Genomic DNA, 144,179 nt, shown 5'->3' on the forward strand with positions numbered 1-144,179 from the left:
CTTTAAGCTCTTGGCATTATTAATTGTCCTCACATTCTTTGAAGCAGGAAAACAGCCAAAGGTGAATAATCTTAATTCCCAGTCCCTTTATCTAATTTAAACAGTATTCAGTGACCTTTAGCCAGAGAATGATTTTTCCAAAGCCTTTTCAAACTCTATTTTAACATGACATCCAGACTTTCAGCTGTGCCTGAGATTTTGCCAAGCTTAGGGGAAGGTCAGGGCATTATATAAAGCATACCAGCTTCTTTTAGCCATGTTCCAATAAAGAAAAAAAAATAGATCAATAAAGCATGTTGAAGTCATTATAATATAGATTTTGGAAATTCCTGTTAGCAGAGCACTTATGGGTATTAACTGAAAATGTGTTTTCTTTAAGGATGAGTGGCTGCAATATCTGCTGTCACTCAGTGACTGGGAGCTTTCTCTGCATGCAGATATCATGCTCAACTCAAAAATGTGTTGTCCAGGTGGCAGCCTTGATATGTGCTTTATTAAGGATGAATTTGTAAAAGGAAAAGTATGTCAAAACTCTGATCATCTTTCAATTATACTGACTCTACTTTGGAAGTTTGGAAAATTTTCACTCAGATGTTTGCATCTGTGTAATCCTGACTAGACAATGACTTTGTTCCTCTCCATTAAAACAAAATGTTAAATTATTTCAACTTTGTTTGCTTGAAGGTATTGATGGCCAATAGAAATACATAAATAATAACAAAATCATCAAATTTGATTATATGTCATCACTGATCCAAACAGCAAAATTAATTGCTCTTCTTAATAAAATCAAAATCCTCTGTGTACTCCAGAACAAGGGAATTACCTGAAGAAAAAGAAAATCCATAAAGTGCTTAATGCTTTATTTGCTGTGGCATATTTCCTATTATAATTATAAAAAGAATCCAATTGTCACCTTGCTTTATTTCTATCTGCTCACCTTTTATAGATGGGTTAAGTTCAGGAAATTAAGATAGAAGGAACAGAAAGAGATAAATATTTGCTTTTTTAAAAAAAAAGTTTCCTGGGTTTGAATGGATTCTATTATAAAATATGGTCCATAAGTTGCACATATTGAACTACATTCTAGGCTGATCATCCATATTTTGAAGAAATGGAGAAGAGCATATAAATATGGATAAGAGTAATTGATTTACTTTTAAGAAAACTATTCTAACATCTATTGTTCATGTAAGAAAGAAAATCCCAGCTGCAATAAAATGAGATTTCTTGTCTAAAAGAATTTTTGGGTTTTTTAATGACCTTAATTTTCTATAGACAGTATTATTTAAATTCCTCCCCCCGTGATGCTTGCAGAAGCAAAACAAATGAGTAATGTCTGATTAATTCTGAAGTAGATGAGATCAAGCTGTTATAGGACTATGCATTTATTTGTTTACAATGTTCCTAACCCAGAGTGTTTTGCTGGGCACTGACATGTTGGGTGCCTTGTGTTGTAGGGGAGGAGTTAGTTTGCTATAACTCTGATAATTATAAGGTCATGAGATCTATAAAGAGGTAAAATTACTGCTCCTGCCAGGTGAGGATTTTTTCCAGAACAAATGTTTTACTTAGCTGTGGCATTTAATAGCTTAAGGAGTGAAGCTTCCAGAAGGGACCATGCAAGTCTGTAAGTGTAGTCACCCTCAGCTCCTCTGAGAGCAGGATGAACTAAGAAAAATGAAGAAATCAGCCAGCCTCACCTGAGCATGTGGGCTGTGGGCAGGAGGTTTAATGCATTTTCCTATTCTCCAATTCATCCCATTATTCTCCCCCATTTCTCATTACTTCTTGAAATTTAATCCTTACACATAGGAGTAATCAGTCCTAGGGGACATCTGAAGGACCAGGCAATATATGATGTGTGATGTCAGACCTTGGTGAGGATGCCTGTGTCCTTCCTCAGGACACAGCAAGCATGTTCAGCCCTTGTCTTTTTAGTGGTGTTCTGGGAACAAAATACACAACCTGTGTGTTTGAGTTCTGATGCCCAAAGATAAGTTCACAGGAGTGACAGTTGCTATAGATGTTGTGCTGTTTGCAGAGTGATCAAGACTTGCTTCGGAAACTACCGACATGAAGTTAATTTTCTCGGGAAAGTCTTCACATAACTGTGACAGCCATGAACTTCCAGAGGGATTTTAACTTCGAAGAGTTTGGAAACACTCCCAAAGTATATGCAGTCTGATTTCACATGAAGTCACACCCAAAATATATTCCTGGAAAATGGATACACTCTTAAGTAGAGGAAACAAATGCAGAGAACTGTTTTTGCTTACTAGTTATTAAATTTTAACCTCAAATGTCAGGTACTTCATAAAAAAAAAAAAGATATAAAGATCTTCAATAACAATCCTCAAGCAAGTATTTCTTAATAACTATTGTTCCTACACACATTAGTGCCTAAAGGAGATAGAAATGACTCTTATAAGTGTCAGAGAACATCAGCAAAAATTTTTTGTAGAAGTCATACATTGCAAATATTTTCCTTTGAAATCAAAACCAGACAAGACAGCAGTTAAGTTCTCAAATGGTTAAGTAACATTTTTTCATTTGAAAGATTTTAATTATATACTGTTAGAGGGTGGTGATTTGTTGCTTTTCAATATTTGTTTATAGGGACCTTTATAGCAGGAAAGTTTTGAGTTTTACTTTTTTTGGTAGATTTTAAAAATTCTTTATAGAAACCTTTAAATGTGAGGTCTTGTAAACTAACCTGTGTTTTCATAAAGTGGTATGTAGGATTGCAGACCTCTATTTTAGAAATGAAGTACAATGATCTATAGCTGTGAAGTTAGCAAGGTGTCAAGACTCTTTAAAAAATGAAAAAAATGGTTTATCCTTAACTACCCGGGGATGCTGAAATACAAGCTTTGTACCAGGTTTTTAAAAATTCAGTTCTGCATTTCAATGAACATTTATCTACTTTTTATTGTTGAATATCTTTTTAGTGTTGTGAATGATAACCTCTTTTTCCTAGATATGTAAAATACAATTGAAACTCGAATATATGCCTGAATGCATTCTGCCAGCAATTATATAGTGTATTAGTGGGGCCTTGCTTGAGGCTAAGTGGTATGGGATTGTTTATAATCAACAAATGGGGATAAGATGCCATTTTTTTCACCTGGAGAAGCATTGCTTGTGAAGGTGGCTTCAGCAGAGGTGTCTGGAAGGCAGAATTTACTGTCCTGAGCGCAGCACTCTGCCACTCCTGGGTCCCACACTAATTTTGCTCTATGGCTCTGTGTACAGCTCAGTCCGTGGGGCAGTGGAAGTTTGCTTTGGCTTGGATTCATTTGCTCAAATGTAGACCCTCTGTTGTGTGTCTACATGTGAATAAAGAGCTAGATTCCCTTTGCAAGCAGTAAAAAAAAAAAAGGATGAATGTCAGGGATACAGCTGATTTCATTTTAAAGTTAGATATGTGAAAAACATCAAATGGCCAGGGTGCTCAAAATGCCCTTTTCTCTGCTATCTGTTTAGCAGAGCCTATGGTACAATATATAGTTGAATATAATGAATTCTACCTTATATTTAGTCATCTTGATGTTGAGAGATAATTATATGTTTTTGGGAAATTCAGAATGGTCATAAAACCAGAAGTAGGAGCATGAGGAGTTCAGAGCTGTGACTATGAACATTCACAGGTTCAACATTCAAGCTTTCTTGAAAATGTTGGCTTGCTTTGTTTGCCATCTTGTAAAGTATAGCACTGCTTTTTAACTGCAAACAATTTTATGCTCTCCATAAGGAAAACCAGGCCTACAATCACAGTCATATGAGAAATAGACCATGAAGGTATGGCATTTAAAATAACTTGTTACAAACCCTGACTTCTAACCCTGATTTTCCTGTGTATTACATCTACAGCTACAAGATAAGTGAGTATTAATTACTACAATAGCTGTTTCAGAATATACCCTTATTTCGTAAACAGATTATTTGGTCTGTCTTTCCTTTCACTCTCTTTGAAAGCATGTGTGTGAATCCACCTAAAGAAAAATATTGTGGAGAGCTCTTTCAGGATGCAGCTGTGGAATAAGATTTGCCTCTGTGTCTTATTTGTGTTGTAATGCAGCTCCAGTGTATTGATCTTTTGGCTCTCAGCAATGTAAAAGATGTCACAGAGGCCAAAATAAAAGGGGTGTAAAAATGTACAAGAGGTTGAATTGCCTCTAAGATGAAAAAAAGCAGCGGGGTCTCAAGCTGAAAACACATCACTAATAGATTATCAACTGCTCTCTGTTAATAGAAGCAGTGTGAAGACCTTCAATCAATTGATACTTGTAACAGAAGTTCTTGGTTTGGCCACTGGAATCTAGATCATGCAGGACAAAGACATGTTAAAAATGGAGAACTAATAGATCTGCTTGGTACAGTGAGAAGGAAAAATTAATAAGAGACTATGGGATCAAGGTTGGCTAGCTGTGATTGAAAATTAGAAGTGTTGAGTATTGTGTGATTTCTTTGGTGTAGACGTAATGAAAGCAATTTTGGAAGGTCAACAATTCTATTTCACTGATGCTTTTTGTAATTCAAACCAAGTGTCTTTGCTGGTAATTTCTGCCAGAGCCTCCTGAAACCCCAGTAGTTAGAGAAAATAATTCTGTTTTCTAAATTCTAATCTTCCTTTCTTTTTATTTCTTCTGAATGCAGGAGTCAGTGTTAATTTTGGGCAGGAAATTAACTTTCAATGTAATAAACAGTGGCATGTAGGCAACTTGCAGAGGAACTCTCCAGTGTGCCTTGGAGTCATGGATCCCCTTTCCAGATGCCTGGGGGAACATATATATTTGTATACAATTATACATTTTTAGGTATAGAGTATACAGTAGTAAAGTACTGGCCAAGTACAGCCGCCTGCCACAGAGGGGTTTAAGTGCATGGCCAACATGATCATTTGTGCCTTTGTGCAGTCAAAGCAAATAACTACATTTAATTTTCAGAGAAACAATGCATAACTTTATGCCAGTTTTCAAATTAGTTGTGCATTAGACAAATAAAACCTGCAAATCTATCGCTTCTCTGGTTACAACATAATTTTCTGTCTTTGCACGTAAGCATTTAGTCTTGTGACACTCTGTAAACTGGATGAAAATTTTCAGTGAAAATGGGGGAAGGAGGGGAGTCTGTGGCATAAATAATTTCTGATTTTAGACAAATTTGTAATGTGAGGATTCCTGTTGGGCACAGTGTGACCTAAAGTTATTTTTCAGGAAATTTAGATCTACAATTAGAAACTCTCTTCCAGACTGAGTAAGGAAAGGCAGAACTACTGGGGTAAGAGAATCCTCTTTGGAATAATACCTCAATAACTCTGCTTGCTGATGAAATTTGTGTTTAATGCTCATTATTGTTGTTGTGCTGCTTCCACCCCTCCCAACCCTCCCATCTTGAACCTTCTTTGTACTCCCAGTTTTTCTTTTGAAGTAGTTCTCTTCTTTGGTCCTAACATGTAGAAGAATTAAACAAGGCTCTCCAGGCTGCGAAAAAGATCGCTATCTGTAAAATGAACTGGAGGATGGAAACAAAACTCAGTTTGAACAATAAACAAAGAGAATTATATAAGGTCATAAGAAGAAGATGAATCCTCAATTACCACAGCAGCCTGGCCATGAAACTATAATAAGGAGAAAAGAAAATCCACCCTAGCATATCTCATTTTAATTAAACTCTATTGTTTTTAAGTGCTGCCATAAATTTTGCCACCAGATTTATAAATACTGACTTCTTGCCTAAGTCTGGTTGCAGACTGGGACGTGCTATGTCCACACAGATTTCTATGGATTCAATCAGAATAAATTTGATGTATGAAAAGACTTCTGTTTCTTCTGTAGACCAAAGCAGATACAATACAAAGAAATGAGCAGTAAAAAGAAAGCAGCTGAAGAACAGCAGTGTATCAGTGGACCTGGATTTTGTGTGCTACAATTAAACTTTTTCACTTTAGTGTGTCTTTCTTTAGCATATACGTGGTGATGTTTAGTTGGTTCGGAGGAGGAAGTGTGTAGATATGAATAATTTTTGAAGCCCACTGGAGCTGGGTTATGTTTGGAGCTCATGAGCTCTTCTGAAGCCCAAGAAAGGATATTTGTAGCGTAAGTCAGGCAATATTAGGAAAAATATACAGTAAAAATTGATGTCAGTTGTCTTATTGGGAATTTTGTTTCTTGTATTGAAAACTTTGAATTTTGAAAGAAAACAGTTGTCCACATGACAGCCTGAAGATAAAATCATTCCTTCAGGTGTTTATGGTGCCTTCTGAGAGAAACATGTCCTATTGGTGTCCTTTTTGTAACTTTCTGAGTCTCCACAGCACATGGAAAGACTGAGCTTATAGGAAGTCACCTTTGGCCACTCCTGAAATGCAATAGTCTCTTATGAGTGTGTGACTGTCTTCACAAGTTTCACAGAGGAAATGGAGATGGGAGGGAAGAAAGGAGGGAAGGAGGGAGGTAGGGGAGCAGGGGGCCTGTAGGAGCTGCTGATCATTATCTGAGTAGAAATTTAATTATGGTACTCTCACTGACATGGTTAATTTTATAAAGTTTCTACCTGATCTTTATTGATCCCAACCAGACTCTGAATTTATTATTTATTTGAAAGAATCATAGAATCATTTAGTTTGGAAAGAATTTTAGGATCATGGAGTTCAACCATTAACCTAACATTGCTATCTTCATTATTAAACCACATAGTTTTTCCAGCAAGCTTATTAACCCACCCTGAGATCTTCTTTCATGATGGCGGGACACAAACAGTCCAGGAGATTTCTGTAGGCCATCAGGAATAACTTCTTGCTCCAAGCACTGGAATGAGCAGCTAGGGTGATGCACAGATAGATCTGCTCATTATTAACCTGGAAGACATGGCTTTGGGATGTGGTTAGCAGTCAGGTTTGAATTCAAAGGGATCTTGAAGATCACATTGTTCTAATACCCCTACCATGGGTAGGGACACTTTCCACTAGATCGTGTTGCTCAAAACCCCATACAACCTGATCTTGAACACTTCCAGGGATGAGGCATCCACAGTTTCTCTGGACAATGGCTGCGGGATCCACAAAAACAGGATATTGAAACAGAGGATTTCAATATTCTGAAAAGAAGGGGGAAGGAGAGCGGTAGAGAACAGATCCTGGACTCCATATTTACTTACTCATCAATGACTTGGATGAAGGGGCAGATGCCTCCTCAGTAAGCTCACTGGTGGCACAAATCCATGAGGAGTGACTCAAAAGGGCTGTTTGCCCTTCAGAAGGACCTTGATAAGACTGGAGAGATGGACAGAGAAGGATCATCTGAAATTCAACAAAGGCAAGTTCAGGTTCCTGCACCTGGGGAGGAATAACCCCCTGCACCAGCACAGGCTGGGAGTCACCTGCTGGAAAGCAGCTCTGTGGAGAAGGACCTGAGGGAACTGGTGTACAACAATCTGTCCATGAGCCAGCAGTGCCCTTGAGGCCAAGAAGGCCAATGGTTTCCTGGGGTGCCTCAGAATGAGCACTGCCAGCAGGTGGAGGGAGGTGATCCTGTCCCTCTCCTCAGCCCCAGTGAGGAGCATCTGGAGTGCTGTGTCCAGTTCTGGTCTCCTCCAGTACAAGGGGGACATGGAGCTCATGGAGCAGGTCCAACAGAAGGGTATGAAGACGTTGAAGGGGTTGGAGCATCCAGTGAGGAAAGGTTTAGAGTTGGCCCTGTTCAGCCTTGAGAAGAAATGAGGGAGAAGGGCCCTCATCAGTGTCTGTCAGTGTCTGCAGAGACATGTCAGAGGATGGACCAGGCTCTGCTCTGTGGTATTGAGAAACAGGAAAAGAGGCAGCAGGCAAAAACTGATGTGCAGGGAGGTCCACTTGAACATGAGGGATAACTTTACTATGCAGTCACCAAGCCCTGTAACAGATTGTTCAGAGTGCGTGTGGAGTCTCCCTCACTGGAGATATGTAAGAACTGTCTGGACACAATCCTGTTCTGTGTGCTGTGGGATGACCCTGTTAGAGCAGGGAGGTGGGACCAGATGACCCCCTGTGGTCCCTTTCTGACCCATTCTGTGATTCTGTGACTTCAGGAGAGCTTCAGCTCATCTTCTTCAGCAAAATGACAGCTGGGATGACATGGGAAGTAGCTAGAGGGGAAGGTTGGTCAGGAAGAGAAGCAAACTTATCAGGAGATGTCTGTGTGTGGGGATGCAACCCACCACTACTTCTCTTACTTTTTTGCTTATGGGTGTATGATAGAGAGCAAACAAAGCAGGATATCTAGTCTGTTCCTCTGAAGACTGGAAAAAGATAATATGTCCCAGTAGCTGTTCAAGGAGTCTAGATGTCTCCATAGCAGACAGGGCTGTACATGCCTCATCCAAACAAGTGCCTTCCTGGATGAGCAGGTAGAACAGTGGACAGGTTGAGGGCTGGCAGCTGTTGCCAGAGCCCTGAACCCAAGAGTACACTCAAATCTGACCATCTGGTGAGTCATGTCTTCCCAAACCAGCTACGTGTATAGGCTGGAAATTTTCCATCTTCCTCTCTTGGGTTTGAAAAGTGATACCATCTTTCCCTTGAATCAGTGATGAAAAAATAAGTTATAATTGAGGTGCAGGCTTGAGTAATGACTTTATATCCACCCTGATGTCCTGGAATATTACCAGGAGAATAATGTAATTGAACTAGAACATAATTTTGGAAACTCCCCTTATCAGTGGGGTTAAAGGGAGACCAAACCTATTTTGCCTAGTGTGTGACTTCCAGAGAAACTCCATGCATTGCAGAGCTTATTAGCAGGTTATAGAAACTATGAAATGTATTTTGAAGGAAAGCTAACTGTATAATTATTTGGCTTTGGTAAAACTTCTGCTGGTGTCAACTGTCTAGCACTAATCTTAACACTGCATTGAAGCAGAATGTCAATGGCTTTACAATTTTTCCTTCTTCTACAGCTTGAAATCGTGGTGCCAGTATTGCCTGATATTACTCTTAGCACAAAAAATTACTGCCTGACATAACAAAATTAAAAATAATTTAAAAAGAAAATAAGGCCAAGTGTCTTAGAGACTTCACTAACAAAAGCTATCCACAGGACACAAGATTACAAGTCCTTATTGCCATGGCCTCATTTCAATGGTTTGCTTTAACAGTTTTTTGTTCCAAAAAACCCTAGCCCTGGAATCCCCTGCCAGAGCAGCTTAGCCTTTGGCTCTAGTCATTCACATGGGGCTAAAGATTCCCTTGCACAATGATTTCTCTGTATCTTTTCTTACTGTAATTATAACACTTCTGTAAGCTGCTGAATGTTTTGAGCTCAGTTGCAGCCTAAGTTGATCCTCTTTCTTTACATTTTATTCTGGTAATATTTACTCTTCTTTTGGTATACTACTGGGTTTGGGGAGAGAATTTTAAATACCAAAAGATCAAGAAATAGAAGGTGACAGTGCTTTAGAATTTTCTTCAGCTATTCTTTAAGCTAGCAAAGAGATTTATGTGAAAAAGAAAATACTAATCTTTAGATGATGTGGAGGTGAAACTAAAAAATGCATGTACAATATTATTTAGTTATCCATAAATATCATGAGTAATCCTGTAGCACCTTCATTTTGATTTTAAGTATGTTTAAGTGTGTGATGGGCAAAGAACTGGTAACAGCAAAGCTGGAAGAGGTAGAAGTGCTTCCTTTTGGACCACAAATCTTGACCTGACCTGCAGTGATAGGTAATTTCCAGAAAAAGGACCCAAGTATCATTTGTCATGTGAAAATGAGGAACGTATCATGTTATGCTCCAGCCTTCTAAAATGTCCATCTCCCATGCTTGTAACTCTCATATAGAGAGTTTTCAGTGGAGGAGCAGTACAGAAGGTATGCACTGGATTTCAGAGTTCCACTGCTGGCCTGTTTCATATGTTGGTTTTAAAGCAGACCTTAAACACAAGACAAACCAAGCTTTAAGGAGAAGATCTGTTCTGAAAAGTCATTCGGTAAAAACCTGAGGATTAAGGTGCTAAGTTGTCTCAGCTTCTGCTAGTGAGTGATTGCCTCATACTTTAGTATGACTTTGACTTCAGAATTTTTCTTATAATTTGTACTACTTCTGTTCAGTTTTCCTGTTTTATACCATTTCTCACGTAACCACTACTCGTTTAGGGATTTCTAGTGAGAATTCTTATTTAGAAATTTTCCTGCTGCCTGCAGGTTCAGTGGTTGTCATTCTACTACTCTCAAGTAGTGTGGAGATGTGTTTTTATATAAACTACATAAAATACCAGAGACTAAAAGTTTGGATAGAATTTTGTGGACATATTTGGTTCATACTCTAAGACGAAAACAGAGAGGATTCATGGCAACAAATTTATTGCAGCATCTACCCTTAGGTGAAAACCCTGCAGTTTTGTGATACATTACAATGTTTTTCACTGCCACCTCTTGCTTTTCTGAATACATCTATGTGCTGTTGTGAAACTCATTAGAAAGCTGGACTGTTTTTCAAAGCTGCTCCCTTGGCTGGGGCAAAGGCATGCAGCAATCAATTGTTTTTTCTGTGATTCCTTTTATGTTCCCATGATCCACTAGTACCAAGTATGAGCAAATTAAGCCTTGCCATGGTTAATTTTGTTTTGGGTTTTCCTTCACCACCAAGGGTAGCTTCTTGCTTTTTTTTTTCCTCAAAAAAGTCTTTCTGCTGAAGTTTGTCCATCACTTTGTCATAATACATATGATAGTTTTGTGTAGCTAGAGAGAAGCTTGCCATAGATTTTTGATCTAGCTTAACAATGTCTTGACATACGCTGGAGTACACACAATTACTTCCCCTGATAGTTAGCCACCATGGGAAAAGCTTTTCCTAGTGAGATGGAGCTTAAAGATAGCCAGTGACTTCTGCCTCTGGCATAAAGCTGGGCTGTGTAATGGCAGATAAGCAGAGGAACTACATCACCTTTTGCTCTGAGAGCCTTTTATGGTCCAGAAGGATTACATGGATATGCTTTAAAACTTGAGGAGCTAAGGGACAGGTCAGAAAGACAAGTAGAGGACAGGGAAATGAAGACATGTTTTCAAGCTGCTCTTTTTCCTGAATTATTCCAGCCCTCCAAAAGTCTCCACTTTCCCCTGTGTTCATTTCTTTGTTTATTAATGTTTTCTCTGCCCAAAGATATGCCTATGCCAGTCTGTTTGTCAGACTTCTGGATTCAGTTTAAGGCTAGGAGTTCTTATATCTGTTGGTTATTCTTTTTCTTGTGTTTCTTGTGCCACTGTTTTCTGATGCTGAAGCTTTGTAGTGGATACACTCTATTTTTACCCTCCTTGAAGCATTAAGGTGTGGTTCATCTGGCAAATGCCTCATTCTGCTGCCGCTTCTCCTGTAGCTTGCAACTTGTAACCCTTATTGATGCACTTACACATGCGTCTTAAATGGGTCATTAGCTAATCATTATCTTGAATTGGCAGATGGTAATTGCTGTATTAAAATTCTACATAACTTATTTGCCATGTAGGACTCAGCAGAATGATACGTACCTCATATGGTATGTGCCAGTGGGTTGATTAGAGATGCCTTAGGCATCATCTTTTCCAAGTTTTAAAAAATTACTCACTCACAGTTTTCATATTAGCTGAGAACAGGGCAAAGGTTGAAAATGAGACAATTCTTAGACCAGACTCTACATTTTCTGTGTCCTTTTATGAGACCAATCTAACCTCTGTCTGCCTCCAGTGATCCATGCCTGAAAGAAGAAAAGGAGAAATACTGTAATGAATCCACTTTCTCCAGGTAGGGTTTCTATTTCTTGTAAAAAAAGATGCAAATGAGAACTAAAAAGCCAGAGTTGCAGGGCTGTTGATCTTGCCAGCACTGGAATGGCTAAGGTACCACAATTGGCATATGCCATGATGTTAGCATGGTGGAGGTGGAGATGTTGTCTAGCAGAGGTGCAGAGTGTTTCCATAGTGCAAAAATGACAAATGATGTACCCTAAGCCTGCAAAAGTACTTGGCTCTTAGTGAATCTCTTTCTACACTGGGGATTTTGCTATCCATTCTTGGGCTGATTTGTTCTCCTCTCCACTGCCAATGGGTGTGGTTGTAATTGAAAACTTCGTTGTCTGGACAGTGTCCTCTCAAAAGAACAGTAATTTCTCTCAAACGTACAGGAATTACAGCAGCGTAAAGAGCCCCTTTTGCAAAATACTTGAGGGAAGAGACAGAAGGTGGTGCAGACTTTTAGTGGTCACCACTCTTTAGGCAGCAGTTTGCACCAATTTTAGTGAAGAAGTGGTGATCTTGCTCAGCTCCCCATGTTGTGAGGAAGTCTTTGGTTGGGGTCCCTCCATAGAACTGGACAAGAAACTTTGTGGCTTTGTTTTCCATTGCCTCGGGTCCTGCTGGGTTTTGAGAATGACCAAGCCTTGTTGGTGTGTTTATATGATAGATGGAAAAGATGTCTGCCAAATCAGTGAACAGCTGGGATGGACACTTGCACTGGAGCCGCCACAATCAATTGTGGCCACAGTTGTGGAAGCCACAATCAATTGTGCACTGGAGCAGCCACAATCAAAAGTGTATATCAGGATGAGAAGATGCCTGTGTGTGCCCGTGTACAGAAGAGTCTGAAGAATTTCTGTTGCGTTGATTGGTTTGTATCTGTAACCTAAAGACCCAATCCCTGTCTTAAAGGCTTTGCAATCTCAAACCCTGTGTTGAGTTTTGGACCATTCGCCTCAAAAAAGACATTGAGGTGCTAGAGCATGCCCGGGGAAGGACAGTGGAGCTGGTGAAGGGTCTGGAGCATCTGATGGATGAGGAGGAGCTGAGAGAGGTGAGGGTGTTCAGTCTGGAGAAAAGGAGGCCTGGGGGAGAGGAATGGAAAGTTGTAGCCAGGTGGAAGTTGGTCTTTTCTCCTGGGTAACAAGTGATAGGACAACAAGAAGTGGCCTCAAATTGCACCAAGAAGGGTTAGATTGGATATTAAGAGAAATTTCTCCACAGGAATTATTGTCAAGAATTGGAACAGGCTGCCCAGGGAAACAGTGAAGTCACCCTCCCTGGAAGCATTCAGAAAACATCTAGATGTGGCACTTCATGACATGGTTTAAATATGAAGATGGCAGTGCTGGGTTGTTGGACTGGTGACTTGTAGGAGAAGGGAATACAGGGGACCTTGTCCCTGATAAGTAACAGCTGTGTTGATTACCCAATACAGCCTTTCCCCAGAGGAGTCACAGTTATATCCAGTGAAGATAGGTGTGATAAAAGGGAGTGGGTTAGCTGGTGGGGGGAGAATTATGAGGGAGTAGGAACTTTGAGGAAGAGGGAATGAGAGAATCATGAAGAAGAAGGATCCTAAATAGAGAGAATCACTGCTGTGAGGTCAGTTTGGGTCTGCAGTCAGAGTCTGTTGTTGGAACCTGCAGACACAGTCCAGCCAGGTAAAAGCCTGCAGTTAGTCTGCAAACTGATCCCTGCAGTCAGAGTTCAGCAGGAAATAACCAGCAGTCAGAGGCTGCAAGGGAAACCTCCAGTAGGAGCTTGCTGCAGGCAGAGTCAGTGAATGGTTGGAGTCAGGATGGCTGAGCTGCAATGAGGAATAAACCAGGACCCTTTTCATGCTGTGATAGACAAGAGGTCTGTGTCTGGGCTCATTTCTACCCTCTAAAGAGAGGGATGCTGCAACAGTGACCTTAGAGGCCTTTTCCAACCTAAATGATTCTTAATACTACTGAAATATACCTAGTGGAATAAAGTAAAGTACAGGAGTCACTGGGCAGGCACTGGGACTGGAGAAGTTGGCTGTTAATGCAAGAAGGAGAAGGTGGCAGGTGGTGGAAAGAGAAGTTGAAGGATCTTCCTCCCGTGGTCCACAGCCATTTGGAGGCTAATAAGTGTTTTCCTCATTTTGAAAGCAGAGTGAAAAATTCCCTTTTGCTTGTTGCTCACCTTAGGGAGGTTTTGAGAAAATCATAACAATTTTGCATTAGAAAACCTGACATATACTCTAAAAGAAGCCTCTTTTGCCATTTATAGTTGCCACTAAGATGTAATGATGTTCACAACAAAAATGATGCCACAAGCACAAGATTCTGATGAAATTTATGAGAAAAGCAGTATGAGCAACTTACTGATAATGGGCATAACCAAAGCCAACAAAGGAGGGTGGGCTGCTTTCTGTTCAAACCAAAATCAATTGCTTGATAGTCACGTAAAATCCAAGATCAGTGCCATCAGTGTCTCTGCAGCCACGTGCTGAGATTAGTCAATGATTATTTCACTGGCTGAGCTTTTGGAGTAAGCATAGTTAAATCACATAGACTTGTACAGATATTTCTTTCTGCACTGCTGTGCTGAATGTAAGCATAGTGATTACTTCCCTTTCCTTACATGCAGCTTGTGTGGTATGATAAATATATTTATGGTGTTCCTGGTTACTGTTGGCAGCTGTTAGAGTCTCTTTTGCAGAAGAGGTGGTTTATATCACCAGGTTCAGCATTATCTTAATGATTCATGGCAGAGATTGTCATGTAGCCAGTGCACATTCCCATGAACAACTGGATGAAAGAAGCTGCTTACGGACTTTCATCTCTGACTCCTTCCAAGAGAACATAAAACTGGTCTTTTCCTACCCACACATTAGGAGTAATAGTAGATTTAGCTATTTAAATGTACAAATGTCATTAGCTTCAAAATGAGGAACTGCTAAATTTTCTTTCAATTGTAAAATCTATCTGATTTTTTGTTGCTGTTGTTTAAATTGCTCTTGGTTATATACTGAGAAAAGTTCACGGCTGATAATCTGATGAAATGGTGCTTCTTGTTTGTAGAAAACTCTACCTGAATAAGGAGCTGAAGATGTCTGTGAGAACTTAATTCAAATAATTCAGACTTTAAGCACACCCAACAAGTATCTCTTGAAGGGTATTGTATGCTCATCTAGGTCCCAATAGATGGATTCCCTGGTGTAAGCAACTGAACGAAGAACGTATTAATTATAAGAAATGAAACAACTACAGTAGAGAAAAGTGCTCTTTATTTTATTATGACATCCAACTTTTTGAAGCCTGGTCTGAGGACAGAATTAGTCTATATATAGTTCTCTTGCAGAGAGAAGGATAAGAGAGGAAGGCATAACACTAAAGCATTAATCTGTTGACTTACAACTACAGTGAGATCAGTCTCTCACTGTACTAATGCACCACTTCTTCCTGTTTACAGCTCAGGTTGGCTCATCCAAACTTTGATTTTTGAGAGAGTTCTACCAAAAAAAGTGAAATATTACTTATTTGAGTTTTTCTGGAGGAATTAGTTTGAAAAATTTAGGCACTACAAAGTTTTCTGACCTAAATGAACAGTGTAAGAGACTTGGAAGTCTCCTTTACCTTTGCCTTTTTTTATCACCTGAAGAAAACTTAATGTAATAGTGAAATGTGCTATAATCTGTCTCTCAGAGGTCCCATTCAGAAATTTATCTTCCTTCTTTTTAGCATTTAAGCCTGACCACTACTTCCTGAGGAATTTAAAAAGGAAATATTGAGATGTTAATAGTTTAAGTGCATACAGATGTCAAATTGCTTTGTGAATGATATTCAACAGTGTTAATGAGGGAAAAAGGTTCTATGGTAGATATTGGTGAAGATAAAGATTTGGTTTTTTTTATACTCTTTCTTCTTTCATATGTTTCCTTAAAGTGAAAAATAAAGTGTATTGAAAAATACATCTAAGAAAACTTCCCTCTAAACTGAAAGGAAACAAATTAAAGAGCAAGATAGTGTGGGGTTTTAATATGAGTGGATGGTCTAAAATAAAACATATTTTAAGCAGAAATATGGAAAACATTTATTTTTTTTTTTTTTTTTTCTCCAGAGTTAAGTATGTCTCAAAAGGACTGATGCAAATTCATGGTGGAGTAGTGTTCTGGCAATTAAAATAGGGGTAATTCAGATGCAGTTTTTATGTCGAGAGCTCTTGGGACTGCAGCTGGAGTCAAACCTATGTCCTATAGATGGATGGTGTTTGTTGGGGAATCCAATTTGCCAGGCTTTGAAGAACTGCTATGATGACATTAGTGTACAGCAGTTTATGAGGGAACAAGAAATGACTTCTTTGTTATGAAAAGACATGATCCTAGAAGAGAAAGGTGAACAATACCATCTCAGCATTAACCTCTGATCTCACTTTTTTCCACCAAAAAATAAAGTTTGGCATTTTTTCTTTCTCTTAGCAGTTGATAGTGCACCAAGAGAACATCAGGTTACCATGGAAAGGCTTCATCATGAGTAAGTATGACGCTATTGATTAAACTACTCAGATCTGCAAAAATGGTGACATCTGCTAGTTACAGTGTTTGTTTCCCTGATTTTCTTGCTGTACTCGGCCAACCTACTGTGTGTGAGCAATAACTGTAGAACTGGGCCAAACTGTGGTGCCTTCAATATTTTGGAGATGCAGATGAAAGCTGGCCAGCTGATGGGATGAGGTTGCACAAGGATGCTGCCTTCTGCCGTGATGTGGACGTGTCACTTTCAAGGCTGCCTTTTAGTCTGATTCATCCAAAGCATTTCTATTTTATTTCTGTCTGCAAAGACTCTGGATGCTAAGCCAAAGGTGTCTTTAAGCCTGAACAAGTTTTGTTGATTTACAGAGTGGGGATAGTAGAGAATGGAGAGATAAGGATTCCACAACTGAGATGTGTAAATGAGCAGTTGAGATCCCGAACTGTTTCACCACTTACGTGATTTAATACTCTCTGCTTTGAATGAGATTCACTTTGCACTCAGTCTGTAGCAGGGATTTTTGTTGTGCTAGATGCACCTATTAAATGACCTGCAGTTTTCTTATGTGCTATGTCAAAAGGGAGGAAATATATAGAATAGAAGGAAAAAAAAGTTTTAAAAAAAAGTTTTATTACAGGATAGAAAAGAAAGGAGGATTTAAAAAATGGAAAGGAAAAAACCTGGCATTTGTTAGTTGGCTGTTCATGTTAATCCTCTTTAAGACACATGTGACCTCAGCTGGAAAACCTCTCACATTTTTCAATCTGTTGTGAAGCAGCGAGCTTAGTGACAGCCATAAGAACCTTTAAAAATCTCTGAGCAGTTTCTAGCCCCTCTCAGTGTCACTCTCTGACTCTCTAGGCTGGCATACCAGCACTGCTCAGTGACTTGGACCAAATGATAAATACTAAGCCTGCTTTTATATATATGTGTATATATATATCTATATCTATATCTATCTCAGTTAGTCTGTTCCAGGACTACTGGTTCAAAATGACGTGTCAGAAATCGGTGTGTGGATTTTTATGGAATTTTTGAAAAGAGACTTGAAGAGAATTTTTATTTTCAAAGTGGAATTTAATAATTTGTAGTGTATGCCAATAAAAACATGCCCTGGATTTCAGCTGTTAAGGTAGTTCAGAGGAGTTACCAAAAGTCCTGAAGGGAAAAAGCAGAACATAATGCTGAAAGTTTTCCCTCTTGAATGACTATAGAGGTAACAAATTACGAAAAATAAAAGGTGTGTTACAATAGACCATTTTGTCTCTAATGTTGTCAAAGTTGGAGTAGGCTTATTTTCAGTACTTATCCAGATTAATTTTGGTTGTCTTGAGGAGCTGCACTTACTACTGTATAAACCCAGAGCTATAGACACAGGGTTATTTCAGGTTTTCTTTATTGTGTGGGATCTTAAATATATTACCAGGAAATGTAGGTTGACTGAGAACACTAATAATATGGCTCATATGGTCTAAATGTATGGATTAACTGTATGACAATGGTTTTAGACCTTAAAATGAAATTATTACCTTTTACAATTCAAGGGAAAGAAAAACCTAGCAAAGAAAGAGAATGATCAGGTTTGGGGTTTTTATTTCACCATTAATTTTTCTGCATTATCTACGCACAAGAACTGAAGAGATCAGCTGTCTGCTTGAAATGGTATTTTATGCTGAGCTCAAGTGAAGTTTATTTTTATCCCTTTGGTGCGATCATACTGTCTTTATTTTGCCTATTTTTTTACAGTTATACTGATGAAATTTGATGTTGTATGATTCCTTTCATACTGTGAGAAATGAAATATGAAGGTGTCTACATATTTGGAAAGACCAAACAAATAATTTCTCTTTTCTCATTTCTCATCAACTCTGAGATCTTGGGTTTTTCTGTGTTAAAATGCTTCAGTCAGATTGGTTGCCAGTAAACCTGGTAAGCCTATAGAAACTGAATGAATGGTAAAACATGGAAAATATATACGGAAAGATCTACTTTAGCTGATGGTTGTGAGATGATACATCAGGAATTAAAGATGAGGGTGTATTTTGTCATACCAAGATATCACTCTTAAATGAAACCTTTTAGTTCATGCTGACAGACTTTCTTCCTCCTAATTGATTTCCAGGTCCTAACTAGAATTAATGAATTCAGTGACAATTTTAAGATTGTGTTTTTTAAATGTAAGTGTGTCATCTCTATTTTCATGTACTGCCTCTCTATCAACTCTAAAGGTCATCTTAAAAATTCACATGTGCATGTAGATTTAAAAGAAATTTAGTTTTTCCTTGTAAAATGCTCCAGTGAGAGCTATTAAAAAATACCCTGGAAAGTGAATCATCATAAATAGAGAAAAAGCATTTTGGGAATATGACCTTGAGAAGCCTGGGGACCTGGTCCACAAATCCTACTGCCACTAAATTTTTGATGGCAAGTAGTAAAAATCAGTGCAAAGGTTGAATTGTATTTGAAATTATATTTTGAAGTGAACTAACAGTAAAGCAGCATCTGACTGCAGTAGATCACTAGATAAACCTTAAAGCAGGTGATACATGAAAGATAAAACTTGCAAAGGGACAATGGATGAATGGAAGCAGCCAGCCAGGCTGGGGGCGTGGCCATCAATTTATGCACACAACTGCATTTTCAACATAATTAGCTGTCTAATTGAGCATTATAGCTTAACTGACACATTTAAACATGTAATTTATTTGAATGCACACTGCTTGTAATCTATTTCTTATGTTTGCTCTTCAGGATGGCATCAGACTCTAGAAGAGGAAATTATCCTTCTGATGAACAGAAAAAAAAAAAAAAAAGGAACCAAGAGTATACCGAGAAGCCCTGAATGCAAATAAAATCCTGTAATTTGAGATCAGAAGGGGAGCATGGAAGCAGAAAAGCCATGCAGAGAAAGTTAAGCACTGAGCATGACTGTAAAGACACGACTTAATTTCAAATACCAGAGATGTGCCGCACTTCATGTTATCAGGCTGCTGTGCAAATCTGACTGGTTCAGCTGGCAGTCAGGTAAGAAGGATATTATAGCAACTGAGAGGTTTAAACTGCACATCCATCTTGTCCTGAGGAAATAAACATCCTTTTCTCAATGTGATCGATATTGCCATACAGATATTGTTAGCTTTCTTCATTCCTGAACAGGGACAAGGGCCCTTCATCCACTCTCTGTTAAAATATGCAGAGTAGTCTGTCAGCAAGTTGCAGAGGAAGGAACAAGAAGTTCCTTCATTCTTAGTTGCATTCTCCCTGCTGTGCCAAAATATCACTCTCTGGGTGATAGTTGAGCACCTGGACACATATTTTTGGGGAAGAAACAAACCGGTGCATGCTTTGATCTGCTCCCAGATTTTTTTTTTCCTTTCAGGACTTATTTTCTGAACAAAATAGTGGCAGATTTCCTTTTAACCTGGTATACTTTAGTAGTTACACCTCATTATGTATTTTGTGGTGCTGAGCTATGAATCTGCTGCTTCAATTACAGAAACTGCCAACAGACATATGAAAATCCAAAACACAGGAGCTAAACCATTCCTGCTTTTTATCTTTGGAATTACTTTTGCATACTCTGACAATTTCCTCTTATAAACAAAATGTAGTAACAGCTACAGTTAAGGAATGCCAAACAACTAATGCGAAACTTTGCTGCCAAAATAGAGAAGAGAACTACTTTTTCAAACCTGAGGTTGGCACAATTCCTGGCTTTTCTCCTCACCTTTCCCTCGCTCTCCACGCTCCCAAGTAATTAATTATCAGAAGGGAAGAAGAGGAATTAAATGCAAGATCATGCAAGTAGAAATAAAAATGTATGAGCCTTCTACCCCAAGATGAATTCACTTATTAGGAGATGCTGAAGTTTATAGCAGTGGATTTTGCATATCTGGATAGATAAGGTAGAATAAGCTCAGAAGATAAAAATAAAACAGTGGATGTAAAAGAATCTCTGAAATTTGTCTGCCATGCACAAACCAAGAGGAAAGGGAACACTTACAGAAAAACTGGTCTTTGTACCCTCCATGGGGAGATGAAGGGACAGGTAGGAAGATGGACTGTGACTCAGAGCATCATTTCTCATTTCCAGTTTTTTGACAGGACAATTGTTAGGAGGTAGGATTTCTTTGTTCTCCAGTCTGTTCAGAACAGCTCTTGTCAGGAGAAGCAGTATTGGAAATATAATGAAAAATACATTATAGAAAATAAAATTCTTTACTAATTTGACCTTTCAGTCCTTTATCCTTCATGGTGATATCCTCCATTTTGTGAAGACTAGCAAGGCTGTCCATACCAAAAGGAGCAAAAAGCTCTCTACTCTGGTTATGGGACTTGCTGGAACTTCTGGATTATTGCCTCTTCTATTCTCCCTTTATGATAAAGAAACAACAAAGCCTTTCCCATTTGGAAGGGGATGACCAGTGGAGGAGGAGAATCAGAGAAATTACTTCTTAATTACCTCTAATGGAGTAGTTCCTATTTTAATGATATTGCTCATTCTTGCTCTGCTTCGAGAAAAATAGAAATTCCTGTCTTTGGACTCTGAGCTGACTCTGCTCTGGTGGGAAGCAGGAATGACAGCAATGCCAAAAGGCAATCTGGGAACTGCTGTCTCCTCACCAGGGTTTCTGTTTGTCTGTGCACTGGTGTGGCCGCACAAAACTGGCTCAGCTGTCTGGTTATGTCCACCTCCTCCAGTGTGCAGAACTGGCATGGCCTGAGGGGCAGGCAGGACAGTGTAAAGCTCTGGGTTAAGCTACTTTGCTTGGTGAAGGTTTAGTTGAGCTATTTGGGATAATGATGGGTATCTGCGTCAAAGAGTGAATTCTACATTATTCATGAAGATTCACTGAGACTTGGGCATTCACTGCCTGCTGGAAAGGGGCATGAAAAAATATGAAAGTAAGAATAAATTCAAATGGAAATGGCTCCTACTTTAGTTCTGACTTTACTGAGTGTGTTTTCAGGTGGAACAAAAAAAGGGTGAGAATTAATGATCAAAAACTAAAATAAAGCAACAACTAATGGCAAGATATCTCTTATGTAGCAGATTCATTGCTGTTATGTCTGAGGAGAGATATATATGATAAATATGTTGTTTTCAGAAAGCTGAATTTGGCTATTTTCCTTAATTTCTCTGAAGGTTTTATAAATTGAAGATAATTATTAACAAAAGGTGTTGAAATTATTAACTCAGATGATCAATGTAATTTCTCTGTTTAACCTATACTCCTGTCCAAGTAAACATTTATTTCTTGTTTAAATTAAGAATAGATAAAAGCCTACTTTGTGTAACCTGAAGAGAAATTGATACAGGAGCAGCTCAAGTTTTCCCCAACTTAAATTTCTGTGGTATTTTGACCTATTCTGCGGTAAGTGTTCACGTGATTAATAGTGCAGCATCTTTCTGTACTCCCTCTCTGCAACCCTTCTGTCTACCACAGAATATCTTTTACAGGGAGGTCTTGTGCTACTTGAAAACGACCACAGTTAACTTGGTGTGCTGTTTTAACTCCAGTACAATTTGTATTTTGTTTCAGCAGATGGGTATTCAATAAAAGAGGTACATATATATTCAGGGTTGCATAGTCAAGGGGAGAGCCACTTCAGTGTAGGAGAGGTTATGCAGTGGGAAGGATTTGCTTTAGCTGTAGAGACAGCTGACTAGATATGTTTTCCACTCCGTATATTAGCTCCAAATTTCAGCTGTGTGTGTTAGAGGTGTGAGAGTTTTTATCTTATTGAATCCCTCTCTGCACCCATCCCCTGTGAGGGGACTGTTAGGGCCGTGAAGCCTCTAGAAAAGTGTGAACAATACTGATTATATTCATTTATTTTAAGGCAAGAGCCCTCAAACTGTGCCTTCTTACAGAGTCGTCAACTCTCCTCTTTGAAGTGCGAGCAAGGTGTTAATAAAGAAGAATAGAACTCTGAGGTTACTGTCCATTTTGTTGTAAAAGATATGATAAGAGTAGAAACATTTGATAGGAAAGCCTCCTCTCTTAATCTTTGTACTAGATTAAAGGTGGAAAGTATGGAAAAATGCAGGAAGTGGTGCATTATACACAGAGAGGGTTGAGCTGTTGACTATTTCTAAGTTTATGTGTGAAGCATGAGTTTGAAATGTGCTTAGAAATCCATTTTGTTGTCCTGGAGACTGAACTTCTCAGGATCTGGGTAAACTGTACCTCCTCACAAATGTGTGGAGGAGAAAGAGGGCATATTTCTGGCATGGTAGCTGTTTTGCACAAAATTTTAAAGTCTAGAAGAGGCAAGTCAGAAATATCCTCGTCCAGCCCAGATACTATGTCCATCTGCCATACACTGACTTCTTAATCTAACTAAATGTCACAATACATAGTAAAATTATTATGCTTGAATAGACAGTGCCTCTGAAGAGTGGATTGTGAATGTGAAAAATAGGAACTTCATTTTCAAAGTAAAAACAGAGGCTGACCTCAGCACTGAAATCCTACTCTCTGTGGAAGCGTGGGAATAATATATGGAGCTGCACTGGTACAAACTGCTGAAGCACCCTGGCGGTGCTCCAAGCAACTGCTTTTCTTCTGATGGAGTTTTTAATACTTCAAGAAGACAAAGTATGTGTATTTAGATGCCAATAAAATGATTCCCTGTAGGATCCACAGGCTGCATTTCAACCCTAAACTGCCATGTCTGTGTGAGTGATTGGCTGCCAGTCACTGCTGAAACATTTCTGGGCATGTACGTGCTTTTGCTTATCTGCAGGTTAAATCCCTTCTTGTGGCAAGCCCTGTCACTGCTTCAACCCTTAACTGAGATGCTGCTGTCCATCTCTGTTGATGGAGATGTTGTGCCACTGCTGCTAAAGAAGCCCTGACCACCCCAGAGCTTGACTGAAGCCTGACCTTGCTGCATTCATGACATGCACAGTGCTCCAACCAAGATTTGTTTGGTCACCAGACACAAAACATCTACATTAAAAGGACCAAAAGGGAAAGACTGCGAGTATTTCTGCATATGGTGTTTGAGACAAGAATGAGAACAAAATGGGATCTCTAATTCCCATTGCAATTATTCTTGGGTAAGAGTGTAGTTTTCCTGCTTAAGAAAAATCAAATCGAAGTTTGGACGTGTTCTCTATCTAGTCTAAATTGTACGCAGCAGAAGGGGAATGAGCTTGCTTAATCTGGTGGGATAGAAAGGTGACCTTCTGTTAAGGGTGGAAGTAAGGAACTGGGCTTCAGATTATGACAAGAGATCTGAAAGATCTCCCCACTAAGTGGTCAGTAAATTAAAACTTTGCTTAGGTTCTTGAATTCTCCTCTCCAAGATTTTGCATAGATTCTTTTCATAACAAAATTCAGCAGCTGAATCTACCTGTCACACCTGTGAACTCGATAAGTATTATTAACCCTTAAAAAAAAAAAAGAAAGGTATGATTTATAGTGGAAAAGCATGATTCACAGAAAATTCAGCACCTGATCAAATAGAAAAGTGATGCAAATGGAAAATGATACTGTATGAATTTTATGAAAAATACAATAAAAGTGAAAATGGAATTGCTAAAGAGCCAAGGTTAATTTTGACAATCTATGCAGTTGTTGTATGTTTTCTTCACATTACAAACTTTTTATTTACGATGAAGAATTCTCCCACAAAAAATGGAGAAGTGGGTTAGAAAACATTCTCAGTGCTAATTCTGTCTCTATTTGAGTTTTTCAAAAAGGTGGTTGTTTTTTTTTTTTTTTTGTCTGAAGTGCCAATTAATTCTGTTCTCTTCACATGCCCAGCCTAGCCTGAGTCATTTTGAAGTAAAATCCTGACTCCCTGAAGCTGCCAGCAATCTTTCCATCATGCCAGGTATCTGGCACATGCAGTTTTAATGGAAATTTACCCTGAGGTCTTGATTTCTTGAGTGCAGTGGCGTTTGTCAGTGTTTGCATTCAAAAGCTGAGGAAAAATAACATGGGGAGTCTGAAAATTGTTGTCTCATTCTGCTAATGAGAAATGCAAACACAGAAAACTCAAGAATAATATTTATGCGCAGCTTTGCTTAGGTTATGATTATATATATCCCAGATATGAAAAATGAGACAAAACACACTTATGTTTTCACATCCACAGGGCTTCAGTGAGAATTGGCTTTCTCTCATGTGGAGCTTTCATGCTTGATACCAGGTGCTAATGATTCCTGTCTGCTTAAAAAAGACCCATTAAACTGTCAAACCATCCAGCTAAATTCATCATGTCTTTTGAAATAGAGCTCTAATAGTGAGAAAAATAGGGATTTCTAAAATCCCTTTTTCTTTCCATCTTTTCCAGCTGAAAATTGACTGGCAGCTATCAGCAAATTGAAGACATGGAAACTTTCAGAAGCATTTGCCTTTTAAACTGCTGTTGCCTGCAGTCTCCTTTATATCAGATTTTTATTTGCTTCCTGCATTTTGTTGGAAGCTTTTGACTTTTTTTTCCTTTAGAATACAGGAAAAAATACCTGAATTGCTTTTGGATTTCTTATAGAGGTTTTCTCTTATTTTTAAAATTTGTGAGCTGGATGTGTATTTCATTCCTTCTCATTTTTCCTTTTGATGCTAAATATGTTTGTATCCAGCACAAAGTGGAATGCAAAATAATTAAGTAATTTGTAAGACTCTGACTACAAAATAACGCACCCCCCCAACATTCTCAGTGGTTCCATTTTTAACTAAAGATTTGACCTGTAGTAGAGATAACAAAGTATTTTGATATTCTCACAGTTCTTTGCTTGCATTAAAACTTTAAAAATCTGTCCCAATCTGCTGAGATTTTTGTTACTTCATGATGATTTATTCTCAATGTTAATTTTAAAATGTTTGTAGTTATTCCCCCCCCCCCCCCCCCAATACTAGTTCTCAACACTACAATAGGAGGTAAAATCCCTAAGCAAAACTTCTCAGTTCTAGATTATCTACGTGAAACAAATACTTCTAGGTATTTTGCCATCCTTTGACATTTGAAACCAGACTGCTGCCTTTCTACAGGGCTGCTTTCTGAAGCTCACAAACAACTTGGCATTATACACAGAAGACTGAGATCAGTTTTCTAAACAACATTTTTTCATGCCATGCCACCCACATATGAGAGTTTGGGGCTTTCCTCGCCTCTTCAGTCTTGCAGTACTTCCTCTTTTATTTCTGTGTCTCCAGTCAGTGTGGCAATGTGTGGCTCGAGGCTTGACTTGTGACTCCTTGGATTTGTTTGATGCAATAAGCTGATAGACAAATGCCTGGAAACATTGTCAAGGTATGCTCTCTACAGCTAGAAATTACAGAGTTTCTGTGGGCTTGAGGATTGGGAACTCAAGTTCAGGATGGAGCTTTAGGTCCTTCACTCTACTGTGTTTGTTGTAGCATTACCATAAAGGTGAATGCTTTTGTGTGTGTTTTGTAGCATTCCCCGGGGGAAATACTAAAACTGTACCTTCTTTGGAAAGATACAGCTGTGTCCAGGTGTTGGGAGACACTCTATTAGTGTGAAAAATGGGGGTAACACCGTGTCAGGTGTGTTCAGCCTGAGGTACTGAGGTATTATTCCCTGTGATGCTCAAGCACTGAGAAGAATGGTGTAGCTGGCAGGAAGGTTATACATACGGTGAGAGGCCATTCAGGCAACCAGTCTGGGCTGCTGGATCTTCTGGCTGATGCTTTAGCTCTTTGCAGAGTGTAGGTGAAGGACTTGTAGGCTTTTCTGGTAGGGATTTTTGTTTGGACCAGACAGTGGATAGATTGATCAGGGCTGGTGGTGAGATTCAAGAGGAAACTGTTTCATAGTGATGATCTCAGTTAAGCTCTAAAATGTTTGTTCAGGAGAAAATGTCTATGAACTGGAAAAAAAAACCAAACAAACAACCAGAGAGAAAAAATAAAAAGGCTGTGAACAATGCCAGATGCCATTAGGGGCTGAAGGTTTATTTTCAGAACATATTTTTTAGAAACACGCTTCAAATAATTTCATCAGTCTAAAGAAAATTGCACCTTATATACCTTTTTGTTCTGCTTTTAGAGTGGTTTTTTAAATGGAAGAATGGGGCCGTTCTGAGTGTTGGACAGGTTAAGCTCTCTGCTTTCAGAAAAGCTCTTTGAAAAGACACTGAGCATTGTTTGTTGTGTTTACATAGTGGGCCTTGCTCTGTGATGAATAATTGAAGTAAAAGTGGCTGGTGAGATACAAATAATCAGAAGAGATTTTGTGAGTGTACTGTGAGTGGGGTCAGCAGACAGTTTTGACCCTCTTCCAGCTTCATGACCTCCTCAGGACTGGGCTCAGTTGATGGAAAATTCTCATGAAATTCCCAGAATATAACAAATAATCAACACCAAACACAAAAGAAGTGTTCCTTACCCTGAGTGGAACTAATAATTGGAAGTAAGGCTGGAACTCAATGGAGAAAAGCTCCTATTTTTAGTGGACAGCATTGAGAAGCAGTGTGCGCAAACATACTCCCTGGGAAGGCTACAAATAATGAGATGGCTAGCAAGTTGCCAGGAGCTAGGAAAAGGAGTTTTCTGCATCCAGCCTTCCTTATAAATTTCCCTGGGAATTTCACAAGCTTTGCATGCATGCTATCCCCATACCGCTGAAGGAACCAGCACCTTTTTTTTCTTTTTTTTTTTTTTTTTTCTTTTTTCTTTTTTTTTTTTTTTCCCCCCCCCTGTGTGGGAGAGTGTTAATTGCTATGCCCAGAGGGGAAACATGTATTCTCCTGGCTAGTAATCAAATGATATTTGAAAGCCATTAGGCTGCCCAACACTTGCACCGGATGATTGTTGCAGACAGTGGCTTGCTGGGAGCTGCCTCGGGCCGTCTGGTTACTGAGCTTTTGGTTTGATCTTGGAACCAGCTTCCTGTGTAAATAAAGGGTAAACATTAGTTAAGAACGTCTACCTTAAAGTATCAGATATTTGAAGATGTCATGTGTTTCTTCATTAAAAAGCCTTTGAAAATTGAAATAAGGGTCAGCAGCCCAGCTCAGTTCTCCGGTTAATGGTTTTTGCTGGTTTGATTTGATCCAGTTGCCTGATCTTGTTGGGGGGAACGTGCATCAAGGGAAAATGACTTGGCACAACATGCCACCCAGTCCTGGCTTTACTTGTAACTAGTGCCATGGAAACTGGCTTGGTTTGGACCGTGGGGTGACAGAGAAGGTCCTGCCTGCCGTCAGCCTGTGCAGTCACACGTGGGCTGCTGGACAGGGAAGGGAAGGTTCAGCTACTGAGCACATCAGTAGGTGGAGGCAGAAATAGGATATGTTCAGAAAACCGGGCTGCTCTGCACTCAAAAGCTACAATCACTTTGCTTTTTACCTGTATTCATTTAAACCAGATAAGCTTTTTAAATGCCTTCTTTTATCTCAGTGCCAACTATTTCAGGTGAGCTGTAACCGAAAATATGAGGCTTTAAAAGCACTGAAGTTTTACAGCTGTAGCATGCTGGTAGTCCAGGGTTTCTTTTTTCTCACATAACTTTGAAAGCACAGTTGTGCTCTGAGCTCAGTGCGTGCTTTTTGAAGGATAAAGTGGTTTAACTGATTTTATTTTTACTCCCAAACCTAGGTACTAATTAAGCAATACCTGTAAGAGCAGTAACTGCAGCAATAACGTCTCACTTCACTGATCTAATCTGAAGCTATTAGCAGCTGCAATAGTTATACCACCAAGAATTTCTCCCCTTTGGCATATATTATAAAGGCTGTCCCTCGATTCGGTCAAAAGTGCTTGAAGGCTACTGATTTTTGATCTGTTTTAGGAGAATGTCCCTCTTTTTAACACTCTAATTGCTCAGGTGAAGCGAATGTATTTATGCATCTGATTACCTGTTTATCTGGTCAGGGGAGCTCTGCGGGAACACAAAAATCCCGTTCCGATTCCCGAGCTGCTGGAGCTCCTGTGCTCTGGGTCGCTCATGCGGGGTGGCTGTAAACCTTTGCAGTGTGATTTTAACAAAGCAGTGGTGTTGTGGGGCTGTTTCCCGACATCCCGACAGCCAGCTGCACCTACGGGAATGCCTGTTCCGTGGAAAAAACCCCTGCGTGCTCCTTGGGCTGGCTGGGGAGTGTTGCTAAGTAACTCGGGGTAACACTGGGGCTGTACGGATCCCTTACGGTGGGTCCCGGCCCCTGCAGAGATTTCCAAATTAGTAACATGGACGTGGGACAGGCTGGTCAGCTGCGACGCTACAAGTTCAGCTCCCGCAAACTTAACTTTTGTTGAGAGTTTTTCGAGAATGAAATTGGATTAGACCCAGGAATGACGTATCCTGTTTGATTTCTTTTCCCCTTGTGCTCTGACGAGCTTTGTGTTTAGGCAGGCTTTTGTTTCTGGCTCTGAGCTGCTTAAAAAAAAAAATAAAATTGGGAGTGTGTGTCGGGTGTCGAGGGTGATGTGCTTGCATTGATTGGCGAGGGTTAGCTCGGGCTGCTTGCGAGCGCTTTGTTCTTACCACCACCCCCGGCTCAGTTGCACAACATGCCCCTGAGGTTTAAAAAGGAAAAAGAAAGGGGAAAGAAAAAAAAAAAGAGAAATGCTGACTAATGCCAGCGGTTTCTCAAATGGCTGATGCAAACCTGGAGAATTTGCATCATCATTCAGCCTAGAGTAACTTGGTATGACAAGAGCTTAAATACAAGTCCATGCGGAAGCTGAGCTGGTTTCCAATGATAGGGCAGTACCACAGTGTGGAAACGCAGGTGTTCCTGTGCTGGGCTTGGATCACAGGAAGGGCTCACACACTCTTCAGGAGCTTGTTACCTGTGTGTAGGAGCAGTTGGAAAGATAAGAGGAAGTGACAAAGTAGTTGGCTACATAGAGAGGGGAAAAAAAACACCCCTTCGGTTTCTGCTGAAAACTTTTCTGCCTGTGCTTGCCAGCAGTGTGCTGGTGGCACTGTAGCATGTTTAGGAAAGCTGCTGTGCCCACGGTCTCTAATGGAAGCTACTTGCAGGGACAAGCTAATGGCAAGTTGTCCTCTATGGACAGCGGACAGCCAGCCCGGGAGGGAAAAGTTGTGCTGAAGAAGAAAGTGACGCTTTTGAGGGGGATATCCATCATAATTGGCACCATCATTGGAGCTGGCATCTTCATCTCTCCCAAAGGCATCCTGAAGAACACAGGCAGCGTGGGCATGTCCTTGACTGTCTGGACAGTGTGTGGTATCCTCTCGCTTTTTGGTAAGTCCCTGAAAAGTTTCTAATTGGTCTAGAGGGGCAGCCGGTGAATTATTGCGATTATTTCTCTGATTTTGCTATTGGATAGGAAGTCAGAGTGCAGAGCCAGAGCACCAATGGGACTACAGAAGGTCTGTGCTACACGATGGGTTTGTGGAGTGCAAAGATTTGCAACCCCTGTCTCTCCACTCCTGGTACCAGCCTGTGAAAGCTGGAACCGTAATTTTTTTTTTTTTTAATGGGTCCCTGAAGGATAAGGAAAACCAAATGTGCTTTTTTTTCCTATAGAATGTGCTGTATGTGTATTTTTTCTCCTGTCTGTTAAACGAATTTATGGTTAGCTTGTAAAGCCCCCGGCAGCTGGATGAGCACGCTGCTTGAATACCTCTGAAATGTTTAGACAGCTCAACCTAGCTCCCGAGAGGCTAGAGCAAGGTCTGAGAGGAATAATTCCCACTGTATGTAAGCAGTATTGGCATGAAGGGCAGCAAAACAGTAATACTGATGACCCTTCTTCCCAGGTTTTTTTTTTCTTCCTTCCTCACTCATGATGTTGCTTTGAAAGACTGGGCTACAAAACACAGCCTGATGGAAGCAAATTTGCTCTGAGAGTTTTATTGCCGGCCTGCTTATTGTGGGAGTTTTTTGCTAATTCTTTGTATTCTTGAAGAGTGCTGGATTCTGAAGAAGTCCAGTTAAGTTGTTCCGTACACAAAACCCTCATTGAGAGAGGAAAACCCCACCCTGGCCCCCGTGGGACAGAGGGTTCATTGACCTATTTAATGAGTTAATCTCAAAGAAACTGAACAACTAACATGAATATTGGCTTTATTTAAAAGGGAAACTACTTGTTTACTGGCAGGAGGTGAAGAGGACAAAGAGGTACTAAGTGTCTACTTAATAGGCGGAACATGCAAATGCCACCTTGTAAATTGGCTCTGAGCTTCAAAGAAATATTCTTTACAGGCTAAACCCACCCAGAGCAAACAAACAGTCCGAGTAAGTTAGGAACAATTTAGGTCAAATGGTAAATGTATGGCTACAATGTGCAGCATAATCTCTTGTATAAATGTGGAAGTTCTGCCTGTAACAAAACTCCCCTGTCAAGAAAAATCTCAGATGCTCTTTGTAACCCTGTCAAAAGAACTTGGTCTTTTGAGTTGCTTAACCTAGAATTTGCTTAAGCGCTGCATTTATGGCTGTACCTTTAGTAGTAGTAATCTTCTGGCTGTGAAGTTAAGTCTGTACAAAAAAGAAAAGCCCCACAAAAAACCCAAACCGAAACACAAAAACCCCTCTCTCTTTTATCAGACAGATTTTTAGGTCGTTTTCCAGACCTCTAGATATGAAGAACTGTGTAATTTGGCACAGCGAAAGGTAGTATCTTGTTCTCAGAAGGGACCCGTTACAGTTGGTTTGTTTTTTGGTTGTTCTTGCTTTTTTTCTTAATACTTTATTTTTTAGTTCCCTGCATGACTCAGTTATAATTAAATCACACGTAGAGGTCACATAAGGCCTTGCTGAGGCTGTGTTTATAACATATGTTAAAATACAAATTCATTTCATCCTGAACCTCAGCAGAAGAGGCTGGCAAAAGAAAACGCAGAAACAACTTTTTTTAAAATGTGGCCGTAAGGGTTCCTTAAACACATCTTCAGGTAAGCTAAAGAGTAGAGGATAAAAGTTGCCACAATTTTTGCAAAACCCCAAACAAAATCAAATGAGCAATGCTGGACAATTTGTCATCATATGGTACAGCTTTAATGGGCTTGTACTTGTGGTGTGGTTTTGACAACTGTAGTTCTTAACTTTAATTGAAAGTGTTGTGACCTAAAGGCGAGCAGGGAAGAGAGCTGGAATGAGTTCATGTATGTCTCTGATCTTAACTCTGTGTGATGCAGTGCTAACAAATTTTATTACTATTTATTGCTGGCTTCTCAGAGTCTTCCGGGAGGGCTGCCTATGTTTATTTGTTGTGGAACACTATTGATGGGCTCCACCTTTGGAGCTGTGAATCCTCGGCTTTGTAGCTGGCTGGTGGTTCCTGACCTTTCACTGCATTTGTAGCACACAAAAACACTCCACCAGTGTTGAAAAGCCGACTAAGCCACCCCCTGAGTTTTGTACGTAAGATGTTAGGAGTACTGCTGAGGAAAATTCTTATTCTGCAGATCCTGCTTCCAAATTTTGGCCATTTGGTTGCTTTTGTCCATGGCTGAGGAGAGGTAATACAGTTTTCAGACCTCCAGAGTCTGAGCCAGGCACCTCTAAGGCTGAAAGGAGTAGATCAGCCTTTGATAACAAGCAAATGTGTCAGAAATCTTTCATTTAGTAGTGCAGTCTGGCTGCCTGGGAAGTAGGGTGGCTGGTGTGACACCCCATTATATCGTCCCTCTTCAGAAGATGCAGAGTAGTAACACTGCAAATGGCTTGTCCAGTGCCTTTAAATATTATTGGATAAATGGTTTGGTTTACTGCATGTCTAGCTGAATGAGTTAAAACTTGCAAAATTAATTGGAAAAAAATTAAAATATACAAAAAGTAGTTGTGATACCACGACAGTTCTGTTGTTTAGGCTATAAATGTTTTGATAGGTATTTCTGGATCTCTCTCATGTTGGCACTGTTGAATTCTCACAGGTGCCCTCTGCTATGCTGAGCTAGGAACATGCATTAAGAAATCTGGTGGTCACTACACCTATATCCTGGAGGCCTTTGGCCCGTTACCTGCATTTGTAAGGGTCTGGGTTGAGCTTCTCATCATTCGGTAAGTATATCATGACCCTGTTTCTTCTCTGATGGCACTGCATTTGTCAGTCACTAAGAAAAATCTCTGATATCAGTTGGAAAAAAAAAATCCAAACATATTTTGGTCAATTTACTGTGTTCTTTTACTATGATTGCTTCAGAGGGTTTAAAAATGCTGTTCTGCTTATCAGCTTTGAGGTGTTCAAGGAGACACATGTGCATGTATGGGGGAAATAAGAAAACTTCCTGCCACAAAAATTCAATTACTTGCCTTAATTTTGCTATGGTTACTATGTCCATTGGTGTCACTGATAATGTCGTCAGCCATACCTAGATATAGTAGAGTGAAAGAAGGAAGTCACTTTTACCTTTTCTCAGTCTTGGCACTACCTTCTGGAGCAATTACTGCTGTCTGTGGGTACAGGAATAACTCCTGGTGAAACTACTGTCCAGTAGTTTTCAGAGTTAGGGGCACCATGGATGCTTTAGATGTCAAATTGAGCCCTGAATTTTTGTTTCTGTGTGGTGTTGAGAAGCTTACTCTTATTTTGAAAAGCCCTAATTGACTAAATAAAGAAACATTGTCTTCATTTACTTAAAATGTCCGATGTATTGCCTGTGACTCATGCAGCCTTTGACATTGTGCAGAAGAATTACAACATGAAGATGGTGAATCATGTAAAATAAGCTTTCATAATGTAAATGGATCAACGTATCAAACTCACGTGCAGCCTCTCTCCTTATTTTTACACTCTTGCTGAGTTTGGAGATCTTGATACGTGTAGAACAGGGCAACTCACTTATACAAAGTGACTTTGGGAATGCTCCATCTCCGCCTCAGGCTGCCTAGCACTGCTTTCCCCTCTCTTCCTCAATCAGCAGATTAGTCACAAAGGAGGCACAAGCCTCATTTCCAATCACAACTATGTTTACATAACACTGACAAGTTCTAGCATAGACTGTTGAGTTTGAAAGTGCTGACGGTGCTGAGTCATTATGAATCTATAAGTCCTTACGTTGTTTCCAGAGGAAATAACTTTGCATGTCAGATGGTCCAACACAAACTCCCCACCAAAACGTAACCTTTGAGTTAACTGCATAATTTCCATCAAACGTGATGAAAGGGCAAATGTCTCAACTGTATGAACCTTTTGGCAAAAAGGAAAATCAGGCGGTGGAATGGAGGCCCATGTTTTCACAGTGCTGTGAACAGCTATATCATTTCACATCAGAGAATCAACAAAAGGGAACAGCATTAGAAATCCCCCTCTAAATCTGCACCTTGCTCGATAGAGGCAACTTATTAACCCAGGCACAAACACCCATAAGAAACCAGGCATCATAAATTCCTTTCCTCACGAAATAATTTTTTTTTACGTATGACAGTGTCCCAGGAGTGTTGTGAAAATGCTTGTAGTCATCATGATCTGCCCCACACCCAGAAAATAATCATGTTGCATGGGAGAGAGTATCAGTGGGTTCTTTAATCACCCGATCTGAGAGGCAGCGAGGAAGGCATACATGTTGTAACTTGTGATGATCAGAGCAGCACTGCTGAAACTCTTTGTGGAATTTTATATCTGACTCCTGCATCAGGAAACTAATTGACTGCTACTATCAAAGAACTTGAGACCTTGTATGTGTTTATTTTTTGTTTTCAGCCGATGAAGTTGCACACACAGAGTGCAGCTAGGCTGGCTTTTCTTCTGAAAAATCACCGGATTATCACACTCATAGGCTGGTGGAGGAGTCACAGCCAAAATAGACATTTTCTGTCCTCATACATCTGTGTAAAGCCACTACTTGACAGTGGAGGACACACTTAACTACTCTGGCCACATACTGATTAGTTCTGCCTTGCACTGCACTGCTTTTCACTCAGAGCAACTGCAAACCTTTTTCTCTCTCAAAGCTAGGTTGTGTGTACTTTATGTATATTTATATATACCCTAAAAAAACCCCCCAACAACTACTTTTCAAAGAAGTGAAGACAGCAGTGTGAATGCATTGTCTCTAGAGCTTCACTGTGGTGGTTGCCAAACAAAGGCTGGGTGAGGGTGTGCTGCCAGGTGCCTGACTCACCTGTGGTATGTGCTGGGATCCTGCCCTGGTCCTTATCTGTATCTGGTCCTTATCCTTCCTGTATCCTTCCCTTCAGTGAAAGCTGGTTACTCTACCTGCTCCTGAGCACACAGCCATTGAGGCCTGCCGGCCTGCCTGTAGTACTGTGATCTAAAGGAAAAGCACAGAATCAGTAAGGTTGGGAAAGACCTCCAAGATCATTGAGTCCAACCATTAACTCAGCACTACTGGGTCTACCACTAAGCTGTGTCCCTAAACACCTCATCTGTGTAATTTTTCAATCCTGTTCTATTCTTTGAACTTCCCCCTCCACTGATTGACTGCACTGCCAGCAACATCTCCCCCAATGCGTGGGAATGTCAGAGGCAGGGCTATTCATTAGAGGTGTAATTTAGGAGCTATGTTTCTAGAAACACAGTGGTGTGGATAGCAATGTCTGCTTCTTTAAAAAGGCTTTTCCTTGAAATGGGAGGGTAAAATGCAACTTCTGGGGAAAGGAGCGGGGACTGAGGAAAAAAGTCTGGGACAGCTCCAAAGATCTGATCTTTCCATCTGATCTAGGGCACTCCAAAATTACTTACGGCAGGCTGCATGCAGTGCCTAAAAACCGGAAACCTGGTGATCTTCTGATATGAATTAGAAATATTGCACTGAGGTAAAGTCAGTAGGTGTCTGTGAAAATCCAGACAAAATTTGCAAAGCCATTTGCTGGCCAGTGAGAGGAACAACCTCATGCATGGGAAATGCACGTGCAGCAGAAGCCTGGACCTTGCTCGTCCACGCAGAAACTTACTGGGGAGGATTGTTCTGTTCTCTGCTGCTCTGTAGCTTGGTCCAGCACAGTGTGTGACTTCTGGGTTGAGTCATTACACAAAGAAAGTGGGTTTTGTTTCCAACAAAAGTTGTTTGCAACTCCCTCGTGGAAAATCCTTTTATTGTTTGTTGGAGAACGACGACGTCTCTGCAGAATTTTTATCCTGCTCCATAGAATTTTTATCAAAATTCTGTGAAGTGAGGTGTTGCAGATTTTTTTGTGAGAAATTTTCATGGACTCTTTTTCAACTCAGAAATCCTCTGAGAATCGTGTGCCCTTCTGTCCTGCAGCGTGTGTGTGATAAAATGCAGAAGCCACCAGCTGTCCTAAAAAGGGTGAAAATGTCCTCCCAAATGGAACATGGACAGTAACATGCAGGCACAGGCTTATTTGCTACTAATGTGTGTCAGTACTAAGGCTTCGGTCAAACAATTGGCTTCTCTCTAAGAGAAAGGCTGTATGAATATTACAAGCACTTCAAATTTGTAAATGTAACAACTTTGTGGAGTGTTGGAGAGCTTAACTCTTACTATGAAAAGCACTAACTGAGCAAATAAAGAAACAGTATGTCTTTCTTCATATTCCTTTGTTTTATGCTATTCTATGGTATACTGCAGGGATTTTTGCTTTCACTAGCAGTGCTAGGAAACTGTTAGTCAATAAAAGGAACAAATTCTGTTTGTAGTTTAGAAAATCCCATTTGGACAGCCTCAGAATTTAATAAAAGACCTCGGTAGATTTTGAATCCTTATTTTAGTAAACCAGAATTCTCAGCTTGAATGCAATTCATTTGCTTGTGTCTCCAAGGGGCGAGATATATCTGGCCACTAAGATTCACTGACTTTTGTGCAGGGCACTGCCCATGTAATCTGATTCTGGCTATGTTCACTTCTAGTCAGTGAATGAAGATTTCTATTGATACTTTTCCTTTTTGATTATGACTGCTTTGCAACATGGAAGTTGTAAGAGCCACCCTGGTAAAAAATGTTGCTTTCAAGATCAGGATCACTGAGTAGTGCTACATTCAGCAACTTCGGTACATGTCAGCAAAGCTGCAAGAAAGCACCAAAATTAAGGGTCACAGTTCCCTGATAGTGAAGTTATAGCATGATCCAATAAGAACAATAACTGTGTACTATTGTAGATTAACTGTGACTTTGTTTTTTTTACTCCAGCCCTGCTGCCACGGCAGTGATATCATTGGCATTTGGACGCTACATCTTGGAACCTTTCTTCATGCAGTGCGAGATCCCAGAACTTGCAATTAAACTTATTACAGCTGTTGGCATCAGTAAGTATCCAATTTTAGGTTTCAGGGAAGGGTAAAGATGATATAAATTGAAAAAAAAAATAGCACACTGAGCAGGTAGTTGTTTAATGTAAATAATTAATTACTTCTCATCCAGGCCAGGGGCACCTGTGTGACATTTTTGCCTGGGTATGTGTGTTTGCGAACAAACGCGGGAGCAAAATGAGCAGCAGACCTTATCAATGGCAGGGAAAATGTATCCACTTCAAATGGCTGATTCTGTTGCCACTTGTATTAATGGCCAAATTGTCATTATTTTTGTAGAAAAAAATTTCAGCCCCTAAGAGACGGCCAGAGATTTAGAATGATTACATGCTTTAAGTGCTTTGCTCCACCTTGGTTTTAGGAGGCAGTTGAATGCCAAATATGATGTTATGAAGAAATAAAAGTAGTTCTCTTGAGTGCAGACAGGCAACATGAGGTCATCTTCCCCAGTCCCACTCTTTCCATCCTGGCAAGAATCCTTATTGCGGCACTTGTGGTTCTGTAAGCAGGAACCAAATTCTGGGAGCAGAACATACAGCCTGGTGCATGGTTGTCGCTGGCTTGTTGTCCTACACTTGCTGACTTTTGTAGTTAGTGTAAAAGGGATCATGTAGGATTGCAGAAAGCCAATATTTGCAGTGGAAAGAGGAACACTACCCTGAGAGCAGAGGCTCTACAGTGTACCCGGGCTGGTGTGGAGGATGTTTGAAATAGGAAGGCACAAAAGGTGATGGGAATGGGACTCTGGTGCTTGTAGCATTAGAGGATTGTTTCCAGGTCTGTCTGGTCACTGGGGAGGCTGCTCCTTGTGGGCACACATTGGAATTCAGCTGTGCTGGGAGGGAGTGCAGAGTAGACCTGAGTAATTAGTAACAGATTGTTCCTTTCAATTTGCTCAGTGCACATATCAGAAACAAAAAGACTGGAAAAAGGAATTGAGACATGCAAAATGATAAAAGGCCTACAGGAGACCCCTTCAGGTTTGCACAATAATAGGTTTAGATGACTTTTTCTTTCTTCAGGGCAAGGAGTTCAATTGACATTGAAATTTCCAGTCTCCAGGTTACTGTGGCTTTTTGTGGGAGCTCTCTTGATAAGATTTCCTTTCTGCTGGAGTGTTAAAAAATCAGTATGTGACTGCATTCCTTTCTAACTTAATTATGCACAAACTATAGGTTTCATAGGAGTAATTAAATTAGGGGTTTGAATTTTGAGGTCAATGACTTTTTGCAGCTACATCTGTCTAAAACATTTCAGTGCAAGGTAAGAGTGAAACAGATGTTCGGTAACGTTAAGGTCGCTGAGACAGAAGGAATGTTAAGTGAGGACTCCATCAAAGAGTTTTGTTAATTGCATGTGATTCAAGCACAATAGGTGAACAACCTGAAATATGTTTTTATTACATTTAATTTGAGTGAAAATCAGTGTGATAAGCCATTGGCAAAATAATTGAACAAATAAGTAGCGTAACAGGGGAGGTGGAGTTAGGCTGTAATAATCACAGCCTAAAGGGAGAGGGGAGGTCACAGCAGCTGCTCCTGTGCAGCACAGGTAGGATGAACTGGCATTTCACCGAAAGAAGGGAATCTTGTAGGAAACTTGTAGTGGTGAATGGGATGACGCTGAGAAAAACAGTGATGTGTCAGACTGAGGCTTTGTTCTTAGCAGTTTGCTCCACAGTGGAGTTTCACTTGTAGTAGTTCTTAGAACTTCTGCTGCACTTAAGCTCAGTGATCCCAGAGCATCTGACTGTTCTCCTTGTATGGTAAGAATCAGCTGCTGTGGTGGTAATTGTTGTGAGTGTTTGGTACTGGGCATGTAGGCAGAGTGATAGGTAAGATTAAGTTGGTGAGCTGAACAGACACTTTGGAGCCTTGAAGATTTTATAATCCAATATAATGGTGCAAAAAGTAGTATTTGTTTCCACTTCAAATTTTAAGTTAATCAGAAAGTGAAACGACATGCCTTTTTTTCTTATCCATGCCTGGTCCCTCTTCCTTCCTTGCCTGATGAGAGCGCACTGGTTGTGTGTCTTTATTGCACAGGGAAAGGCGGTGGGATGCACCACTGAACTCTGTCCTTGGCTGAGACTTAGTCCCACTGTTTTACTTTGTCATTTCTCATTGTACTTGAAAGGAGAGGGAGAAATTTTGAAAAATCTTCAGGTGATCCCCTGATCCCAAACACAATCAGTCTTACCTAAACAATTTCCTTCAGATGTTTGTCTAAACTGGTCTTAAAATTTGCAGCATGAGAGTTTTTTAAACTCTCACTAGTATTGTAGCCCAGTTTTTTCTGTCCTTGTCTCAATACAGATTTTCTCTTTCTCTTTTTTTTTTTCTTCCCACCTGAACCTCTATTGATGCATCTTAATCCTGTTATTAAAAGGTTGACTGAGATGGATGCAATCAGGATTATGTTGGGGAGTGGCAAATACTATTCCTTCTCTACCAGCCACCAAAAATATTTCTTTAGAGGGACTACAGCCATTCAGCTCCCCACCATTTCCCCTCTGTGCCTCTTCAGTGAAAAATGGATGATAGTGCAGAGGAGATGTCGATCAGATAAGAGCTAAAATGCAACTGCTGGACATGGTGACATTTAAAAAGTTCCTTGTCTCGCTTTATTTTTTATAGGAAATTTATATATGCTGAGCACAAAATTCCCCTCAAAATCACCTGTTCAGAGCAATCTTGAACAATCTGTAAAAACAAATTTTCTGTTCTACAATATGCTGCTTTCATTTATAGTTGCCTTCATTACGGTTTTTCTCCTTTTAACAAGACCAATCAGCCAAAATGTTCAAACATTTCAATGTCTCAGTAGAGACAAAGATGTTTTTGTGGAGTCTCTTTTCAGATGCCACAGCTTTCTGAACCTCTGAAGCAAAACCTTCCTGTTCTTTTCAAATTTAGAAATCACTTGCATTCTCTTGGTGTTTCTAAAGCAAATCTTCATAAGGAGAAAAACCTAGATGAAATAAATACTGGATATGCAGATCCCAATTTGTCAGCCTGCTATAAACTTTTTCTTAACTCAGTTAATTTAACTATATGTGAAAGAAGGGCAGATATCTCAAAGATTTTTATTAACTATACATTTCATAGTTTCATAGAATCATAGAATGGTTTAGGTTGGAAAGGATGTTAAAGATAATCCTGTCATGGGCAGGAATATCTTCCACTAGATCAGGTTGCTCAAAGCCCCATCCAACCTGACCTTGAACACTTCCAGAGACAGGATATCTAATTACTACAATTTTATGAAAATAAATGGTCAAGTAGAGGAGAGAGAAGCTGGATGTGCTCCAGCACAGAGAAGGACAGATCAAGAAAATGCAGGCAGGAGAGTAGCCCCTCTAACTCTTCACTCTGTTCCAGCAGGACAAAATAGCTCCAGGACACAAAGCAAAGGGATGCTGTCCACCTTTGTTCTGATGCTGAGGGTAGTCTTTTTAGGAGAAAGAGCTGAAAACTCATTCTTCTCTTGAAGTGAAAGTTGATAGACTCCTCTATATTTATTGTTTCCTGACATGAAGAAACATCACCATGCCTATCATTGCAAAAAAAGGCCTTATATTCATGTTTTGCTTTATTTGTACCTATTAATTTTTTTCCTAATGGTAAACTTAAATATAATGGTAGTAGGAAGGGATAAATTGCACTGTGCAAAGGTATCAAACTCTTCTATCAATATGTAGCCTGAATAGGAACTGAGCCTGGTCCAAACTTTTCACATGGTCTCCATATCAGAAAGCAGATAAACAAGTTTCAGCCATTAGAAACTGTGAGACTGAAAACAACTTATCAACTCAGCTGAGCTTTTGCACTAATTCATATGTGTATTTGGGCATTTCACACTGCAATAATATATAATTTTATTTTCAATATTTATTTATTAATTTTATATTATTTGTATTTTTCTCTTTTCTTGGGAAGTCTGACAAAAAACTCAAATATACCCAACTTTGGCTGTTAGAGGTAAAGTTGCTTGAAAACTCAGGTTAGCTGTACAGGTCTATTGCTTGCTGGCAAATGCTCCAGCCCCAAGTTTTATTGGTGTCTGTGTGAGTTTATGATTAGATATCTTTTTTTTTCTCTCATCATGGCAGATATTGCAGATGCCACTCTTTACTGCTGACTGTCTTCAGACAAGCAGTTTACATTAAAATATCTGTCTGATATGCTCTTGCAAATATGCTCTGATAGGTGCTTTTGTGCTTCCTGTGACTTTTAATTGGCTCATTCGGGTCTGCAGTTGGGGGTATTTTTTGGCTTTTTTTAAAATTCACTCACCTTAAAAGTCTGACAAGTTATGGGAGAGCAGTTTCCTTGGTCTCCTGCTGAGGCAATGGTACATATATTCTGAAAAGGAGGCCAGGATGTAATGCTCACTGCTGCTTCTCCCGTTAGGTTTTGTTATCCATGTATAGCTGTGTCTATGGGAAGGAAAGAGATTGTGAAAAACATGCTTGGTGTTTCCATTGTGTTTGATTGTTCATGAGCCCCATTTTGTTCTCCCTCCACATTCCTCTTGGTTAGGATTCAGCTTGTTTTTACTGACGCATTTAGTTTAGGTAATCTGTGCTCCCCATACAGTCAGTGGAGAAAGAGGAAAGAGGAATTTCCTGAAGGTAAACGATCTCATCTGGGATAGGCATCTCACAGAGGTATTGTTATTCATCCTCTGGAGCTAACTTCATTGAGGATGCAGCCACACTTAACGCCTGATTTTTAGTTAGAAAAGTTAGACCCGAGTCCTCCTTTCACTGCCCTTTTTCTGAGAAACTGCTGCTCCTTCTGATATTTGCTGAGATCCCTTATCAAAGTGCCTGCAATCACTTTCTCTAAATATCTCCAGTAGGCCCTATTCTGAAGGCTAATGGCCATAGTCCCAGAATACAATGTCCTTCCTGAATCCTGGCACAGCTGTCATCATCTTTCCTTGCTTTTTAGCAGCTTTCTTCATGACTCCACTTCCCCATTGCCTTTCTCTACCCAGCTGCTAACACAACAATTTCTATGGTGCTGGTACCTGTGTAAGCCCCACATTTCTAGACAAATGCCATGCACATAGAACCATTAAGACTAAATATTTTATTATAAAATACTACTACTATTATCAATAGTATATAGTAAGCAATAATGTATTTATATTATATAATATTATACTATATTATAAAAAAAGGTATTAACTCTTATGGCCTAATAAGTACAATAAAATAAAATTTAAAAAATATAAAACTGGTGTCAAATCTTCGAAGCGCCTGGAAGCACTTAAAGTCTCAGCCCTGCAAGCTGAATTACTATGAGTGCAGTCCTCCAACTCTGCACTTACTCTTAGGAATGACCATCAAAGGACATTTGTATCAAGGGACTTTTTACAAGGGCAAGCAGGGGTAGGTGTCCTGGTTTCAGCCAGGTTAGAGTTAATTTCTTCTCAGTAGCTGTTACAGAGCTGTGTTTGGGATTTGGAATGAGAATGGTGTTGGTAACACGCTGATGTTTTGGTTTTTTTGCTAAGTCCAGTTTATCCAGAGTCAAGGATGTTTTTTCCCTGCCTCCATGCTCTGCCAGTGAGGAGGTTCACAAAAGAAACTGGGAGGGAGCATAGCTGGGACAGGTGATCTGAACTGACCGAAGGGATTTTCCACACCACAGAATATTGTGCCTGGTACATAAACTGGGAGGATTTAAATGGAAAGGCGTCTGATCTGGGTTTGGGAATGGGGGGCCTGGCTCTGTTCAGTGGGTGGTGAGCAATTGTATTGCACAGCACTTGCTTTTATTATTATTATTATTATTAATCATTATTACTGTATTTTACTTTTTCAATTGTTTAACTGTTCCCATCTCAACGCACAAGTTTTACTTTGATTCTCCTCCTCATTCCAGTGGTGGGTGGGGAGTGAAAGGGGGGAGTTGAGCCAGCAGCCGCCAGGTTTAATTTCCATTTGGACTCAAACTGTGACAATAGGATGAGGGGAAATGGCTTCATACTGGAAAAGGGCTAGTTTAGATTGGATATATGGAAGCAATTCTTCTGATGTGGGTGGTAAGACACTGGCACAGGTTGTCCAGAGAAATTGTGGCTGACCCATTCCAGAAGTGTTTGAGGCCACACCATCCAGTAACATTCTCATATGTGTATCAGGAAGGTGAAACCAATGCATTAGAAAACCTGGAGGAGCTCTCTCCACTCATGTTACCTGCTCTGACCTGTGCAAGGTGGCAGATTGATTGCTGCAGTCAACTTGAACTCTGGGTAAGCTGGATATCAAATTGCAGATTCTCTTACACAAAAAACTCCTCCTTGACATTTTCTTGTGCTCTGGTCCATGCCTGGGCTTCACTTTCTACAGAAGAAAAGTATGATATCCTGAGTCTTCTAGGAAAATTAAAATAAGCTAGTGTTCACTGTGGCACTAGATTTTTTTTTTAACTTAAACACTTCTGGTCAAATGAATATTTTAAATATATTTTGCTTAAATGACAGTTGTTAGTCTTACTGGTAATCAAGCCCCAGGAAAAGAAGGGGAGACTCAAATAGCACTAATATTAATCAGCAACCTAAAAGGATCTTTCAAAATTTAAATGAATCAAGATATGTCAGTATAATATTGGAACAATAATGAATCATGGCCTTGGGATTTTCTGTTGCCTGCCAAATATAGGTATACAAGGAAGTAAAAAAGAAAAAAAAATGTATTTGGGTGTCAAGTGAAACTTTGCAGAAGTCCAAACGATTTCTTTGTTACTTCAGAACACTTCAGCTCTGAAATATGGGGAGACACTTGGCAAAGATTTTGATCTTCAAGATGCTTTTCTGGTGAAAAAATTGTGTTAGGTGATGTTGTGAGTATACATTGACTTGTAAATTGCTCATTTGAAAGTGGGACTCTCTCTCTCCCAAATAAAAGTTCTAGAAAAATACTTTCCCTTTTGTCCCCAGGAATTTTTATTTTATTAAAATATATATATAAAAATACATTGGGATCCTGATTACTTAGATTTTTTTCCCTTTTCCATTAAACTCAAACTACTTTCAGTTGAAATGAGTAGATTTTTAAAATATTTTTAACCTCACTGGTGAAGAGAATCTGTATAAATGAATTGAGATAAATCAGTGGGGTTTTTTTTCCCAGAAAGCCTTTGCCATGCCAGATTTACAATGCTAGCTCCTACAAACCAGCACATTGTGCTTTTGTGTGATGTGGCTGATGATTTACACAAACTGGTGCTCTTGAGAGAGCTTGAATTACCGGAGGACTGAGATGAGGAGCTACTTCATTAGCTTCATACAATGGCAAGAAAGAGAGGAACATGCTTGACCATGTTTCCCTGAAGTAACGCGGGAAAGAGATTTTTTATCTGGTAAAATGGCTCCCATTTTCCATTCTTTGGGGAAATTTTAATTTTGTTTTTAATATCTAAGCTCCTTCTGTTTAAGTAAACTAGAATAGGTGGCACTAAAATGGCAAGACCTGCCCTCCTCCTGTCAGTCAGTGCTGTAGGAAATGTTAGGAGATGCTGTGCCTGACCCAGAAGGAGATGCAAGCCTACCAGGCAAGATGTAAAAACCCTTCTCACTGATGTCTCCACGTGCTGGTGAGCTGCAGACCTGGGCTTTGTTTTCAAGAAGTAAAAGGTCTCTGTTTCTTCACTGATTCCTAGCAAGGGTGGGAATTGCACTCTGGCCCTCCTGCATCTCTGGTTGTACAGCAAAAAGGGGGGAAAAATGGAAAAGAGGACCAGAGGTAAAGCAGTTACAAATTTATGTGTGGCTTAAACGAGGGTGAGAAAGTTTTACATGGTTATTAATTGTTATTTTTTTAATGAAAAATACAAATCTCTACTCAAAGCAGTACAAAGAAATCTGCAGTGACAAGAGTTGGGCAATTTCTTTCATCTGAAGCAGGGTCCTGCCAGCCAGTTGTCCACCAGCAGCTAACAATTCTGGGTCAATGAAGCTGTAATTTGGTGTGAAGGATGGCAGAGAAGGGACACATGGATGGTCGGTGCAGTGGGTGAGACATAGGGGCTCAGTTCAAGCCTTTGGTGCGGGACCTTGAAGGGGGACGGGAGAAGTGGGAGGACAAGAGCTGGAGAAGGTTATTAGGGTGTATTTCCTTTAATGCATCAGGATCTGTTGTTTATGTGACCTCTCTGCTGGCAAAGAGTTTTGTGACAATTATTTCTTTCTGACTTTTCCTTTCCCCTTCCCAGCACTGGTGATGGTCCTGAACAGCACAAGTGTCAGCTGGAGTGCCCGCATTCAGATGTTCCTTACCTTTTGCAAGCTTGTAGCAATTCTGATAATTATAGTCCCTGGAGTTATCCAGCTAATTAAAGGTATGAAATGAAAAGTAAATGCTTTTAAAGAGCTTTCATCTTTACCCTCTGCGGTCTTTCCCCACTTGCCTCCACCACGTAATGCTTATAGCAGCAAAATCTCTTAATTAGTCTCTGCTTGCTTAACTGTGGCTCTGTTCAGTCATGTCATTGATTAGAGGTGGAACTACACTGGGATGAACTGGTGTTTCCTTCAGCATGCCAATGAGACTATTCCAGTGAAACTTGCTTTTCAGAGGAGCAAATGGACTGCTCTTCTCTGTAATCTGTCTTTGGCCCGAACTTTGTGAAAGGGTCAGGATGGGATTTAAAGAGAGATGTGCATACAGCTCCCCAGAGCACATGCCACATCCAGGCAGGATGTCTGCTCTAGTCATGGTGCATGTGTGTGGTGGTAGATGGGGCTCACAATTCACAGAACCACAAAATCACATGGTGGTTTGGGTGGTTTGGAAGGGACCTTAAAGATCATCTAGTTCAAACCCTCTGCTGTGGCAGAGATGTCTTCCACTAGACCACGCTTCTCAAAGGCCCATCCAAAGCCTTGAACACTTTCAGAGCATCCACAGAAGGATCCACAGAGATCCATCCTTCTCTGGATAATCTGTTCCAGTGCCTCATCACTGTCACAGGGAAGAATTTTTTCCTAACATGTAATCTAAACATGCCCTCTGTCAGCTCATAGCCATTTCCCCTTGTCCTGTCACTATCACTACATGCCCTGTTTTCACTGACAGATGCTCGGCTACCTGTGGAGACCTTTTCATTCCAGCCCTCTGAGCAGCAGGTGTGAGATGGTGACAAGCCATCCCTACAACAGGTCACCCTCCCTACAACAACTACTACATTCAGCACAGAGGGGCAGAGTAGGGAGCGCTCTTGAGTGTATTGGTAGCAGATTTTATCTTACAAAAACCATCACAGTTTTTGGCTATGTCCCACGGGAGGCTCTTTTCTGATGTTCCCAACCCTCCTGCCCAAGCGAAGAGCTCAGTGTCAGTCTGTGCAGTGAGCTCAGTTTCTCAGGGATGGGTGGCCCTCTGTGGTTAATATAGACACTGAAACAGAAGTTTTCCTGTGTAGCACTCTGCTGATTCACTGTTTTTGTTTTGTTGTTTTTCACTTTCTTCCTGGCACTTGCAATGTCGTTTCCTGTTGCACATGACACATGAAATGTGCAAAAATTCACTCTCTTCCCATCCCCCCCTTTTCCTAGACCTTTGGAGCAGGTAAAACTCAGATTTGGTTGGGATTTGTTGCCCTGAAGTAGCTCAACTAGTGTCCCTAATTGTCTGCTGGGACCTACCTCTGGCCACAGTTTCTCCCTTAATCAAAAAGCCTCTGCTTCAATGGGAAATTTGACTGAGGGCTCAGTAAAAACAGAGTAAAGGGTAGAGGATTTGACTCATTGTTAATTTAACTCTGAATTGATTAAGTTTCTTCCTGCTCCGTATCTGTGGAGGATTAATGCTTCTCAATAAATTTGGGATATGGTGGGTACATCTTACAAACCATAAAACACTTTGTAAATGAATAAGAGCATAACAAAAGTCTTGCATATTTGCATAAATAGATATACAGGTAATTCTTACTTGATGTATTATTAATACAATACTGATTATTATGATAGGGAGTTACTAAACTCATTTTTATATGGTAGAAACGTTTAAGATTTTGGGTTTATTTATCTTCTAAATGTTGCTTCTGAATGAAATGCCAACAAAGTTCATTCTGATTAAAATGTCGAACAAGTGAATTTTTTCCACATCAGAAACTGCTGAGCTCATTCTGCTCTTTCATGTTGATGTAAGTCACTGCTGTAAATGACAGAGCAGTGAGTGTCATCAAGCTCAGAATGCTTTGAGACAAACTAATAGGTCAAAATCTCCTATTGCATGAATAAAGATGCCTTTTACAATTGCTGTGTGAATAGTAAGATGCATAAAGCCTTTTACAATTGCTGGCAGATCATGTCTGCAAGGGTTGGGTCAGAATTTAAGGTCAAGGGCAGAACTAGATGTCACTAAACTGTTGGGTGATTAAATGTTCCATGACGTGTTATATTTATTTTTTTAAAAGTAGTTATAACCAAAGAGCTTATTTTTCAACTTTTTTCTTTTGTTGTTGTCGATTTTGCAGGAGAAACAGAGCACTTTAAAAATGCCTTTGCAGGGAATGATGCCAGTATTATGGGATTACCACTTGCTTTCTATTCAGGAATGTATGCCTATTCAGGCTGGTAAGTGGATAAAACTTATACATATTTGTCTTGAAAACAAACACTAATATGCTCTAACAAAGCCATCTATTTATATGAGGCCATGAGTATTGCATTCTACATCTTTTGCCAAGCTACATCATACAGCTAGGGTAGTTCTCACCACTGTTCCACATGCTCAGTGGTCATAGTGCCAGCAGCTCTGCAAAGGAAAGGTTTTTCTTTTTCAGTGTACAATAAATAAACATGCACTGACCACCAAAATAATCACACCACAAGAAAGGAATATTCTTCTTCTTTCATTAAATTTTTTAATAAAAAGGATAAAAGGACTAATGAAGCTTTAACTTTTTTGAAGAAGTCAGTAATTATCTATACCCCAAATCTATGATGTTGTTATGAGGTTGTGTGGCCCTTAGCTTTACTTTGTAAAAGCAGTATTTGGCAAGTAAGAATCAATGAGATTGGTATGGACCACAAAACAGAATAAAAATCTCCAGATTTTTACACTTCTTGCTCCAAGAGATTTGGACCACACTGACAAGAAGTGCGACTGGCTCCCACAAAAGTCAAGCACGATTGACTGTGAGCTAAGGTATGAGAATCTACCTTCAGGTATTCTGCTCAGAACTTTCAAGCTCTTTCTCTCTTTCCCCTCCAAAGTACACAGCAGCTGGTTTGAAAGGTGCTTCTGCTTCTCCAATCTGCCTTTACAATTTATTCACGCTTGTGAGGGCTCCACATTGTGCAGTGCCAAAGGGCTTATGCAGCAGCAGCAGCGTGGGGGGAAGAAAGCAGACTACAGTGCACAGAGTGGGCTTATTTTGAGATAGCTTTGTCTGCAGGTCTTCCCTTTGCTTTCCACAGCCTCACAGGCAGCCAAGTTCTTTTACCTTGCACAAAAGGCCAGGGCTGCAAGATAAGGGGTTTATTTATTTAATTCAGAGGGACAATGGGCTGAGCGTTGGAGTTCTCTGCCCATCTGTAACTCCCTGGTTGCAGGAGCATTATAAATCTGCACACTGAAGTATGAACAGAACTTTATGTATTAAATGGCAGCGGGGGGAAGAAACCCAAGAGAGTCCAAAGCCTTTATCTGGGATAGATATGTAAGAAAAGAGCCTGGCATTTTGAAGCCTCAAAGAAATGGAATTGATTATGTGGACAATTTCTACTTTCTTCCCCCTCTCTCCTGTAACTGCCTCTGTCTCTCATATCCATACATGTGATGGTTTCTCACTTTTTAAATATTAACCTAAGTTTTTGTATGAAAGCAATTTTAAAAGCTCTTTAATATTATTCAGAGTTTCTTTCCTGCAAAATGCCTCATCAAAACTACTATTATTCTGTTGCTTCTTTCCCATTTTTCACATAACTGTTCCAAGCCTTACAATAAAAATTATCTTTTTTTTTTTTCATTTTACACCTTCTGGCCTTTATTTCAAGGTCCTTATTTGCCACTTATAAAAGGAATTAGCGGGAAAAAGACCTAATTTGGCTAGTGGTTCATTTGAGCTGTCTATTTTTCTTTGTCATCAGCTAAAATTCATCACCTCAGAGCACAGAGGAGCAGACCATTAAGTGGAGTGGCAATATCCTTACACTATCAGTTTCATGGGGTTAAATCAATACAATTAGCTGAATATGAAGGAGTGTTGCAAGTGTTGGTGACGTGTCCTGGGATGCAGGCAGAATTTATGCATAGCTCATGAGACTGTTAACTGTTAACTTTTAATGATACCGTTTTGAAGAAGAAAAGAAAAGCAGTATTTCTTCTGTGTGTGGGTTCATCCCGCCAAGAGCAAGTGTAGACTATTGGATATGTAAAATTCTGGCTGAGAAAGGACAAGTGGAAGAAAGAATGCAAGGAAGCATGTCTTTCCATCAATAAAAGCACTGATGCTGGGCTATCATAGAATGGTTTGTGTTGAAAGGGACCTTAAAGATAAGTTTCTTCCAACCCCCTGCCAAGAGTAGTGATACTTCCCACTAGACTAGGTTGCTAAAAGCCCCATCCAACCTGGCCTTGAACACTTCCAGGGATGGGGCATCCACAGCTTCCTTGGGCAACCAGTTCCAGTCCTCCACCACCCTGTACAGACTTTCCTCCATAAATCTAACCTAAATCATCTTCTGTGCTCTGTGCACTAGAAAGTTTAAGAACAAGTACTGATGCTTTTTGCGTAAGGTGACAAAGAATTTCAGGCTCAGTGACAAAATCACTATTTTTACAAAGCCATGAGCCAGCATTAACTTGTTCTGCTGACCCAGTTCTGCTCCAAGACTTGTGATGAGGCAAAGCTCCCAGCCTTTCTGCCAGATCAGTCACCAGTTGCTTATTCACTGCAGCACTGCTGGCTCGGCTGCCATTTGTCTTTCTGCACAAGAGCAGAGGACCAGCACAGGCACTGTATTGACTGCTCTGTTTAATTAGACAAAATCTGACTTTGGGCCTGTCTCCAAGCCAGGCACAACTGTGATCCAGCCAGGCACAGACCAGTGCTAATAAATGTAGAACAGAGGATTGGTTCAGTGACCTTGAGTCTTATGGTTGCTTTGTATGCAGGGCTGTGCCTGGTGAGCAGTTCCTGTGAATTCCCAAACAGAGCCATCTCTTGAATGCTGCTGGAATATGATCAGGGTGCAACCTTTACTGGAGGTGGTGCAAGAACATGCAGGGCTGGCAACCTGTGTTTGAGATTCTGTACTGCAAACTAGTGTGTAAGTTCTTGGTTTAGGAGGGGTTTTTCCAAGGCTTCCGTTATTTGTGTTGTTAAGAAGCCCTTGCTGAGTACTCTGATGGGACTTTTTGCCAATATAATCTGAAACTGTAAAAGGCAACAAGCACAAATGGAATATAGAGTTTGAAGGGTGCATGTGCGTGTGCATATGTATGGAATTAGGGTAAACCATTACCTGTGTGGTATGTCAGGGGAAAAAATAACTTAATTACACACTGACTTTACATAGTTATTGTCTCTTTCTTCTCCTGCTTTGCTGTCTTTTCCGAGAATTCCCTTCCTGAGTCTGCACTCAGGGATAAGGGAAGGTTAAATATCACTCTCTCCTTAATCCGAACAAGGGCCTGCAAAGCCTACTGTAATTAACTGCAGTACTTAACTAAAAGCATCTTCTTGATTCTCAGTGAAAGAAATGCAGAATAAAAAATATAAGAATACAAGAATAATTCTTATAATACATTTTATAACTATTTTCTAGGTTTTACCTCAATTTTGTTACGGAAGAAGTGGAAAACCCTGAAAAGTATGTACTTAATGTTTTGCTTGACTTTTGAAAAATGGTCATGAAATTTAAAATGTTATAAAAGGTAGTGATCTTCAGAAGTTCTGTATGCTGGTCAAGCTGCTTGCCTTCGAGCAGATCTGGTATCTATTTGAATTGCAACTGCTTGAAGATTTGCTATTTTTGGTCTGTTGTGAGCTTATTATGTATTCTGCTTTTATGTGCACAGAAAGCAGAAAATTAAGTAGATCTCTGGGGCTCTGGTTCTCCCCCTCAGGATACGAGTAACTATCAGTGGCTCCTTTCTGTGGAAGTTACTGATATCCTGTCAGGGAAATCTTGCTCAAGAAACTTATCTGCTGCAATATTTGCCAGTTTTGCTGTGTTTAAATATTAATCAAATACTTAGTTCTACTTGTTTTAGATGTCTCAGGAATGCAGGATCTTGAATACACATCACACAGCATCCAATCTAATTAAACCGGACAGGGGGTGTGGGTTGGAGCCTGTTTTCAACCAGAGATGAATACTCTCACATCACCTGCCTGTAAAACATGGAAACAAAAGTTATCCTGTTAGGGAGAGTTTGACTTGTCCCATCTATTTTGGTAGACATGTTTTAGTATGTGGAGCCAACAATAAAAAGCTACTAACATTTTCTAAAAGTTAGGGAAAATATGCCTTTTCAGATCAATTTGGATTTTTTGAAGAAAAGAAACTATTTACTTGATAAAGAAATTTATGGCTAAATACAATTTTCTTAGGTTTTTAAAGTAAGATAGCTGGCTGGGTACAAAATTACGTATTGTTTTAAAAGGACCCCCACCACTGTACACTCAGATAATAGGAATCTGAGACATACGAGAAAAGAAAACCCCAAGCCACTGATTAGGAGCATGCAGAAGGTTTTTGTTGGTTTCTTCAAGGCCTGAACCAAAGCTGGTGAACCTGATGCTGTTTCACAGGCCTGAAATCATTATAAGGAAATGGATAATAAACCATGTGGCTGGTAGAAAGACTGACAGATTTCCATTGCTTGAGACATGTTGTGTGTTAGCAGGCTCTTTGATGTCATCAGGATATGTAGAATGAGAATTGTGTGACTGGAATCTGAGACCAGACAAATGCAGGTAGAAAATACTGCATTAATATTTATGGGTAATCATTATGACAGATACCTGTGTGCAAACGGGTTCTTCACTGGCAACCTTCAGTTCTGATAAAACACCATTTTAGGAGTTGTGGTTAAGTAAAACGTGACCCTGGAGGTATTTGAAATGTGTAGATGTGGCACTTGGGGACATGGTTTAGTGGTGGACTTGGCAGTGTTGGTTTAATGGCTGGACTCAATGGTATTAGAGGTGTTTTCAGACCTGAAGGCTTCTGTGCTTCTGAGTCATTTGTGTCAGTGGAGAGCAGCTGGCTAAAGATTCCCAGGGCTGAGACACACATGAACCCAAGCTGGATGATCTAGGGTTTAACTACCAAGGATCTGTGTTCTTTATAAAACCATGAGAGGCAGACGTTAAAACATTAAAATACAACCTACAATTTATTTATTTATTTATTTATTTATTTATTTATTTATTTATTTATTTATTTATTTAACTTTTGGAGAATTGTTGTATGACAGACTGATTTTAAATGGGAAACTAAATGTAGGAGTGAAGGGATTCTGGTCCAGGACATCTACTGCTTCAGGAAATTCTGGGGAGATAGGTTAGGAGCCAGAGTCTTGGTGGTGAGATCAGATTCAGCTAGAAGCAGCATAATTTGTAAATTTTCATGTGGTTACCATCAATGCTGTGTGATCTTTTTAAATGTGCAGATGTCTACACCCTTTGGGACTTTTCATACACTTCTGTGTCTCTGCAGTTCTTATAACTGGAATTCTTGGTAATTTTCGTTATAGCTATTTTGATATATGCTGAGGTTTTTGTGATTTGAGTCAGAGGAGTGGCTATTTTTGAACATTTTGCTCGCTGCTGCATAGGGCAGAAAAGCACAGTTCCTCTCTTTTTAAAAACCCAAGCACCCCTTGAAGCATGATACATCTCAGTTAAGAGAAGTGGTGCTGGTTCAATTTTGATTTTTTTTTCCTCTGCAGCTAGGATGTGAGGGAAGAAGGCTGTCTTTTCCCAGCTTCTCTGTTCTCCAGATTATCCTTGGAGAACTGCTGATGTTTTTTGTGCTGCTAGTGAAGATGTAGTACTGGAGGCAAACCACATAACCTGGCTGGTTTAGTGTATTCCAGGATGGCACTGGAAAAAGAAAACCAGCTCAATATTCCATGTGTAATGTTATTACAAGGCTCTTGAACATTCCCTTCGTCACTCTTTCTCTTGAGGCTGCACTTTGAGAGAATGAGTAGGTGCCCACTTTTTACAGTCTCCATGCAAAAGTATAATATAGAATAGAAGAGAGTGGGATTTTAAAAGTTGCTAAATAAGTGGCAGGCGGGGCAAAAGGATTGTTACTGTCTGTGCTGACGGAGAGCTCTGCAACACGTGTAAATGGGGATTCTGGACTCCCTTGAGCTGAAATAAGCAAATGAAACATTTAGAACACATTTTATATGAAACACTTGCAACATATTTTTTGTTTGGTTGCCACCTCTGTTAAATGGCTCTGTTAAAAAGATGTCCTCAACCAAGGCCTGCTCCACCATTGTTCCCAAAGCTACAGGGCAAGGGAATAGTGCGGATTAATCTCAGTGGCAACTGTCTCAGCTCCCACTAAATCCAGTGCAAATGTTAGATGAGCCACTAATTGTCCTTCTCTTGTAAATATTTATTAAGGCTCAGCTGTGGGTTTTTTTGGGTGAGTGTATGTTTTCGTTTTTGTTTTCTTTAACTTAAAATGCTGTCTTTCATTCTTCTTGTGAGCATTATGTTAAAGGTTGCACTGAGCAACCTGGCCTGGTGGAAGGTGTTCCTGCCCATGGGCAGGAGGCTTGAAGCTACAGCTTTAAGGTCCCTCCCAAACCGTTCTCTGATTGTACTGTAATGTACTTTTATGTAGGTATGATGTAGCTGGTTTAAAAAATGAAGAGGAAAGTACAGGCTTGAACCACTTAGGGCTTGTAACAGCTCGGGATGGCAATTGGTAATGTTTGTCAATGGTTAGGATGGATGCAAATTACCACAGTGAGGTCTTATGCCCTGCACCTGCCAAATGAATATTTGCCTGAGAATCAGACACAGTTGTGCACTTCCAGGTGTGCAACAGCTTTGGGAGTAACTGAGGTGAACCATCAGCTCCATCTCCCTGTGAACCAGCAGGCTGCAATCCCCAGTGAATGTACCAAAGGGATGTGCCAGGTTTACAGCAGAGAGACGGACGGCAGCATGGTCTAGCAGAGAGTGGGGATGGGGCTTTGAGCAGCCTGGCCTAGTGGAAGGTGTCCCTGCCTAGGGAACAAGATGATCTTTAAGGTCCCTTCCAAGCCAGAACATTCTGTAGAGAGGGGCCCTAGAGTATATCCTGAGGTACAGATAGAAAGGCAGAAGCATCTGCTATGAGACATTGAGTTTCCCAGACAGGGATTGAATTCTGTGGTGTATGGCACCAGGAAAACCTTTTGGAGTATGGCATGTGTCACTGGGAATGCAGGAGAGAGGCAGGGAAAAGGGGGATGCTCATGCCCTTGCCCAGTCCTCTTTGTGCTCCAGGCAGCTGTTTGTGGAGGCAGGAAGGGCTTCGGAGGCTGTGGGAATCTGTAGAGGTGCAGCTGTCTGCCCAAGCACAGTAAATCCCACACTTAGGTCGATAAGTAGGATAAATACTCTGGGTCTTAGGCAGTGGGGTGGTGAGGCAATATGAAATCCTAGAGAGGGAGAGCTGAGACAGTGGAAATAAGCAAAGCAGGGAGCAAGCACCCTTTACATTACAGAAGGGAGAACAGTAACAAAAAAAAAACCTCAAAGAGAATGAACACAGTTTTGAAAGTAGTGTTGAATTCTTACTTTGGAAATGCCACTTTGTGTGAGGACATTGTTATAACCCCAATTATCATAAGATGTAAAAGAGGCTGTTTCTGTCTCTTGCTAAACCCCCTTTTGATGTCTCATTTTTAAGCTTGAACTCATTTCTTTATTCCTCTTTGTCCAAGTGCTTCTGTCATGCAGCTATTAGTAGGACCTGAAGAAACATGAAGTTAATGTTTATTTTAGAAGGAGCTGTAGTTGCAATGTTAATGTACAATTTTCTTAAATAGCCTGAAATAATTTTATTATCAAGAAAATGTGGAACAACATTAAAGTGAGACAACAAATTTCCTTTTTCAAAAAATTATGCTTTGCTTGTATGGACTGGGTCAATAGCAATTGTTTCAAACAAAACACCTAAATAATCCTTGAAGCAGAACTTCACCAAAACAAATTTGTGCAGCTACATCACATGCAGCTTTGAGTTTTTTGATTTTCTTACACTATAAGGTTCTGTCTCAAACTGAGGCCTTATTTGCATTCCATTGTGAAATAATAGGTGAATGAAGGAACAGCCAGGACTCTGAGAGAGTTTGTCACCTGGAAATTGACAGGAGCCATGTTGTCTGGAGCAGGAAATTCAGAGGACTAGAAATCATGCATGTTGAACTTTCAGACTCATTTCTTGTATATAGTCTTCGATTTCATCTGTGTTCTTGAACACCCACTATGTACTCTCAAGAAAGAGGCTGAGTTTTTTCAATCAAGGCCCTAAAAGCAGCCTGTGCTTGAAGGACACTTCCCTTTTCCCTTCCCAGGCCAGCAGAGTCTGGGGTCAGTGCCGTAGTTCATCAAGAATTTTGGCAGCCTCCAGATGAGAAGATAACACCAGGATTGTTTTCACATCACGGCAACATCTTCAGAGCCTTGTCAAAGTCAGAGCCAGGTTGTGTCAGATGTTGGCCAAAGAGAATCCCAATTCAACAAAATTGTGCCCCATCCTCACTTGGAGTAGTTGATTGGCCTGAGTGCTTCAAGTTGTGAAGATTAGGCTTGTGTTGGAAGACAGAGAAAATATTATTTCACTTTAAGGGGAGGGAAACTTAGACTCAAATTCCTTACTGACAACAAGTCTGTCATCAAGTGGGCAACTTGTGAGAGATGTTTATTTATAGCCCTAATTTTACCAAACAATTGTATTTCTTTGGCAGTGTAGGTTTTTACTGGTGTTGTTGGACTTCGGAAATATTTTTCTTTTAGTGAATAAAAATGATAGAATTTCAAAGGACGTGGATTCTGAAAGCATTTTACAACACAGATGACTTTGCAGTTGCAGTTAAGTACAGCTGCTCTTTGGCATAATCCTTTCTTATTTTCTCTCTCTCTCTCTCTCTCTCTCTCTCTCTCTCTCCCTCTTTTTTTTTTTTTCCTTTCCCATTTCTTCCCCACCTCCCTTATTGAACCATTTTGTTTGCAAATATTTCATTTCGGTTTGTAAAAAAACTTTGGTCCAGCCCAGGCAATCTATCATTGTTTATAAAGTTACCCAGTGCGAAGAACGTATTATTGAGATGTATAGTGTTTATACGTGTGGTCTCAGATTGATAAATCATGTCTTGTGCTCTTGGAAAAGCAAGAAATGAATTGCTTTGCTGTGACCTTGGGATCTGAGATTAGTCAGTTTGTCTATTAGATTCTTCCAGTGTTTTTCTCACTTCATTTATTCCTTCTTTTCCAAAGCACCAAGAAACAGTAGATGCATAGCAAGTTACCAAAGCTCAATGTCATCAGACGTCTTGTAAGATCAGGATATCAAAATGTTTGATATAATCTATTTTTATACTGTTTTTAAATAATGTGAATGTCATGTCTAGCTAATATATGCCACCCATTCATTCTAATTATAGAGTCAAGTCTGCATCTATGAGGACTGAGTGAGAGAAATAAAGTATTAGGGGTGTTTTCTTCAGTCTATCTGAGCATTGTAGAGATGCAGATGGATGGGAGGGGAATGGTGGCTTGGATGCTACAACTCTTCCAGCTCCCTTGTTATTTTTAGCCCTCTGATTTCTGGTGCTTCACATTAAAATGTGAGGCCCCCTACCAAAGCCAGTCAGAAACTTGAATTGCACTGTTGCTCGTTGTCAATCTAGCCACTGATTAGGGATCAGATTCCCAGTAATCCAAAGAGTGAAAAATATTTTCATTGTTAATTGAGAGGATATAAGCCTTTGATATTTCTGCCTCTCTGCTTCTTACGTTTTTTGGTGGGTTTTTTGGATATTATTTTATAATTTAATGACAAGATTTAGTCTGAAGAGGAATACTAATATCAATAGTCTTAGACAATACGTTTATCTTCCTGGAGTTTGAAATCTTTCTTGTGTCATTATATTCTAATATTGCTAAAAGATGCATTTGACTCCAATTAATTTTCTTCATGTCAGGCTACAGTGCCAACTATTCAGTGCAAAAGTTATAGGATTACATTGTGATATTTTACCTGAAGATAATCAAAAGAGACAAATGCTAATCTTTCCAGTATTTACTAAATCTCATTTGCTCATGTGAATTCATCAGATTACCTTAAAGGGAAAACCCAGTCAGTTAAGTGAGTATTTGCATTTTTCCTCTATATACAATTACTTCTGTCTTGGTATCTTTTTGCACTTGGATACTTGTTTTTCATCATGGAGTGAGGGTGTTCTAATTAGCTTCCCCACAGCTGTTTTTATGTCTCTTTAGTAGAAGTTTTATACTTTCTAAATTTGGCTGTATCTAATAGCATTACAGTCTGCTTAAATTTTTTCAGTTACCTGGGAGGCATCTCAGATGAGGTGTCCAAACCTGGTAAATTCAACAACAATTTCTACAGTTTATTTCTGCCCTGATAAAATTGTGTTTTCAGATCTATACAATCCTTTAATGGGGAGCTATCTACCAAATAAGGAAAACAAAATAATTTACTAGCTCAAATGTACTTTCACAAGACCAAGCATAGGCTTTGCTATTTATAAAATGTATGAAAGGCATTTAATTAAGAATGTAATTCAGAAGTATTCGTGTGTGTTTGAGAGGGACAAATAGACATTTACTAGCTCTCAGGGGATTTGACTCACCAGCATGAGACTGTTCTTAATAAAATGATCTTTCCTTTACTTTTGCTTTCTTGCTAACCTTATTAGCTCCTTACTATTTGCATGACTCACATCTCCAACTCATTAATTATTGTTTCTTCTACAAATTTCTAATAATTCACTTCTGAAACTAAGTATTTCTGCCTTAGATGCATGTTTTCAATGGATTTATATTTCTGAAACCTCAGTATGGGAACTTTCTTCCCTTCGTAATTTCTTTTATTATTTTTGGTTGAAGGATGCCACTCTTGCTGGAAGTTGGACATTCTCTTATGAGTGGGACCCGAATATCTGGAGTTGCTTTGCCTTTATTTATATTCTTTTTTCACTCCTAGTTTGGGAGATTTTAGACCAGGCTTCTCAGGACCCCATCCAACCTGACCTAGAACATTCCTGAGTTCTGGCTCCAGCCTCTTCACTCTTGTACCTGTTTGAAAGCAAATCAGTGAGAGATTCCACATCAGAACTACAAATTAACAGGAAAATTAAAATAAGTGCAAAACCTGACAGAGTCAGGATACAACCTGACACCCTTTAGGTCAGGGAGGTGATAGCAGTCCAATTAAATGGTGGCTGCAGTCCTCTTGAAGTGATTGATGTTCTGTTGAAACAGTGATCTTGTAGAAGGGTTTGGTCTTGCTCTGAAGGTCCAGTGGTGGTTCTGTAGCTCTTGTCCTCTGGGAATTCAGTGGATAAAGCTGCTTGTGATGTTCCAAACCTCAAATTATATCCAGGCAGGAATGTTTGGTTCCTCCCCCTGGGTGGAACATCTCACAATGGGACGGTGTAATTTTATCAGTCATGCAGTCAGACTTTGATGGCCCATTAGCAGAAGATATTCCCTGGTGAGAGGATGGGTCATGGAAGAGAAAAAGAACGGGGCCCCACCTGGTTTTAACAGATGTTAATAGGATACATACTTTTGGTTACATCTTACATTGTAACCTAAGACAATTCTCCATCCCACTCACCAGGAGATGCGCCATAAATGCCCTAACCTTGACAGTCTGTTGGTTCTGCTGACAAAAAATGTGATTGAGTCACATGTGACACATGCAAATGGTTCATGGGTTGCAACTTGTTTGTGAGCCCTAATTGGAGTATGCCTGTGATAGGATTTGTTGGGGGTCACTGGATCCACAAAATATTTCCAACCAGAGGAAGATGTGAAACGGTGATTTTTAAAAAACCTGTGTGTTAGCAGCATGAGTTAAAATGGGGAAAGGGTCAGAATGGAATTGGAAATGATAACCCAAACTAAAATCCAAATAATTCGTTTCTTTCTTTTTTTGTTAACTTCAATTACATCAGATTGGATTTTTGGATTTGATAATGTGGATTGTCCTGTTGTCTTGTAGTGAAGGTATTTCTTTGGCCCTGTAATTTTTGAGAGTTTCAGCATAGTAGGTACCACATGTAATATAATTAACTGAGCATGTAGATTCAGTCCTTCTGTCCTATTTTCCTTATTCTTGGCCAGTGAACACAAATTCCTCCTGCCACACCTGAGTGTCCCCTGCCCCACAGGTGCACTGGGTCCTACTGAGCAGCAGTGCTGTGCCACAGGAGAGAGGGAATAGAGAGCGCAGCTGGAAAGCACAGTGTGCTGTGCAGTCTGAGTCTGGAGGGATCTAGATGCGTGGAGAAAAGCCCTGCAAACCCCCTGCCTTGTCTTTGACAGATGCACTTTGTGCCCAGGCTGTGCTCTGAATTCACCCCAGCAATGAATGCAGGCAGCAGAGGGTCTGGGAAGATGGCTCACTGCATGAATTCACCTGTCATCTGGGTGATCGCAGCGAGCAAAGGCTTCAGTGGCAGGTATAACAAATGGGCTGCAGATTTCATTGGGCTCTTTTCTTCTTCCTTTCCTCTGAGACAGACAGAGGCAGCCACTGTGTATGCCTGCCACTTTCCAGAGGCTGTATGTTTTCCTTATGCATTCATTTAGTTAGGGTCTGACCTAACGGATGCTGTCTACAATGTTCAGGGATGTGTACATGACACGCATTCAACACATTTAATCAGATATTAATCAGATATTCTTTTTTTTTTTTTTTTTTTTTTTTTTTTTTTTTTTTTTTTTTTTTTTTCCGGTGCTTATATCACTGCTGAGTCCTGTGGTGAAATTCTACACCATGAGAGAGATGACCCCGGGTGCTGTATCTTTGTCATTGGCAGCTGCTTTCCAAACACCAGTTTAGCATTTGAATTGGTTCAGCTGTTTTCAGGTCTTTCTATCTCCTACTTCCACTCACTTCATTATCTTTCTATTTTATGTTAAAAAAAAAAAAAAGTGATGTTCTGTTTAGAAGTTGGCTGCAGTGAAGAGTGGCAGGGTTTAAACTGATATGCCAGTCAATATGTGTAAATTAGAAAAGAGTCTGATGTAATCTGTAGTGTCTGTAAAGATTTCGAAGATGTACCTTGATCATTAATTAAGACAATAAGGATGTCTTACAAAACTGCAGTTGAGAAGACTAATAATTCACTATCGAATGAGGCAAGGCAAGGTCACTTGTGTAATTGCCTGTTCTAACATGTATATTCCATTCCTTGTATAAAATACTCATACTCACACGAAAGTCGAGCTGAAGGCCATGGAAATATTCAGGACTAGGCATTGCAGTTTTCATACCTAAACTTCAAGGGCAGACTAAAGAAACACAGTAGTTATCTTTCTATGTATTTGTTTGATTTTTATAGACCGAATTGCTATTCAACACAGAGTTAATTTACAGCACAGGCCTGGCATGGGTTTTGGAGAAGAGTGAGTGGGAAAAATGGCAGAATAAAAATGAGTGCTATATATGCATGGTTAGTTACAGTATTGCTGTGCTGGGTTTTATCTGTGGATATGTGTGTTGAAATTAATAGTGCTCCCTCTGCTCTTTTCCCCCTAATTGTCTGATATAGAATCTGATCCTGACTCCTTTTATGTCTCCAAAATGTAATAAAGATACCACCAAGGCATTAGTCAGAAATCAGGAAGGTAGTCAGCTACCCGAAAAATCAAATCTATTCAGCAAACATAGGTGGAAGATGGAAGGAAAAAGATAAAATTGCAAGGGCAGAGAGTGTAACACCATGCTGCTGTACACCAGCACATGAGGTTAGTGGTGGCTCTGTTCTGTGTGTGGTGTTGGGCAGGAGGATGGTAAAGCAGGGTGGGAGTGCATGGTGCCTGCAGGATTGCCCCCCTCTAAGGCAGCATTCTACATTAAAGCAGTACTTCAGAAGCCATTGCTTTGATATGTTTGTTTCTGTTTATGTAGACTCTGTGGCTTAAGATAAAAGAACTAACTTGAAGTGAAAATGACTTGATGAATTCCTTCACAATTCTGGAGACAACTGAAACTTTTTGAAGATTATTGGTTAGGACTATTTGGTAGTTCTTAAAGTGAATCTTTGGGGCAGGATCCTATTGCAGGAGGGATGGGTGGGAGAGGTTCCTGCAAACTCACTGGATGAGGGCACATGCAGATACCTTGGCTGCTGTGATGCATGTCCTTAATTCTTTTTTTATCCAGGGCCAGTGGAGAAAGGGGGTCTGGGCTAATCTCTTCTGAGGGGATGAGGACTGAGCAAACAGGTCAAGAGGGAGGTGTCCCTGTCCATGGCAGAGGGTTGGAACTATGTGGTCTTTAAGGTCCGTTCCAACCAAAACTATTGAATTATTTCAGTCTTTTAATTTTTACTAGTGACTGCTTTTGTTAATTCATTGGTGACCATGGAAGGTGCCATGGCCAGGCACGGGTGAGGTTCTGCTTGCAGTGTACCCAGAAGGGCCAAACATCTACATGGAACTGGACACTTAGGATACAAGCCCTCAAACAGGTCTTCCTTTGCCAAGCCTGTGGCACGCCTTATGAGGAAGCAAAGTCCAGGGAGCTCAGCTGGAGCTTCCTGCCCTCCCTCCTGCTCCAGACTGGAGCCAAGACTGTGGCTAACTGCTGCAGAGGGTCCTGCAGCCACTCTGTTTCATGGAGCTTTGGTGTCTCCAAGGTGTGAGGATGTGACAAGCCCATGTGCTGGCCCTTTCTGTCCCCACAGTGGTTATTCAGTGTGTGGTGCATGGTGCTGTGCCACTGCACACAGCAGATTGCTCCTTTCTAGCCCTCATGGCTCATTTTGTTTGCCAGTGATAACCTGATGAGTGTAAGGTTTGTTTGCTTTCCTGTTGCTGGTTTTACCTTTTTGTTTTTTAAATAATTTCTGTTTGTTTATGTGAATCATGGTTACTATGATTCAGCTCTCCTAAGGAAGTAAAACAAATGTTTATCCACAGTCTCTCTGGGTAGCTGGAAAAATTGTAGTCTTTATTGTAATTTACCAGCAGGGTAATGTAATGTAACACAAAACATTGTAACCTTCAAAGTTTCCATTGCCCTGGATTTTGCTTTATTTTCACCAGCTGAAACACCTGCAAAACTGGCCTAACATCTATTTCTGTTTCACTGAGGGACATAGCAGTACCTCTACAGAAGGGTGACAGTGTCCTCCTTATGGGGAACCTGAGCTGCTCAGCAAAATATTCATGGAAAGAATAAAAATCTCTTGCATGACTGATGTTCTGCTGAACGTCCAGAGCTGTAGAAGAGAGTGTAGTTTACTGGAGAGATGATGGGTTTCTTAGGGCTGAGCAGCTCTTCTCTTGGCCACAGTGAAGGTTCCATGAGACATTTTCATTCTCTTTTGGTGGTTCACAAGCAGGACTGAAATTACTGGAAAGGAGATAGGAAAGAGTGTATTAGGTGTAGATAGAAAAATGAATAAATTCACTAGGGTGAAGTCCAGCTGAGGTGGTTCAGAACAGTCACTGCAGCTGGATCACATCTCTTGTCTTGGGTCCTAGGGGTGTTGCACTCTTTGTGAAAGCAAGCATGTTTTATAGAATTTCTACTGTGGGTGCTGCTCTGCATTGTAGGCAAACCTCTCCTAGGTTTTCTCCTTTCCACTTTAGACTGGAACCTGGTTTTGTCTGATGTTTGAGACCTTATTTCTGTATTTACCAACGGCATTAGCTGACTAATGGTGACTAGGAAAGGAGGTGACTCAGAGCACTCACCCTAGTGTTTTGGTCTGAGATTTAAATCTATGTTTCAAACAGCACTGAAATCTCACTGTAAACCCCAGCCAAAACCATGACATTCCTTATGAAATTGTAGATCAGCCTGTTCTCATGGGTATTGTCAGTGTTGGTTTGTAGCCTGGGCATATAAAAAGAGATCTCACAGCCATTCATCCTGGTATTTGTGAAAGCAAGCCACCCCCAGTACCTATGGTTAGTGACATTGAGCACTGACAGCCACTTTAATTCATAGTGCAGTGTTGTGATCTGTTTGTGGTGCATCCTCTCCTGGAGCCAGAAGGGGATGACCCTCTTCTGCCACTTTTTATTTCTTTTTCTCTTTAACTGAGAGGCTAAGCCTCAAAAATGAGGAAGAGCAGAGTGGTAAGGCAATGTTAGGTAAGCTCATGTAGCAGCATCTTGCTTGCCATTAACAGGAAATCTTTTATTGGAGCACCATTAGGCTGATCCTGGTTGGCACCATCTGACAGAGGTGGTGAGATGACTGTCACAGAAAGAAGCAAGACAGCATTTTTTACTGGGATAAGATACAAAATCATCTAATAAAATACAAACAAAGCAACGGGCAACAAAATTTGCAAGGGTTGTTGCAATTTGCTCTTTATTGCAGCCAAGCATATCAGATTGGAGTTTTGTAATGCACAAAGAGTCATTAACACGTGCCATGCCACTATGAGTAGCTATTCTTTAGAACAGCATGGTCAAAATTCCAACAGCAATGGTCTTACCACACACAAGAAAAGGAATATGTTTGACTGAGTTCAGCCAGCACAATAACTTATTCTGACACAGTCTTTTTGTATGAGACATTAAATGGGGTTCTCTTACCTGATTGTTTACCTTTAATAGGTAGTGAGATTGCTGGCTTATATTTAAGATATATAATAGTCATATCAAAATGAGATAATTTGGCTTTGTGCACCTCTCTGTAGATGAGTACATCCTTTCTTGTGTTTCTTGACAGCAGAATTTCCATCAGAGGAACATTGATCTTAGCTAGTGAATGCTAAGATTCTTATTCCTTTGCACATCCCTTCACTGCATGGTGGCTGTTTTATGGGAGTTCTTAGGGGTGTGCAGATGCTTTGGGAGCAGGTTCTGGTCACTTACAGTGTAGTTTACATGTTGATATTTGGCTGTGAATATCTTGGAATTTTAAACACTTAGAAACGGTGATTATTTATGGAACAACTATTGTTAACTAAGTGACCATTAGGGTTTTCAGTCATTTAAGTTATAGTACAGCCTCTATCCATGAAATATAAACTAAGAGGATTTAAGTAAGATTATTAATGCTCCAGGGGTGCTGTGAAGTGAATAATCTGCATTTCACAAGTTGTGGTGCTGTGGTTTATTATGTCAATCCTCATTCACTTGTAACACTTGCTGTCGAACAAGTGCTGTTATTTGCATCTTCACCTTGTTATTGTATTTTGTTTATTGTGAAAAAGTGGACTATATAATAACAGCATTTAGTTTTTTGAAGTATGATGAAATGGAAGATCCCTTACAAGAATAGTTTTGATATCATCATTTCAAAAGATCTAACAGCAATTTAGAGACCTCCTCCATAGAGAATGAATAATGAATAGGACCACTCTGATATGACAAGAGGTTTAACTACTATGTGGGGATATTTTAAAGGAAAGAAAATTTACATTCATCCAACACTGTAAAGGAATGACAGGCACTTCTAATTTATGGTATCTGTTTATTACAGGAAAAAACAGTTGCTAAGCAAAACCAGATAAAAGTAAAGATTTATCCACTAGGAACGCAGAAGACTGTGAAGTTCATTTTTCCTTGGGCAAAGCTCTTATTAGAGAATAAGCTGCTTTTGAGTCTAAGGAAGAAATATTTCAATGGATGTGAAAATAAGCAGAAATGTTTTAGGATTCTTGCTTGGTGATTGTGAAAGCCACGAGGAGAGGCTTTTTCTTAGTTGCAGGCTATCCCAGGCATGAGTAGATCCAAGCTGTAGGCCACCTCAGCTTGGTGTAAAGTGTTGACAGAGTCACGATGCTGTACTAGAATGACCCTGGAGCTCAGTGAATTACATATTTTCTCTGCTTTTAAGGACATAATTTTGCCCACAGAGGCTCAAATCCTGCCATTTGTTTTGTGCTTATTTTGGTCACTGAAAAAATGTCTTGCAAGCACTACTGCTAAACTAACACATAAATTTGTCCTGTTCCCCAGAGCTGGTGTTTTTAAATGGGGGCCTGCAAGAAAAATGAAGACAGAATTTTTAGCAGGATCTGTTTCAATCTATAGGAAAAGGGGTAATGATTTTAAACCAAAGGAGAATAGGTTTAGATTACATACATGGAAGAAGGAGTTTACAATGAGGATTGTAAAGCAGAGGAATGGGTTGCCCAGGGCAGTGGCAGATGCCCCATCCCTGGAAACATTCGAGGCCAGGGTGGGGTTCTGAGCAGTCTGATCTAGTGGAAGGTGTCCTTGCTCCTCGCAGGGAAGTAGGACTAGATGATATTCAATGGTCCCTGGTCCCTTTCAACCCAGACCTTTTTATGATTCTGTGATTATCTAGGTTCACTTTCAAATGCAGATGCCAGGGAGGCTGATGCTGGAAAGGGAGCCATGGAGTTCCAGGATGTAGGGATTTTTGATGGCACCAGCACAAGGTCCTTTTAAGTTGATGCTATGCCTCAGGATAAGAGATGGCGTGGTAAATTCTGTATAAACCCTCATTATCACTTTTATTTTAAGATTTAACATGGAGGAGTAGGGCATTTTTGACAGAGGGTACGCTGAACAATGTGCAATGCAACGATGAGTCAGCCTTAAAATCCTGAGTCTCATTGATTATACTGTACAAGATAATTGAAATAGGCTAATAAGTCTGGCTATTTCATGTCACTGTCAACTGCAGGGAACTTGATTTGCAGCAGAGTTTCAGGATTGACTCTCTAAGGTTATGTTTAAGGTTACGTTTAAGATTTCTCAGTTTGAACACAGAAAAAGTAAACCTCAGCCTTACCGGTCATTTTGAAAATTGTGCATATTTTCCTTCATGATATCACTTCATCAGAAAAGAGAAGGATAAGCTTTTCTCCTATGCCTGTGATTGTAGTTTCAGCATTATGAAGGCTTAGTGAGAGAGGATTTCAGCTTACTATTTCCTTACTCAAAGCACAGAAGGTAATAAAATAGAAAAAGTTGATACTCCCATTTGAACTCCATTCAAGTGCTTCCAGTCACTGTGTTCTGCAAAGGCATATTTAAGCTCATATTTGGAGTTTTATGGATTTCTATTCTGTTCTATGTCAGAACTCCTACAGAGTTATTTCAGTTTGCTTTATGGGCTCTCCCTTACCTGCTGGTCTGCTGGGCTGTCCTTAGCAAGACCATAATTTCCCTGCTTTCTGCAGAGAAAACAATTTATCTGCCAGATAGCCACCTTCATGGCAGTGCAGCATTGTTAAGACATCTCCTTTTAATTTCATTTACACCTTTTTGTGTCTTTATAAATGCTAATGCTTTAAGGCACCTGCAGTAACCATTTTTCTCATTTTGAATTCCTTCAGAAGAAGAACCTGTCTTGGTAGATGATATTTCGGTTTCCATGGTGCTCCTTATTACAAATAGCTGCTTTTTTCATCACCAAACGGTGCAACTTTCATTCATGTTGAAATATCAATGGTAACATACAGCAGCAAATTGCTCTTTTATGATCCTTGGCATTGTGGAAACTCTCTTGCTCAAAGTTAAATGTCAAGGAATTTAGCAAGTATGAAAAATCTGGCTCCTTTTACGCACTTACACACAGATAGACGTGTGCTCTTCCCTCTGTGCTCTGTGCACCCAAGCATTTACCTTCCTTTATTATTTACTGTAAGGAGTCATTAATATGCTGCCAGTGATGCCTCCCAAAAAGTCCAGCTTTTAGAGGGATTGAGGGAGTAGCATTCCTTCCTGTACCTTCCACTGGATCTGAGTGAGGTGTTTTGTATTCAGGCTACTTGTTGCCGGGCTGTGAGCTTGAGTAGCTCATTTTGGGAATGATAGCAGCCTTGCCAGCCTTGCAATTACTCCGAGTGTTGCACTGTCATTTGCCCTGGCCCAAAACAGAAACATACATGGTCGGTGTGGACAAGAGAGATACACACAGGTCAAGGCAGAGCTCTGCTTCCACCCCAGCCCTGCTCCCTGTGGGCACTGAGGTACTTGCAGGAGTGTGGGGAGAGTGCTGTGACAGGCAGCAGAGTTTTCAGTGGGATTCCTTTCACAACCACTGTGCTCTCTTTCCCTGGCCATGATATTGTCATGCAGTAGATGATGGCTTAGGTTTCTAAGCTACGTGGACTGATGGGCACATTTCCCAGATCAGGTTCCCTTGTTTATAATTCTAAATATCCCTCACTCCCCCACTGCCAACTGCTGCCAGTGGTCCATCTTTCCTAGAGAAAAGTGATCCTGTCTGGAGAAAGTAAAAACTGTTCATAAAACAGGTGCTCAGAGAATTAATAATTTCAAATTCTCAGGACAGCCTGATGGAATAAATTAAACTACTTTTAATACACAATTACTTCATTTCCTCGCTTTTACATTCATATAAGTCTGGCAATGAGGTATGTGTTGGCATGGAGCAGTTAAGAGGAAGATAGACCCACTGTCATGTGCTAAATAAAGCAACTTGGAGGAAGTGCTTTGGATTGTGACTGTGCCCCTTTCCCCTTCATTTCCATACAGGAGCTGGGAGCAGGCAGATGTTTTGTTTTTATGGCCCTGTGTCAGGTTCATTGTTATGGCTTCCTTGCCTCCAAGCAAGCACTGTGATTTACTGGTGCTTCTCACCATAATCTACACTACTGGTAGTACTGGGAGCACTTTTCACAAATAGACCTCAGGAGAAAATAAAATGCTGGAGCTTTTTGAGAGAGCAGAGGTGCTGCTTTCATCTCCTCATTGGGAGAGAGCTGGGCAATAAAGGTAAAATCTGAGGGTTCGCCCTTCTGGTGGAAAAGGTCACAAACTTCATTGAGGACATTAAGGTTTCCTACAAATGAAATAAAAGGAGGGTGATGTTAAATGATGATGTAAGATAGAAACATAGAAGTCATTCATCAAACTCAGGAGTGACAATATATTTGTATTTGAATCCTCTGAATTTAGACTATGTAGCTGTTTATTGCTTTATTGGCAAGCTTTTATGAGAATTTATTATTATTATTTATTTTAATTACAGGTTGAACCTAAACCTCACTTTTGTTGCAATACAATAGATAAATAACCATTGTCTTCTGGGCATCTTCACTACCATTTCAGGTTCTGAAATGCAAAATGCAGATCCTTTGCTAGAGATCCTGCATTTTCCAGGCACCTGTCTGGTCTCTGGTTAAGCCTCCCAGACTCTAACAAAAAGGACAGTTGAGTTCCTGGAGTAGGCCTAATTCCCAGCAGATATGACAATAGCAATAGGAAAGAAAAGTAAGCTCCTTGGGACTTTCAGGTTCTCAGGAGGGATGTAGCTTGGGGTCAAGTTACAGTGCAAAATAAAAGCCACGTTTGGTTATTCACGTGTATTTTGGAAACAGTTGTAAACTTTGTACAACAGGTTTGCAACTGAGGTAGCATGAAGAAGTTGGACACTGGCACTTGACATACTTATAGAAATAGAGTTGACTGAGAAATCACAGGGGGTGATCAATATTTTGTTTCAAGTCTGTGTTCCATTTCTTTTAAAGAGATTTTAAAAATTAGCCCCCATAGTAGCTCTGTGTGCTGCCTCTTGTGCTCAATTTCTGGCTCCTAACAGTGCTCGCATGCCAGCTATACAAGAAATGGCTAAGCAGAGACAGAGAGACTAATACTTAGTGCTGTAATCTCAAAAATCCTTTGTGTATTTAGCTGTCATCATCGATAGAATGATGTTGGCAACTGTGTTGGTATAGTTTTCTTTGGGAATGCCAGAAGTGCTATCCACTCCATGCAAAATCATTCAGGATCCTGCCTGACCATGAGGAGTGTCTCTGGCTGGTAGTCCAAGTTTCAGATCAATCCATTCTGGTCTTCCAAGAAACATGTTTCCTAAAAGGTATTGACTTGACAGGGTGGTGCTTGGGCCGTGACGTAAATGAGCACTCTGGTCAGATCTGGCTTGGCAACCTGAGTTTGTACACAAAGACATCATTGCCAGCTTTACATCTCCATTAAAATTAAGCAAATCCCCTTGTGGGTATAACAACTATTCTGTTTCTTAAGGGCTGTGGACAGATTTGCTTCCTGAGACTTGAGTTAGGAGGGTTTGCCTGAAAGGAGATGTTTTATGGAAGAGTGTTACCTTGTGCAGTTAATACCTTGGTCTTAAGACAAGGCAGTATTTATGCTAAATAGTTTTTTAGGGAAAACCTGTTGGAAAAAGTGCTGAAAACATCTGAGAAGTTAAGAAAATTTCCTGCCTTTTGCAGCACACTGATAACACAGGATGACCCTTTAAAGTCAGTTGGTCATGGAAGACCCTATTTACACTCTGTAAGCAATTATAATCTGAACCAGTGAAGTCAAACACTGAGAAGTAAATAAGTAATTAGCACAGAAGAAGCTCTTTTCTTGTGTTGCTAGGTGGTAGAAGGCAGGAAGGCTTTTAAATGCAGACTGTAGCCTGATTCTTCACTCTTTTATCCCAGCGTCATGCTGCTGTGTCTCTGAGGTAAGTGATATGGAACCAAAGCATGGGAATGAAGAGGGGGGAGGCCCTTAAAACTCACTTCAGCTGTAGCCTCCATGGAGCTTGTGGTGGTGTAAATGAGAGTGCAGCTTAATGACTGGCCCTTCCTTTCTTTCATTCCTCCTCTCAAAATCAAAAAAAAAAAAGTCACAGGATGATGAAGGGCAGTTATGTAATTGAATATTGTCTAAGCTGCAAGCCCACAGACTACAAGTTCCTCTGATCTGGAACATAAGGATGGAGCCTACTGGGAGGCAGCGAAGGGAAGAGATGATTTGCTGATGGAAATCTTCACTTCAATAAACAAAATAATAATAGCTTGTCACTGAAGTCAGCCGTTGCTGAGACACTGGTTAGCATGTAAAAATATGTGGATTTGAGAGGTGCTGTGATGATTTCCATCCCTTTTGTCTCTCTATTGCTGGCTTTTATTCGGCCTTGGGAGGTGATCTCCTTTGAAGTTTTACATCTGGCTTTTCTCCTAGCAGATGGATGAGATTGTAGTTTCTTCACCTGTTGACATGGTGAGGACTATTTGATCCCTTCAGTGTAACAACGTGTTGTCTTATAGGCTGATTTGTACACTAGAAACATGTCAGGGATATGTGAGTTTATATCAAAATGTACTGCTTGCTGTCCAGGATTTGGGATTGCCACAGCTCATGGAATGACTGCCTGAGAATGGTGAGAGTCATAGTTTGGGCTCTGGAGCACAGCGCTTACCAAGCAAGCCTGTATGTCTTCTAGTCTTGCACTGAAGCCCTGGGAATTTTAAATTTCTCTTGCCACTTTCTGTATTTGGTTACTTTTTTCCAGTGCTGGTTTACTTGGACAAATTTGCTCTTATGATAAATTTCCTCTTTTTCTGCCAACCTTTGGTGCTATGGGCAGTTCAGTGGATGATTAGATTTTTTTAAGAGTGCCAAAATCTGGGGAGAGTTCATTTGGAAAATTGCTTAGCAGGTTGCAAATGGTGAATAAATTATTGCACAAGGGAACTTTTGAAACTCCTCTGGTGGTAAATTTTCAGCTAAGGAAATATAGAATGAACAGCATCATGCTCATGAACTAAGTAAATACTAGCCCATAAATCATGTGAGGGAATTAGGATTTCTCTCTTCATTCTAAATTTATATGTAAAATTATCTTCCACAATTTCCTTTCTACAGTAAAGATGTAATTTCATGTAACTTTAACAGTAATTGAGTGTTATATTTCGACCTTTTAATTTATGTTTCCTGGCTGAGCCCTGCTAGGGCAGCTTTGTCCAGGACAGTTGACTATGATGAGCATTCATAAAACCTGGCTTTGATATGGACGCAAGGGAAAGGTTTTGGTACGACCTCTAAGTGACAAAGAACGTGGCATCAGGGTGCTTCACTGTTGTGAACTCAGCTGGCTTGGAGAGGTGTCTTTGACTGTGTGGTTGTCATTTCATAGAAAGAACAGCCCTTAGTGGACACAGCTCTTAGTCCTCACTGTTTGCTGTCATAGAAGTTGCCATTAACCTGGGATATGTTCTGTACATTTCTAGGAATGTTCCACAGCTGATTTACTGGCATGGTTTTTCTCATCCTCAGGTTCTTGCTCTGGCTTTCTTTCTCTTTCTTCCTTTTATCTTTTTTTTTTTTTTTTTTTTCCTCTTTTCCCCTTCCCTCGCTTGCTCTGCTTTCAGCTTTTTCTTGCAAAAATATTTGTAGGAGTGGAGATGTGCTAGAGCTGATTATCAGAAGATCTATGATTCTGCAACACTGAAGGTTAAATGCAAAATCCAGTGGTTTTCCTGATTAACTGAACCATATGCCCTATCTCTGGTGCCTTTTACAGGCTCTAAAGGAAAGAAATTTTCTTCCTAGCAATATGCAGCATTGCTTGGCAACCATTTCAGCCCTGTACAGCACAGGATGGGCTAGCTGTATTCCCAACCCTGAACTTCTCTGGGATGGTAGGCTCCTTGGTGACTCTTTTTCTGGGAATCACAAGGTAAATGTGCTCTTTGTTCAAGTGTGATCCTTCATTACAGTTGCTCTGTATATAGGGCAGAAGGGGAAGATTTAGCTTTGAATAGCAGCTAGGGATGGGTAAGTCTTAAAAGGTACAGAGCTTCAATTCAGTTTTAGTCAACATTCAGCTACCCAGAAGCTGTCCTAATTGTCTCTCACCCATTTTTTAAAAGACTTTTTAATTATAGGGTCAATATTTTTCTCATTCAGATTTCCTTAGATTCCTTTTGATACTGGTTTTCTTCAAAGTTTTGTGAGAAGACATGAGTATTGCAAAAAGACTTTCCTGGCAGCAGCTTCCCCTTCTAACCAAGGAGCAGCCTGCTTGAATATCACCTTGGCACTAATGCTCAAGACATTTCCAAATAATTGTATAAGTTTGGGGCTAATATCAAGGCTAGGTTGGATGGGGCCCTGAGCAACCTGGTTCAATGAAATTTGTCCTTGCCCACACCAGGAAGACTGTAATTAGAGGATGTTTAAGATATGTTCCACCCCAAACCATTTTAAGATTCTATGATGAATCTGTGAGCAACACCTCAAGGTCTACCCAGGCAAACAGCCGGTTTGAGAAGCGCTGTTCTTCCTTTTGAAATCTTCCAAAATATCACTCTGAAATGATGTGCAAAAATAAAAGCACTGCCCTATAGTAACCAGTAGCCACTTTAGTGCAAGTTGAAGTCCTGGGCTTGCTTTAAGTCAATGAGGTATTGCAGTCTCCTTTATTTGAGCACTCACAGTGCCATGGTTTTTAAGCCATTGACTGTTCTGAGGTCTTTATTGGTAGGATGAGATTTGTGTTTTGCTTCTAAGAATTTTTTTTTTCCAAAGAAATCTCCTACTGATGTGGTCAAGTTTCCCACCAGAAATTTTAGCTTTGATGAATCAAAATCTTTAAAAAAATAAAAGTGGAAAATATGTTTTATTGAATTTTCTCTCTCTAGTCCAAAAGTCTCAGCTAGCTGTGAGGCAGCTGTGAATTTGTTTTACATGAGAAACATGGCTTATCACTGTGTTGTGTGTGATGCATAGAATGCAGAAGTGAAAAGGTGGAAACTACATTAATAGAGGCAATTTAATGGAGAATAGGACCTAGGTATGATTTTTCTTATTTAGAGACAAGATTTGGAAGTCTGGAGAATATCTAAAATATTCCAAGAAAATTGGTACAGTGATCCTCTAGGGAAAGGAGGAAGTCTTTATTGCTAATGGCATTACAGCTTTTATTCCAGCCTGGAGGCTGTAGCTCACACCAGAGAGTCTGATAAGGCATCCTATTGCAAATTGGGAACTGTCTCTTAAATTGGATGGATAGAAAAGACACAATTAAAGCTCTCACTCCGTGGTTTTGCATATGGTTCCTACCTGTCTGCCTGTGTTTTTGGGTGATCTGAGGACCAAGTGCAAATCTGAGCAGAGGTGTCAGTGAGAAACGAAACACACTGTATTGCTAACCCCTGAAATCTTGAAACTGGCCTTTTATTTCTGTCTAAATCTGTCACTAGCAGCAGTGGATAATAAGCAGCACTTGGAAGGGTTGTGCAGGCACACAACAGCCCTCTGAAAGCTCACTCCTGCCAGGTGACAAAAGGCAGTGCAGCCTGAGCACTTGTTTCCTTCAAGAGCGGGGACCTGGGAGCTCAGAAGTCACAGCATCCTTTGTGCTGCTCCAGGCGCTGGGTTATGATTTGCAAGCTTTTTAATGAATAGTGCTTCCTGACTAGTTCTGGCTTGTTTAGGGGTTTTATTCTTCTGAGTGTGTTTTTTTGTTGCTGTTACTATCCAAGGGCGTTAGCACTCTTCAGCATAACAAAGCAGGACTTGCAGTGCTCAGATAATGGTCACGTTTGAAAGCATGATTCTTCACCCCCAACCCTCCCCGCCCCAGTTTTGAATTGTCATTTTGTTTTATCAGAAATTAAACTGGGAATTAAATTAGATGTGTTTAGTAAGAGTTAGAACAAACGAAGATAATCTGTTAAGTTTGGCAATATGCTTTCAGTCATTTAAATGGTACTTGTGGAAAAAGCCCAAATTTGCTATATTTGGCTGAAACCCCTCTTTTTAAGGTTGGAGTCAGGGCTGATTTTTCCAAGAGCTTGGTGGCTGAAGCATTCATCTGCGATGCAGAAAATATAGATAAAATACCTGCTCTGAGAGGCTTTAAATCCATGTATTCCTACCTTGAATCAGATGCTAAGAGGATTGAATTCAATTTACACCCAGGTCAGGTAAGAAGCTTAACCCAACTGATTGCAGTACATCTGGCAACTGACCTACAAACTCCATTTTGGCATATATTATCAACACACAGAGCTGCAGTATTTCTTGTGTCCATAACAATGGGTTTTCCAGCAATACAGCACCTGTATTTTGGGCTCTTTTCTCTAGTCCTTGCTGTCATCTCCTCCATCAACAAACCAAGTTGACTGGCTTCCCTTTTTCTGGTTTCTTCACCTGAGATGTGTGCATGAGGTAGCTGTGGCTACTTAATACAGTATCATGATGTCTTACCCAGATTGGTGTTACATTACTGGAATGATCCTCTTACCCAGCTGTGTGCCTGGGTTAATGGGAGCATTTGACACCGTGGTTTCTCAGGTGGGCAAGACGTGCAACAGTGATACTGTCCTGCTTTGCTTATTTATAAATACATTTATTTATTCAGTCTCAGGTTAGAGCTTGTTTTCAGCTCCACACAGCCATACAGATGTGAAGGACCTATTTAAGAAATAAGGACTGATAGTGAAGAAGATCCTTAAATTCTGACCTGGATGTGTTTCTTTGAGAAAAGTATCAGAAAAGAATGGATCTTTGTGTTGGTTTTCAAAATGCCTTTTCCTTTGAGGTGATTACAATAGTCCTTTAGAAATGTGCTTGTGATCTCTTCTGGAATACCAGAATTCCTAGCTCGGTCTTTCCTTTCTTCCAGCTGCTGGGGTGACTTTCTTTAAAAATGGCAACCTTTCCATACCTCCAAAAGCAGCCTTAATATAGGCAGCTGGAGGGAACCAGCCACGAGAGAGGAGTTCTCAGCTCTCCTCAGAGGCACTGTACATACTGCCACTCTCAGCCTTGGAACTAAAGGATTAGTTTCAGATCCAAGTTTCTTCTTGGTGTGATGTAGATATCAATAATATTAGGTGGAAAGAAACTAGAGTAACACTTGAGGCATCTGGGTTTTTCTTCTGACTCAAACGCTTGCAGTGTGGCTTTGGACAAATTCATTGTGCCTCTGTTCCTCCTTTTAAAAACAGAAATGATTCTGCTTTTCTGACTAGAAGGACGTACTATATAAAAGTTTGGCATCATTATTTATTTGTTTGATATTGTTCTGTCTTTTCGTTAGGATGGCAGTGGGGGTTGTGCTTTTCAATACCGTTTGTGCTGTGCTAAATTTACAAATTTGTGCTATTTTCATTTCGGTGTCATATTCTGCTCTCATGTTCCGCTGAACAGTGGGAGAGATCACTGGGATGTGATAAGGTGTGTAAAGGAAGAAATACACCCAGGAGGAAAGGGCAGAATTCTTCATGCCGGACATTTTAGTATCCAGGGGACAATGTCAAACACCTCCAGGTGTTTGGGTTCAGCTTGCAGGTCAATCTGAGCAGGCAACTTAAGTGGGAAGTGGGGGACCAATGGGAAGCATGGGGGCCACAAGCCCTTTGGTGTCTCCAAAAGACTCCTCCCTCAAATGGTTTCTCACCTCTTCATTATAAACATACTTCCATTGTCTAGAGGGCTTTGTGTATTCTTTTTTTTTACTGGTAGATTCTAATGATGATTTTTTGGGATCACCAAATGTGCATTCACCATCATTAGTGGCTTCTTCTCATGTTATTTGTTTCATGTTCAGGGATTAGCAACCAGATTGCAAAATAATGAGCTGCCTTGTGTATTTCAGAAACATACCCCTCGCAATATGCATTTCAATGATTATCGTCACAGTTGGCTATGTGTTAACAAACGTGGCTTATTTCACTACAATCAGTGCTGGGGAATTGCTGCTTTCAAAAGCTGTAGCAGTGGTAAGTTACAGAAGAAAAATACAAAGAAATATTCCTGCTGCAGTTATGTTTGTTGATATTATTCTTATTTTCAGGGGGGAAAAAGATTGGGTGGCCACATCCGGTCAGGTTTTAGTATGGCAGCACTTAGCATCCCAGTGAAATTTGATTTTTGACTGGGGTTGCACTTCAGGCCATCAGTAGCATTTATAATGTAACACTGGTCTGTATTTATTTACCTACCTCTTATAACAAAGTCAATAGGACTTAAATTTCATAGCCAAGTACATGCTTGAAAAATTCAGTGCTAAATTGTGAGCTCAGCTCCTGGGAAGCAGGATATTTATGGAAGAGTGAGCTCTGAACTATGTTGTGTAGCAGTATACTGTAGCTTTGTCTCTGCACAAAGTGTGTCCTGAGTACTTGGGAAGGGGATTGCTGTGAACACTGGAGCTCATTTGGGAAGGAGTTGCAAGGCAACATGGCTAGGAAATACTGCTTTGATTGTTCTCGCTGAATTGTGGTGATGACACTCATTTTTACGTTTATGGTATCTGAGTCACAATGAGGAAATGAATAATTCCATTTCTTTTCCAGTAGTGATACTGCCCGTGGCTATTTCAACTGATGTGAGTTTTGAAAAATGACCCAATTCTGTAGCTAATGGGAGGCCTCGAAAGAAAACATTTTATAAACATGACAAAAACTATGCATGTTGCCTGTGGTTGCCCCAAACTCGAATTAAGGCTCTGACCTAAAACACTAAAGCATGAATGGATGTACTATACCACTGGCTAGTACCAGCTGAGTGCAATGAAGGCTGTAGAAAAAAGATACGAGGTGTGCGGACCAGGCCTTGATCCTTTCAGACTTGGTTTTCTTCTTTGGAGCCATAATGGTCTAAACTGATATGAGTTAGGGCCTGATTCCACCTCCTCATCGTTGCTTCAACTGGAGATCTTCCATATGCCCTCAGGGGTAAAGGGTAGGGCAGCTTAGCTGCAGTAGCTGTGCTCCCACAAAAAAGGCAACAAATGCCCAGCACAATTTCCAGTGAGGGATGCAGAGGAGGGGTGTAACTCACGCCATGGTAATTTGTTAACAGAGGACAATTATCTTCCCATTTTACAAAAAATCATTGTGTGTTTCTCTCTCTTTTCTAACAGACCTTTGCTGAACGACTAATGGGAGACTTTTCTTTAGCTGTGCCAGTGTTTGTTGCTCTCTCCTGCTTTGGATCTATGAATGGAGGTGTTTTTGCTGTCTCCAGGTGAGCACTGCTGGTGTCCCTGGGGGTGAGGCCTTGCAGGACATACTGAAAGCATGGAAGCAAGGGGAAGGGAGAGAAGGGTTCATTCCTTTAGCAGGATGTGATAAATGACTACACTGTTTACCAGGTGTAGGGCATTTTCTCACTTTGTTTAGGGTACTATTTTTAAAATCCTTTGAATGGTTTGGAAATGAATCTCTCTGAGGATAGCCCTTAATCAATGGCTGCTTTTTTTTCATGTAAAGGAGGAAAATTGGAGGGAAAATATTAACTATTTCCGAACACCAATCAAGGGACACCTTCAGAGATGGTTTTGATTTCTGCGTGCGGGTTTCTCCTGCCAGTGCTTTCATTTAGTACACCTGAAACAAGACTAAGAAGTGCTGCCCTGCTCTGTGACTTTCACGAGCCACTTTGAGTACTCACAGTAATGAGCACATTTAAAGTCTGTCCACATTTATTTCCCACCAGGATGTTCTTCGTTGCATCCCGTGAGGGTCACCTTCCAGAAATTCTCTCCATGATTCATGTCCGCAAGCACACTCCTCTGCCAGCTGTCATTGTTTTGGTAAATCATACAAACAAATGTTCCTGCACTAGACTTCATATTACAGGCTTGCTCTGGAGGATTCAAACAGAATTTGGGCACTGTTTGAATCTCATTTATTAATGTGAACATGGGCTTTGGGCAGGGTGGAGGACAGGAGAAAGAGGAATGATATTTGGGAGTTGTTCTTATTCTATCATCTCCCCCTTGCTTTCTTGCCTATCACTGCAATCTAATTCATATCTTAGTGCTCTGAATTTCTAAGGACCTGCTAGTGATGAGCTAGTTTCCTTTCAGAGAAACAAGTTCCGGTTAAACAAACAGAAAAGGGATTATGTTAACTGGAAGTTGAACTAAACACCAGCATCCAGGAGTACCCTAAAGGCTCAATACACTACCTTATAGTAACAAATGCAAACATTTTTGCACTAAGATAATGTAGGGGGAACCCTCAGCTGTCCAGCATAGTGGTGGTCAAAAAATGAGAAAACATTTGCTTGTGAAATAGTCTGTGAATTTTCTAAGGAAAACCACTGGTGCTTTACTAGAAATCCTATTACTGACTTCTAAAAAAAGCAGCAAAGGTAAATGTTGGCCATGTGTTAGCTTTGCAGACTAATTTGTATGGTAAAATGTTAGGGATAAATGTCAAAATACCAACTTCAAAGTTCAGTTTTCATAGTGCCAGAAAGATTTGCACTGAACTTGCAGTCCTCATAATCATGGGTGTTCAGCCCGTCTTTTGGGATCCAGTGTATCTGTATAGGCCTCTGCCATATTTAGGGGCTTACAGCCAAAACAAAAGATGCATCTAGGAGTCTATGCTAGTAAGAGAAAATGCTTGTGGAATTTGAATTGGTTTTTGTTATTGATGCCTATGCCTATTGATGCTGAATTACTGATTTTCTATGTGTACATATAACCATAGGCTTTGAAATTTTGAAAATTAGGCAGTGTGATTATGGTGAAAAGTTTTAATGAAATCAGTTTTCCATAAACATTTAGTTTGCATTTTATTTCTTCAGGTCTAGTCATACCTTGTGGGTATATTGCATTGACTGTTTTTTGTGGAATGAAATGCACAAAATGTATTAATATATTATTTTTTTCCTGACAAACATTTTCTGCTATTGCATATGGTCCTGTTACACCAGTGCATTGATTTCCTTTGAAAAATTCAGATTCTCATATGAAGATGGCTTTCCTTCAAAGACTGCAATTTTTTAGCACACCTTATTGCAAATAGAGCAGTGGCAGGATATATTCTACATCAATAGTAATTTTAGCATTTCCCTATTTTATTTCTCCTTCCAAGTTCTGCACACTGTAAGAAAGGAAAGAGCTCTTGAGGATAAACTGAAAAAATGAGCATGTGTCTGAGGCTTGTTAAGTTAAAAAACAAACCAAACCAATACTTTTTTTTGAAATTAAGAAATCCAGAGTTCAGTCTGCCTTTCAATCTGCATCTCAATTTGCAAGTTGAGCTACCTGGACCAGAAGTATTCCTCACCAATGTGAGGAATTTGATAGATGTATGTAGTAACTCATGGAAATCATGCAATCTGTTATTGTTATCCTGTTTTCTTGCATGTTTCTTGATAGCTCTCCTTCGCTTGCACTATTGTATATATCTTGCATTATAGCTATAACTGAGGTTTTAAACTTGTAGAGGCTGAGTCTGTGGAGAAGAATCCTTGCCCGATATAATTCAGTTTCCCTTGACATTTACATAGGGGTTTGCTCAATATCTGTGTGTAAGGAACCAAGTACTCCATAAGTCGTTAGAGATTGGAGGCCAGAGACCCACATTTGAAATATTGATCCTTCTGATTCAGATCCATGTGGTCTGCACTGCTTTGAAAAAAAGGAGAGAGAGGCTGTGAATCTAGATAAATAATACAAGTTATTTTTCTCTGTTGAAAAATTTACCCAGTATTATGCTGCATCTGCAGTTGATTTCACCTATTGCCTTGTTATAAACCTAAAGGCTCACACTTCCAGGATCTCCCCTCTTGCTGAAGAGTGAGGGATATGGTGAATTTGACTTACTCCTTCATGCCCAAATGCAAGGACATTTTTTGTCCAGATACTACTTTGAAATAGATCCATGGAACCTTCACTAACCATCTAACTCTCTATTCCATACATAAATACTCTATTTTAGACATGATCTTCTGCCTGCCTCACAGAAGCCTTGTATCTCAGACTAGCTTTTTTAGGAAGAACTGTATTTATTCTGGTGTCCCCTTTTCTTCTTGCTCTTCAGTAGCTGTCTGAGTGACAGCTAAATTCTTCCTTCTGCTTATAAATATTTGCATTTACGATGTGCAATAAGTCTACACACTGCAAGTCTGAAAGGCAAACCCAAGCTGCTGGCAACCCAGTGTGCCCAGCTGGCATCTCATGGTGTGGAACTGCCTCTTGTCATGTCCTCTTTGAAGCCTGGAGGACTAAGACTATTTCCTTCCACAAAGCACCAGGAAATCTCTGCTTTCATGCCATCAGTTGTGACCAAAATTGAACTGTTCTTATTGTTTGCATCAGCAATGAATAAGTAAACCTGCAGTGGGCTCACATCCCATGAGAATGCTGCCCAGGATGCTCCAGCACTGTGGTGGTGCTGTGTGCCTGTGTATGTTTGTCTGGGTCACAGGGGACAGATTTGTAACAACTGTGTGTGGCCACCCAGGACAGATATTTATTGATCCAAAGTGGTGTCAGGGGACAGCTAGACATTGATCACACTCCTGATTGCATGACAAAGGCAAGCCTGAAGTCTTTGGCACTCAGGTGTGTGCATAAGGCTGTGCTGCTTGTCCCTGTGGGAAAATTTGACATCACTGCTGTAAAGTAATAGAGATCGATCTACTAAACCCCTCTTATGCTCTGAATTTCTTTTGCAGCATCCTCTCACAATGATAATGTTATTCAACGGGGATCTCTACAGCCTCTTGAATTTCCTCAGCTTTGCCAGGTGGCTTTTTATTGGACTGGTAGTTGCTGGGTTGATTTATCTCAGATATAAACGTCCTGATATGCCTCGTCCTTTCAAGGTAACATCTGCTCTCTACTCTTTTACATGAATCCTCCCTCTTCTCCGTCCTGTAGTCAGACAGCAAGGGAGCATTTTCTGATTGAACAAGCTAACCTCTTTTTCAGGAAAAGCAGAGTTAAGAGAAAACAGTGCTTTGCAGTGAAGATTGACAGTTTTCCTGCAAGGTCTCCAGTGATACCCCAGCTGTGTGAAATGATTCTTGCTTCTTCCCTGTGCTTGGGGGGCAGAGACTGGAAGACGCTGTGCTGAGATGGAGGCATTTCCTCAGTTTTGCCTGTCTGTCGTGTTCAGGCTGTGTGATTTGAGCTGTGTGAAAATACCTTGAGCCCTCTGCAGTCACAGACTGCGAATATTGGGGTTACATGTGCCAACCTGATTTTCAGCCAGTCCTCCATTTAATGTCTTCTTTGATAAAGGCCTGGATAATTTTACCAACAAAAAGTCAAGTCAAGCATAAGAATTTATGAGAGAGAGCATTTATGTCATTGCATATCCAATATCAAACATGCCGATTTGCTGTGCAAATAAGTGGTTAGTGTAATTATTGTAATATTTGGCACTTGCAGTGGATTTGCAGACAGAGTTATTGTGAACCGAGGAAGAAAATGCTAAGAGTCCAGCCCCTTGAATAGTAGCTGTTCTGGCCTTGGTTCTGCTATTCTTCTTGCTTGTTTTAAGTAACATCATACAAAGTAAGTTGTCCCATTGTGTATCCAGAAAGATAGTATCCATAATCAAAAAATAGAGAAATATATCCCTATTTTGAGGCTGCCAAGAAGACTGTTTTGTGAAGAACTAAGAATCGGTATTGTGGCATTCTTGTAGGTGTATTGGTAAATAAGGAGGTGAACAGTACAACCTATTTTGCTTTGATTAAAAAAAATGCTTTGACAGTGCACAAAAGAGGAACAGTGATGCTTTGAGGCATAAAAGGAAGTGAAAAATCTCCAAGGAATTCTCCATTCCTCAGTTCTCCATTACACTCAATGTCTCATAAGCCATGCCTGTAGGCATTTCCTTCAGAGAGTTGCTAAGAGAGTGATTGTATTGGTGTTCTTGAAAATTGAGGAAATAAATTTAATACGGTTACTTTGTATGCTTTCAACAGTGACACTGGCAAGGCTATCACTCATACAGTCAGAAAGTGCTTTTTCAATGGCTATCAGGGGCATAACGCTATCAAATATCTTTATCACTAGTCAAATTACTGTTTAATTTGCTCTCTTCCTGCTAGATTTTGATTTTTACCTTAGGAAGAAAATCAATATGTTCTTAATAGTTTGAGAAGGTGACTTGAGCTCCTGGTTGTGTTTTAAAATGTTTTCTAATGGGTAATTATCAAAACGGAAATCTTTACTGTGGTTAGAGCTGCTTACTTATATGCTGGGGGATTAGAGGATGGGGTTTTACAATGTAACTTATTTACAGTCCTTACATTTTAAAGGATGTAAAATACTGGAGTGTTTTAGAGTGTAATTAAGAGACTTCTGTGGTACTCACTGCATAGCAGTCGGCAGGGCCAGGCTTCTGCAGTCACTGACATTTTTTGTGCCTGTTCTAGATACCTTTATTTCTCCAGAACTGTCCTGTACTGCAGGGTCTTATCCAATTTACATTTCATGCCAAGTTAAATGCCTTGGTCATTACTTTATGTTGACCTTATTACTGAATGGCTCTTTGTGTGGTTATTTTTCAGGTTCCTCTATTTATTCCAGCGTTGTTTTCCTTCACTTGCCTCTTCATGGTTGCGCTGTCACTTTACTCTGACCCAGTGAACACAGGAATTGGATTTGCAATAACCCTGACTGGCATTCCTGCCTACTACCTCTTTATTGTGTGGGACAATAAGCCAAAGTGGTTCAGAAAGCTTCTAGGTAAGTCCTGGTGTGGGACTTCTCTCCTTCAGGAGTTTCTCAGAACTCTCCCTATGCCATGAAATCCTTTGGATTGATGCTTTCAGCTGCTATGAGCTGGGGGTGACAACACAAGTGGCTTTTGGGCACATGCTCTAGCATTGCTCTGCTAGTGGCAATCAATGTCCCCTAACTAATGAGGTACATTCACAGCAAGGCTGTTCTTCAGCCAATGATTGACTTTAAGCAACTGGTGCTTCTTCCCCTCCCTCCCCTACAAACACCTAAATCCTTTTAAATCACCATTATTTTCTCCTGACCCTGTCTCTGTGCTAATAAGTACAGTACTGCACTCCTTGGAGAATCTGTTTGGAATCTTGAGCAAAACAGCTGTGATGACAGGATTGAGCTTGGTGCTCCCCTTCTGAGCCCATCTGTCTGTGGACCACTGAGGAGTGTTTGGAATGGCACTGGAAGTGTCTGGAAGTTTCAGGCAGGCTGGGCGTGGGGATGCTGTCCTCAGCAGTGGCTGTTGACAGGGGGATAGCAACACATACCATGGCAGACGTGCCTCTATGGAAATTATTTCTGTGCTTCATGAAGAATGACCACTGTGTGACTTGGCTAGTAGTATTTCATGCCTGAAATACACTGAGAATCCTCTCTGTGCCATTTCTGAAAGGTTTTGAAAGGATTTGTGGAAATTCTGATGTGTTAGAGAGGGATTATTTGGAATATTTCAATTAGAAGTCAGTATCATTTATTGCAACTCTTTTTTTTTTTTTTTTTTTTTTTTTTTTTTTTTTTTTTTTTGGTTACTCAGGATGATAGGCTTCCAAAATAAAGGGAATTTTCAAAACATGAAATAAGACTATTGCCAAAATATTTCAGGAATTATGGATAATTTATTAAACAAAGCAAAAAGCAAATTTTTTTTACTGCAAAACTAAAACTCAACCTATGAAACCTTTAATTAAAAATAGTTGATTTCTATAGATGGTGAAAAAAGTGCATATTGTCTTCCGTGCTTCAGTCTAAGTTGACAATTTAAAATGGGCTGCTCACAAGAAAAGAATAGTGCTTTTATATGTAATTACAGTATTACCAGTTGCCCGTTTTTTCTCAGTATAAATGTGTTAGAGAGTTATAACCTATCTGCTGTAGAATATGTGAATATCCCTCTCAGTGCATGCTGGGAAGTCCACAGGAAATAGGGCAGAAAGTATTTACAGAAAAAGCTGTTAGTTTAGGGTAGCAAATTCTTAATTTTATAGCCAAAAAGTTATAAATTACTTGCAGCATCCTGGGAATGGGTAGAAATCTTCAGCACAAAATAAAGCACTTGTACGCAGAAGAACATTCTATTAAGTACTTGCAGTTTAGTCTGTTTATAATTTCTCAGTCTTGACATTTAGGATCTAGGAATTTTTTCCCTTATCAAATCCAGGAGCTTTTTGGCATTTCCTGTCATGTTTCAGAGGTTCTGGAATACAGCTACTTGAATCTTTGGCCACGGGATGCCAGTGTTGAACTACATTACTTGGGCAAGAGAAAGAATATTCTCTTTAAGGTAGACTGGATAGATGTGAAGATTTTACTGCCAGCTGTGACAATGAAGGTGAATAATTCCTAGCTTTTGCGATAACAGAAAATTCTCCTAGGAAGAAGTCTTTGTGCCTGTGTCATATCTATGGATGGGCATGGTGTACTGGCTCAGAGGGGAAGGCAGCAGAAACCAGTCAGTGAGGGAAACAGCTTGTTTGCTTTGCAATTATTATCCCCAAAATAACAACAGTAATGACAGAAAACTGGTGCTGACAGTTTTGAGATGAAGCAGAGTGGAGATTTACTTGTGAAATAAACAGATTTTTCTTTTCCCTAAGAAGAGGCAATAAACCTTCTGTGTGGAGTCATTAAACTGATATTATTTGGGGAGACGCATTGTATAGCCTAAGAACATTTACAAAAGGTATTGGATGAGGATAAATTAACTTAAACACCTCTGTGAGATATAGAAAAGAAATTGGGCAGCTGCAAGCTTGATATTCTAACCTTGAAACAATATGTCTTACACAGGCTTGAAGGTGTAATTCCAGACACAAGGTAAAGGACAGTATTAAAAAAATGGGATTGTCATTTAAGAGGTAGATTTTTGCCAGAGTAACTGGGTAAATTTCTATGAGAAGGTAGATTATTTTTTTTTGAAAAAGGAGCATTTTGATGAATCCGATCTACTCAGACTTAATGAAAGCATTTCATGTGCTACCAGAGAGGAAGTGGGAGCCTGCCAGTCTGAACACACTGCTGTGTTACCAATACTATTCCCAAGTTGCTTCATGTGCCCAGATCAGTGCATGGACAGCTGGTGTGAAGTTTTGAAAAGCCACCTTCTTGAGATATTGACTACTTCAGCTGCCCAGCTGTGCTTTTGGCTGTTTGGAGAGATGCCTGTTGCTCATAGAACCCATAAGGTGCAAATACCCATGGGTACAGACCAGCCCCACATAAAGGCAGAGGGAATATCCTGAATAGGCTTTGTAAGAATCAGAGGAAAGGGATATTGAGCAGCCAGAATGAGTAGTGGGATGAAGGAGCCAGCCTGAAGACGCATGTATTTCTGAAAGGAGTTTCAGGCTGATTACACTAGCAGAGCCCTCGAATGGATTATCCAAGGAATCCTTTCCCAGGCCTGGGAGTCTTTGTTCTGTACTTATGGAATTTACATTGCCCATTCTCCTTACAAAATTGCTGCATTGAGCAAAGGGTAACTTTACAGCTTGTAGGGTTTTATACAGTCTGGGAGGGTATATTGCAGTGAGAGTAACATTTTGTTCTTTCCTCTTCCAAAGGAATTTTGCCATAGCACTAGATGTTCTGGGACAAATAATTTTCATCTAGTACAGGCTTCATTTGACCTCTACATTCTTGTTTTTGTAAAACTAATCTGAAAATGAAAAAAGTTGAGCCTAGCAAATCCTAAGCAGCAGATAAGTGTGTAAAAAGATGCATCACCAGCCTGAGAATACTTCTATCTGCACTTCCTCAGTTGAAACCCCAAACTTATACTCACACTTAAAACATCTTTATTTCTTTACAGCGGATTGAATTGTGAGGAGGTAAAGAGTTGAATCCTACTTTTTTCATAGCTGAGCCCCTGCTGGAAATGAGATCTCTTTATATAACGAAATATCTCTTCTGGGGTATTTAGCAATACAGAGGATGGATTGACTCAGAGGATGACACTTGCTCACTTAGGACAAAGTATTATCTGCTAAGTTTCCTTCCCTTTGTTGAGTTTGTGATGGGATCCACAGGAGATTATCTCAGCATTTTGTTATTACAGATTGTATGTCCAGTCATACATATGCGATAAAATTCCTGCTTTCTTTCCTCACCTAAACTTTGTGTGGTGCTTGTGTGGGTTTTTTTTTTTTATAAAGGCTGTCCCCTGGGACCCATTTGCAGTGAAATCTCCTCTCAGAAAGGGAAAATTAGGATTTAAAGTGGGCTGGGGAAGTTATCTGCATTGTCATGGTATGTTAAATTGTCTTGTGACAAATGTGAAACTGGTCCTGGAACTTTAGGTGCTGCTTCAAGCAGACAACATAGAGGTACTGACTGGAAACAGATTGGAACATTTTCATAGGGGAAAGTGCTCCTTATACTGAGTTATTCTGAGTACATTGCAACCAAAAAATGCAAAGAATGCCAGCTCCCCCAGCTCTGGTATTGCATCATCCAAGGAGAGAGAAAACTGCTGCGTGGAAATGGAGGACGGGGGCAAGGTCTTGCTGCTGGTGGGTCTGTCCACTTAAGTGAGCAAAAGCACAGCCAGATCTAGAGATGCCCAGGATTTCCCTCTGTTTCCATGCCCCTTTTCCAAGACCCGTCATGTCACAGCTCAGTTTCATAAAATTCTCTTTCCCTTTGCTTGTCCTCAAAGCTTGAAGGGCTGGGATGGCAGGGGCAAAGCCCTGCTGTTTCCCTGCTGCTGGCTTTCCTCCTGTCCTTTGTCCCTGCTACGCTCAGCCCAGCTCTGATGTCCCCACTGTGGGTAGGGAAGGCAGATGGGGAGGAAAATGCAGTGCCTGGAGACTCTCAGCCTCTCTGCCCCTATCAGATTATAGTCTAAGGGCAACCTGGCTTTGCGCTGAGCCGATGACATCCAGAGAAAAGAGGAAAGGATGGTAGAATCTGCCTTAGACAGGAGGTCAGAGGAGTGGTTTCAGTTCATATCTTCTGTGAGTTGCACTGTTTTACCCTCCTGGCTTTGCACTGTGTCAATGACAATATTCATGCCAGACATGCAAGAAAAATGAGAACTTTCTTTTACAAGAATTTCTGCTTATTTAAAATGGGGTACTAAAAAAGAGTAATAAATGAAAAGAATTGTAAGAAAATGGTCTTTTACTATTCTGTATGTGCTGTATGTGGTTTAACCATGCCATTTTCGCATCAGTACCCTAAAAAGAAAACCACCAAAAACACCAGAAGGAAATAAATGTCTAGAGTGAAAAAAAGAAAACATGAAGTCTTTTGCTTAGGCAGGTCTTGGCACAAGTAAATTAATTTTTTTGAATTCTTCCAGATTTTCATTTCAACATAACATCTTGATTAAAGCTAAGAAGCTATGCAGAGTAGTCATTTTTTAAGATAGCCTTTAAAAGCATGCAGACTTTTATTGAATAAGATTATACATCCATACCCTTCCATTATTATTGTATATGCATAGCCTTGGATTAGAGGCACAGAAAACCCTTAAAAAGTAGAAGATTTTGAGTTTAAATGATATAAGTATATATGACCTGTGTGAAGTCTATGTGCAATTAGCCTGTATAGAAGCTAAGATAATTTTGCTGTTTCTTCTTCTTCATCTCTCCTGAAAAATGTCACCATGTGCTTTTATCTTTGCAGGTAAGATAACCATAACATTGCAAATCCTCTTGGAAGTCATCCCAGCAGAGGAAGATCAGAAATCATGATCATCACGTACAGCTTTTGGCTTGGTGTTTCATTTTTACCTGAAAGAAAAAGAGTAGGGAGACTTATCCCCCTTCCTAACATGCTGCAAACTGGAGGAACAAGTCACAGTCGTGTTGGACACTGAACAAGTTGCTCACCAGAATTGTCTTTTATGATGCTGTTGCAAAATTTTTTTTAATGTGGGTGGTCTGTAGGTAGAAAGCAAGCACTTGTGCTATGAGGGAACTCTTTACTGTTTCTTTTGGTACAGTGTTCTTATTTTAACAAACTGTAAGTTCATCAAGCAGCGATTTTGTTTGCCTTGTCCCTGAAGATAGGTTTAAGTGACATGTGATAGCTGGGTGTACTGTGAAGAAAGCATCTTGCTTTCTGTCCCTGGAGATCTCAACTCTCACCAGGGCAAGGGTGAGATAAAGCTGCTGAGTTTCACACACTACATTCATCCCATCGCTCTGTTTGACAGCCTGATTTGACCTCTTTGACTCTCTGGAAGCCCCAGCACACTGATGCAGAAGCACCACTCCCCAGACCTTTCTGATGGCAAACTCAAGGTTTCTTCATTCCAGAGTTCTTATACCATAGCCAACAGAAACATCTTTGAGACTTCATGTTTCTGCCAGTGGGTCAGAAAGATTTTAGCACAGGAATTTTAGCAGTAATCTTATGCAAGTTAAATTTTTTATCAGGCTGGAATTGATCACTGGTTTTACCAGTGTTTGTGCACCTACACACACAAAATCCAGCGAGTTGAGCAGTGACCTTCAAATGAGTCAAATTATTCAACTGGAAGCAAATGGTCCTGCAGTTATCAGTCAGACAAGCCTGATTTTCAAGATTTGTATTGGTGTTTCTATCTAGAAGTAGATGTGAGTTGGTGGGAACATGGTAAAGACATGACAATACATGCAATATTTTTTTATCAATAAGGGATAAGGCAGGCTGCAGCAGATTTGCTGGTTTGAGTAGGATATGTGCCTCATCTGTGGGCTGTTCATTCAAACACACTCCAGTTAACAGGGCTTTGGAACACTGAGGAACATGTGCTTTTCCTGTCTTCTCATGGGCTTTGTCTCAGCAGAAACAGAGAAAGGCCTTCAAAACTGATAAAATAAAATGAAATTGATCTCCAGAAATATTTTTTGAGCTGAGCTCTGGCTCAAATATGAGCTGAAATTTTGCTGTTTTAAAAAGATAGTTGTATAACTAAAGAAGTTTTTTAATACTTAGAAACTGAGTTTTATATTCTTAATGTCTACCCAACCTTAAGGTTAAGGTTTATTATCACTCTGTTAAGAATACAACACCTAACTAGTGAATGCACTACTATTTGAGCTGTCTGATTCAGCAAGTCATGTTTCATGAAAATTCTTATGGAACTAAGCAACATTTAACTTCCTAAACTGGGAGAAAAGCACAACTAGTAGCCAGACCACTACAGCAAAGGGAGACTGTGTATTGTATATGTGATGTATATATCCAGAATATTTACTGCTTTAAAGGTTTTAAAGGTACAGTAATGTGTCTTAAATGTATACATGTTTTTATTTTATTTTGTATCTCTGTGGTGGAAGTTCACCATAGTAGGGAAATGCAAGTAATTGCTTATGGAGAAGAGCAGTAATTTAAGACACAGAAGGCATTTTGCAAACAGTGTTTTTCTTTAAATGTTTTCTGTTTACTGTAATTTAGTGTTATTTGAATTGTTTTTTAGGCAAACGTTTTGAGAGAGTTTTTTTTTTTTTTTTTTTTTTTGTGTTGACAGTGGATGTGTTTATTTAGTGCTTACATTTGGGTCACAATTCTGCCTTTGAGGCCATCTCCTGCCATCCCCGTTCATCGGGGTTTGGCCTCTGTCATCATGGAGCATCTCCAAAGCACACAAACTCTACTCTCTGCCAGAAATAAACTGACTGGCACCCTGCAGGAGTGCACCATTCCTCCCCTGATGAATGCAAAGTGCATGAGATCCAGAGCAAAACCACTTCCAGAGCGACAGTGGAGGCGATTTTTTCCTTCTGACCATTTCCTTCCCATGTCTTTACTCCTGTTTTGCCACGTTACTTGAAAGTTCAATTGTAGGCAGTGTTAACTTGTAGAAATAAATGGGCTCCATAAATAAAACCTGATGTTGCTTTATTTTCTCATCGTGGTCTTTAAGGTTTGGAAATGTTTCTGAAGCCTGATTCAGTGAACATATTCTTTCTAGGTTTAGTTCATGTGAGGGGTTAATTTATCCCAAGGGAAATCCTAGGACTTGGTGATTGTCAAGTTGTATGTTTTAGGAAGGGAAAAAAATTACATGCAAAATAAAAATCTGGGTTTTTTGAAGGTGCACAGGTGATTTTAATTTGAGGTTTAGTTTCTTTAGCACATGCAAGTACAGTACAAAATAATGTTATTGGGTTTCCACTGTATTATGAAAGTCAATATTAAGGATTTTTATTACAGTTGAAAGTGAGGCATATTTTCAGAAATTGAGGAAAACCATTTTTTCTTAAAGCATCAACTTCTCTTTTCAGAGTCATAGAGGAAATTCTTCTAGAATAAAGGATAGACTTTATATATAATTTTTCTTATTAGGGCCTGAGGTGGTAAGGCCAATGAGCCTAATTCTGTGGAGAATTTCAGTGGTTCTTTTTCTTGCCGTTAGCACTTTTGTATCAACTGGATGTGCCAAAAGATATCTTTCTTTTTGTTTAGTTGGTCGTTGCTGTTTTTTCTTCTTTGAATTTGTTGTTTTCTGGGGTGTAGGTAAAAGTGTCACTGAAGGCAAGAGAAATGAACATCTTATGGGAGCAGGAAATACTGCTTGGGTTTAGTATAGCACAGAGAAACTGTTCAGCACCTGAAGCCTCTGAAGGGGCTGACACGCCTTTGTATCTTCTGATCTGGAGCATCACAATTCCCCCATAAGAATTATTTATTTTCAATTCAAATTACTATATAGGCTTCTTTTGACCACTCTAAATCTTCTGTATTTTTCAATCTGAATGAAAAACAAACCAAAAAGCTTCTCGCCAAAGGTTCATGTGCCTTTTTCTATATGTATATAAATATAGCTCTTTGTCTGAATGTGTACGCTCCTACTTTTTTTGATTTTCACAGGAGAATCAGGCTTCAATTTAAGAATAGTTTTCAAATATTCAATATACAGAAGAAAGTAGTAGTTACTTATATCTGCAAGGTGCATAATCATGTTGATGTAACAAGATAAAGAGGATTTCCCATTATGTTCAGTGCCTCCAGAATTTCTGACTTAAGAATTAGCTATATATGAGGATCCAAACAGATTTTAACTAGCATAAGTCTTTGAGAAATGGAGATATTTCATTTTTCCAATGTACTTATCAAATATTGTGTTTAATGCCCAGCAGACCACAGATAGCTTGGACAGCAGAGCATGGAGCAGGTAACGAGCATACTAAAATCCAATGCAAAAACTTGTATTTATGTCTGCAAAGGATGCAAAGTACAAAGTCTGGCATTTGAACCCAGGCAGGAGTGGCCAGGGGAAGTGCAGGACAATGTGTGATGGCCCCTATTTGGTTATAGGACAACTGCCTAAGGCTGCAGGCTCTTCTGCAGGACAACCATCCTAAAAATATATGCTTGTGCCCGTGCCAGTTTGTGTCCTGCCTATGGTGCTCTGAAATGCCTTTTAGCCTGGCTCTCCCCCTGGCAGGATAAGTCTCATGGAAGGCTGGTACTGTCAGAGGGAGATGGCAGATGGAGATATCCCCGTGCCTTTTGTCTACAAGACATCACTTGTGATTTTTGTTTTGCCCCTTGTACATCCCCCTGCATTCTTGGCACCATTCCTCTCTGGTGGTGTCTGGAGTAACTGAGGAAATCCTCCACACCTTGAACTCCTGTGGGGATTTGCTGAGACTTGGCAAAATGATGGACTATTTCAGTTGCCTTCAGAAGCGTGTAGAATTTTCTTGCATGCTAGTCCATGTTTAGTTGGTTTTCTATTTTATTTTTGCCGAGGAACTCTTGGGGAGCATGTCAACAATTGACACCATTTGTGTTTACATCTGATTTCTTGTTTCTTTTTTATTCAAAGAAACTTTTGAAATAATTTTTCCTTGAAGTGCAAAGATCCAAATGCATAAAACACCTGTTCCAACAAAGGATTAACTTAATCAAGAGAGAGTTTGGATCCTCTTCAAATTCCCTGTAACAGGAAGGTCTATGGTGTTGTGATGTATATCAAAGCTTTGATATTTTCTAAATATGATATTGGTGGTGATCCAACATGGTTATAAAAATGCTGTTGCTACAGTCAATTTTATGCTCCTGTAGCTCATTCTCTGCTCCCAACTCAGGCTACAAAATGTTCCCACTGCTAAGCTTTTCTACAGGCCTTTTTCAGATCCAGGAATTCACCTACATCTCCTTTGAAAGGGAATTGCCATCCCTTCCTTTGTGGTGTGCCTCAGCCCCGACAGCTGGATGATAGCAGGTGACCTTAGCTCTAGACAGGCTCTTTGCTGAGTCCAGAGCTTGTTCTGTTCAAGGGAAGTTGGAGCCCTGGGTTTTAAAGGGTAGCTGGATTTTGCAATCACTTCTGTCATTTGTATTTAAAATGTTTTCTAAAAGTGTCAGATAGGAATTTTGGTGCTTTTTTTTTTTTTTTTTTTTTTTTTTTTTTTTTTTTTACGTGGTTTTGTGTGTGTGTGTGTGATTTTTATTTTTCCCCCTCCCTGTTAGTTATGAGAAGTTAAATGTTATGGGATCTTCTAATTTTACCCTGTGCCTTTGGTTCTGCCTGAAGAAAGCCTGATGCAGTTTCAGCTGCCAATATCTCTTTGCCACTCAGCCATTACAGTGTAATTTGGTCTAAAGTCTGCGTATGATTTTCTGCTGGCAATGCTGGCTTCTCTTAATTATGACTTCCAGCTGATTTCTAACGACACTCATCAATGAATATGCATAGCATAGCAGTCAGACTGGTGCAGATGAATGACTTCTTGAGAACTTGAGCTTTCATGCTATCTATGTGTCAAGCTGTTTAAAAGCATCAAGGCAGGATCTCTTGCTTAAGCTGGATGGAGACTTACAGAAGGGCTTATAGCACAGCCCAGGACACAATGAGTGCACAGCCTGAGATATTTTTTGCCAAATGTTTTTCACATTTGGCAAAATTTCTGGGAGAAAATGAGGAAAGTCTGAGAGGTATAAACGTGACCTCCTAGGCCGATGATCTCCCCCGTGCTTTCTTCTGCATTCACCCTGACTGAAGGCTACAAATACATTTTCACTGAGAGCATTTCTATTCAGAGTCTCTTCAGCAAAACAGCACTTTGAAACATCTGTATTTAATTTTAAGTTGGGTGCTGTTCTTGCCCATCTGATCATCATTTGTTTAAGCCCCCTGTTTTTCCTCACCTGAGAACTGTCATGTCATAGAAAAGGCTGTAATAGTACTTTTTAAAAGTAACACAGTCATTAATTAATCATAAATTAGGATCACATAAACCTCTAAAGCAGTTCCAGGCAGATCCCTCCTCACAGGATCATAGAGTTTTGTTTTGCTTGCAGATTGCAGCTGGAGGATCTTAAAGTTTGTCACAGCAAATACTCAGCTCCCCTCAGGTATAAGGAAGTGGTGTTTTAATAGAATCCTTGCACATGCACTCCAACACCTGATTAGGGGTCCTGACTTGGCCAACTTGGCTTTAGAGAATTTTGGCATGTGGTAAACCCCGTCAAGGTTATGAAAACTCTGTGGGGATAGTGAGAGATTTGGACAAGCTGAAAGACTACATGCACAGCAGTGAATTTCATGATTAGCCAGTATGTATACTTATTTACTTGCATTTTTTCAATTGCTAATAGCTTCATTACAAAAAAAAAAAATCTGTTATACTGTTCTAGAGGGACATTTCAGGTTTCCTGAGTTTGTTTTTATTATTTGGGTCTCTTTTTTTTTGTTGTGGTTTTTTTTTTTTTTTTTTTCTTTTTTTTCTTTTTCATTTTTCTTTCCTTTGTTTTTGAGCATTATATTCAGGACAGCTCCCTTTCTTCTTGAAAGCTGGGGCAGACATAGAAGCTCTTAAGGGAATTCTCACTGTATTTTCTCTACATTCACTGCACAGTGCAATTCAATATTCATAAATTACTTTTGGCTGCTGTTAGTATTTCCCATCTCTGTTTGCTAATTTATGTACCAGATATATTTAAAATGAATCATTAAACATCACGGGATTTGATGCTTGTTCCACATTCAACAGCTCACTATTGAACAAAACTCCAGTGCTTTGTACTAATGCCAAGCCCTATCTTTGATTTTGTAATAAATACAGGAGTCAGAGGCAGAATAAATCAGATCCTGTACTGTCAGGTTGGCAGAGATGATTGATCATACCTTTCTGACAGCACTGCATTTGACTGCAAGTCTCATGCAGCCTTACTTTAGATCATATAGAGGCATCTGGATGATGAAAAGCAGGCCGGCTTAAAAGACAGCATAGAGTGCTGCACTACTGTCATATTTATTTACTGGCATGTGTCTGCTAAAATGCTTCAGGTTGTAGCTCATGGTAATAATTCTCTCTTGTGTTGAATCCATCTTGGCCCATTTTTATTCCTTTACCCATATTTTAAACAAAAAATGTTTTCTAAAACCTTTCCAAAATGGAAACATAAAGTTTTTATCTAAAGCAGACGCATGTGGGTAATAAAATAGCTCATCTCTGCACTCACTAAGAGCGCTGTTTTTAGAAATAAAATCATTATGTGTTAGTCAAAAGGTTAGGTGGTCACCCAAACACTCATATTCTTCCTGCTCTAGAAAAAAACAGTTCACTCAAGTATCAGAAACTCTCTAGTCCTACAGATTTGAGTTTGGTTGCTGTTTGGCTCTTGGCGATGGATGTCTGCACCGAGGCTGTGGTCTCAGACATTGAATTTGGATCTGAAACCCAAAAATTTCTCTGGGCAGAGGGAGTAAGGAGCAGCAGCCTGTGACTGTCTCCCTGTCCTGCCTTGTTGGTGAGGAGTTTGTGTATCTGCCATAAGAATAGAACTCATCTGGAAGCTGCTCTCGTGGAGACGTTGTTCATTCATGTTATGAATGTGCCTGCATATAAGCCACAGGCTGGTGTAGCACATTGTGTTGGGTTTTCTCACAATTTTTCAAGATGTTATTTGAGATGCATTTATGTTTGGCTTGTATGGCTTTAATTTGGCTTTCTCTTTTATAATACAAATGATTTTCTGTATATACATACACGTGTATGTATGTATTCTTTGGGGCTAGTGATGCAGAGCTGCACTCCTGCATTGCAAGTTTAAGACAATCAATGAGGTATTATTTAATGCATGCCAACCCCTTTTTAAATACTATTTCCAAAGTAAATTGCAGCAAGCACACAGCTACACACCATGGAATAATAAATTGGTATAGAATGGGTGGGAAAAAGGCAATAAGCCGGAGTCATTAAAAAGCTCAGTGCACCGCTCCAGTAACACAAAGCAGTTGTAAAGCTGAGGCTGGAATTGCACATGTCAAATGGTGTAGGTCAGTAAATCTGGCCCTGGTAATTTTATTGCGAATGACATACAAGTCAGAAAAAACATTTAGATAATTGAAATTAACACTTTTAACAATGGTCTATAAAGCAGTGAATGATAATCAAGAGGTACTTTCAAGCTCTTTGTTGCAAACCTATAGTACTTCACACTCCATTTTTCTCCAATATAAACAAGACAAAATAACAGGCACTCTCTTTTCCTTAAGAATGGAACATCTTTTTGGTAAGATATCATACCAGTCCCTAGTTTGCCAAACACTACAACTGTGCATGGAATGAAGGCTTGTTACTTTGGTCTTGGAACAAAGTTAGATAAAAAAAAGGAAAAGATAACAAAAAGGAGCTGTTGGAAAAACATTAAACAGATTTTTTTTTTGGTTGATGCAAATCTGCACCTGTGTTTACTCATATCAAAGTGACTGTGCATACCAGATAATGTGAACATAGCCCTTGGGGAGGTAGAAAGGCTGCTGCAAACTTTGAAGTCCTTTGGAGGCTGTAACAGCTACTTGAAGATTTTGGATAGTCTTCACCCTCAAAATTAAAAAGTTTTTTATTTTGTATTTCATCCATTCCCTATTTTTCAACATTGCTCTTAAATTGCAACCATTTCCTTTCTTTCTAACAAAACTGATTTAAGAGAAGATTCAATCTCTCACACAATAGATAAATCAGGTTTTAAATGTTGGATCAGCTATTTAAATCACTGTTTGACCATATTGTTGGCCACTGTCTCTCATTAAACTGCCTCCCAAAGCCACCAGGTAGGGAGTCTTCTATCTTACAGCACCCCACCCAGGCAACAAGCCTTTAAAATGAACCTGGGGAGAAGTGGGAACACTGCCTTGCATCATGTTGTGCACAGGGGTGAAACGTTTCCCTGCAGATAAGAGCTAAAATCCCACCAGAACCCTTTTTGAAACTGAGATAGTTTTGCTTACCCGAGTTCTGTGCAGAAATCTGGCCATTGCCTTCTAGTCTATCAATCTTAGCCCTTTCATGAATACCTAATTAATTTAAAAAAAAATCAGAGTCAGTAAAACAATTTCTGTAGAAGCAGCAGCAACATTAGTAAAGCAATGGAAATATGGGTTTGCATTAAATTCCCCTTTTTTTGTCAGATGATAGGGATGCTTCAGAAGTACTACTGCAAATATTAAAAAAAACCCCTAACAATTTCTCCACACTCATATAAAACATTTTGTTCTCAAATAAAAGCAGACAAATATGTGGGTGTGTGAGAGAAGAAATAAAGCATTACAGGTGGGAGAACACATAAGAGCAATGTTCTGTGTACTAATCCTGAAACTGGGGAAGGAGTGAGTGCTTCAGGAGACGGGCTATGTTGCCAAAATTTTGGGACACTGATATTCCTGTTTCTTCCCCTGAGCACCTCCAGCATCAGTCTTTCAGGTGCTGCCACTGTGGAGAAATTTGTCTGGAGTGGTTTTCCCTGTCTGGGTGGTGGAAAAGGTGTAATGTACCTGGGAAAGCCATCAGCTCCCATGGAGAGGCAGCCCCATACCCAGTGGGACTGGGAATTTTAGTGAGAACAAAGTCTGGGAAGAAATGGGTGGCTTTCGGGAACCCACCCAGAAGCCCGTGTTTGTGACAAATGTAGTTTACTGGAAGCTCTAAAACCGTGAAGTCTTTTATACCGAGCTGCAACAGACTGTATAAAAGAAATGGAGCTCCAAAGTGAACATAGAGGTGCTGTCAGTGTATTTCTGTGCTCCTGTCTCTGTGGGGGATAATTAATTCAGCTCCCTGGAGAGGTAAACACAGCTCAGGGAAAAAAAAAATAAAAAAAGAACGCTCAGTTCATGAGGGCAGTTGTGAAAGCTGGGTTATTTTAGGAGGCTGAAGAAAAGGAGAAAGATAACAGTAGGGACACAGGCTGAATTGAGAGGATCAGGAAAGTGTGCCAACAGAGTCATCACCTGTAGGAAAGAATGGAAAGAATTGGCAGAGTTTTCTCCCTGTGAATTTCAAGTCCTGGTGTCTTGAAGAGGAAGCTACAGGCTCAAAGACCTCTTAAAGAGGGATGCCAGAGATACAGACCTGTCTCTTCTTCCAGAGGAAACTGGTGGCTGCTGTATGAAACCTGAGGGCAGGTAGAGAACTGCCTGGGACAAGGTATAATGATCAGAACTGAGCTGAAAAGAGGTCCAAGCTGTTGCAGCATTCCTTTGTATGAACAGAGAATGAATACTCATATAAACCTTTAAAAATATCTGATTTGCCTTCCATGGTTTTTCCCATATTTACATTGAGGGAACAGATGCATTTGGGTGTGGGTGACATTGTACCAATTAACAAATTGTGGCTTCTTGATAATTGACTCTTATTCAACAATATTTGAGGAATATTGTTTTGAAATCTTTAGTCTACAGCTGAGGAATTATATCCATAAAGAAATTGTGATTGATTAATTGAGACAGGCACATAATATTGTTTCTGTTTTGCTAAGGCATCCTTTGATGTTGTGGATGTTCCATTCCTGGACACGTTCAAGGCCAGGTTCAACCTGATCAAATGAAAGATGACCCTGCTCACGGCAAGGGGGTTGGAATAAGGTGGTCCTTGAGGTCTTTGCCAAAACTATTTTATGATTCTATTCCTAACATTTATGTTCAAAGGATAACAGGAAGAGCATGCACAAAGAGCTTCAGTTACAACAACACTTTTGAAGTAATAAAATAAGAAATTAAAAGACAGCAACAGCTTTTGTATTTCTTTCGGAACATCTAATTTGATATATTTTAAACTGAGTTACTGAGTATTCAAATGTAAGAGGAATTTATAGAGCCATAATTTAGAAGTTGTAGATCCTTTTTGGAATGGTAATGTTTTTTCTTTCCTCTTAACTGTGTTCATATTGCTCATGGAGGTCCAAAAGTACTCTAAAAAAAAAAAAGTGCTTTGCTTTTATTTTCTACACAGTTCATATTCTTGCATTCTTGGCAATGCTAGCAGCAGGCCAGGAGCTATCATTCCAGAAGCAGCTATCTGAAATCTAGGCAGACTTACGGTTTTACATTAACAGCCTATTTTGCAGAAATCTTTTACTCTTCATTAACAAAACACAGGTTTGATGAATATCTTGATTTATGTTTCTGTTATTATAAAAATTGATTGTGACTCCACTTCAGTTGGTTTTCCTATCTATTATAATATGCCATATTCTATATGTTTTTCTTCGAAGACAACAATTTATGTTTAGAAGTTCTAGTCCAGAAAATCTTATCTTTCATAATTTCTTTCTGATTTTCTTTAAGTTTATTTATAATGGTAATGCCCAGAGTCCTGCATTTCAGTGTGCAGCTTTTTGTCTTCCTGCCAAAACCTTCAGCATCATTCTGCTGTCCTTGGTACTTGGTGTTTGTACTTGTAAACAACTACAGGATTTCCTTACAAAGAGATTATTGATAGGACAAAGGGGAATGGCTTCCAGCCAAAAGAGGGTAGGTTTAGAATAGATATTAGTTAGAAATTCTTCCCTGTGAGGGTGGTGAGCGCCTGGCACAGGTTGACCAGGGAATCTGGGGATGCCCCACTGTGAATGACCAAGGCACGGATCCAGACTGGCAGGGAATCTGAATCCTTTATTCCAAGAAACAAGCTGGTTTTATACACTTTTTCAAGGCACAGCATTCCCCTACATGGAAATTCTCACTATATGACCCTATGCCATATTGCCACGTCAGCAACACCTTTTCTAAATGTCCTTTTATGGGGTGACCATGTGTAGGAGAAGGGAATACAGGTGACCTCATCCCTGATAAGTAACAGTTCTGTTAATTACCCAACACAGCCTCACCCCTGAGGAGTCACAGCTATATTCAATAAAGATAAGTGTGATAAAAGGGAGTGGGTTAGCTGGTGAAGGGAATCATCATGGAGGATCATGAATGTGAGGATCCTGAGAAGAAGTCTCCTGAGGAGAGAGAATCCCTGCAGTGAGGTCAGTTTGGGTGTGCAGTCAGAGTCTGTTGTTGGAACCTGCAGTCAGAGTCTAGCCGGGTAAAAGGCTGCAGTCTGAGTCTGCAAACTGATCCCTGCAGTCAGAGTTTAGCGGGCAATAACCAGCAGTCAGAGGCTGCAAGGGAAACCTCCAGTAGGAGCTTGTTGCAGGCAGAGTCAGTGACTGGCTGGAGTCAGGATGGCTGAGCTGTAAAGAGGAAAAAACCAGGACCCTTTTCATGCTGTGGTAAACAAGAACTCTGTTTCTGGGCTCATTTTTACCCTCTAACAAGAGGGCTGCTGCAAAAATCATGCGCTGTTCACCCATCTGTCAGTTTCCAGCTCCTCTCCCATAGGGGTCTGCTGTGTGGTACCTCCTCCCACCAAGGTCAGGCTTCCTTGTGCTGCCATGTCCTTCCTTATGCTGCCATGTGCTTCTGCAGGCGGGTCCCACAGCCCGCAACTCAACTCCATCCGATCTCTTCCCACACCCCATCCCTGAAAGTGTTCAAGGCCTTTCTCCAACGTATCTGCCACTGGTTTTTGGCCTACCTTCCACCAGTGAAAACAGAAATAGCTCCTGGAGGTGTGGAATAGAGACAAGATCTCATCCCACAGGAGGGTTTATATCTTCATCTCAAATGAGGCAGATACTCCCCATTTCCCATTAGCAGTGCCTGGATCAGGACTGTGCCTCCTGTGGCCACCAGTACCAAGAGAAAAAAAATTGTACAGGCAAGACACTACACTCATGATGAATTTGAACTTTTTTTTTTTTTTTCAGTACTGACTTGGAAGTAGGCATTGCTGCACTTCTTCTCTGAATTGCATGAAGTCATTGAACAACCACAAAAAGAAGAGTGAGGAAGGCCATAAGAAGTACTTCTGCAGTGGCATTTTTTCCTCTGTAAAGGTGTCATAGACTAGTTCCTTTTATTTATTTATTCCTTTAAGTGGGATATAGTGAACTCAGTTTTTTAGCAGTTATTTTGCTATAACCCTCTTCTCTGTCTTTACCTTTGTAATTTGAACTCGATAGTCAGATGAAGTTATTAATGAAAGGCCTATAAATTCAAGTCATTAAACAGTTTATCTGTTATTCAACTGAAAATAATTCAGAACAGTAAATTGAAAACATTAAAACTCCTTCCAAAGTGAGAGGTAGACCTCTTGTCCAGAGATCTGAAGACTCTGGGTCACCTAGTAAAGGCAACTGGTCCCCTCCATTCACTATTTCACTGATCACATTTTTGTCATGGTTTCCACTGCAGCAAAAGAAGACTGGTGGAAATGGAACACCTGGGCCAATATGCAAAACCTCAGAAGTTTCTTAGTGACTCAGAAGGTGACTCCCTATGGTCAATCTCAGCATTTCTTTTGGAAGAGATACGGCAGAATTGAGTTACAGGCTGTGGGACGCCTCCCTTTTCAGGGGAGCCTGGTACAGTTGCTAAATTCTTTGGAAGTTATTTATTCACCACGATAATTGTCGATGGATGAAAAGCCTAAAGCAGAGTGTAAAATATCTTCCTTTTCCAAAACTCTAATTCCACTTGGAAAGGCTCCTAGTAGCAGACTGAGCATGGTCAGTACTGCTGCAAGGATTGCTCATGGATTCAACAGGGAACAGGAAATCTTCTGGCACAGTATCTAGCAGTGCCACCTCGGAACACTCTGCAAATCTGTGCTTGCATGAACCTGAAGAGTTTAACCTGATGCTCAGGACTCTGTAAAACATGCATTAAGTCTGCCTTCCTTTTCGAAATATTGCCTTATGTAGATTAAAGTATAATGCAAACTTTAGTGAAACACTTAATCTCAGAAAAGAAACCTTTTAAAATCAAAACACTAGGATACATTATTACTCCTTACTCAAATTCTCCATTGATAAAAATATTAATAAGAGTGATTATCATCACCCTGCTGTAGCTTTCCTTTCTGGAGCTATGGCAATTTCTGCACCACAGGTGTGCTATTCAGACAGTTTTTCTTAAAATACTTACTCAGAATAACTGATAAATGTGTGATTTGCAAATGGAGTCCCCAGCTGAGCTGTGCATTCCTAGTTAGCAAACTGCTTCTGCCTCCTATAAATAGGTATGTGCTTAAGTGCTTTTCCAGGTGTAACTTAGACACATAATATCAGACAGAACAAAGGGTCTAACAGAATGAAAAATTTTTAATGTTCTATACATTTATTTCCACCATTTATTTCCTGCATGCAACCTCTGTTTTGAGGGCCAAATTTTTGTTTAGCATAAGTGACAAACCAGGTTAAGCAGAAGAACGTTTCTATTGTGCACTGCTGTTACAATTAAACTTTGCAAAATTGGCTATTTAGTTATTAAAAAGAAAAGATCAGGAAAAAGGAGATGGAAGAAAGAAATGTAAAACTGCAAAGATAAGATATGTGGCTGCTATGAAAGAAGAATTCTCTCGCTGGAATGTCAATAAATAAGACTTGAAAAAAAAAATAGAGAAAATCAATGGAACAAATTCTGAAAGCCACCTAGTCTCTGTATAGGATGAATTAGTGCATAAATGCAACTAACTCCCTCAGCCTTTCATTTCTGGCAAAGGTGAAATTTTAAGCCACGATATCCTCCATTACTCATCTCATTAGTCATCTTGCAATGGTAATTGGTATTGCCAGGCTAGATGCCTGCATTTCAGCTTTTCTCCCACACTCACTGAGCAGGGAGAGCACTTAATCAGCTCTTCTAGGGCTGGCTGTCCCTCTGTGAAATGTCACCAAAAATCTGAGCACATTTAGTGAGGAGAGGAGGAATGTCATTCTGGAAGACTTCTCTCAATGTTATTGCATTTTATGAATGAGCCTTAGGAACTGGACATTTTCCTAATGATGTTTGTGAAGTACTTAACCCTCTCAAATGGCAGAGGAATTAATCTCAGGATTAAAACTGCCCTGGTTTCTTCCCATTCTTTATACCACTATCTGTTCTGTGTGTTGCTTCATTTCTTTGTAGGATTTTATATTTGCATACAAGAATCACATGAGAAAAATTGGGTTGAAAGGGACCTCAATGGATCGTTTGGTCCATCCTGGAGTCTGGCTTACAGGCTGATACCTAAGTGTGTGAGTAGGACAGAGGGAAGTGCGGATGTTGGGCATTATTACCACTAAAGGTCTGTGAACCTTCAGGCAGTGTTTGTGGTTTCTCAAAGAGAAAACAAACCTCTCTCACACTGTGGCATGACAGCACACATGGGGCCAGCAAATAAAAGAATTAAAATGGCAGAAAGAGCAACCAAAGCTCCTATTAGACTGAGGATAAGAGTAAAATCAAATTTTTCTTTTAGAATTTGACATGTGTAAGTGACCTTCTCCCAAGTAACAACAATTGGGACAAGATGGCATGTCTTCAAGTTGCATCAGAGCAGGTTTAGATTGGATATTAGGAAAGAATTCTTCATGGAAAAGGTTGCCAAGCATTGCAATAGGCTGCCCAGGAAGGTGGTTAAGCCACCAACCCTAGAGATATTTAAAAAATGTGTAGCCGTGGTACTCTAAGGTTTTGCAAAGGCAATACTAGGTTAGAAGTTGGACTCCTAGCTTTAGAGGTCTTTTTCAACCAAAATGATTCTGTGATTGTATTAAATAGGTGCTGCTGCTGAAGGAATAGTTAAGGCAAGTCTGTACTTTAAAACAGAAAGATGACATAGTTTTCTTTGTAAATAGGCCTGTCAATACAGCCCACACACCCCAACTACTAGGCAGACTTTCACATCTCTTGAATTTTTGGCTTGCCTAAAACCTTTTGAATTTTTTTTTAAATACAGACACATGTAAATTTATGTATACAAAAGGTGAATTTTTTTTAATGGAAAAGTTTTGGTCAGGAACAATTAACTACTTTTACCTCCAGGCATCACTGTAATACCAAACCCAGCTCCAGGTTTAGAGAAATGTAAAACTTTAACTTCTGGTACTCCTCAGCAAGAACAAGTATGTGCTTTATCTCCAGCTGCTGAAATTTATGGCATTGAAATCAAGAGCCAGCTGAAAGCTGACTCAGCAGATTGCAGTTGTGACATGGACAGAAGAATGCCCAAGTTATGTTTGCAGGGCAGAGTATGTCATCTAAATTAATACAGAGGAATTGCCTCATGAGTAATCTCTGCAGTTGCTCTGTCTTGCACTGAGGACCAGAATTCAGCATTACACTAATTTTGCAGATGTAGCACTGATTCATCTGGTTTGGACCTTCATATCTTTTCACACACAGTGAGTTTTGATGACACAGATTATTCAGAGAGCCACACTAGCTAGACCATTAAACCCAGAAATAAATCCAAACTAACTCTCCAGGGAGCCTAATTCATTTCATATGAGGCAGTACAGTGTTGCTGATGACTCCAGTGAAATATTTAAAATACAGTGTATTCCACCAAAAGAGAAACAAACGCCAGAAATACATAAGAGCAGGCAACATTGTTCAATTACTGCTGGGGTTTTCTTCTGCTAGAAGGGACACTGAAGAAATTTCATTTTAAACCACATGGTCACCCTGGGTGTTGCATTGTGTAGACCTGAATTTCATACTTACTGTGAGCTCTCTGGAGAAGTCAGTATTGGAGAGCAGAGTGAGTGGAAAGCAGAGATTTCTTTTTGCAGTCTCAAGGAATTCAGAAGCCCTGGGGCTTTGGATATTTTTTTAAAAAAATTTTTTTTTGGATGGTGATGGCAGGGGGGATGTATGTGTGTTAAACCTGTGACAAAAAAACCCAAACCAAAACAAACAAAAAAAAAACCCACAAAAAACAAAAACCAAGAAACCAAAACAAAAAACCTAGGAAAAACTAGGAGGAAAAAAACTTTATGAGAAACCTGTGTAGCTTCTTACATGTGGCAGCCAGCAAGTGGATCTGCTCCTGGGCTGAGAATCATAGAATAATTTCTGGGCTTTCAACAGTAATGGCATTTTCAGGACAGACCCTCCATTCCTGAGGGTTGCTTCATCTGGCTAGAAAGCAGTCACACATCTCCAGGGCCCTCTCACCAAAATCAGTATGTTTAAAAAAAATAATGATAAATTAATAAAAAATAATTTTAAACAATATTTGATGTTTGGAAAAATCTCATATGTTTCAATGAAAACATATTTTCCTGGAATTTTCTTGTCTTGCTTTGTTTGGGCTATTCTCTCAGAAAAGTGTTGGCATTTATTAAGACAATTCTCTGGTCTGGCTTTGCTCCAGCAAAGCATGGCCTCATTCCAGCCTGCTGTTAATGACAGTGCTGGAGTGACACACACCAGCCTACTCATTATTGTGCAGAGAGAAGAAACTGCACAAAATAGCCTATTTAACAGCAGAGAAAATAGGTAAACTTGACAGGCTTTGGAAGCAGACTGACTATAGTTAGGCACTGGCAAGTGTAAGGAGCATGATGTAATCACATGCTCATGCTTTTATTGAACACTAAATTAATTTGAGAAAGAAAAGTGGAGAATGTTTCCCTCCTAAGTGGTATCTCTTGTAAGGATATAGCTGATTTCTCCAGAGGGTTGGTTAAGGAGGAATTTATATTTTGTTGTTATTTTACTCCCTCAGTTTTTTTGTTCTGTTCTGTTTTTGGTTTGTTTTACAATAGAAACTCTTGCTGTTATTAATCATAACCTTTCTTTCCTAAGCAGATGTTTCATTGTTTCTGGTAGGTGTTCAAGGTTTGAGCATTGTGACAATGCTTCAAAAACTAAAAATATTCTCTGTAAATCCCAGCATTTCTGTTTTGAAATGCATTGCCTGCACTGTTAGTATGCTGAGTGCAAAACCACCAGAACAGAGCTGATATGCTGCTGACACACTTGAGCAAAAGGAAATCATATGACCCAGGATGCTCAGTAAGGCCCTGAAAACAACTGAAATGCACCAGAGAAAGCAACAAGCTGCAGCTCTCTTTTAGGAATGGCTTGTTTTTGAGCCTCCTTTTCTCAAAGGACTGAGCTGCCAGAAGACCATGAAAAACGTTGTCATGGGTCAAAGAGAAGTCGTCACTACAGCATCTCCAAAACCTGGTCTAATTCCTGTGTGCTGTTTTGTGGGCTAGTCTCATAATGATAGTTTGAAGATGGGATTTAAATGCTTTAGGAAGTGCAAAGAAGGGCAAGAAGTGAGTGTACTGCAGGGAATTATATGAATGAGTTATGTATGAGGTGATGTTTGGATAGTACATTATCTCCAGGCCTAGAAGGAAGGTGACAGAAGGGGGTCTAATTGCATGATGTAGTCTCTAAGGATGTTCATAGCATAAATGGATGACAGAATGTGTTCACACTTGAAAGGAACAGATAAATAATCCATAGACCTTGTTTGAAAGGAAGAAATGAAAAGTTCAGGCTACCCATAAAGTAGATGGCTTTTGGCATAAAAACAGGCTAAAAACATTACTAATTTTTCCAGGTTACATACATATCCGTACATAGACATGCATAGAGGTGTATTTCAAGGCAGGATGTATTAGATGACAAGAGACAAAAACCATTTGTTAACCTATTGTAAATAATGCACAAGCATAGATATTCCTGCCTGCTTTTTACCTATTTTTTTTTACTTCTGTTGTGCATGACTTTCCTTGTTCCCCTTTGTTAACTTTCTGACACAAGGGAAAGGGCAGAGGAGGTTGCCCTTTCCACATGACACAAAGTTTCGTGACCTGATGCTACCAAATCCCTTTTTCTGTTCTAGTGGCTCAGAAATGCTGCAGGACTGGTAGAAAGAGGTGGCCCTTTCTGCCTCCAGGGAGAGGAGCCATGTACCACGAGCACAGTCTCCAGAGGAGGTAACCCATTTCCTGGAGCAGGAAAGGTTTTGTGGTGTGTTCTTTTGTTTACTCTGCCCAAGAGGAAGAAAAAATCCCCAAACCTGTGACAAGCATGCTGTGTGGAGAAGAACACATAGAGAATGGAGCCAAGGCACTCGTTGACAGTGATATCACACAAACTACACATTTTTTTCCAAAGTGTAGACAAATTGCCACATATTTATGTTAAGCTGCAACAATGACAGAGGTACTTACAGAGGAGATAACAATGATTGCTGCAGGCAAAGCAGTAATGCAGTTGAGATTTTTGCAGTGTGAGGTTACCCTGACTTTGTACACACCAAGGTAGCCCCCAAAGTCCAGAAAAGCCCAGCTGACCCATCAGTGCAGTGTGCTCAGGCAGACCAAGTCCTGCAGCCAGACATAAATAAAGGGCTGTTTGCAATTGGCATAGCATTTGCCTTCAGCTGCTTTCCAACTTAAATTTAACTTTTTAGGGCTCAACCAGATGAAGCTGCATACTGCAGCTGTGAGGCCTATCCCCCCATGAAGAACAGCAAAGCTCCTTGGCAGACTCCAGCTGCCTGGGCTGTGCTTCCTCAGCTCCTCTGCTGGCCAAGGTCCAATGCCCAAGCCTCTGGCTGCTTGTGAGACTTGCACTTCAGCCTTGCTTTTCTCAAGAATCTCAAAACACCCCCCTGGTGTTAGCAAGTGTCCTGGGATAGAGTTCATGTTCATCTTAGCAGCTGGTACAGTGCTGTGGCTTGGATTTAGTATGAGAATAGCATGGGTAGCCCACTGGTGTTTGGACTGTTGCTCAGTAGTGCTTACCATAAATAAAGCACTTTTCAGTGTCCCAAGCTCTGCAGTGACAAGGTGCACAAGAATTTGGGAGGGAGCCTGGCTGGAACAGCTGTACTGAACTGGCCAAAGGGCTATTCCATATCTTAGAATGTCATGGTCAGTATAAACTGGAGAGGGTTAGCCAAAAAGAGAGAAATCACTGTTTGGGAATGAGCTGAATATTGGTCAGTGGGTGGTGAGCAATTTTATCATGTGCAACTCGTCTGTCGTGGATTTTCTTTCTCTCCCCTCCTCCCCGCTCATTACTATAATTGTTATTGTTATTTTATTTTTTTAATTTCTTTATTTAATTTAGTTTCTATTATTAAACTCTTCTTAGCTTAATTCATGAGGGTTTTTTTCTCTTTTTCTGATTCCCCTTCCTATCCCACAGTGGGGAAGAGGGAGTGAGTGAGCATCTGTGTGGTACATAGCTGCTGGATGGAGTTAAGTCATGACAGTAAAAAAGAACTCATCAGCCTTCTCTGAAAGCTCGTTGGTATGGGACAGAGAGAGTAATAATACAATCAGAGAGCACTGGTGTTTTCCTCTGAAGTGTTTTCTTAGGATATTTTAGGATGATGTCTGCGGCACAGTGACTCAGTTCATGAAGACCTCCAGCCTCCCAAAGCAGTAAGAATTCACCAGAAAACCAACCTCCTCAGATTTTGGTCTTTTGTAGATTGCTGTGAACAATAGGGCAATATGTGGGGAAGAAAAATAGCAAAAGTCTGCTGTTCTAGTTTTTTGGGTATCTCATATGTATCCATAAGGCTACATCATAGGCATTCTGGATGTTGATCACATTGAGGAAAATGACAGTGGTTGTGTCATTTTAGCAAATTTGTCCCAAAGTTACAAGGCTATTTACTCTGAACTGTGCAGGTACTTTGAACCTAGAGTTGAATTTTCTGTGCTTAGCAGGTTATTTTTTCTCCTTAAGAGGTTTAATTGGTTTGAGCAGTAGAAATGACCTTGCCAGAACAATGACCTGTTTTCAGATACCGTGAGAAGCACACAGAAGATGCTGTTAACTGTTGCACTTCATTGGATAGTGCACCTGAATCCTGAAAGCTCAGAACTCACTGGCTGTGAACCATAGAGAACAGCTCCTCCTGTACTTCCTGCCTGTAGAATACCAGCATGAAGAAATTTTAATCATTATCAGAAAATTGACTTTTCATCCAAAAATCTTCAAGTGTTGCTTTGAGGTGTCTATAAAGAGAAACTTGGTATGTCACCCATCACTGATGTCTCTTTACACTGAATATTTCTGTTCCTCAGAGAGGTCTGCCAAGTGTTCCCATGCTGAAAGAAGAGGACTCCAGTACTGGCTGGAGATCCACTGATAGGGTATGAAGGGTGACACAGGTATTTATGAGCTGTTGCCAGGTTACATGTCTGACAAAACTGGAAATCTTCCAGGGCAACTTTTAATACTTTTGGGATTAAATCTGAGCTGATGCACTGATGGATGGGGGCTGGCAGTGTGGTGACTGCTCTGAGTGACAAAAAGGAGGGAGCTACTCACTCTGAAAACACAATTCACCCATACAAATCCTGTGCCCTATCCCCTATTCCATGTTCCTGGAGGTGAAAACCATCCCCATTAAGATGCTGGAAGTGTGTTGTGGCTTGTGAGTCAGCACCTTTGAGGAGTTTGTGATGGGAGTTAAAAACTTACTGAAGTGTGATGTACAAGAAATCAGAAGAGCTCCTGACACGTGTCTGGTGTCTTAGTTCAGCCTGGTGAAAATTTATAACAAATATCATGTCTCTTACCAGAGGGTTGTGACTCCCTCCTGGTGTGTTGCAGGCTGCCTGTCTTCTGTACTGGGAAGTCCTTGGGATCTGTGGTGGCCATAAAAATTACCAGAGAGAACCCCTGAAAGGACAGTATCTGTCAAAGCCTCCATCCTACAGACAGTTGCATTGTCCATCTGCCCTCTGCCCTTGGTCCTCTCCTTGGGTCCCTGAGCCAGAATGCACTAACCCCCTCACAGACTTTTCTATGATGACACAGCTGAAATACAGACTAGAGCATATGTTTGAAATCCAGATAACAGAAAGGCAGATTGTGCTGGGAGAAAGTCCAATACAATTTAGAGAAACTCATGCTGCTCTAAGGTTCCATCACTCAAAGTTACATGATACAAAAAAAAAAAAAAAAAAAAAAAAAAAAAAAAAAAAAGTACAGAGTACTTAGTTTTAATTTAGTAGATGTAATTTTGATTTGAGCTAGGCTGCATGCTGTCTACTGAAAAAAATAATTTATAGACTTTAATTGTAAAAGAGTGAAGCCTTTTGCTTCAAAGAACCCATCAGCAATCTGTCTTTCCTGTTTTATCAGTAAGTGAAGCTGAGAGCAAATAACAGATGGGGTATGTCCCTTAGCACCAGCAGTGAATGCTCATGAAATATAGCACAATCTACCTCGGATGTGTTGTGTTTTTAACAGTAGTAGTAGGTGTGGGGCAAGACGAATAATTAGCTCAGATCAAAGATCCCTTTTTTCCTGCTGAGAAAATGGCAGTGGCTGGCACTTGGGGAAATGACCATGTTATTTTGGTGGTTGAAGCAGAGACAAACAGTTTCAGAAGACAAGTAGAATGAATTTTAGGGGGTGATAGGAGGATGAGAAAGATTTTTATGTCTGGACTCAGATGCCCCCAAAAGAAAAAACAATCCAGTTAACTCATTGCCTCATCAGGAGGCAAATAAACCTCTTCTAGCCATAGAAAAAACTGAGATTAGGTTCTCCAGTGGACTTAGTACTGCAATGCAGGGAGATGATGCAGAGGGAGAGCCAGTCTGCCTTGTTTGGATGGCTGGGTAGAGTACTGGATGGAGCATGGCTGTGTTGGATCAGCAGCATCCCTGGGCACACAGAGCCCGGCCCAGTTATCAGTGGACTCTGTGATAACATTGCCAGAGCCCTTCTGATGCCTGTGTTGCCTTGAGTAGCTCCACCTGGATTTGGAAATATCTCTTAAAGGGGTAAGACTTATAGGGGTTTATAAAAACCAGCATGTTGAGCAGGAAGCTGTTTAGCCTGCCCAGCAGAAAGCAAGAGAAATGTTTAGATGCCTTACTCAGAAATGAGAGGGAAAGGTCTCTGTGAGTGTTCAGGATGCACAACTGTGAAAGTTGGCCAACTCCTCCCTGCTCTGAAAGAGCAAACAAGCAGAAAAATCCTATGAATCAAAGCATCACAGAATGGCAGAGATAACTTTCAACAGACTGGATTGTTCAGAGCTCCATCCAACCTAGCCTTGAACACTTTTGGGGATGGGGCATCCACAGCTTCTGTGGGCAAACTGATCCAGTGCCTAATTATCTTTGGTGTAAAGAATTTCTTCCTAATACCTGATCTAAACCTGCCCTCTTTCAGTGTGAAGCCATTTCCCCTTTTCCTATCACAACCTGGCCTTGTAAAATATCCCTCTCCAGATCTTTTGTAGGTCACTTCAGGTACTGGAAGGTAATTTAAGGTCTCTCTGGTGTACTTTCCTCTCTAGGGAGAACACACCCAGCTCTTCCCACCTCTCTTCACAGGAGAGATATTCCAGGTCTATGATCACAATTCTGGGCCTCTTCTGGACTCACTTGGAGATGTCACCAGTGTCATGCCAAGCTTTCTGAGGGCTTGAGGGGATTTTGGTTTCTACCACTACTGAGAAAGAAAGAGAGAGAGAGAGATGTTATCTCCCTGAGCTGGGATTCCTCATTGACTTAGTGTTGAATCTATTTCTGCAAGCAGAGCCATTTCAGCAGGGGAAATCCAGCATACTCCCGAGTGATGAGGGAAACACTTGCTGCTGTCCCTCCAGGGGATTTGTCATGACATAAGTGCTGGGGAGGTCTGTGTGTATCCAGCCTGAATAAGGCAAGTTATAGTCCAGTATTTTCAGCATTTAAATTTCACATGAATGCACTTTCATGCAGGATGAAGAGCTTAAGTCTTATGTGAAAGATCTATTTCTTACTTTCCCCATTACAAAATGGACAACTGCTTTACATATGTTCACTATCTGTTAGTTTATGCTTAGTTACTCAACTGTTACTCTGGCTCTATTTGATAGAAAATGCCAGAGGGCCAGATTGCTAAACAGCGTAAATTAATCAATTCCACTGACATCAGCTGATTCTCATAGGCAGGAATTCGGGGCCCTCCCGGGTGGGTTGAACAGAAAAGCAGTGTGATCTGTTTGCAAACAAATGGAAACATGTAAATTAAAGTGATGCTTCAGCTGTGGTGGTTCAGGCTTCCAGAATGTGAAATGTTCCAGTGCTGTGGGACTGATTTTTGCGTGCTAGTCAAGGTACCTTAAAGCTCACAGGTGTAAGTGTTTGTTCCATTGTTCCACCATTCTGAGCTTCCCAAACATTTCAGGTGACTGCACTGATGGTAGCTTGAATGTGAGTTGAATTTCACTTGGTTTAAAATTCTATAGCTGGAAAAATAAAAAAGTTTGGGTAGAGGTGTTGTGAATTCAGAATAAACTCAAGCTCAGCTGAGTTTCACTAGGGTCAGACCTTTGATGTGCTTGTGAACAATAAAATTCCAGGATATCACATTCATATTGGGCTTGGAGGAATGTTTTACGTAATCCTCTGAGAAAGCAACCCAAAACTCCATGAAACTGAAAGCACAGACTTTTTAATTCTCCTGGAATGGAAGGTGAAGGATATTGTATCATGCACTCATATAATTGCAATTGTTTAGCCTGATGATGATATATTTGTAAAAGTGAGATTCTGGCATGTTTTGAAGTATAATGCTGTAAAGAAGCCATTGTCGAAGTAAGAAAATAAAACCCCAAACCCAAAGCAAGGATCGTTATCAGAAGACCTAAATATCAATTGCATATGTTACTCTAGACTGAAAATATGTTCTGGAAAACAAACAGGAGATGCTTTAGTGGCAGTACCAAATACAGAAACAACAAGAAAATAATAATCAGAAAAAGAAAACAGCAGCATAAAAGAGGGAAAAATATTTGGAAGTGTGATAAACAGATAGAGACAAAGTTTCTCTGGCCTTCATTTTTTGCAGTGGTTTTTACATTTACATGTAAAATTCCTGTACTTACATAGAACTGGGTTCTTTGGAATATTCATCATCCTGTCAGGGGGAAATCCTTCCAAATTTGTTTTAGTAGCTATTTGGTTTACTTTAAATAATTTTCTCTTGTTCGTTGAAAGCAATATCAACTTCTCATTCATGTATGCCAAAGAGTAACAATGAGTGAAAAACACCAGTTTCCCTGAAGAAGAAACAAAATGAGGCTTTCTTGGTACTACATAACTGAATATTACAGTAGTAGCTATGAGAGTTTTTTTTACCCATTATATATAAAAAGCCGACTGAGGAAAAATTGATGATAAACCACTCTGTAGGCATTATGGGGTTCTGGTAGTAAAAAAGAGAAAAACATGAGTAGTTTATGATGTCTTCAGGCTCCGAGGATACTTATGTACCTGTATCATGTTTTTCTAGTTTCAACACTTTCATTATCCTATACCACCATGAGGAGCAACATAATTTTCCTGCATTTATGGCTTGTGGAAGCCACATATACACAGGCTTCTGAGGAAGAAGGTCCCCATCAGTGTAGTATTTTGTGTATTTCATCTATGAAAATGTATTCTCCTTGGGTACTAAAATCCTAGTATTGGGAGGGACCAGGAAACCTGAAGATATTTCTTCTAGAACAGCAATCTTCCTAAAGTTTAACAGAACTTTAGGAAAAAAGAAAAAAAAAAAAGAAATGCTGGTTTTATTTATTTATATTAAAAAACCCAATTAGAGAAAAAAACCCCAAACAAACAAACAAAAAAACAACCAAAACCCACAGCAAAAAACAAGCAAAAAACCACAAAACCCCCAGAAAATGAGCAAACAAGACTAAGCAAACAAAACCAAAACAAACAAACTAAACAAACCCAAAAACCCAAACACGGAAGAAAAAAAAAAAAAGAAAAAAAATCCCCCATTAAAAACACCAATAAAGTGATTTTCTGCTGTTTTCATTTGCAAATGTAGTGAAAATATTTCCGTGAGAGACTCAATAATAGGAAATACTGAGTTTTGTTTCCAGATATGGGGCTGCTTCTCATAGCCCAGAGAAACAGCGCACAGATCATCCTTAGCTCCCTGTGGATGACAGACTCCTGACTACTTTTTATTAAAGAGTCCTGACCTTCTTTTTTTGGCTCAAACGAAATATTTTTCAGCAAGTCTTCCTGCTAAGTTGGGGACCTCCCTGAAAAGCAGCAGACGCCGTGAGACTGCTAATTTGTAACCTATTTTTACTCCTTTCAGTGTGGTTCCAGTCGAATTGCAGGCGCGTTAGAGAGTTGGGAAGATGCTGGATACGCCTCAGCTGCTTTTTCTTGCCTCCCTGCTTTCGTTCTCCCAGCGATCCCCACTAGATGGGAGTATCAGCCCAGCTCCGAATTCCAGCATCCCCCGGCGCACCTGCAAAAAATATCGCAGTGATGGGGAATTGCCTTTTTTTTTTGTTGTTGTTGTTTGTTTTGTGGAAGGAATCGGTGTTCGTGCTGTTCTCAGGTGTTTGGTGCTGCTTCTGGGGCGATGTCTCAGCACGGAAGGTGATCCTGGTGTTTAATGTATGGGGTCGGAGCAATTCCCGGTGTCAGTCCAGGCTGGGGATGAGCAGATGGAGAGCAGCCCTGCCCAGAAGGACTTGGGGTGCTGGGGGTTGGGAGGTTGGGCATGCCCCGGCCATGGCAGTCAGCCCAGAAAATCAAATATATCCTAGGCTGCATCCAAAGCCCCATGGGAAGCAGGGGAGGGAGGGGATTCTGCCCCTCTGCTCTGCGCTGCTCTGGTGAGATCCACCTGCAATGCTGTATCAGCTCTGGGGTCCCAGCAGAGGAAGAACATGGACTTATCTTGCTGAATCCAGAGGAGGCCACCAAGGTGACTGGAGGGAAGGAGCTCAGGAGCTCCTCTCCTTTGAGGAAAGGCTGAGAAAGATTTGCCCAGCCTGGAGAAGACTCTTGGGACACCCTGTTGCAGCCTTTTGATATTTAAAGGGGGCTTATAATAAGAGTGCAGACATATTTCTTACCAGAGCCCAGTGTGATAGAACAAGGGAAAATGGTTTTAAACTAAGAGAGGTTCGATTTAGATTAGATATAAGCAAGAAGCTTTTACTATGAGGGTAGTGGATCACAGTAACAGGTGGTAGATGTCCCATCCCAGGAAACATTCAAGGTCAGGTTGGGTAGATCAATTAGACCAAACTGACCTACCTGAAGATGTCCCTGCTCATGGCGTGGGGGTTGGATTAGGTGACGTTTAAGGTCCATTCTAACCCCAACCACTCTAAGATTCTGCTTAGGACTAGGGATGCACACATGGCAGCTTCAGGCAGATCAGGCTGAAGACTGTTGAGAGAAGTAAACGAAATAAAAACCATCTCTAACAGTTTTGGTTTTTTTACCCTCAGATTTATTACCTTGTATCTTTTGCATACTCCAATTTTTCATTGCAGTATCTAACATAGCAGCTAAGAGGAGGGCCATTAATAATGTCTCAGAATGAGCTATATATTAGCAGTTGTATTTTGCAACATATAGTCCTTAATGGTGTTTAAATTTATCTTTCATTCAGATGCATCATTTGGGTCAGAAATCCTGGCCCTTCTTCTGCATGTGTTTTATACTTTGATTACCACAGTTTTCAAAATCAGTGTCCTTTCATAAAGTGCAGTGTTAAAATGGAGCCAGGAGTGCAAGCTCCTGCTTTTCTTCTTGGGATTCAGAGAATATCTAGAATGATAGAAAAACAGACTTCAGTTTCCCAAGCTAAATGTTACCTGTTTTGCTTTAAAAGACATTTAAGTTCTCCTTTCCATTTTCACTGCCCTCCTGACCTTCTTAGGTTGTTTGGAGTGGCAGGCATAGCAAAGTATTTTGATGATGACGGTTTTGAAAATGTTTGGTAAGTTGAGCAGAAACTTTTAAAGGAGAAGACAGGTTTTTATTTTTTTTTATCCATGAGTGAACAAGTAAAGCCAAAAATTTACTGAAGGAATAAGGAAGGATTCTTGTGTGTGCAGTCTGTATATTGCACAGAGCATAGTGAATGAGACAGAGATCAATATGCATTCTTCCAGTCATGTCTTTCTAATGTGTTTTAAATTATGGGATCTTCTTGTTTTCAGTCATACTCTTTTAAGATAGAAAATTACATAAAGACTAACAGTGAGAGTATGTTAAAACCCCAGATATTTTGCTCATGAGGCAGGTAGTGACTAAATTAAAGCTTTATCTCAGCCATACTAATGAGATGCAATTGCATTGCAGTCTTTAATTACATGATTGCTTGGACCAGACCCGCAATGCATATAAATGACTGTAGCTCCCTCAGAGTCAATGCCAGTGTACACCAACAGGGAATGCAATTTCTTTTCTTGAACAAAGTAATTTTCCAGAGAAGAACCTTCATTTACTTGAATTAAAAGAAATTCTATGTATAAAATATTTTAATCTGGTCTACTTACCCACAAGTGTAGGGGGTTGCATAAGCTTATCAAGGGCAGTATACCAGGAAGTGTGTTGTTGTTATATTACATCATTAAAGACTGATCATATACTTAAAAACCTGTATCATCATCCATATGGACACGGGGCAGAGCCCTGGAACCCATTTTTGGCTGGCAGCTGCCTAAATGTGCAGTTTCCCCATTCCATTAATGTGTAATTTTATAGGGTTGCTCTAGAGCCCTCTTCAAGTATTATTGCAGCATTTCTTTCATGTACCTCTCTCGTACCAGGATGCCAATATATTGCTCCTAATGCTTCCACCTATTTTTGTTTTGCATCAGCAGTTAAGGTAAAAAAAGCTAAATCTAATATTTTCATTCCTCCCCATACAATTTCCTTGATTATAGATACATAATGGTTTTGGATTCCCTGTGCTAAACTGCTGCAGGCTCCCTGTGAGTTTTAAAGGTTGCTGTTTAATGCTGACCAGTTCTAAATACCCCAGCAGGCATTAAAAGCCTGCCACGGATGTACTGACTCGGCCACATCTCTCTGGCATAGGGGCTGCAGTGCTGGGTTTGAGTAGCAAACCCTACCGAGAGGACCCAGGTACACCCTGCACTTGCAGGTTCCTCTTGCCTTGATTTTTCATGAAAATTGTTGTGTTTTTAAACTTCCTGGAGCTTAATTAATAAACACGACAACAAAGTGAGACTTGGCACGGAGCCCTTTCCCATCCAGCACATGGGCATAGTAGGGTAATTGCAGTTATTTACATTTGGCATCCAGCTGACTGAACTAACAGCACACTATCTTTTTTTTTTTTTTTTTTTTTCCCTCTTAGTGTAGAGAGGCTATTAAATTAAACAGGTTAATGTAGCTGCAGCATTTCACCCCCTGCTATCCCTGCAGCCACAGTAAATCTGCCACCTGTTTATTTCCATAAAAATTCAATTACAGCACCACCAGTTTATTCTTCTTATGTGTGTTGTTAACTTCAGGCAGTTTCAGACTCAAAGTGCGTGGCCTGTTCCTTTCCAAAGCTGTTTTTGTGATGCTTCTCCTTAGCTGGTAGCTTTTCATTTGGTTAAGTATCCCAGCCCCACACCCCCTGAAAATGAGAGAATAGATTTCTGCTGTGGTGCTTTGCCTTGGTGGTGCGAAAGGCAGAAGCAACATGTGCAGATACACACAAATACATATATATACACATATACACACCTCCCCCCTGCTGTGGGGCATAAGCAGAGAACTAAAAGAGGTTAGCAAAACAGGCTGATGACTTACAGTAAACCAGACTTCTTTTAAAATCACTCATAAACTCTCTCCCTTTCTTCCTCTTTCCTGATTTTCTCTTCTGAGAGAGACAAACACATCATCTCTCTGGAGCAGGGAGGTTCTGAATGAGGAGCCCGTTCGTATTTGGGTTGCATTATGTAAAACACAATCTTTACAAGATTCTCCCGGATGTGCTCCAAGAGCTGGAGGTGGGTGTCAGAGTGAGGAGAGAAAGGGAAAGGCATGAAGATAAGTCACCTGGCAGACTTTGTTTCACTTCATCCCCTCAGGATCCCAAAGGGAATGATAACATTTCATTCACTCCCTTATTTTTGGTGGGACAAATAAGTTGAAATGCTCTTCTTCTGACAGTCTAATTTCTGGTCAGATGCTTGACTTTTTCCATTTCAACACTGTTCCCTCCTCCTCCTCCACCTTCACCTGATTTTGTGGTTAAGAGCTTTTGCTCCTGCCAAAACCAGCATTTTTAATGAGGAGCCTGAAGGTCAGAACTCAGAGAAAGAAAGAGTGTTTGACTCAGAAATGTGTATGCTGTCATCCTTGGTCCAAGTATTGCTGCTAGCACAGGCATTCTGGGGATGAAAGGACCCTTTTCCATGTGCAGCTACTGGGAGATCATTTAGGGATTAAGGAGAATAGGAGCAGGGTGCTCTTACTGCAGAGAAGGGAAAAACATTGGTTTTTTTCTTCATAGCTTTATTTAAAAATTGCAGGAACTAAAAGTGCCTCCTTCAGGACTTATGCAGAGATTCAGGGGCTGATTTCCTCCTGCTTCATGTCTGTGCCCTGGGACACTGTAAGTGGCCACCAAACCTGTGATTTCCCTAGAACATCCCTAGTGGTAGCATTTGGCAGAGGTACAGACTGATCTACACTGACCAGAATAGTCCACTGGGATTGTGGAGCTCTTGAGAGAGACGAGATTTATCAACCCCTCCTCTGTGGCAAACAGGCAGGTGTTTTCCTCAAAAAAATACCACACTACCCAAAGAACATTGGCTTATAAAATATTGACTACTATTCTGGCCTGTTGCAGTGTTGGTTTTGATTTTTTACAAATACAGACCCACTCACTCTGAACACATTTTGTGACTGCCTTCTTTCTCCTGAAGTCAGTTGAGAGTGTTGCTTTTTATCTTCTTTTCTGCTAGAGTCAGTGCCCAGGGTTCCAACAGACAGAACACACTCTAAAGCCTCCTTCTCATCCTGCAGTGGCTTGAAGGCTGCTGTGGTGGGGGAACCCCCCATTTCAACTCTCTGAAAAGGAGGATGCACTTGCCTCATCCCCCTTTCCATGAAAATGCTAGTTATAAATCAACTGTGTTGCATTTGTGAGAGGAAACTGGGCCATAAGGAAATCCTGCTACTACCAAATTATATGGATAGCCTTTGACACAAATGCTGTGTCTACTTTCATCTACTTTGTCCGAATTTTGCATAATATTTTGCATATTTATTATATATGACTAACTGTTTTTGGAAATCTCCCTAATTTTTTATTTTACTGTTTTCCTCTCCAGAGTGATGTCCATAGGAGAAGAATGGCTGCAGAATTTTGTGAAACGATTTAAATTTGGAACGACAATATTTTCAAAGGCCAATTAAGAGAGGGTAAGTGAGGTTTATACCTTTTTCTTTGGTATTTTGTCAGAACCAGACATGGCTGAATTTTCTTTGGATACCAAATTACTCGTCTTCAACACAGTTAAACAGTAGCATTTTTTTTTTTTTCCTTCTGGATGATTAGAATCTTTCAAGTAAAATTCTCATTATTTTTTTTCTGTCTTGACTATCATCTTAAGCAAAACTCAACAAGGAATTTATGCCTCTGCTTGCATTTCAGAATGCAATTGACTTGGGGTTTCTTTATATGCCAGAGTTCAAGTTTGCCTCCTGGTTCAAGGATTTGCATAACCATGTTTAAGTCAGAGTAAATGTTTGTGCAGGAAGGAGTTCTTGGGAGGAGTCAGAGCATCAGAATCTAGTCTTTCTGCAAAATACAGGATAGCAAAAAGTTGCTGTTCTTCTTGTTAAGTAGTAAGAGCTTACTTTAAAAAAGAAAACTCTGGTGATGTGTTTGCTCTTGCTGCAGGGGATATCATGTGGTTGTTATCAAACTCCTGGACTCATAAGGCTACGTAATTTGTATTAATTGACCACAAGCTATATTAGAAAGATTGTTGAGGAAATTATTAGAGAAACCCAAAGAACATTGGACAGGTTTCCAAATCTTTCTCATTTGCTGGTTTTAGGTTTTAACTGGCAGACTTTACAGCACCCCTCCATAGGAATGAGTAGGTAACTAGTTATTTTATCATTATAGAGAAATTGTCATTGTGTTGAAGAACTTTTCCATATGACTGACCCCTGAGAAAGTAAAAGGTGTATCTTTATATAGGTTCCTTGTATCTTTTGTAAGGAACAGTTGACCAAGTAGCCCTGTGAAGCTTTAAAAGCAGTACACAAGTGTTATCCATCCCTATTGAAATGTGGTCTTTTGCAGGGTAAAATGCCACAACTCCTTGATATTAAAGTAAATGTCCATGTAGTAAAGGTAGATTCTGTGGGCTGTAGTAAGGCAGTTACCCCAACTAATATGTGGTCAAGGAAGTCAGAATCCCATTTTACTCTGGAGAGACTCTTTTTCATTATGAATATTGATACAACTTTAGTTTCATTTTTGTTTTTTTGTTTGTTTGTTTTTTGTTTGTTTGTTTTGTTTATTATATTGTAAAAATTGAGTTTTGAGTTGGATGAGTCCTTTTTACCATAGAACACCATCATTTTAGACTCTTTTTATGTCTTTATATAGGTTAAATTTCTCAGCCATTATTCATTATGTGACATAATCCCCTAAAGGAAGTTTTAATGCACTTAATAAAAGATTTACACGTGGTTTTTATCTTAATTCAAAAATGTACTCTGTCCTGGATCCAGGACACTGGATTCAGATGATCTGATTTTACCAATTCCTTTCAGAATTTTCTAGAAAAAAGGAATGTTAATTTATCGTGCTCTACTTCCTGGAGGAGTATTAATAAATGTTACAGAATGAAAATGTGTTGCTATTTATGGATGCTATCATTCCTCAGGTTGCACATAGGAAACCTTCCCTCCTGTTATCTCCCACATTTATTTATTTTAGTCCAGCTGATGCATTTGTTATTTGCTGTCTACATCTTCTTCATAAGAGAAAGATCATTTTATCCTTTATCAGGAGACACTTGCTTTTAACTAAGGCATATAGAGTCCTCTTTGTTACCATACAGTTTGGATTTATTTATATATAATTTATTCTCCTACTTTTATGGATGGATAAATTTCAGTGCCAGCTGGACCTCAAGTGCTGCTCTGGTGAATAGGTGGATTCCATCCAGAATGGAACAAATAGGGCACGTGGAAGACAAAACTTCATAACATCCTCAGCAGATTTTCCATGGGAAAAATGTTTGGAGATTGCCTCATATTGTTACACAAATTGTTTGGAAAAGGGAAAGGTCTTCTTTCTCATTATCATACCTACAAAATGAAGATGGATTTTCCCAGATTATGTGAAGAGAATGGTTTATCAATACTCCAAAAATAAAAGAAGCTTTGAAATTGCTGCATTCATCAGTCAAGAGGAAGCCATTGATGATATCTAACTATCTTTATTTATGCAACCCAAAATATAACTAAATACGAAATCTACATCAGTGGAAAAGTTGAATTTTGAAGAACATTGTTCAAGTATTTAAAAACCATTAAGTATATACACGAGGAGGGAGGGAACTGTACTTCCCCCCTCTTTTCTTATCCTTTTTTTCTCATTTTTAGTTACTTTTGGCGATAGTTTACAAGAACTGGTAGAATACACTGGGAACATGGGAATAGAACACTGGGAATGTTTCCTAATTTGACTTCCTGTGTAATTGCGAAATCATTGAAAGCTAGAGTTGTGTAAGAAAGAGTAGAGAAAAGGTAAAATTTCCAAACTGTTGTGCACACAATTTTAAGAGTTATTCTTCCTCCTGTTAATGTTAAATTCTCATGTAAAACTTTGTTTTAGCAATTGGCCAAGAAAAAAATGCTGGGGCTTGGCAGCATTGCTCAGTCTACCCTTTCTTTCTGTGAGGAATAGATGTCACTACTCTTCTTAAGAAGTAATTGTGCATATACCAGTGAAAAATTACTTAGAAGAGCATCCAAATGGAGTATCCCATTCAAATAACTGCAGGAAGACTGACAGCTTTAAAAAACCACTGACAGCCAGAGCCTGGGGTGTTTGTGGGCAACATTAAGGTGTCAACAGCCTGACAGGGCTTGTCTGTCATACTTGAAAGGAGAGGATACATTTGGAAACTTGTGAGCTTCAGGGGGTAAATGACCATGAAGGCAGTCTGGGAGATCACTTCTTCTGTGTGTCCCTTCCAAGGATAAGCTAAAGGCTAAACACTGGTTTCGTGTAGTTTTTGATCAGATCTTCTTGGAGGTGTGAGTGAACAACAATGGAGCTATTTTGTGTTTTATCCCTCTGGCTGGATTTTACTGTTTGGAAAACAGGAACACGACTCACTTCAGAAGTTCAGATAGCGTGTGAAATTCTCTCTTTTTTTCCCTCTCCACCTTAAATTTCATCAAAGCTTCTCCACCAGTGGTAACATTCATAGTGCAATTAAACTAAATGAGCGATTCCTGTGTGCTCTCCAGAAGCAGTGATTTCAGGATTCTTAGACTATATTTCATGTGAAAAATCAAAGGAAAACAAGCCCCCCAGGTTTTCCTTCAGCACTATTAGATGGTGGCATTTGCTGTGGCAGAAGCATTCTTTAAAGCTCATTGAAATACAGTGACTTGATCTTTTTCCTCCCAGTATTTCAGTAGGATAGCCAGGTGGCTATATAGTAATTTATTGTTAGTTTCAGGGATTTTTTTTTAAACAATAATCAAATAAAGATCATAAATATATTTATAAAAGTGATTTTTGATCAGAAATTTTCATTTCTTATCTTGGGTGTGATTGGGTCATAACGGGGCACAGAAAACAGTTCCATAAAAATGGGTTTAAACTAATCAAATTAGGTTAGTCTAGAGAAAGTTTTATTAGTTCATCCCACTGAGATTTATATCTTTGTGTCATCTCATTAGATGTTTGTGTGTAAATTACTTCATGGTTGCTAACAGAAGATTGTTTTGTAGATATGTAGAACTTTTTATTTTTAAGAATGTGAGCTGCAGGGAGGCCTTGGAAAGTCCTATTAGGAGTGTTTGAAGACATAATTTCACAGGGGCTGCACCTCATACTTGAAAAACAGTGTGACAAGGTATAGTCTATTTTTAATTGATAAAATCAGATAAACTGTGTTTTCAGCGTTCTTAATCTTCACTGATACTCTGAGAATATCAGTCACAGTTTACCTGTTGAAGTCTTGATCTTGAGCATCAGATTAAGGTCCCTGATTTGTTGCATGAATTAGTTTTACTGCTTATTATTGCTATTAATAAAAAAGATCTAAACAGAGGACTGTACACTGTACTGCCAGAGTTAGCTACCCTTTGTAAAGCAGAATCATCAGCTGTAATCATCTGTCTCCTGCTACATTTTATGGACTACATAAGAGAGGAAACAGCAGTAGTGTGTGTGTGTGAGAGAGCTCATTACTTTTAAAGGTGTTTTGCAAATCTTTTACTGATGTAATTAAGTCAAGAGGAGAAGTTGTGGGAAGGCCATTCCAGATAAAGGCTGCAGAAGCCCATGAATACAGATGTTCAGCTCCAGGTAGGGATGGGTAGGCAAGAGATCAAGTACAAAAGCAGATATCCTTGCAAACAAATCTATTGGGGTTTTACAACCTGCTAGCAAACTCCTCTTGACAAATGAAGGGCAGTGGAGCTGTGTGAGAGAGATGTACTCCTTCAAATCCCTGTGTCTCTGAGGCCTGAGCAGCTCACTGGAACAGGAAAAAACACAGAGGAGAGTATTTGACCACTCTGAGAAAGAGGAAATTAAAGCACCATATGAATTCTTCTGCAGGAACAAAGTAATAGCAGAGGTCTGTGCAGGTGATGCAAAGACATGGAATGCATGAAATCTCTAAATGAAAACAGAGTCCTTTCATTTTAGGCAGAGCAGATGTATTACTGCTTATCTCATGGTGAAAATAAAATCCAGCATTGTGTATTGACTTCTGTTGTTCTGTAGTCTGGAGGAGTAAGATGCCAACAAGCAATTTCTTTCCTGATTTGGGCATTGGAAACTTTGGATGCAAAATACTTACTTTCTAGCTGATGATAGATGTTTGTTACTCTCTCTCTCTCTCTGTACGATTTTGTGGTAATATTACTGATATCATCCTTGTTCAATTGCAAACTGTATATTAAAAAAATTTAATATCTTCTGTTTGTGAAGTCTGAATAACTTTCTAAATTTGAAAACGGTTGAGATGCTTTTACAAATTAAAAACAAAAAACATTGGAAACATATTTTTGATCAAAATTATCACTTTATGCACTTTTTTCTACTTGCTCTCATTTATCCCAATACATTTTTTTGTAATCAAAATATGTACAGTCAATCTCTGTGTGTACATTATCCTATCATCCATTCATTCTTTCAATTTGTTTCGACAGGATCAAGGAAGAAATGTGAGGGTGCCAAGAAGAGAAACAATTACAACAGAGAGAAATGGGCTTGTTACAAGCCTACAGGCAGTTAAAATGTTATTTGTTCTACTGTGAAGCAATTAACAGCCAAGACTGTAGGAAATTTTTAATTGAGTATTGATTTGAAACAAAAGCAGTGATCACTTAAGTAGTTGTGTTCTCTTGAACAGCCCTCATCTTGGCTTAATGCAGACTTTCAGATGACTGTTAACTAATCCGTATATGACATTTGCCTTTTTAAAAACCTTTTGGAGGATCAGGATAGGGAACTTCTGGATGATCAACAATGCCAGTTTGGAAGACGCTATTATAAGGTTATAGGTGGCAGCTGTGAGAATTCTGTTCAGTTATATAACAATATTGAAGTTTTGTCTTCAAAGAACAAAACTGGCTGGCACTGCAAAGAACCAACTTCAGCTGAAGATCCTTTGCAGTGTTTAAGTTTTAAATGGTATGTGTGGATGTTCTTGAACATGTACTCAGGAAAAGGGACCCTGAAACAGGACTCCCAGTGGGGAAGTTTTGTTGGAAAAGTTTTTCATGTCTTAGAGGAGCATCTGTTTGAGACTGAAGGACTTCCACTCCCTTCTTAGCCACAAAAGCTAGTTCCCTGACAACAACTCTTTTTTTTTTTTTTTTTTTTTTTTTTTTTTGCCAGGGACAGAAGCAGCAGGTTCTTTTTCTCCAGTTCATTCTTACTCATGTATTTTCATAATACTTGTAGCCTGTTGATTTTAGGTGACCACTCTGTTTCTGCTACAAAAGCAAGAAATTCAGAATTCAGCATAAATTATGCCTGTCCAGTAAGGCAGTACCTGTGCTTATGACAAGGCATCCCTGTGTTCCTTCAGCATAATTTTGAAAGCAACAGTCCTGTCACATACTGAGTGACAGGGAATGACAAGAGCTTCGGAGGAGAGCATGTCTGATGTCTTCATCTCATCTGGGACCATCTTGCAAGTTAATGTGGGAGCATGTAAGAACAGTGACATGATGCTTCAGAAATGGCAATTCATAATTTATACTGGAAACTATGTGGATGACAACAAGCTCTGATAATCCAAATATCACTTTTCTTTGAATAGTGTGATATGATAATCTGGTGAATGGTCTGTTACATGGATAAGAAAATGGTTGGACAGTCATATCCAGAGGGTTGTGGTCAGTGGTTCAGAGTTCCAGTGAAAAGATGGAGAAGGGCATTTTATAGAGACATGTGACAGGACATGGGGGAAAATCTTCAAACTGAAAAGGTAGGTTTAGATGAAATATTTAGAAAAAACTCTTCACTATGAGGGTGGTGTGGCACTGGCATGGGTTGCTCAGAGAGGTTGTGGATGCGCCATGCCTGGGAGAGTTCAAGGCCAGGATGGATGGAGCTCTGAGCAAGCTGATGTAGTGAAAAATGTTCCTGTCCACAGAAGAGGGTTGGAACTAGGTAATCTTTAAGGTCCATTCTATGATCTATTCCACATTTTTTCTCCAGCAGCCCACGTGACATGTGGCAAATACAAGTCTTCAGAAAGGCTGAACAGATTTTTGATTGATTATTTATGAGACAAAAACAGTTTCTATCACGGGTACCAGTGGCCCTGTATGGAAGAAAGAGCCAGCAATGTTTAGTGTTAATATCTGAGCACAAAGTGATGTAAATGGACACCTCTGTGCTGCCCATGGGGAAATGAAAATCCCAGGCACAGATTGCCTTGGTGTTGTATGCATTGACAAGGGATCTACTGTAAGAATTATTGATTGTAGCAAGTCTTGGGGTCTTTTTCCTTTGGGTAAGCAGATTCCACTTTAAAAGTTTTCCACTTTAGGCAAAGTTTTGATCTGAAGGCAGAAATGACACAAGGGCATTCAGAAATCCATTTTTGGAGAAAAGGACAATAAAAAGAGGATGAGCAAAACTCATTCTTCTGACCGTGTCAATTTTCTACCATTGGACATATTGGACTTCTAAGTAATTTTATACAGTATACGTATAAGAAGTCTTTGCTGAAGTGTTCATGAAAGGCAGTGAAGGAAAATGATGTATATATGCATAAATGGTATTGTTATACATCTCATGTGTAATAAAAATATGCAACTCATGTTTTCTTGATTCCAAAGCAGTTGTGCTATGACCTTGTAGGTGCAATTTGTCTGGAAAGGAGTTGTGGCAGGAACAGATTGTTAAATGCTTTAAAAAAATTTTACTTATTTCTTAACAAGCTGCTTTGTGTGCGATTTCCTTAATCTGCTGAGAAAGAAGTATAAATTGGAGTTGGTGTTTGTCCACATAATTTCACTGTATTTTGGTATAGTAACTCAGTGGAGTGGTGAAGGAATATTACATCTTAGTCTTTACCTGATGTTTCAGTTCTTTGGCTGGCGTGTGAGCACAGCTAGTTTTTACTACAAGCATGCAAGTGGAACTGGATTTACATGTGGAGTGGCTCTTTTTTGATCAGATTTGTATTTTCTATTAGACTTATCCAAATGTCAGAAGATACAGAGCCATGTTCCTCATGTGGGTTCTCTTTGTCTTTTCAGGATATCTTGGGAACCCCAGAACTGTCCTTTAATGCCCTCAGATTTTCATGTCAAGAAAATCTGCAGCCTTCCTTCCTATCTTGTTCTGTGATCTGACAGATATCACAAGCTATTGTAATCATGGCTTTCCCAGGTCTGTGCCTGGGTAGGGGACCTCATACTCAAGGTAGGGGAGAGCAGAACAAATGTTGCTGGTGGTTTGAAAGTCCTGATTCACAAACCTCAACATGTCTTCAACCATAGGTAACTTTATTTTTTTTTTTCCTCTAGGGGATGTGCTATTTCAGTCAGAAGGAAGAATAGGTGTTATTTGTTGAAGGGATTACTGACCATCTTCAGTTTCAGAGGATTATGTAGCTTTAGGCATTGAAGACTGCACTGCTTATAATTGGGAAAAGATAGTCTACAACTAAAATTGCTCCTCTTGATTTTGTATTGCTATGGTGAGAAAAACGAACTACATTCATAAAGAAACATATGCTAAGTAGCTTTCCAAGTACTTTGGGATAGCAGATGCTATTAGAAATGCAGTTTTTCAAAATTTTAGAGTAATTTCTTTCCCTGATGCTATAGGAATCAAAATAGATTAAGAAAATACCTTCAGCCTTGTGAAGTTTTCACATTTACTTTGTTGTGTAGTTTAGGTATTTTGCAATTATTTCCCCTTTTTTTTAGGGTAAAAGTCTTAAAGTTATGAACATACCTGAAAATTCACTCTCACTTCTGATTGGTTCAGTTCACCAGAACAGGGTGTTCCACCTCACAGAGTCTTCTTTAGGATTTATATGTTAGATACCTTTGTGCTGTACAACCCTCCACTTAGAGCAGCTGACAGAGCTAACTCTGGCTGCTATAAAGATTCCATGATATCCCACTCCTGATGGGACTCTGAAGTCTGCATTTCATTTTGTTCAAAGTGAGGAAAGATTAAAGGAAAAAGAAAATGAAGTAGAAAAATCAGGGTGGTTTGGTGAAAAGGATGGACATCTATCTCCAAATTACTCAGGAGTGTCAGAATTTAGGTGATGGACTATCATTATTACACTGTTTCCAGTTTTTCATTCTTTTAGATGTTCTGTGTCATGGCTTGTTATCTTGTGTCAACATCTTTTTCTGTCATTTTGGGGAGTAGTCGGGGTGAAACCAACAATTACACTGAAAGCTGTCCTAAGATTAAAAACATGTGAAGTTTCATGCATTTGGTGATGGTAGTGAATGCAAAGGTGCTCTTACTTTTCTCCTTTTTATCTCCTCTTTTCAAACAGCTGTTGCTCTGAAAATTTAGATGAAAGTGGTGGTTTTTTTTTTTTTTTTTTTTTTTTTTTTTTTTTTTTTTTTTGTAATAAAGGAACTACAATAATGTGGGAAATAGTCTTAAAGGAATTTTATCACATCATTCTAACAAGTTACTGCACACCATTTGAAATTTCAGAAAAATTTCACCATATAGCTTCACAGCAAATTGTTAAAATTCAGGTGACAAGCAAACATTTTTGTTATTTTTCTCCTCTAACCTGCAACACACTAGAAGGAAAAGGAATTTTGGAAAATAGTGTTCACTTGTGTTCTATAATGCTCAGAACTACATTATCCATCTGGTGTCTATCTGTTCATATCACACTGTCTTCTCACATCTAGTCATTCTTCTGTGCTATGGGACACATTTATTTCAATGACAGGATGGTTTTGGAATGAGATTCTAACCATAATCAGCTGATATGATAAGCTTAGACATACAGCGATAAACTTACCCATTGAAGAGTTTTCTTAGGTTTTGTGATAACTTGGATGAATAAAGCAGTCAGTCACTCAATCTTCACATTTCTGCTTTTCTTCTTTTCAGTAGAATATATGCTATAATTCAGAAATAATTTCAAGAAAATAGGTATATCCACTAGGTATGTGCATACATTGGCTTCTCTGGGGCAAAAACTGATCCTCAGTCCTATACATGCTTCACTAGAAAAATAGATTCACAGGTGAAAGAGCAATGTTTTGAAAGAAGTTTCCAATTTGTATGAATCACAACCAGAATAAAGGTAGGTTCGTATTATACTTTAAGGACCATATAAATGTTTTGTTATTAGGCTGCAATATAGACTGATCTATGATTTTAAAAAACATGAGGGGTGAGGTATGGCTTCACTGGTACATAATCTGAGCCAAATTTTGCACCTCCTAAACAAAGTCTCCAAGGTAGTTGGCATTTAATTCTGAAGTGTCTGGAGTTTACCTTGTGAACACAGCAAACCCTTTTGGGTATAGTCCAAGGAAGTGGTGGGTGGGCTCTGTGCAAAGGCTGTCTTGGTTTGGGGTAGGGGGCTTGAGATTGGAGGCTTTTGGGTTACTTAAATGGTCTTCTGCAATCTGATTCCAGCATGCTTAGTAGGGGGAGAGAGTTATGTTCTCTCCTTCCAGAGCTTTCCTTCTGTAAGCATTTTGCTTATTTGATTTGGAAACAGCAGACTTCATGCCAGGTGAGTGGAAAAGGAGTTGGGAGTTCAAGTGCGTTTTGTTATATTATAAAGGAGAAAGCACAGCTATAGGAGCAAGTGGAGGTTGATCCTGAGAGAGGAAGTGAGAAACCTGAAACATGCCTGTGGTCTCCCCTGTTGAGGAATTGCACACACCTCATCAGCTGGTCTTCTGTACCTGTACAGGAGGTTCTTTCATCAAAATTGACTCTTTCATTTTATTTTTGTAAGTTCCTGGCATCATGAAGTATAATTTAAACTTTTTTTTTCTGCATGCTTTGCAATATCTGGCAGCAAGGTAATATATAACCATCCTAGTCATTGCCTCCTTTTTAGTGAGATTGATATGAAGATATATACACACTTCAGGCTCTCTGGAAAGAAATATTTCAATTCCATAGGTGTTACTGGGGTCAAACTCAGTAACACATAAATTCCTCTGCTCTCCAAATAGCCCTGAGGAATTCCACTGTGTATGTAAAAGTCATCAGCAACAGGTTCAAAATCTGTACCAAACCAAAAGTGTAAATGTCACCTAACAGGCAAGCTTACAAAAATCACAGGGGTGTTAACTCCAAGAATAAGTGTCCACCTTCCCAGAGCTTTTTTTGTCATGAGTTTTGGTCCTGAGCATTGGCCACACAGGCCTGTGGACTGTATGGCAGGATAGTAATATACCACTTGAAAACTGTGCTCTAGTAGTTGCTGAAAGAACTACGGCTTCCCTCAGTGTAAGTTCTCTGAGTGTCCCTTCCATTTCATTTCATAGATTCCTTTAGCTCTGAGAGCTTGGTGATATTTTAGGGAAAGTTTGCAATATTTTTTGCTTTAATTGCTGTTCTTAGCAAGGGCAGGTTAAAGCATCTTCTCTAATTCAAATTCCCAAAATATTGAAGTGACCAAATCCAAGGGAGAGAAACTGTGATAGGTGCTTACCTACACTTGGCAGACTGTCAACTGTCAGGCATCAATTCCCAGTATTGCAAGATGACATCTGAATTTCAGTCAGTTTCAAGTTTCTAGGCCCTATAATATAAAACTCTTGCCTTTAAAATAAAAAAAGAAATGGATATAAATCAACTGATTCTGAAGAGCAGTTAATGCTATGCTCTTCCACTCATTTTTATCCATATATCTCTCAATCACATGCATGAAAGATGGACATAAGGTAAACTTGACAGGGCATGCCCCTTGGAATATGTCAAAGGCTTTGGCTTATTCAAGTTTGGTTCTGTTCCGGCGTGTTATTAGTAGGGAAATCTTTAAGGCATAAAATTCGCGGATTGAACTCTCATTGCTAAAGTAAGAGAAATTGCATTTCAAGTGCTTCATGGAAGAGTTTTCAGCTCTTAATACTTAGTGAGGCATTGATGATGAGGCACTTCTCTATTCCAAATGGACAAATTATATTGGCAGATGTAACTGCAGGAAGATAAGTGAAGCATCTTGTGTTCGAAATGGAAGTTGTGCGAGTGACAAAGGGCAAATTGCCGGTGGCCTTCTCTCTCTGAAGCATCCTCTGTAGCTTGAACAGACATTAACTACTCTTCACAAACTACCCGTGGGTGTTTTAAAATATTTATTATTTCTCCCTCTTTAAAGTTAAAGCCTGCATCTGCCCACCACCAAACAAATCCTTTAAGAATAGACATGGCTTGCTGCTTCTCTGCAGTTGGTACTTAGCAGGGAAGAGAGAAACTTGTGTCTGCAATTAGAAATTAAATTCCTCATCCCCCCTACTGTGTGGGAAGTTCTCATTCCTTCATTCTTGCACCCTTGCTGCAAGTCTGAGGCATTTGGCTATTCTGAAAAAGCCAGGGACTCCTAAGGAAGACATTTCAATGTTAATAGTAATAATTAAAAAAGGTATTCAGCTTGCATTTTCAAGCACTGAATAGTCCGTGTCAAGTAGCTAAGAACTGAAGATGAGTACTTGTTTTAATCGCCATTGTTTGGGAAAGTAGAAATGGACAGTTGACTGCTGAGTAGTACCAAGACTTCTTGGGAGGAGCATGACCCCTTTTTTGGTATCTGTGGATAAAAAAATCTAATTATAGTGTACTTTAACATAGCAGTTATATAAGCAGACAGATTTGCTTTTGACTTGTTGTTTTCAATAGACCCACTTAAATTCTCCTGATTTATTCTGGTAGGTGGCACCTTGGTTCAAAGTTGGATAAAATAACACTTCCATTATGAATAGTAATATTTTTTTCCAAAGTTGGGAGGGAGGTGAATAACTTAGCTGAATGACTGAATTCTGAGTGTTTGCACTCAGATTAGATATAGGTTTTATGGTAGCAAACTAATCACTAATATTTAACATACGTCCCTATTGTTGCAGTACTCAGTACAGTCTCAGATTCTGCATAATTTAAGCATAAGGCTTAAAACCCTAGTGGCACAAGCCCTACAGAGATCAGAAAATGGCTGTTTCTTGGCCATTAGCCCCTGAACCACCATGAGTAGCATTAGTGAGAACATGTTTTGCACCATTTGGAGCATGAGGGAGAAGTTGCTCTGCTCTTTATTCACTCAGAGTAGACTGGGCTGCCTGAAGCACAGATACTCCTTCTGCTTGGCCACTGACTGCAGGCTCTTAATTCAGTACAAAAAGCTTGCCTGTATCCACAAAATAAATTCTGGAGGTATAGTCAGCCGCCCTCTTGCACAGCTTTGTCTTTGGAAGAATAACAACTTCACTCCTTTTCCTTTTTTTTTGTCCACAGGGAACGAAAACAGTTTTACAACACTTGCTGTCCTAGACATTTAGCATGTAGGGGGGCATTTATCATTTTCCCCTCTGCATCTGATGTCACTTTTTCTAGTGCCACTTGCTGGTGGGGCTGTCACTCTTGCCCCAGGCTGCTGCTTCTCTGCTTGGCTAACAAAGCACTGAGCACTCTCCCTGTCCTGGTCTCGTGGGTCAGTGTGCAGTGATCAGAGGTCTGGGAAAGGTCCAGTTGGGGACACAGAGCTCAGGTGTCAGAGCAGACGTGGAACAAACAGGCAGAGCTTGTGGGAGCGTGTTCCCCACGCTTGCCTTTAGTAAAACCGTGTCTAAACTTGCCCTTCATAGAACATGTAGATATTTTTCTGCTGAAAGTCAACAGGCTTGTTGACTAATAGATTCACTCACCAAAGTTTGGATGATCAAGACTGCTCTGCAGAGATTATGTGGTGTCCCGTTAAGAGCTGTGGCAGTGAGGATGCAGATTTCTTTATGTTAATCTATAAATATGTAAACTCTAATGTCAGAGTCAAGGGCTCATTTTTCTTTTCTCTGTGGGCTGTGGCATGTCTTCTCTGACTAGCAGTGTGTGCTAATGTGTAATGTGTGTATGTCAGCTTGGCTGAAATGGGGGGTTCTGTTTTGTGCAGAGGCTTTTGCAGTCATTAAGAGCACCTTCTCTGCCAAGTTTGCTTTCCCAGGAACAACAGGCTCCATGCTACCTGCAACTAGGTGGGCATCATGACCAGCTCAACCTTTGAGTATCCAGTTGACATTTCCTGCCCACTGAATAACTATCAAGCGACTTTAAGTTCTATGCTATTTACTGAAAAGTTACAACAACATCGTGACTGTGTCTGACAACTCTGACATGACATTTTTTAAGTTCACACTCATGCCAGGGTTAAATTAACTGTGTGAATTCTGACAACCCAAATTGTGCTGCTTTTCCTCCAAGCCCCTCCACGTACAGAAGGATCATTGCAGGTCACAAGGGTCTCAGGTATGGATCTGGGCTGTGCATTATTCTTGTCTGTTTGAAAAATGTAGGCAATAATGAAGCTTATGTTGTTGACTTAGAATTGTTTCTCAGGAAAGATGTATACTTGTGGTCAAGGTCAAAGCAAAGCAGAGGAAAAACATGTTGATTTTGGTTGGGGAAAAAAAAAAAGCTGTTTTTGAATGACTGAGGTTCCATCAAAAAATAATCACCCCAAAGTGGCCTTTTCTCCCCTGTGAATAACCCATTTATTTTGTTTTGCTCTGGCCCTTCACAGCACTACCCGTGTGAGTACATTTCTTGTATAAACTGTTAGGATGTTGTCATTTGGTGTCATTCCCAGTTACATACTTGCTTTGTCTTTATTTTTTTGAGACACTGGGGAATAAAACTTGAAACTTCCACTGTGTCTGTATCATAAATCAAACATTTTGGTGGAAGATAATGGTGCACTTAAAACAAAAATGACAGAGAGTTCAGTCAATATAACACCTAAAGAGCAACAGCTTGTCTGCAGCTTGAATTATAGTTAATTAATTAGAGTCAACATTTACATATTTAGTATGGTGTATTAGTTTAGAAAATAACAAAGAATAAATTCATCCTTCGAATGCATTTGATCAATGTATGAAAATCAGAACAAAATTTTTTTTATCCTGTTTTTATTTTATGTACATTATTTAGTAATGTACACCCCTGGGTAAAGCTTATAGAGAAGTTAATTCAACTATTCTATAATTTTAATTCAGTTTCTCCAAATCTTTGAGAAGAATTTGTTCTTGCATTTACTGAAATCTCTTCTTCAGGATTCAAATGCTTCCTGCTTCAATCCATGTACTCCCATGAAATAATTTTTGTGAGATTGAACCCTGCAGAGATTATTCCCTGCAGGACTATGCTTTTCTATGCTCTCTAGGATGCAGGTGGGCTTTGGAGACCTGCATGGGGATGGGTTTGTGTCCCTTGTACTGCATAAGGGGTGCAGAGTCCCTTTCTTAGCACATAGAAAGGGGTTTCAAGTCTGTCATAATGCTGGAAGTGATAAGAAATAAACCAAACATGGATAAGGGGATGCCCTTTGCCAGTACTGCACAAAACTAGGAGGAATTGTTTGGTGCAGTATAAATTTGCAATAACCATGCCAGGAAGATTGGCTATAACCTGGTCTGCTCACTCAGCAGGAAAAGGGTTGTCACTGAACTTTATCACCACACTTGCAGGGAGTGTTTTTGCATACCAGGCAGCCCCTGGTGTCAGGAAATATTTTAAGAAGCATGTGCCAGCGTGGTGAGGACCAGCACAGATTGTCTGTCTCAGCACAGCTCATATTTATTTAAACAGAGAGAAAAGTGCTACTCGCTGTGAGACAGGACCTATTCCCCTGGAAGCCAAGAAGAGTGTATGTAAGCAGACAGACTGATACAGAGCCAAGGGGTTTTGAAACATTCCATTAGACAGTCCTTTTCCCCCTTCCAGATCCCCGCTTGCTCCATGAGTACCTTTGTGGTGCCCCAGTCCAGAGCTGTTCATGTACACAGTGCTCTGGCTGTCCTGGAGAGGGGAGTGTACCACAGAACTATAGAGTGCTAATCTTTGGTATCAGTCTTTTAAAATACATGCCTTTTTATTATTATTTATTTTATTTATTTTTTTTTTTTTTACCAGACGAGGATTAAAAAGGCTAAACACTGAAGGAACTGCAACATTTTTCTCTGTCGTGCTACACATATGAGTTACTAATTATTTATAACTATTCTTAGTGGCTATGTTTAAATTAATTTAAAAGTAACTGGTTTACAGTATGTTTCAAGAGAAAATTTAATTTTTATTTGACTATGAATAGGCAATAAAGACTGCTCATGTGCCTGAAATGGGAAGGTAAAGTATTCAGGACCCTTAGTAGAGGTCCCAGACTTTGAGTGTGTATTTTCAGACTTGCAAAATGTTACTGAACCGAGTGAGTTGACTTCCCTGTGGATGATGTCTTAGGGCCATGTTGAAAGTCTGCCTCTGCACCTTGCTGTGACTAATGGTAGCATCTGGATAACACTTCTTTCACACAGATGTGGAAAGAAAGGTCTAAAATTTAGACCTCTGAGCCAAACGCTGTGGATCTGCTATGAGTTCAGAAGAAATATAAATCTGAATTTAAGTCTCTTTAGACCCTCTATCACCTCTGCATTGATCAATGTTTTTTTCCAAAGCAGTAGTTTAGTGTAGGAGAAAGGAATACAGGTGACTTCACCCCTTAGAATTAACAGTTGTGTTAATTACCCAATACAGCCTTGCCCCTGAGGAGTCACAGCAATATCCAATGAAGACAAGTGTGATAAAAGCTTAGCTGGTGAGAGGAAATCAGGGAGGAGGAGGAACCTTGAGGAAGAGGGAATGGGGAGGGACCATGAAGAAGTAGTATTCTGAGGAGAGAGAATCCCTGCTGTGAAGTCAGTCTGGGTGTGCAGTCAGAGCCTGTTGGAACCTGCAGTCACAGTCTAGCTGGGTAAAAGCCTGCAGTCAGAGACTCCAAGCTGATCCCTGCAGTCATAGCTCAGCAGGAAATAACCAGCAATCAGAGGCTGCAAGGGAAACCTCCAGCAGGAGCTTGCTGCAGGCGGAGTCAGTGAATGGCTGGAGTCAGGATTGCTGAGCTGTGAACAGGGACAAACCAGGACCCTTTTCATGCTGTGATAAGCAAGAACTTTGTGTCTGGGCTCATTTTTTCCCCTCTAATGAGAGGGCTGCTGAAACACTTTAGGTTTTATACTCCACCTCATTTGACTTTCAGCCCTGCAAACTCTCCACTCACTCCTTTGCACAGCCAAAGAGTGGCTTAGGTAGAGCACTTCAGAGATGATAGCTGTGTTTCTAAGTGATATCTCAGTGAAATCATAATGTAAAGGATGACACTGTTATCTCTGCTAATCAGGTGAAGAAATAACTCAGAAAACTTAATTTAATGCATCCTGGATAAATCTATCTCTAAACCCAACCGCTTTTATAAATCTCTGATTGCTTTTAAAAGCAAGATCAATGCACAAATATTTTTCTTTTAAGAAATATGTGCTTTTCATATTGAAGGTAAAAACCTTCAATATAGCTTTGCTGTGGATTCAAGGGTTCCTCATCATTCTCAAATATATTGCTTTTAAAAATTATTACAAAACCAAACAAATGGGTTTCTTTCATGGTTAGGTTATGTTCTTACGTTAATAAATTGTCCCCCTGGTAAGTAACTTAATGTTGAGCTGCCAGTATCTCAAGCTTTACCAAGGAATCCCTTATATCTTCTGACATTTGGGACCATTTTTAAAAGACGTTCAAGATGCCTTCTCCATTTTTGTTCTCTCAAATTGCCATCACACACTGAGTTTGTTTAGGAGACTTAATGAATTTCAGAGACTTCCTCATAAGTTTCACTGCTAGGAAGAGTAGCATGCTAAAGGCTGCCACCTTTTTTGTAGCTACTTGGAGGTGCCTAAAATAAAAGCTTGTTGATAATTCTGTACTTTTTGGCAGTGGTTTGTGACTTCTTTGCTATGCTAGTAGTGGCCACGCAAGTAATCCTGAATATTGGCATAGGAGACACTTAAATCACTTGTCAATCAGACTCCGGAGTTCCATGGTAAGGGAGCAGAGGTGGCAATATTAATACAAAATTTTTGCATATTCTCTTTTTATTGTTTCATTATTGACATTAATTTTAGAAAAATTTCCATAATCCATGGCTGTCTGTAGCTGGGGAAGTATTTTTTTCCTTCACTGAAGGTTTCATTGTCTTCATCTAGACATGTTGTTTGTTGTCCTGAGCAAAACTTAATTTTAATAAACCCACAGCAGTAAATATTTTGAGACATCACTTCTAATTGTTTTACAATGGCAAGTATAGGTCAGAGCTAGCAGGGAAACCTGCTAAGTCAACCAAGGTAATAAACTGAAAATGAATAATAAACTAATTTTCATGACTGACAATTTCTCTCTGAGTTAGAGAAGAGAGCAGAATAGCTTGAGAGGAGTTATGGAAAAATATCAGTTTGATTTATGGACAGTAAGCTTGCTGTGGACTGTATATGAATATGGATTTAAATAAAAGCTACCACTTCTTGTTTGAAGTGAATCTTTAATGCCACAGTAAACCTTGAGAAAATACAAGCAAATACTATTCTTCCCACTAGAAGAGAACTGGGGGTAGAATTGTAAGATCAGTCAAAGAAACTGGATTCAGAGGTGGCACTCTTGCTCTTTATTCTGCCTGTGTAAAGATCTATTTTTCTCTTTGATCAATTCAAACAGATGCAGACATAATGAACCAGGCTGATTTTGTGTGTTTAACACAGCAAAACCCCTGAATTCCTTATGAAGATGACAATGCTGACAAAATATTAGGCCTACAAAAAAGAGGGAATTTCATGAGGTCAATATATGTCTAGTATTCAATATTGATCTGAGGTTCACATGCTCAGTCCCCTTCTCTGAGGGATGTAAAACTCCAACGGATGAACCAATTAAAACCCATATACAAATCCTAAAGCAACAGATGACAGAATTTCTTTATCTATCTTTCAAACTGCTGTTTTATGTCAGTAACTTCTGATTCTTTTACTATAACCTCCCCCTCTCCAATTATTCTGATGTAAACTATCTTAACTCTCTTAACTTTACTAGAGAGGGAGTAATATTCTCTGAATGAGAGACAGTGGATAGTGACAATGTTCTTGGGAGCATCTGAAAAGTGGAGGGGTTACAAAGCCTTAATTCAGTTGAGTTCTCTTTAAACTGTTTAAGATTATTTTAATAACTAATATGGTTGTATAATCAGTATGGTATGCACCTGAAAGTAAATTATTTTTTATAGATTTATTGTCCTCTTGTCTCTGCACCTCATGTCCTATATAATGTTTTTCGTTACTGATAGTCTAAAGGAGTGATTGACTTTGCGTCCTCTTTAGATGACAAAAATATAGCAGAATATTCTGACCAGTTAAAATAAAAAGAATGAGGATAATGAATTTTCATAATTTATGGCTACTTCACTTGCATGAGAGCATAGAAATAAGCAACCTACCACCTATCCAAGAAGTTTGATAAACCAGGATGTATCCTAGGGAGTTTAAGACAAATAAAGCTTAATGGCAAGGACTGTTGGTTTTTATAGGTAGTAATTCTATTTAACTGGATTTTTTTCCAGCTTATTTAGTGATGCTCATTATCTGGTCCTTATCAGTGTCATTACTTACTTCTCACCATGCTAAAGAAGTGTTCACTTTCATGTTACCTGTAACTCATAAATGCAGTAATTTAATTCTCAGTTCTCTCTCTGTGGTTGATAACTGCCTAATTCTCCACCACTATGCAGTTAATAAATCAAAATGCAGATTAATCAAGACTATAAAAGTCTCCTGTAGCTTATTTCCTTTCTATACCCCAGGCTTATTTTTCCTAAGCTCCTTTGTAGCATGCACATGCTCCTGTGTTGCAGCATATGAAAACCCGCTTGAGAAGTGATCGAGGATAAACTTCATACGTTTAGTTAAAACTGTCTTCCGATTGTTTTGTACTATTATAGTATATACTTGGTATGTACCTTTTTTTTTTTTTCTTTTTTTCTGTAAAGATACTTTCCCACGATAAGAACACTGGGATCAAACACATCTCTAGATTGCACCTCTATTTTTGTAGAGTGTGTACTCACACCGTAAAGCTTGTAAGGACTTATTTTTGGATAATGCCTGCCATTGAAAGGTTTCACTAAAATCATTCTTTGATTTATTGAAATAAAATTGGAAGAAGCTGCTTTAAATTTTAAGTTGGAGTAGACATCTGCATGCTACAGTGCTAAATCCCTGTCTGGCAAGGCTCTGTGAGGCTCCTGATTGCTTGGACTTCTGGGGCCCTGGCTGTTCTGTCTTGCCTTGGAGTCCTTACAAAGAAGCTTTTGGGGTGCCCATTTTGGTTCTAAATGAAGTAGAAATCAGGTGTTGCTGTATGGAAATTTCATGGGTTTGCCTCCTCTCAGTTCTGCTCAAACTCATAGAAACATAGAATGGGTTGTGTTGGAAGGGACTTTAAAGATCATCCAGTCTCAACCCTCTGCCATGGCCAGGGACATTTCCAATGGGAATGCTCACAGCCCCATTCAACCTGGCCTTTAACACTTCTGGAGATGGGACACCAACAACTTCTCTGGGCAAAATGGAGATATAGAGATATTAACTGCAAGTGAGTAAGATCGTTTTAGAGATATAGGCAGAAGAGAAGAATTTCTTTGTTATTGGACTTAAGTGAAAGGGCAGGAATATTCAGCAGCAGCTTCAGGGGAGCAGACTCCAGACCTGTTAGTGAGAGGCAAGGTGTTGTGGAAGGAAGTTCAGTGATGGAAGAGGAAGTGGAAGGATGACTTGAATACTTCAAATATAGCCAAACTTCCAAGCACTGGCTTATATTATCAGCAAAACTTGGTTTAAAGAAATAAAGCCCTTTCTGAGTTTCAAAAACGTGGAGTTAAAACTCATGTCTGATTCTATAGCTTAAAAACATTGAGGATTTTTCTTTTCTAGTTCAGTTTAAGAAAGAAAAGAAAGAACCCCTCTGGCTGTGGCCATGTATGCCAGCCATCAGCCAGGAGTAAAGCTTTACAGCTGACCTATAAACCCCTGAGAGATGGGTTTTCTAATGGAAATACTGACAGCCTCTTGACTAGCAACACTAGCAGGCACTGTTGTAAAAAATGAGGCTGAGGGACACATGATACAGGGCCCAGAAGGTAATTAATAGCTAGCGTGAAATAAAATATAGACACAACATCCCGCAGAGAGCATGACTCAATGGAACAAACTTGTAATAAAGCACAAAGAAGGTCTGTTTAGAAAAGAGCTGTGTGAAACTGCTTGTAAAATAAATCATGAGCTAGTGCAAGAGACAGCTGAGCTCTCTGTATGTTTCTTTTAAATAGCAGGATTAACAAACGCCCCTTCACCATAAAAAAGCCATTTTTGGCAATGCAGAATTGCAGTTAATATAAAGTGAGAAGGAATGAAATGCTAAGTGCACCTATGCAAACAAGATCTTAAGGCACTCCTCAGCAGAAATATGGCAAAGGGAAGTTACAACTGTACCTACCAGCTCATCTTTTCAACCGAGTAACTTTTGGGCTAGATCTCATTCTGATTTAACCCAGCTGTCTTCTCATTTGGATAACTTGACTTCATCCTTGTCACACATTGTATGTCAAAGCAGCCATAAAATACTTCTTATTCCTTAGTTTCCTTCCCTAATTACTAAGTTAAAAAGTAAAAATCACCACCACAAAAACCTCGCTAAACCCAGACTCTGTTGTCTCATTTCATGCTGTGCTTCCACTGCTGTATGAGACTGTAGCTATGATACCTGAAGGTAAACTATTGTTTTGGGATTAAGCACTAGGATGCCTGATCATAACTTACTATTGCTAAATCATTAACAATGCATTAATAAGCTCCTACCTTATTATTGTTAATAATAACACATGTTCACATTCCCAAGACAGAAAAGTAAATTACTCCAGATTACTAATCCAGTTGAGTTAGACATCACAACGAATGTATTCCCAACACTAACAGTCCCCACACTTCAAATCTTGGAAGGTTTCAGAATTAGGGTGATGCAAGCACTTGCCATGTCACTGCTACTTTAATCTTTATCAAGCAGTGTTGGCAAGCCTCAATCTGACATTCTTTGAGTAAGGACTAAAAATACTTGATGAGTGATAAATTTCAGCTTCTGGGATTTCTATCGCTAATTAGCAAGTATAAATATCAAAGCCCACTATTTAAAACTGATGAGTGAAGCTGAAATATGGCAGCACTACAATGCCAAAGTTGGCTTTGTGATATGTATATCGTGTAAAAAACACAATCAAAAATATCTTATCCGAATACATTTTTATAGTTTTCTGTTTCTGCTTTGTTTTATTTTATGCATCCTTAGGGGGAAAAAATCAGAAATTGCTTTCTAGGTTCTTATGCTGCAAATCTTCTGTACTGGTGCTTCTCAATGTTTTTATTTCTTGACTGAAGAGCACAGACCTGTTTAGTGTCAAGCCCTGTACAACAGGGAAATACCACACACATCATCTTCATTGTGACATACTGTTGGAGACTAAAACACTTCCCTTACATCATCTACACTACAAAAGTAGCTGAAGAGGGTGGTGTTTTTTTTTTTTTTGTTGTTGGTTTTTTTTTTTTTTTTGGTGATTTCGAGCAGTCTGCTAGTTAGTTTTGCCATAGTTTCAGTTCCCTATCATTCTCAGGAGGCAAGATACCTTAAAATCAGTACTGTATTCTTTTCATGTTAAGGCTTTACTAATAATACTTTAATAATTATTCTGAGTGTGAAACATAGCCAAGCACAATAATAGCTTTATAGAAAGTTGGGATCAACTTCAGCAGAAAAAACCCAACCCCTCTTAGAAATCTAAAAAAACCCTGTTGTGCTATTTGAAGTGTAAAATGTGAGACGTAAACTAGAAAGACCCCCATCTACCCTTGGCAGAAAGTTTGGAGGCTCCAATAAATGATCTTTTGCAGATTGCAGAGGGTGATTTTAATTGTATATTCTCTGCCTTTCATTTTGCTTTGACTCTGACACATGAGTGGTTGGAACAAATGTTTTCTCAGCTGCTACAGTCATGTGATGCTTATGCTGGACATTAACAATAAATCCCAGCTGAAGTGAAGCATGGGCCTTGATTCTTTCTTATTCTGTGCATAAAATCTTGGACATTTGTTCCATTCCAGAGCTGGATTATGGACTGTGAAGTATTTTGCAGAGCTGAGTGTGACCATACTAAAATCCTTCAAATGTGGACCACCCTCTTTCCAAAATCCTAATTTCTCTTGTACTTGAGCAAAAATAACTTGAAAATCATTACCTCAATTTTTTTTTTTTAAATGGCTTATTTGCAGAAATCATTTATGCCTCCTCCTGGCAATGTGTCAGAGACAATTTCTTGTCTGCTATTTGGAGTTTCTGTCTCAGATTTATAACTGGCTGAGTCTCATTGCTTGATTTATAGAGAGGCTGCAGATGAGTGCCCATATATTGCTGATTTAAAGTAGATCGGATATCTAAATCTTTATTGTGCATACAAAGAGCGGAATAAAATTTAATGCCCTTGACAATTCAAAATATTAGTCTGAGAACCCAGATGTAGAGGAACAGTGGCTTTTTATCATCATTATTTATGGAGTTTTACATCCAATGTCATTTGTATCTTAGAGTTACGTGGCAATTAGGAAACTTTATTAATGGCAGATCAGGTTCCACAGTCTTTGCATTGGAAATGAGAAGGAATTTGAAGGGTTTTTATTTGATAATGTCACAGTACAATCAAAAGCTTAATTGTTTATGCTGGGATTTTTTAATATTGCAAAAACAGTGTTTTAATCATAGCATTGGTACTTTGCATGTTTTGTTCAGCCCTGTGAAAACTGGAACATGACATTTTTATAACTGGAAGTATTTAGAAATAAAGGATGTATAAATACAAAAGACTAATAGACATGGCTAGTGATTGAAAAATCAGATAATTGCACTGTAGAAAAAACATTCATACCCATTTTTGTCACCCCCAGTGCAACAGCCGTGTCTTTCAGGGAGTTCCTCTGAAGGTTATCAAGGTTTGACTGCAGAGTTTGAAGTGTGAGAAGTCTATTAAAACAACCATTTCCCTTTTCCTCAAAAAGCACTTAAATTCAGGTTCAGAAAGCCTCACTGGTCCAAAAGGCCTTTTGACACCCTCAGTCAAGCATCATCTATTCAGCTCCTGTGGGAGGGGAAAAAATAGCAGTTTTATCCTTAGTGTTTAAAGAACAATCCAACTCTCTCATAGCTGCCTTGCACCAGGAAATCAGTGATAGTCTTCCCTTGCAAGAATAAAGGCAGAACTGGCAGAATCCCTTCCACTGGCTAATGCACTGGCACCCAAACTTAGGAGAGACAGGGATTAAAGAGTGGTCTCTCTGAAGTTATGTGTAGAGGCAAAATTTACAGATCAAATATTTCACTCGTCTATCAATCAGTGGGCAATTAAGTCACATGGGTAGGCTGCTGTGTGACCTGAAATTGGATTTGTGCCTTTTTTAACCTCTACAGCGTTCTTCAAAACATCGAGAGAAGCACTGAAAACCACTTGAGACATTTTTCCTAATGCTCATCTCTAGATTCGCAATTTATATGTTATATGATTGAAAGTGATGGATACAAGTAGTAAACTAAAAGGAGAAAATGATAGGTTTCTAACCCTGGGTACCTACCCCTTAAAAAGAAAGGAAATTAACTCTGGAGACTAGCTAATCCATTGTTCCAAATAAAATAAAAATTAGTCAGTTTGGTTATAAATGTCATGGTGGACTGTGGATTGGTTTTAGCAGAGAAATTCTATGAAAAATACCAATTTTGATCTTTTAAAAATAAAAATTTATCTTTGGCATTCTAAACCTGAGACAGGGAAACTAAATATCATATGGAATAAAACATGAAAATTGCATTTCTCTTTGGATATAATTTATGTGGACTAAGTTCAGTATTCAAGAATTAAAGCAAATTTGAACCATTAGTATACAAAATAAATGCCTTTAATACATATATGACTGTTTCACAGAAAAAATTGTACTACCACAAAAAAAGAGAAATTCCTGAAGAACAACTTCCTTCATGGTTACTCAATGAATTGAAAAAATACTCAAAGAAAAATAAATACACAAAGCAGAGAGGGAAAATATTAATGTCCCCAGAACAGTTGTAACTCACAGAAGAGTTGCAAAGATTATCAGCAATACCAATGTAGGTAATGCTGATGAGGAGATACGCTGAATACAGAAATAATGAGATTTTTTTTCTTCCAGTAGGTTATTCTTTCTGACACTTTATAGTTGTAAACCCTCTGTTCAGGAGAATGCTCTTTTTAAATGGTTTCTGATGATATTTCCCATTTCCTCTGAATATACTCCAGACTCTCATATCTGAGACCTTTTATTTCTCTCCTTTGTAGACTCTTCTGTGGTTTTAAGTGTTGTGCTGGATCATGTAGTAATTTCTCTTTAATGATCTTCCTTTGTTCTGTGTGATGAGTACATGATTTGTTTGTGGTGAACACAGTCCTGCTTTCAGTGTAGAGTTTCTGTATTAACTTGATGGTATCATATATTTGATGTAGATTGTTCTTATTTCATTCTTGAGAACTCCACTTACTTTTCTTTTACACAATGTGGTAATTTTATTCCTGCTGTCACTTGAGTTCATGACTGTTTTTTATGGCTGTTTCAGTGCCTGTTCATTTTCACATTTATCACAGGCAGAAAGGTTATCTAGTTCTCAAACCCATGGTTGTTACTATTGTCATCAAGTCTAGCCTTAATGATGGTTTCTAAATACTACATATAGTGGTAGAATCATGTTTGTCTTCAGAAGCAGACTGATTAGAGAAAAGCCATTTATTGCTGAAAATCCCAGTAGGAGGATGACTTTCAAGTCTCTACCTATTGATAGCTAGAGCTGATAGGTCTCCAATTCTTCAGAATTTCCTTGCCATCTCTGCTCAAATAAAACAACCAACAAACCTGCATACAAAGAGCTAGTACAGGCTTTTTTTCTCTTGAGTGTATGCTGTTAGGAGTTAAAGCAGTTTGAATGCAAGAATGTTGTTTTTTAATTCACTTTATTAGATATTTAACTTGTTTCTCTTCTTTTCATTGGCTGTATTCACCACAATTTATACAGCGTATTCCACTTCTTAAAGTTTTTTTTTCTCAGCGATTCTTTTATTCTGCTATACTAGCCTGGTCATATTTAATCATTGGCGTGAATCCCTGTGCCACATTTTTCTTATGGACTTATGCTCTGATTAAAGATAATGACACATGAGAACCACCTGTATGGCATTAGAAATTACTTGTATCTGAGTTTAAAGTGCTTTGCAAAGGTTTTTTGCAAAGCAGTCCAGATCTTGCTGTTATATTGCTCATTGGCAGAAAGATGATTTTAAACTGTTTTGCCATATCCTCGCATAGAACAAATCAGTCTTTCAGTCTATTCTTGATTTCTCTCTTATGTCTTTCAGTTTCTCTGCTACTGCTAGGAGTGTCTCCACCTCACTTCTTTAGACCCCTAAAGTGTATTCTGGCAAGTTTGCTTCAGTTAATTTACTTGCAGCCTCAGTGGTACACATAAAGTTCATTGGCTGTTACATGTCTGCTGAGAGTTATGGGGGATATTGATGTTGGTGGGATCTCATGGTGTTTTCTGATTCTATCTGATTTTTGGGCTGGCCTGAGTTAAACAGTTGGTATGTTGGATTAAAGCAAAAGAAATCCCTCAGGTGGGAAACTGAAATTCTTTTTAAAGAAACACAGTTGTTCACAGATTCTAAGGCATTGTTTAATTTCACCCTCACGTTGGACAGGTTTTGAGAGCATTGATGTTGAGAGGAGGAAAACTCCACACTGGGTGTCAGAGTGCAGCATTTCTATCCTCTTGCCTAGGATCCATTCTCCACATTTACACTAGCACTGGGATGCTTTAATGGATTTCCAAGGTGTTGATACCTCCTTTTTGACAGGGAACACCTGCCAAGAGGCTTACATCTTCACCTGACTTCCCCTGATGTGGTCTTAAAACCTGCGGTTATTTTCTACTGGATGATGTCCGCCAAGAGATTTTATGTTACTCATAACAAGGTCAAGTAGAATCTCTCTATAGCAATTCAGCTATTTAAGTGTCTTGTCTTAAACCTTTCAATGTAGATATCCATGGGGATGGTACAACAGCAGGGACAAGGGACTTCTGGATGATCGTTCAGTATAGGAAATTAGATGTAACAGAGCTTGCTGTTATAACCGGGAAGTTTAGTGAACATTCTCACTCCCCTTAATAGCCTTTATATTAATTATGGCATGTTAGGAAAATATGAGCCCTTCCAACTGTGTTGGATCTACCAAAAGAAAACATTCTGATCAACAAGAAATAAAGGACAGAGTTCTGTGAGTTCTGCTGTGATTTGTTTGGGTGCTTAGAGACAGAATTGGGTGTGAGGAAAGAGGGACTGGAAGTCTCTCGGCCTTGACTT

General features: G+C 39.7%; 1 protein-coding gene and 2 long non-coding RNA genes across 4 annotated transcripts; all 3 read left to right on the forward strand.

The window, feature by feature from the left end:
• The first annotated feature begins 11,737 nt into the window (after positions 1–11,737).
• Positions 11,738–19,315, forward strand: LOC136291486 (uncharacterized). The gene is made up of 4 exons (XR_010721560.1): positions 11,738–11,760; positions 12,418–12,621; positions 16,201–16,255; positions 19,004–19,315. It is a non-coding gene; the product is annotated as an uncharacterized lncRNA (long non-coding RNA).
• Positions 19,316–20,232: 917 nt separating this feature from the next.
• On the forward strand, positions 20,233–86,851 carry SLC7A11 (solute carrier family 7 member 11). Of its 2 annotated transcripts, XM_066186635.1 has the most exons (13): positions 20,233–20,300; positions 29,216–29,441; positions 32,078–32,204; positions 36,257–36,372; positions 44,601–44,726; positions 46,866–46,965; positions 50,164–50,208; positions 74,941–75,064; positions 76,210–76,313; positions 76,785–76,881; positions 79,764–79,913; positions 81,612–81,789; positions 86,683–86,851. In XM_066186635.1, the coding sequence occupies exons 1-13, from the start codon at positions 20,289–20,291 to the stop codon at positions 86,748–86,750; spliced, it is 1,473 nt and encodes a 490-aa protein (XP_066042732.1). In that variant the 5' UTR covers positions 20,233–20,288; the 3' UTR covers positions 86,751–86,851. The 2 variants fall into 2 exon arrangements, with proteins under 2 accessions (XP_066042732.1, XP_066042731.1); XM_066186634.1 differs by lacking the exon at positions 20,233–20,300 and having other exon boundaries at positions 29,165–29,441.
• An 11,325-nt stretch (positions 86,852–98,176) lies between these two features.
• On the forward strand, positions 98,177–102,164 carry LOC136290719 (uncharacterized). The gene is made up of 3 exons (XR_010721329.1): positions 98,177–98,253; positions 99,037–99,165; positions 99,524–102,164. It is a non-coding gene; the product is annotated as an uncharacterized lncRNA (long non-coding RNA).
• Positions 102,165–144,179: the final 42,015 nt, after the last annotated feature.

This window comes from Chamaea fasciata, unplaced genomic scaffold (assembly GCF_029207755.1).
Source record: "Chamaea fasciata isolate MVZ Bird 193981 ecotype frontalis unplaced genomic scaffold, bChaFas1.0.hap1 SCAF_6, whole genome shotgun sequence".
Classification (NCBI taxonomy): Eukaryota; Metazoa; Chordata; class Aves; order Passeriformes; family Sylviidae; genus Chamaea; species Chamaea fasciata.

Excerpts from the sequence above, each read along its gene's own strand:
- SLC7A11 (XM_066186634.1), top strand. The coding sequence starts at position 29,165 with ATGTTTAGGAAAGCTGCTGTGCCCACGGTCTCTAATGGAAGCTACTTG. Across the intron at positions 29,442-32,077 it reads TGGTATCCTCTCGCTTTTTG|GTGCCCTCTGCTATGCTGAG; the intron begins GTAAGTCCCTGA and ends GAATTCTCACAG. Across the intron at positions 32,205-36,256 it reads GTTGAGCTTCTCATCATTCG|CCCTGCTGCCACGGCAGTGA; the intron begins GTAAGTATATCA and ends TTTTTACTCCAG.